The sequence below is a fragment of the Panthera leo genome, chromosome A2, assembly GCF_018350215.1.
Source record: "Panthera leo isolate Ple1 chromosome A2, P.leo_Ple1_pat1.1, whole genome shotgun sequence".
NCBI lineage: Eukaryota > Metazoa > Chordata > Mammalia > Carnivora > Felidae > Panthera > Panthera leo.
Window position 1 is genome coordinate 3,415,588 of NC_056680.1, and position 137,743 is coordinate 3,553,330.

Here is a 137,743-nt window from a genome sequence, read left to right on the forward strand (position 1 = left end):
AACCTGGCGAGACCCGATGCCAGACTTCCGACCTCCAGAACTTTAAAATAAGAAACGTGCGTTGTTTTAAGCCACACCTTTGGGGCAAACCTTGGGGGGGGTCCTTGGCCTGTGGCCCTGTCTCCCTGTCTTCACGCGGCCGAGCCCCGGTGTGTGGCACCGTCCTCCCCCTTCTGATACGAAGCCGCCACTCCCGGGAGGTAGGGACTGATTGCACCCGCCAAGAGCCTATTTCCGGATAAGGTCTCATTCTGAGGGCCAGGGAGGCAACAGATTCATATTTGACTTTTGTCTGTTTCGTCCCAGGAGGTGCCAACGCCAGGGGGGCAGGAGCTCGGCCCATCTTGGGTCCCGCAGCGTCCCCTGTGCCTGGAATACTGTAGGCACTCAGGATGTGTGTGTGGTTGGGTGGGGGGCTCCCCACGTGCACCAAGATGGGGGTGGGCCGGGAGAAGAAGAGCCCACGCGGAGTGATGAGGGCGGTGAGGAGAGGCAGAGACAGAAAGAGAGGTGTGAGGGAGACCCCCCAGTACAGGTGCCCCCTTGTCGCCTCTCGGGCACCCCTGGCCCTGTCCTGGCCCCCTTCCCATTCCCCTGGCTGAGGCCCTGCCCCGAGGGGCCATAGTCTTTAATGTGGGGTCTCCCCACCACGGAGGTCCTGGGCTCAGCCTTGAGACCCTCTGGGGATCAAGGTCCTGCCCCCCAACTCAGCCAGAGCCAGAGATCAGGACCTGGTCTAAACTGACCAGGCCTAAACTGACAGGCCACATTTATGTTACCCATACTGTTTGCAACCGCCTGGGCATTTTCCCTGCCTTCTCTCCAACACCTCACCCAGAGCCTGTGTGGGAGGGTGTCACCCATTTTACAGTGGGGGGAAACCAAAGCCTAGAGACAGGGAGGGATGGTCAAGGGGCACAGGTTCATTCACCCAGAAGATGATACTGAGTACCTACGTGGGCCAGATCCTATGCTGGGGGTTCTGGGTTCATTGCAGTGGCCAAGACTCTTTGGGGGATCCTGTCTCCATGGGGCTCACAGTCCTGTAGAAATGATGGACTGACACCAGAGGTTTACAACTTAGGATGATGAGGGTCATGATGGGGGCCCCCCAGGTATTTTGGGGAGGCAGGCAAGGCACCTGGCCCAGTGTGGGGATCAGGGAAGGCTGCTCAGAGCAGGGGCCATTGAAGTTGAGACCTGAAAGCTGAGTAAGGGTAGGGAGCAGAGAGAGCACGGTCCAGGCAGAGGTACAGCATGTGCAAAAGGCCTGGGGTGAGAACCAGGGTAAAGATTCTTTATAAGAACTGAAGAAGGGAATATGGTGGATATGTTGATAAGAATCCACCCATGTGGGGCGCCTGGGTGGCTCAGTCGGTGAAGCGTCCGACTTCAGCTCAGGTCATGATCTCGCGGTCTGTGAGTTCAAGCCCCACGTCGGGCTCTGTGCTGACAATTCAGCCCATGCAGGGGTGGATCTGGCTTATTATTTTGAGGTCTTTTGGGGGGCTTCATATTTACCTGATAAATCTTTTTCTATCCGTTGACTTTTAAGCTTATCTGCATCGCTTTTTAAAAATATTTTACTATGGAAAATCATAAACATGTATAAAAGACGAGAAAATACTGCAATGACACCCCAGCTACCCATAGTCAAGTCAACATTTATCAATTCATGACTAATCCTGTTTCATGACTAACACCTCTTTGGATATTATTTTGATGAAAATTCTAGTTAGCATATAATTTATCCATGCATAGATCAGTGTGTTTCTCTAAAAGATAAGGAGTCATGGCTAAATATTTAACAACACTTCCATAATATCATCGAATAGCTCATCAGTCTTTAAATTTCCAATTATGTAAGAAATGTTATAGTTTTTTTCTTACCGTTTGAAGCAGGACCCAGGTAAGATCCACACACATCATTGGCTGATTTGTCTTTAAGCCTCTTTTATTCTATGGGTTCCCGTCCTTCTCTTGTTTTCTCTGCAATTTCCTTATTGATGATGTAGCATTTCTGTTTTAGGTGTGCGTCTTCAAAAGAACATAGAGATGGATTTTGTTTGCTTGGGGTTGTTTCCATGCATCCAGCCTGAGAGTCTGTGTCTTTCAAGTGGTGAGTTTAGTTCATTTACATTTATTGCATTAACAGACATATTTGGATATATGTTCATCACCTTCTTTCACTGTGTTTTCTGTTCAATGTGATCTTTTCTGTTGCTTCCTTTTTTCCTCCTCTTCAACTGTCTGCTGAATTTGTTGGGTTTTCTTTGTTTCCTTTTCTATTCCTTCTGGTGATTCGGAAATTACTGGTTCTACTCCTGTCCTCTGGGCAGTCCTCCTTATATGTTCCAACATGCAGACTTAGCTTATCATAGCAGAAAGGTAATCAATGTCTCTTTGCATCTGACGACAAGACAAGGTCTTAGGGTTCATGCACATCAGACATGCACACTGCCCCCCACCCCGCCTCCACTCTGCATGCCACTCTTGTCTGGTATTTGAGTCCCAGCGATGCACCCCCAGGGATGGAGAGGAGAGTGGTGTGCCCGGGTGGGTCATCATTGGCTGGAATGGCAGAAGTCAATACAGATCCCAGACGTCTTAACTCTCTGTGTGACTTCAGGGGCGTGAAGTCGGACGCCCAACCGACTGAGCCGCCTGGCGCCCCAAGTCTCTCTTGTGCTAACATCTGGATTTTGAGTTCCTCTCTCTCTCCTTTGTTCCCACCACTCAGGCAAGAGACTGTGCGGCAACTGGAGTGTGGGACTGAAATGAGATGAGGGGGCTTCAGGAGCTGAAGGAGGATGCTAATGTCATTATTTACTTCACTGAGCTAAATAATCTTGGGAATTGCTCATCGGGGTCTGATAATTCGATTGGATTTCATGCACAATTAGGCCTTCAGAGCTGAGGCATTTGTACACGAGTTCAGGGAAGAAGCCAGTCTCCCTGCCAGAGAGGCTCAAGGTGAGGGGGTAGCAGTGGGGGGCCCCCAGGCCCAGGAAAGGGTCAAATGTGGATGTCCCAGGGTCAGGGGGTCCAGCCGGAGCTGGAGTTGGAGACCAACCAGGGTTCAACTTGTCGTGGCTCGTTTATTAGTTGATTTATGGCTGGAGGATTTTTTTTTTTTTTAATGAAGTCCAGAGAATCATATCCTATAAAGACCACCTCAGTTAATGAATACGGTTCATGTTTTGTCATTTTTGCCTGAGCTTTTTGTTTTTGTTCTCATGTGAAAGGAGTCAGAGTGATCAATTTGAAATCTAAGTCGGATCTATCCCTCCTCTGTCCACAGCCTTCCAGGGGCTCCCGCCTCCCTGGGGTAAAAGCCTAAGTCCTCCCTGTGGCCCCCCAGGGCAGGACGCGCCCCATCCACTCCCTGTCCTCCCCCCTTCCCTCTCTCCCCCTCACTCTGCTCCAGCCACGTGGTGCTGCCCCAGGGCCTTTGCACGGGGCGCTTCCTCTGTCTGGACTGCCCTTCCCCAAGGAGCCCCTGTCTCCTTCCCCTCCAGCCTGACCACCAGGGCCAGGAAGCGGTCTGTGGAGGAACTTCCTGGGCTTCAGCACCCACCCGGGCACCCCAAATAGCTTCTGAAGGAACACAGAACAGCAAACCACGTATGATCTGAATGTCATTCTGAGTTTCTGAGGAAGACCAGGGCTCTCCCGGATCTCTGCGAGGCTCTCTGCGGTGCTCCTCATCTGTGCACGTCTCTGATCCCGAGCGCCTCCCTCTGTGCCTGCCTCTCTCTCCCCTTTGTCTCTGTGCCTCCCGTGGGGCACCTGCCTCCCTCCCTCAACTTCTTCCTCCTGGTGCCCCTCCCTGCCCCCCTCCCCCCTCTGCCCTCCCCCACGCCGCTGTGGGCCCGCATTCCCTCCCATCACTGGTCTCAGGGCCGGGGGTGGGGGGGGGATGGAGGGTGTGACCTTGTTTCATCAGTGCCGCGCCCCCCCCCCCCAACCTCCACCTCCCATCTCTGCCTCTCCTCTCTCCCCTGACATTCTATTTCTGTCTTTGGTAGCAGGGATCTCAGATCAGATGTGCTGGGCACCCTCCCCCAGTGTTGCCCATCTCTGAGCTCCACCTTCCCCTTCTCTACCGAGGGGGGCCCCCCCTTCCTCTATTTCCAGGTCCCTCCATCTGTTCCCCCGGCTCCCCAGGTACTCAACTTAGAGCTGGGAGGCGGCATTGGAATGTATCCTGTGGCCTCACCTTCTCCTTTTCTGGCGGAGTGGAGGTGGAGGGACCAGAGAGGGAAGGGAGCTTCCCCAAGGTCACACAGCAACTGGCCTGAAACCGCACCCCCCACCCCTGCACAGCCTCAGTCCCTGCTTACTGTGTGACCCCCAGAAGTTCAGCTTCCTCATCTGTCTGGGGACAGCGAGAGTGCCGCCTCAAGGGGTGGCAGTTAAACAAGCCAGCACAGGGAAGGCGCCTAGAGCGTGTGAAAGATGGAGTCATGGGGCCCAGGGGAGACGCGGATATTCCCAGGAAGGGTGACTGGGGGTGCAGGGGCTGGGTGCGGGCAGATGGGAAGGGCCGGTCTGTTTCTATCCCAGAAAGGAGGGTGGATTGTGGCGGGCTGGGGACGCCTTGAGCATTGGGTTGCCTAGCAACGAGCATAGAGCTGACAGACAGGGTCAAGGCCACAGGCGTGGGGAGGCACTTAAGAAAAGGGGGTCGACAATCAGGATTCTGCTGGGGGGTGGGGGGGCAAGAGTAATCAGAGAATGTGCGTGTGTGTGCGTGTGAATTCATTGGTTCTATCCATCATGAAGCGCCTACTGTATGCTGGGTAAGAGAAACACCACAGTGAACAAAGCCGACAGAAGTCTCTGCCCTCATGGAGTCGACATTCCAGTCGGAGAGACGGATAAGATAAATGTACAAGGTGAGCCGTGCTGGGGACCAGACCAGGTAGGGTGGGGGTCAGGGAAGGGGATTTTTATTTACTAAAAATTTTTTTAATGTTTTGTTTATTTTTGAGACAGAGACAGAGCATGAGCAGGGAAGGGGCAGAGAGAGAGGGAGACACAGAATCGGAAGCAGGCGCCGGGCTCTGAGCCGTCGGCACAGAGCCCGGCGCGGGGCTCGAACCCACAAACCGCGAGATCGTGACCCGAGCCGAAGCCGGACGCCCAACCGACTGAGCCTCCCAGGCGCCCCGCGGGGATTTTTATTTCAGACAGTGTGGTCAGGGAGGGCCTCTCTGAGGAGGTGACGTTTGAACATAGACCTGGAGGAGGTGAAGGAGGGAGCCATGCAGAGACACGAAGCGAGAGCATTCCGGGCCAAGGGCACAGCATGTGTAAAGGCTCTGAGGCAGGGCTGTGAACTGGATTATGAGGGATGTTTATACATACACGTTTTTCTTTTTTAACAGCAACGGGGAAAAACTCTGACTCAAAACTCCCTTGTCACGATTTTGAAAATGATTTTTTGATGTTTTATTTATTTTTGAAAGAGAGAGCATGAGCAGGGGAGGGGGACAGAGGACCTCCCCCTCCCTCTACCCCGCCTCTCCTCCCCCCCCCCCCCCCCCGCCCCGTGACTCTTCTCAGACGCCTGTCCTGATGGAGAAGGCCACCTGGCGGGAAAGCGAACGCCACCCACATGCACACGACCAGACTCAGCAGCCAAGCCTGCCCTGGTCGTGCCCCCAGATGAGACCACACCCCGGTTTCTCCTGGAATGTGGTCCTGTGAGGCCCTGAAGCAGGACACCCGGCTAAGCCCTGCCTGGGGTCTGGACCCACAGGAAATACGTGTTCCTCGAGGCCTCCAGGTTCGGGATCGTTTCTCACGCAGCCAGAGATGACAGAGACAGCAGGCGGGGTTTCTTCCTTGGGGGCTGCTTCTGGAAGGGGTGGGAGAGAGGCGGAGGGAACCGCAGAGGCAGGGGCTTAGCGGTGGGACAGGCTAGGGCTCAGACAGGGGGCGTTTGGGCTGGGGTCGCAGGGCAGTGGGAGCCAAGGGTGGTCTGGGAGAGCCAGATGGGCTGGGCTGGGGTGAGTCCGGGTTCTGGATGGCTCCTGGCTGGGGGGGGGGGGGACGGAGCTGTCAGGGTGAGGGCAGGACTGGAGCGGGTTGGGGGCCCGAGCTGAGACCCCAGAAGCCCCCTGTCCTGGAACCCCCACTCTGGGGCTGCCCTCTGGACTCCACAGCTGTCTCCCCCTCTAACTACCCGCAGGCCGGCCTGCCCCGCTCCCCCCCACTGCCCGCGACGGAGAAGGGAATTGTATTTTTGTAACTTCTTGTTTTCCCCGAGCCGAGTTCCATGCGCACGGGGCTAAATTTAAAACCGGATGGCTGGGGCGCCTGGGTGGCTCAGTCGGTTAAGCGTCCGACTTTGGCTCAGGTCATGATCTCACGGTCTGTGAGTTCGAGCCCCGCGTCGGGCTCTGGGCTGACAGCTCAGAGCCTGGAGCCTGCTTCCGATTCTGTGTCTCCCTCTCTCTCTGACCCTCCCCATTCATGCTCTGTCTCTGTCTCAAAAATAAATAAACATTAAAAAAAATTAAAAAAAAAAATAAATAAATAAAACCGGATGGCTGCAGGGGGATTTCACGTTCACTCTTACTCTCCTTGGAAAAAACATAACAAACGCCCCCATTCAGGTGCTGCTTCTGTCGGGGTGCTGGGCGGCGGGGCTGCGGGGGGGGTGCTTTCCGGCCGGGGGGCACCGGGCTGAGTCGGGAAGATTCACACCCGGATCCCAGTTGCCTCCTCCCTGAAACCTGACGCTGACCCCCTCCCCCCTCCGTCTGAGCCAGGGGGTCATCTCTGGGGTCCCCAGTCACAGCCCTGGTCGCCCTGTTCTGGAACCCGCCTGTTTATATGTTTGTCACCTCCTTGGGGCTTTGCTTCGGCTGTCCCCTCCACCTGGCACAACTTGCCCCACGCATCAGTCTCAGCTCCCGTGTCGCCTTCTCCGGGAAGCCCTCCCTGACCACCCCAGCCCAGAAAGCTGCCCCACTCACTTTCTATGCCTGCCAGGACTTTGCCGAAGCCGGGCTCCTGCCCGAGACACCCTCCCCGCCTCTGCCCCACCTGTTTCAACCCCCCAAGACTCTCTCCCTGCATTTGAATCATTTCTTTTTAATTTTGAAAAAAAAAAGGCAACGAGAAAAAGCGCGAAGACGAATTTAGCAAACGCCGGTCCACCTTCCAGCCAGGACCGGCTATGAGGGGTTAACCCCTGTCCTGTTTGCTTCAAGCTTTTTGCGTCTCGTAAGGAGCAGACAAAACGTTAGAACTAAGGAGACGCTCAGCTCACGTGGCCACCGTCACGGCCACCGACAGTGAATACGACTATTTTGTGCATTAAAAATACGCATTACTAAAAAAAAAAAATGCATTGCTGTACTCCTGCAGCTTGCTTTTTTCCTCTTATTTTTATTAAAAATATCTTTATTTGTTTTTGAGAGAGAGAGAGAGAGAGAGAGAGAGAGAGAATCCCAAGCGGGCTCCACGCAGGACTAATCTCGTGAACTGTGAGATCAGGACCCGAGCCGAAATCAAGAGTCGGACGCTTGACCGACTGAGCACCCGCCCCCCCCCCCCCGCCGGGCTCCCCTCGGATCCGAAGCAGGCTCCAGGCTCTGAGCTGTCAGCCCGGAGCCCGACGCGGGGCTCGAACTCACAAACCGCGACATCGTGACCTGAGCCGAGGTCGGCCGCTCAACCGACTGAGCCGCCCAGGCGCCCCAAGAGTAGCTTTCTAAGAGATGTTCTACGTTATCACACGTACAACGCTTCGCGTGGCACCCGGCACCTAGTAGGTGCTCAGTAAATGTCCGAAATTATTGTACGGATCTAATTAATTCACCTTTGGCGGCTCTGTACTCTCCCACCGTATGAATACGCCTTCCTGTACCTGTTCACCTCCTGACGGACTTTTACGTGAATGCCTGGTTTTAATATGACAAACGGCGCTGCTGCGAACAGCCTCTACGCATCCCGCTGGGTACTTGGCAAAGGATTTCCCTAAGGACGAGGGCTAAAGGTGGTATCTCCGGGGCACTGGCCGTGTGCGCTCAGTGAACACCCGTTCTCCTCCACCATCTCCCACCCGCCCCAGCTCACCGGAGTTAGTGCCTCAGGGCCTTTGCACGTGCTGCTGCTCTGCCTGGCCCGCTCTTTCCACAAATATCCACATGGCTCCCTACTCCTTCAGGTCTCTGGTCGGAGAACTTACGACCTGCCGTTATATTATGCGCTTTATTACATTGTGTTTTGCGTGTCTTCCCCACTGGAGTGTCGGCTCCGTGTAGGCAGGGAATTTTGTCATCGTCTGCACTGCTGTATCCCCAGCGCCCAGAACAGCGTCGGCGCACGGTGGGCGTCTCATAGATCTTGCCGGGCAGGTATCAGGCTTGGAGGCAGCTGTCCGGGGTCCTGACGCTTTTGTTTCCCGATGGTTCCATCCTGCGCTCCCCCTAAGCTAACATCGAGGCGTCAGCAGGATACCACTCCTTCTGGATGTTCCAGGGGAGAACCCGGTTCTTTGCTCTTCCCAGCTTCTAGAAGCTTCCTGCGCTCCTTGGCCCACGACCTTCTTCTCCACCTTCAAAGCCGGGAAGCGCCGGTCACGTCTTTCTCGAGTGACATCGAGAAAGCGGTTCTCCACCTCCGTTGTCACTTCTCAGACGCCTCCCTCTGGTAACAGCCCTCGGACAGTCCAGGATCTCAAGACTCTTAACTGAATCCCACCTGCAAAGTCTTTTCTGCCATGGCGAGGTGACACGGGCACGGGTTCCGGGGACTGGGACGGGGACGTCATTTGGGGGACGATCGCCATTCTGCCAGGCACGAGGAGATGCGGACCTGGATGCACGCATTCGTGCTGCAGACACTTATTTGGCGCCTGCTGTATACCAAGCTGTTCTAGGTGCTGGAGACACAGCAGGGAGCAAGGCAGACAGTCACCCGGACATAAATTCTAGGGAGAGACAGGAAACACGACCGAGGAAGCAGAGTGTCTGACGCTCGCTGTCCGGAAGGGCCTGCCTGAGAGGGTGACGCCTCGGCACCCGGTCCCCGAATCTTGTGGCCAGACTTGCCCAAAGCGCCCCACGTCCCTCGTCACCCATAGCGTGACTCTGGGGGGTACTCAGCAGGGTACGGAATAACCTTAAAATCCGGTTGCGAAGGCTCAGTTCAATGCCGTTTCCATCGTTCTCAAGTCCCAGTCGGGTCCCGGGGGGTCTGTGACATCTCTTCCACCTGTGACTCTGTCACCTGCCAGGGGACCAGCGGTTCGGAAGGCCGCCGTAACCAGTGAGATTTTTCCTTCAGCTACCTCCCAGCCACGAGGAGGAGGCTAATTTTTCTTTGCGATTCAAGGAAAAAGACTTTGAAAAAACCAATACCTTGGGGCGCCTGGGCGGCTCAGTTGGTTACACGTCTGACTTCGGCTCAGGGTCATGATCTCACGGTTCGTGGGTTCGAGCCCCGCGTCGGGCTCTGTGCTGACAGCTCAGAGCCTGGAGCCTGCTTCAGGTTCCGTGTCTCCCCCTCTCTCTCTGCCCCTCCCCCACTCATGCCCTGTCTGTCTGTCTGTCTCTCTCTCTCTCGGAAATAAATAGACATTTAAAAATTAAAAAAAAAATCCCAGTACCTTTACTGGTGTTCCAAATGTGGGCCGGGCTTCAAGGACAATGTTAATTAAACGATCACAGACTTAGGGAGGGTGTAACGTGGTAGAAACCATTGGCACAGTTCCGGGAGATGTGACCTGTCCGTTTTACGCATGGGGAAACAGACGCCCAGGAAAGGGGAAGGTCGTGCAAAGGCCCTGGGGCGGGACCTGCCTGGCGCGATGAACAGTGGGGAGACCCAAGTGGCTGGAGCAGAGTGAACAGGGGGCAGAGAGGGCGGGCGGGGAGGGGATGGGGCAGAGCCTTGGGGGCTATAGGGAGGACTTGGGCTTTTACCCCCAGAGGGGTGGGAACTCTGGAGGCCCAGGGTCACGGGAGGCTGTGACCCGACCCGGGTCCTCGCAGGCTTCTTCTGGTGGCCTCCGGGAGAATGCAGCGAGAGGGAGGGCAGTGGCTGAGGGGAGACCAGCCTCAGCTCTGTCTCCCCCTCACTGTGTGTCCCCAGGCAAGCCAATTCCCTCTCTGGGCTCCGTTTTCTTGTCTAGTAAAGAAGGGCCTTCACCGGGCCTTTCCCCCAGGCGCCACGGCAGGAGCTCTGAGACAAGGTTCAGAAAGTGCTCGTTGCCCTAGATTCTGGCCGGCCGTGGGGCTGCTGAGTTAGTATTTCCTGGTGTCTGGGTTCTGCTCACACATCTTCCCCGAGGTGGGAGGATGAGGTCAGCCGCCCCCACCCCCACCCCCCACCCCGGCTCTGGCCCCGATGAAGTCACCAAGTCAGAGGGGTGGGTGTGAGGACGGCTGTAGAAATAGACTTCCCGCCTGTGCCCTGTGCCTCGGGGAGAGGCGAGGATGAGCCAACCGTTGGGAGTATCGCACCTCCTTAAGGCGCTCAACAAATATCGGGAAGCACCAGGGAGGGACCCGCCCGGAGCGAGGCCTACTCAGGCCGGAGCAGAGAGACGGACGTATCCCCGGGTTGCCGGGACGCTGGGTGATCGTGGATTTGGTGGAGGGCACCTGGGGCCCCGGGGGCCCCGGGGACCCCAGGCGAGGCCCTGATTCAGCTTGCGGGGAGGGGCGGTAGATCAAGGGGGACCTGCCTCCGAAGGTGACCGCTGGGGGCGCCCGGGGGGCTCCGTCGATTAAGCGTCCGGCTTCGGCTCAGGTCGTGATCTCATGGTTCACCAGTCGGAGCCCCGCGTCGGGCTCTGTGCTGACAGAAGCACAACGAAGGAGATGAGAGGCCGGGAAGCCTGAGGATTTCAGGCACAGCTTGATCAAAGAGCCTGGGAACTCACTCTCCACCCGCGACTCGGCTCTGCCGTCCCCCATTGGCCTCTGGGCCGAGAGCACCCGCCTCTCAGACTGGCCCTCGGCCGATCCCGGCCCGATGCTTCCCCAGTTTGAGGGCGCCTCTCCTGTGATGCCAAATCGAGTCGCAGCGCCGGCTTCCCCTGGCTCATCGCCCTTGCTGGGGAAGGCCGGCCGCCATGCGGCAAGGCCACCCAGGCAGACCACGTGGTAAAGAGCGGAGGCCCCCAACCAAGAGCCATGCGCGAGAGCCAGCTTGGAGGCACGGCGCAGACACGGGGGCCCGCCCACCAGAACCCGACATACCCTCAGGGGACTCGGACCCACCAACCGTGAGATCACGACCCGAGCCGAAGTCGGCGTGGGAGGGCCATCCAGCCCTGTAGGGAACAGGTGAGCTGAGGGGACCCGCCTGGAGAGACAGGGCTGTGGGATCCCGGGAGCCTGGGGTGAGGAAGGAGGTGGGGGAGTCCCAGCCAAATCTAGCTCAGCACCCACTGTGCCCCCAACTCTGACCTTGACCCTTCTTGGCCCCTGCCGTCTCCCCAACAGCTGGTTTTCCCATCTTGCCAATGACTCCCTCCAGTCGCCTCTGCCCCCAGCTACGTCCCCAGGGAAAGGCAGCCCAGCCAGGTGCCCGCACACGCCGGCTGGGCCTGCAGTCTCCTCTTCTCAGGACCCCAACGGCTCCTCCTCCACCCTGTGGGGGACGATTGGGGCAGGGCGTCACAGGGCACCCCCTTCTCCTTCCCTACACCTCCGCCCTGGCTACCGGCTCCAGTCTTGCCCACTGCCGTCTACCCCACTCTGGCTACTAGAGGAGTTTCCCGATACCCCAATCTCTCTCGGGCTCTAACACCCTCCATGGCTCCCCGTTGCCCTCAGGGTGAAGTCTGGAATTTTATACCCAGCCTTTGATGTCCCGAGGGTCCCTGTGGTCTGATCAGGGCACACTGTTTCCTGTCAGCTTCCAGAACTTCCCAACCTCTGTACCCTTGCCCAGGAGACTCCCTTTTCTGGAGTGCCTTTCCTTCATCAACACCTCAGCCTGTTTCCACAATGTCTTTATGCCTCCTTCTCTTAGCCTGGGAGCTCCGGGCCGGAGGGAAAGACCTGCCTCAAATAATAAGAGCGGGTCCTCAGGCTGGGCCCTCACAGCGGGGTAAGCACCTTCCCGAATCCTCTCTGCCAGTCTTTGCAACTGCCCCCCAAAGACGGATATCATGGGTCTGATTCACAGATGAGGAAACAGAGGCTCAGAGAGGACCTACGATTTGCCCACGGTCAGCAAGCCAAGAATAAAAGGAGCCCTCCTTCCTGCCTCTTCCATGGCTGACTCCCGCCCTTGCTTAAAGGCTCAGCTCACTAGTCACCTCCTCCCGGAAGCCTCCCCGGATTGGGGTCAGGCGACCGGTCCGGGCTCCCACAGCTGCCCGTGTGTTCCCCATCACAGCCCCGTCGCTGCCGCCGGGCCTCTCGTGCGTGCCGAGGAATGACGGGGGGCTCGCGACCCGCAGAAGCAGCCGCAGGTCGGGCCCAGCCCCTCCTGAACCGCACGCACCCACGTCCACACCCGCGGTTGGGCTCAGCGCACGCCCGCCTCCCACACGCAGGCGGCCGGCGTCTGCGCGGCTGTCCCTTGCAAACACCTCCTCGGCTGGGGCCCTGGCGCCCGGCTGCTGCAGCCCGAGAGGCGCAGGCGGTGGGGGCGGCGGAGGCTGGGCACTGAAATTGCTTGGGGACCGTCCCGCCCCACCTTCCTCCGCCTTCCCGTCGGCGGGAGCAGAGAGCTGCCCGGGCTCCGTGACCCTGACCCGAGGCTACGGCCGGCCGTGACCCGGAGTGAAGGCAGCCCCCCACCTCCCTGCGGAGTGCTCTCGGGAAAGGTCCATGAGGCTCCCCCCCGGGCCGGGCCGCGGTGGGGGCGTCAGCAAGGTTGGCCCCCTCCTCCCGGGCGCCTCTGGGCCTGCCCGCCGTCCTCCCGTCCTAAGCGGCCTTGGGAGGGGTCTTTCCGGGTAGGCAGACGGGCTGGGAGCACTGCGGGATCGAGGCACGTGGGAGTTACGCCCGGGCTTGGGGCGGGGGGTTGGGGTGCTCTGGCCCCCGAGTCCGGTATAAAAAGCGCCCGGGGCGACGGGGGAAGCCGCCAGGGGGGCGCGGAGGGGCTCAGGGAGCTTCTGGGAGCACCGACCCCCCCCACTCCTCCCGCACGCCCCACCACGGTGCTCCCTTCGCGTAGGCGAAAGACGGGGGCCCAGAGAAGTGGGTCACACAGCCCAGCGGGGTGTGAGGCCTGGTCTTGGGGTGCAGGTGACACTGGATGCGTCGTCTAGGGTGACCTGGCCGTGGGAACCCCGCCGCTGCACGCACACCGCTCGCGCCCCGGCCGCCTATTCCGGGCAAAGGGAAGGCACCGCGGCCCGGGCTGCGCGCCGAACACGCCCCCTGTCGGGCGCGGCCGGAATCCGCGCAGCTAGGACCCAGCCACGTGGGACAGAGCCCCTGTCCCCGCTGAGCCCGCATTCCCGGTGGAGCCCGGAGCTCTGGGCTGAGCTGCGACGCCCGCTGAGTGTCCCCCGATCCCGGCAGAGCCACAGCCGTGGATATAGCCCTTTATCCCGGGCCGAGCCTCCATTCCGAGTTGAGTCCCTGACCCCAGAGAGAGCCCCCGGTCTTTTGCTGGGTGTAGCCCCCCACTCCCCACCCCCGCCCAGCTGGGGAGACCCCAAGGATGTCGGGGCCACCCAGAGGATCTGTGCACATGACACACAATCCATACTGCCCCAGGTTCTGAGCCTACTTCTGTCACCACCTGGGACGGTCACTTGCTTCCTCTGAGCCTCGACGTCATCATCGGTGAAACGGGACGTTTGTATCCCAACGCAGAGTTGCTGTGAAGTTTTGGTGAATTAATCTACGTACAGTGATTAACTTTAAGCCAACCCGTGACTGCTACGTAATAGGTGCTGGATAAAAACTAGCCCTGAGGGGCACCCGAGCGGCTCAGTCGGTTAAATGTCTGACCCTGGCTCAGGTCATGATCTCACGGCTTGTGAGTTCGAGCCCGGGTGTGGGGCTCTGTGCTGACAGCGGGTGTGGGGCTCTGTGCTGACAGCTCAGAGCCTGGAGCCTGCTTCGGATTCTGTGTCCCCGACCGCAAACCCCCCGGCCCCGCCCCCAGCCCCGCCTCTCTCTCTGCCCCTCCTCCACTCACACCCTCTCCCTCTTGAAAATAAATAACATTTATTTAAATTTTAACATTTAAAAAAATTAAAAAAAAAAAACCCCTTGCTCTGATGTTATTCTTACCAGGTGTGCTGCTGGGCACTTAAAAAAAACAGCTTTATTAAAAAAAAAATATGTAATTCGTACACTATAAAATTCATCCAAGTCAGTGGTTTCGGTATATTACATTATTCGTTTTCTAAAATTGCGGTAAATATACAATATACAGTGTATGCTTATAACCATTTTTACGTGTCTAACTCAGGGCATTAAGCCCACGAACACTGTTGTCTCGACCACCTCACCATCTATCTTCAGACATTCTCCATCGTCCCCAACACATTCTGTGTGCATTAAACACTAACTAACCATTCTCTTCCCCTCAGCCTCCTGGTCACCTCTGTTCTACTTTCCATCTCTATGGATTCGCCTACTCTGGGTCCCTCTAGACAGTGGAATAAAGGGGCGCCTGGGCGGTTCAATCAGTCAAGCCTCCGACTTCGGCTCAGATCACGATCTCACAGTTCGTGGGTTCCAGCCCTGCTATGGGCTCTGTACTGATGGCTCAGAGCCCGGAGCCTGCTTCGGATTCTGTGTCTCCCTCTCTCTCTGCCCCTCCCCTGCTCACGCTCTGTTTCTCTCAAAAATAAACTTTGAAAAAATTTAAAAAAAAATTTTTTTTAAGTTAAAAAAAAAGGAAATTGGAATCATACAATACTTGTCCTATGCTTGGCATCGTAAACTTATGTTTTCGAGGTTTCTCCGTGTTGCGGCATGAGTCAGAGCTTCCTTCCTTCTGTGGCTGAATAGTATTCCAGGGTATGTTTGGCCCGTGTTTTGTTTACCTGTCCATCCGCGGACGGACATTTGGGTTGTTTCCACCTTTTGGCTCTTGTGAATACCGCTGTTACGAACATTCGTGTGATCATCTGTTCGAGGCCCTGCCTTCAGAGAGACACCTAGGAGGGGATCTCCTGGATCATATGGTCATTTCGCTTTCCGAGGACCCACCAGACTGTCCCACTGCGTCTGCCTCCACCTTTTTCGCATTCTCACCCACAACGCGCGGACGATCTGATTTCTTCACATCCGTGTGGGCACTTTTCCTTTGTCCTCACTCGAGAACCCGTAGCCCATCTTACCCCCACGTCACAGATTCGGAAAACCAGGGCTCTTGAGAGGTCAACACGTACGGGCCGACCACGAAAGAGCTGCGTGCGCGCCCACCTTGGCCACACTCCACCCAGGCCCCACCCTGGACTCACGGGAACGATTTGCGGTCGTTTGATGAGACGCTAAGAACGGTCCGCTGGGCCTCTGCGGCCTCATTAGCCACCGTGATGGAAAGAAGGGGTGTTCACAGTTTGGGGCCCAGGCTCCAAGAAATGGAGCTCTAACAGTGGGTCTCAGCTGGGGTGATTCTGCCCCCTAGGGGACACTTGGTAACGGCTGGTGGCATTTTTAATTGTCGGGACCTGGAGGGGGGATAGGGGGCTCCTGGTGGCCAGTGGGTGCGGGCCAGGGATGCTGCTCAGCCCCCACAGTGCCCAGGACGTCCCCCTACCCCCCGCAGCAGGAATACAGGACCTGAATGTCAACAGTGCCGGGGATAAGCACTGGATAGGGAGAGGGCAGGACCCGGCTGAGGGCAAGAGGTGGGACCAGCATTCCTAGCTTTGAATGGGCTAGCCACCTGCGTCTGTGTGCCCTCAGGCAAGTCACTGCCCCTCTCTGGGCCTCAGTTTTCCCTGTCCAAAATGGGATAAGGGGACATTTCATTTATTTTTGCCTCATGAGCAAAAATCTGTGCCGGGGCTGTGTGTGTCCCATGTGGACACGGCAGGCGCTTCACAGACATGTGCTGTCTGGCCTCCCCTGACCACCCCTGGCCCTCGCTGGAACTGGGACCCAGAGCCGGGATGCGGGGAGGAAACCGAGCAGCAGGGGAGCTGGGAGCCGCTCCTGGGCCCAGTTCCCAGGACTCACAGCTGCATCCTCCTGGGGGGGGGGGCGGGGGGGCAGCTGGCCCAGCCACCTTACCCGCTGGCGGCCACGAGGCTCCAGTGTGCTCTGCCGGCTCATTCCCATGGAAATCGAGGCTGGATCTGGGAGTCCCCTGGTGGGGTTTCCAGGCTCCGTCCACCCAGCCACTGCCCCAAACCTCACCTGAGAATTTGCTTGAGCCCAGGAAGATTTATGTCCAACCTTGGGTCAGATTCAGCCCATCTGGGGCTACAGGAATCTACATTTTTTAAAGGGGCTCCCAGGTGATTCTGATAGAAAGGGTTCCTCAGGGACGTACTCTAAGAAACGTGCTTCGGCCCAAATTCCAATTACCCAGGTGGGTAAAGGGAGTCTCAAGGGAGTAAGCGGCTTGTCCGGAGCCAGAGTCGGCCTGTTTTTCTTTTTGCTTCTCTCAGTCTCTGTCTCCCCGCCCCCTCCCCACCGGGTCTCTCGCTGTTTTCGACTCAGGATCTCCTTCCTCTCCTTTCTTTGCCTCATTCGCCCCCGCCCCACGCCGCATCCGGCCCATTTCACGATTCCGGAGGAATCTCCCCGCAGCTGCTTGGCCCCGCCCCAGACCCCGCCCCTCCCGGCGGCTTTCTCCCATTGGCCTCTTCGTACGTCGCCGGCTCTGCCATTGGCTGAGCCTACGTCCTCCGCCCGCCCCCGCCGTCGGCCCCTCGTCGGGCCTTTCCGCGCGGGCGGGGACGGAGCGGGGAGGAGCCGCGGGGCGGGGCGACGGGGGCGGGGCCGAGCTCCCCGCCCCGCCCCGCCCGTCCAGTCCCTTCTCAGTCCTCCCGCGCGAGTCCCGCGGCCGCCGCAACGGCCCCTCGGGAGCGGCCTTACGGAGCCTCGACGGTCGGACCGACGGACAGGACCCGGAGAGTAGGTGAGCGAGCGATGCCGCGGCGCTCCGCACCTCGGGGGCCGTCTGGACGTCCTGTCTGTGTCGCCCCCATGCCCCTGCTCCTCCTGTCTGTATTCCTGCCTCTGTTTCTTCCTTTCCTTCGGTGTCCCTGTCACTCTGACTGTGTGGGGTGTAGGGGGAGGCAGACTGGGTGAACTGCGCTCCCTACCGTGGGGCTGTGCTCTGAGTCCAGCGTCCCCTCACCCGCATGGGGACTCTGATGGACTCTGCCCCTTTCACAGTGCAGGGTGCCAGGCGCTAGGGCCAGATTCCAGAGTCGGGAGGGCATTCCAGTGGTGGACAGCCTGGCCAAAGGTGTGACGATGGGCATGCGTGCGGCTTCTGACTGGTCCAGGCAGCTGGAAGAGTCATGGCCAGGCCCACCCAGGCTGGCCACCTGGGAGCTCCTCAGTGCCCTGAAGCTTTGGCCTCAGTTTTGTCAGCTGTGAATTGGGACTATAGCTGCCAAGGTAATTGGCGGGTGACCTGACCCATATCCGCACGCATCACCGCCTCCTCTATCCTGGGGGCGTTCTCCCGGAGGAGGGACAGTCGCAGCTGTAAACAGGCCTCCGAGGTTGCTTCCTGAGCATACCTGAGCCCAGCTTGGGGAGCTGAATGCCCGGGAGGGGGGGCACAGTGGGGTGAGGGCAGTTCAGCCTAGTGGTCGTAGGGTCTAGACCTTGGAATCAGAGGGATAGGTTCCCGCTCTGCCACTCACCTTTGTATCAGAAACCAGTGATTGGATTCTCTGAGCCTCAGTTTCCTGTCTGTAAAGTGGGAAGGACCACAGTTCCCTGGGGGAGAGGGCTGCTTCCAGGATTAAATGCAGGAATGTGTCTCCTCCTGGCCCTCCCTCTCTCCCCTTCACTCATTCGCTCTGCTCCAGCCTGACCAACCTCCACGTTCCTCCAACACGCCAGACGGGGCCCTGCCCCGGGGTCTCTGCCCGGGCTGTTCCTTCACGGCTGTGCCGGGTCCGTGGGCACCAATTTTAAAACATAACAAGTTGCCTAGATGGGCTGGGCCAGGGGACTGCCAGGCAAGGGCTGGGCAGCTGGGAGGAGCCTAGAGGGGCCGGCCCAGGGACGCCGTACCTATGGAAACCGGAACAAAGCCCCAGCCACACAAACACCTGGGCTGTGCTTTTCCCACTCGACAGGCCTGGTGGTCTGGGATGCTGGTGGTGGGTGAGTGCCCACGCCCCTGGGGTGGGGGGGGGAGTGCTCGAGGGGGGGCTTGAACCCTGCTCTGATGAAGGCCGGAGGTCCTTAAGCCAGTAGATGAGTCAGACAGGTGCAGATTGGAGGCCCCGTGATGTCCCCTCTGGCTGTGTGGCCTTGGGCAGGTCAGACGCCCCTCTGAACCTGTTTCCTCATCTGAGGCCTGGGGAGGAGAGGGGCCTTTCCTTGCTTGGTGATCCCATGTGGTGGGGTTTCAGAGGCTTCAGTGCCCCTGTCTGTCCCATGGGGCCAGGAGGGGGTGCCTGAGGACACAGCTCCAGCTGCTGTGGCGGAAAGGTCCCCGCCCAGAGGCAGATGCTGAATAATGACTGGAGGTTGTCCGGGCGCCGCCCCAGGGGTTAGAGACCTAGAGGTGGGGTCCTAGAGATGGACAGGCCAGGACCAGGCACCGGGGCGCCTCCCCTGGGCCCCCCACCACGAGATAACTCCCTGGGATCCCCCGCCTGAGCTTTCCTGGGAGCTCCTCTGGCTGAGCCCTTGGGATCTCCTAAGGCCCCATTCTCCGGGCCTCGATTTCCACTGCTAGCCAGTGGGGTAGTGGAATTTGGGGAGCATTTACCTGGGGGAGCCCCCCTCTAGAGGGGCTCGTGCTGTGCTGCTATGGGACCTTGGGCTGCCTCTGTCTCTCTCTGTGGGCCTTAGTTTCCCTCGCTGGACAGTGAGGGCCTCGTATGAGCTCCTGGACTTTATCCCTCCCTGGTGCTGGGAGGTCATTTATTCATTCGACAGGTTCTGAACACCTGCTGTGAGCCACAGCCTGGTGCAGGGCGCCGAGGACCCAGCACCGACCAAGGCCGAGCCGGTGCCCTCCCTCGCTTGGCTCTCAGATCGGACTTGGGGGATATGGGTGTTCATCCATCCAGAAATATCCTCATGCTTAATTGTAACTCTGCATGAAGATGACAGAGAGACAGACGGGCGGGGTGTGGAAGTCAGTTTAGGTGGGGGGTGCGGGAGGGACTCCTGACGAGGTGACGTGTGAGCTGAGGCCTGAACGGCAAGAAAGAAACAGGCACGTGGAGGCCTGGTGGGAAGGGCATTCCAGTCAGAGGACGCAACCCATGCAAAGGCCCTGGGGCAGGGCCAGGCCTGGAGTTCTGGAGGAATAGTGAGGAGGCCCAGGAGCACAGTGAGTGAGGGGAGGAGGGAGGAGGGGAGGGCAGCGAGGGGATGGAGTTGGAGGCAGGTCCCGAGCGGTCTTGTGGGCAAAGGGGACAACTTGGACTTTTACCCTGGCCGAGGACTGGGTCCTGACTCAGGTGCTCACGGGCGCCCCCCGGTGGCGGCTGCAGGGAGGCCTGATGGGGAGTTGTGAGAGCAGGATCCTGGGGAGGGGGGGCCCTGGGCTCAGGGGCCCAGCTCAGGCTGTGAAGAGGGGAGGCGGGGCTGCGTCCACATTCCTGCCACAGGACCCTGAAGCCTCCTCCACTTGCTGCTAAACACCTGCTTGGCCCGGGCCCCAGCCCGGCCTGGCCTTTCCTGCAGAGGGTGGGCCGTGGTCTCCCGACGCTCTTGCTTGGCCCCCAAGCTCTGCTTCAGCGGAAATCGGGCTCCCGCTGCCGCCAGCAGGTGGCCAAACCCCGCCCGTCCTTGGGGAGGCCACTCGAGGGCTCTGGAGAACCCGCTTTGAAAACCGTGGGTGCCCCCAGGCCCCTCAGACCAGAGATTCCTTTCTTCCTCTTGCCTTCCTTAAAACGGGCACGGAGTGTGAGGTCCGAGCGACGGTTGGTCAGAGCCCGACTCACTGGGTGCCCTCGTGTTGGCAGCGGGTATCGTGCGGGAACAGGGACGGCGGGGGCATTTGCTGCTGTGGACAGAGGCCTGGGGCCCCCGAGGCCACCGTGGGCCACCGCAGCCGGGGCTCGGAGACACGGGGTGGAGTGGCGGCCTGGCCCTGCTGAGCTGGCTCATGAATTATTAACACCCTTTGTGTGGGACATAAAGAATTCATGTGGTGGGGCCAGGGTGCCCGTGGACCAGGGGCCTGCGGCAGCTGGCTCGTCCCAGCCCGCGGGAGTCACTTGCCACCCGGTCAGGAATTTCACGGTCGGGTTGTTAAACACAGCCCTTATGAAAGACGACAGACTGTGACCCTACAGTTCAATACATTATGTTTTAATAATGTTTATTCTTTTTTTTTTTTTTTTTTTTTTTTTTTTATTTTTTATTTTTTTTTGGGACAGAGAGAGACAGAGCATGAACGGGGGAGGGGCAGAGAGAGAGGGAGACACAGAATCGGAAACAGGCTCCAGGCTCCGAGCCATCAGCCCAGAGCCCGACGCGGGGCTCGAACTCACAGACCGCGAGATCGTGACCTGGCTGAAGTCGGACGCTTAACCGACTGCGCCACCCAGGCGCCCCAATAATGTTTATTCTAACGGAGGTGTAGAATATTATTTGGCCATAAAAAGGAGCGAGGCGCCCACCCCCGCCCCCCCGCGGACGGGCCCCGAACACATGACGCTCAGGGAGGGAACCGGACACGAGAGGCCACACGGGGCGTGAGTCCGCGTGTGTGAAACGTCCAGAACAGGCTCCTCCACGGACAGGAAGGGGTTTCGTGGGGGCCAGGGATGGGGGGGTGACTGCTGATGGGGATGGGGCTTCTATTTAGGGTGATGGAATGTTCTGGAATTAGTGGTGATGGTTCCACAACTCTATGAAGGTATCAAAGCCGCTGAGTTTTACACTTTATTTTTTTTAAGTTAATTTATTTATTTTGAGAGAGAGAGAAAACAAGCAGGGGGTGGGGCGGGGAGGCGTCTGGGTGGCTCAGTCGGTTGAGCGTCAGACTTCGGCTCAGGTCACGATCTCAGGGTGTGTGGGTTCAAGCCCCGCGTCGGGCTCTGTGCTGACAGCTCGGAGCCTGGGGCCTGCTTCGGATGCTGTGTCTCCCTCTCTGCCCCTCTCCTGCTGGCTCGCTCTCTCTCTCTCTCTCTCTCAAAAATAAATGTAAAAAAAATGAAAAAGAAAACAAGCAGGGGAGGGGCAGAGAGAGGGAGAGACAGAGAATCCCAAGCAGGCTCCACACTGTCATTGCAGAGCCCGACGTGGGGCTCGATCCCACGAACTGTGAGATCGCCACCTGAGCCGAAATCAAGAGGTGGTAGCTTCCCTTACTGAACCACCCAGGTGCCCCTCACTTGTACACTCTAAGAGGGCGAAGTTTGGGGCCCCTGGCTGGTTCAGTCCGCAGAGCGCGTGACTCTTGATCTTGGGGTCGTGAGTCTGAGCCCCACGTTGGGTGTAGAGATTACTAAAAAAAAATAAATAAACCTCAAAAACTAAAGGGCGGATTTTATGGGATGTGAATCGTATGTTGATAAAACTTACAAAAAGCAAAGTCCTAGATAGTCATAAATCGTAACTTTCTAATTATTCTCCCGTCTCTTACTATAATCTGCGCTCTTGAAGCCACGTTTATCTGCCGTATGTGTTTGGGGGAAACGGTGAGCCCCCACATTCGCTCACGTCCAGTCGGAAGCTTGAAATTGGCCACGGTGGGGAAATTTACACCGCGGAAATTGGCAACTACCACAGATCGGGGTGTGATTTATTGTTCTGTCGGTCGTCTAGACCCGGGGTTGGCAAACTTTTTCCACGAAGGGCCCGGTAGTAAGTGTTTTCTGCTTCTTACGCTGTTGGGTCGCGTCCCGTGTATTCGCGGCTGCCGTTAGAGCGTCAAGACAGCCATAGGGAGCAGGGGAGCCCGTGGCTGCGGCCCTGTGCCAATAAAACTTTATTGATGCAAACAGGCGGTGGTTTGCCTTGGTTTGCCGCCTCCCGGTCTGACTCGAGAAAGCGGCACCGAACAAACCGTCGATGAGGAAAATTAAACTTAAGAGAGTGTCCCATCTGCGGCTGTGGCCTTGTGGGTAGCACCAAAGCCCCGAGCAGGCAGTCTCCTCCCCCTGTCGGAAAACGACCCGTCGGATTCGGCCCGGAACTTGCTCTCCCTGCTGATGGATGCGCGGAGCCCTCGTCCTCCCTGTTTCACGTTCGTCTGGCTTGTTCACCCGTGCCGGCCCCGCACGTGTTTGCCACGCACGCCCCTGGTTTCGCTGCCGAAACCAGTTGGGCAAAACCCATCGGGAGCATTTGGTGAGACTCGATCGGCTCTGCCGAGCCGGTAGAGTTTACTGTGTTTGCAAATCGTGGGGCGCACGTCCTTCATGTGGGGAGAAACATATGGGGGCACGTTTGTTTCTTCTGGAAAGCTGCTAACGGTTACGAAGCTTTCAGCGCGCGGCGAATGGGATGTCGCCTTCGCGGGGCACCTGTGGGGCAGTGAGGACGCCGGAAAGTTGGATCTCCTGCCCTGGGGCATCCCTGTCCCCCCCGCCCCCCACCTCCACATCCCTGTCGTCCCCCCGCCCAGGGTGTCGAACCAGAAACGTGTGGGGGCCGAGGGGCCCCCCGCAGTGGGACTGTGCCCTGGGCATGTGTGGGTGGGTTGTAGCGAGACCAGGTTGGACGGGGGACACCAGGGGTGAATGGTTTGCCACGTCAGGGAGAGCCTCTCGGAGCGGGGGGGGGGGGGGGGGGGGTTTCTCGAGGCTGAGAAGGCCCCCTACCCCCAACCCCGGAGGTGCCGCACACGCAGGGGCGGCGAGGGCATGGGCGAGGCTGAACCGACTGAGCCCCGGGGAGACTGGTGGACGGGGTCGTGGCCCGAGCGAGGGGGAGGTTGGCCCGGCTCCTGAGTCTGGGAACCGAGGGGGTCAGACAGAACAGGGGCCACTGGGGGGGACGGGTGTGTGCCCTGCACCTGCCCAGGGAGGCTCAGGTACAGTCCTGCCTCCGACCTTTGCGTCTGCAGGTTCAAGGTCGGCGTCGGTGGCCAGAGTGCAGGGCGTTTGGAGTGTCCATACTGGGGACGAGGGCAAAGCTTGGAGTCCAGAAGACAAAGTGGGGTTGGCAGAGGAGGACTGGGCTCTAGAGTGCCGGGGCAGGGCAAGAGTCAACAGAGCCGAGGACTCTGTACCTGGACACCCATTTCATAGATAGGAAAGCTGCCCCCAAGGGCATGGGGCCTGTGTGGAGTCCCAGTGGGGAGGGGTCGGGGCTGTGGGAGGACCTGGACGGTGGCCTTCACTCTCCTCGCTGCTCCTCTAACACACCAGGCACAGTCCTGCCCCAGGGCCTTTGCACTAGCTATGTCCTCTGCCTGGCTCACCTTTCCCCCAGACCTTGTCCTTCCAGGTCCCAGTTCCAGCAGCTCCACCTCTAGAGAGGCTTTCCTGACTACCCTGGCCAAGGTCACCTGCTGTCCCTGGCTGTCACCACCACCCCCTCCTCGGCCCCTCTCTCTCTCTCTGAAATTACCCTGTTTGTTTTGTGTTCGCTGGGTTCTGGTGTCTCTGCCTTCTGGCAAAGGAGATGCCTCTTGGGGGCCTTTTTGGAACTTTGGAGGGCTTTCTTTTTGCTTGTGATGATAACAGGATGTTCTGGCACTGGGGGGGGCGGCGGGCAGGGACCAGAGACACGAGGCAGCCAGCCACGTGCCTGGAGCAGCCCCCGGGCCCCCGCTTCCTAACGTTCTACCAAAACCATAAACCACTGAGTGAGGTTTTGCACGGTTTTATTTTATTTTTTAACTTAAAAAAATTTTTTTAAGTTTATTTATTTATTTTGAGAGAGAGAGAGAGAGAGAGGGGACGACTGGGGGAGGGGCAGAGAGAAGGAGAGAGAGAATCCCAAGCAGGTGCCACTCTGCTATCGTGCAGCCTGACTTAGAGCTCGATGTCACAAACCGTGAGATCGTGACCTGGGCCGAGACCGAGAGTTGGCTGCTTAACCGACTGAGCCAGCCAGGCGCCTGGTGGGGGCGCTCTCTGGTGGGAATTTGTAGCTACAAGGTCCCCGCGACGCCCCCTATGCCAACCTGTAAGAGACGCTCTGTCCTCAAGCGCGGGGGGGGGGGGGGGGGGGGGGGGGGGGGGGGGGGGGGGGCCCCGACCTTGCCAGGAGGGAATCCTTGTCGATCAGCCACGTATCCCCGGGGGCCCGCCGTGTGCCTGGCAAGGTGGAAGTGATTTACGGATCTCAACTCGTGCCACCCTTTTATTTGTGCCACAATATGGGCCAAATCCTGATAAATTTATTTAACATTTACAAAATGAGGCCTAAAGTGTATACAGGAAGGGGCACAGAGGTGTAAAATATATACACTTAATATATATATATATACACACACACATATATATAGGAAGTGTTTGGCTTGAGAAGATGTAATCCTCATATAAAATTCACTGCTTTAAAGTGTTCAACTTCCAGAATATTCCCTCTCCCCCAAATGAAGCCCCATCCCCATCAGCCATCACCCCCTCCCCAGCCCCTGACAACCACGAGCCCCCTTCCCGTCCCTGGACGAGCCCGTTCTGGGCGTTTCACACCCGCGCACTCACAGCCCGTGGGGCCTCTCGTGTCGGGTCCCCTCCCTGAGCGGCGAGTGTTCGGGTCCGTCCGCGGGCGCCTCGCTCCTGCTCGCGGCGCGAGTGACGTTCCAGTGCAATATTCCAGCACCCTGCGGACACGCCCTGTTTGTCCCTTCACCCGCTGACGGCCACTCGGGCCGACGCCACTCCTTGGCCACGTGAACCGCGCTGCCGTGCGCGTGCGCGTGCGCGGTCTGCATGGCCGTGCGTTCCCACGTCTTCTGGGCAGATGCCTGGGAGCGGAATTGCTGGGTCGTGGGGGTAAGTCTGTGGGTGTTTGAGGAGCTGCCGGAAAACCGGTTTACACAGCAGCTGCCCCGTTTCCCACTCCCACCAGCCGTGTCCGAGGGCCGTGGTGTCTCCGCACCCTTGCTGACGCTTGCCGTTGTCCGTTGCTGCGACGGCCGCCATCCTGGCGGGGAGGTGGGGGGTGGGGGGTGTGTGGGGGGGGTGAAGTCATCGTGATTTCCCTACTGGCCAGTGATGCTGAGCATCTTTTCAGCTGCTGGCTGGCCATTTATGGATCTTCTCTGGAGAGAGGTTAGAGAGAGAGAGACAGAGAGAGAGAGAGAGTGTGAGTGTGTGTGTGTGTGTGTGTGTGTGAGATCGAGATCTAATTCACATAACCATAAAACTTACCCTTTCAAAGTGTGCACCTTTATCACCATCTGTTTCATAGCCTTATTTATGTCAAAAAGATTTTATTTTTAAGTAATCTCTACACCCAAGGTGGGGCTCGAACTCACGACCCCAAGATCAAGAGTCGCACGCTCTCCCGACTGAGCCAGCTGGGTGCCCCCTCCCAAAGTATTTTGTGAGTGACAAGGTGGCTTGGCTCTAGAGGGCTGGAGTCCCCCGGAAGGCAGGGACGGGAGCTCTTTTGGTCATTCCAGTACCCCCAAGTGCCTGGGACACAGTTGGTGTTCCATAAATGCTCATACAGTGACCGAGTGAATGGTCCAGCCATGCCCTTGATCCTTTAGCAGGCTTTTTCAGCTTTGAGGACAGGGGTGCCCTGGCATTTGGTGATCAGGGACTGTGGACACTGACCGTCTGGTCCCCGAGCCCCTCGGCAGTCCCTGGGAAGCCCCCGCCCCAGAAGGGCTGATGTGGCCGTCTGGCCGCCTCCTGGCTTGCCCGCCCTCAGACCTGGGTGAGTGCACAGGAAGGAAGGCAGGCCGGGGTCTATTTTAGTCTGTGGCCCGCTCCCCTGGGACAGTAGTCATCTCCCTGTCTGGCTGCGTGGATGGGGGGTTCCTGGCAGAACAATGGCTCGGGGATGGGGGGGTCACGCAGCTGGGCTGGCCCAGGTGTCAGCGGGTCTGGGGACTGGCCGGAGGGGGTAGGGGTGTGGAGGCCGAGAGGGAGGCTCCCTTTTCCTTCTGGGCTCAGGAGGGAGGTCCTGCTGAGGGCCCAGCTCCCCTCCCGGCACATCCCACCTCAGGACTTGGCAGATTGGAGAGCCAAGGCCCAGAGACGGATGGAATTCTCCCGAGGGTCACACAGCGACTGAGATAGACCGCAAGACCAGGGCTCCAGGGCACTTAGGGTCAGGTACCTTGGCCTCATCCCTGGACCCGGGGAAAGGCCTTTTCCTCTCCGAGCCTCAGTTTGTTCATCTGTAAGCTGGGGAGACCGGACTCAAGACCTTGGGGTTTCTTCTCGTTTGCGTTCGCGGACGTCCTTTCCCTCATGCATTCAATGAACGCTTGCGGGGTGCCCGCTGTGTACCAGGCCCCGGGCTGACTGCTGGAGGCACAGTGTGGACAAGGGAGACCCAGTCCCGGCCTGCACCGTCAGGCCAGGGAGATGAGCAGTGAAACCGAAGCGTGCGAGGCCAAAATGGAGCACGCCAGGGCGCCACGGGAGCCGCCAGGCACCTGGCCCAGCCTGGGACATCCAGGAAGCCTTCCAGGAGGAGGTGACTGTGACGCTGAGATTTGGATGAGCAGTTTACAGGATGAGTAATAGGGAGAGGAGGGGCCCCGGTAGAGGGAACAGGACAGAACATTCTAGAGAAACGGATGGGAGGCATCGGGGAGGCACGGGCACCCCTTGTGCCAAGCTGCTCTTTTTCCAGAGAATCTGACAGAGAAGTAGGTGTGTGCATTCAGGGAGCTTGAATGGCGGAATTCTAGGCCGTGGCATCCAGCTTCTGGCCCAAGGGAAGCTTGCAGCTTGGGTGGGGGGGGGGGGCATTGGATTGACCACAACCTTCTGCCCTAGGACAGAGTTAGTTCTATCTTCCCCATTTTACAGATGGGGAAACTGAGGCACGGGGCGGTTATGTTGCTTGGCTAAGTGGTCAGGCCCTGGGGGGCTGGATCTGTGGCTGACACAGCTCCCGGCGCCCGAGAAACTCGGGTGATTTGCAGGCGTCAAGCAGGGAAGGCGGAGGAAGTTAGGCACGCAGAGGCGGGCGGTCAAGGGTATTGCTGTGTGGCCTTGGGGCAGTGGCTCAGGCTCTCTGAGCCTGTGTCATTTCTTCAACAAACTGGCAGCCAGCCTAATACCCGGCGGATATGAGGAAACGGTCACACGCTGCCGGCTCAGGGCCTGCCCCGTGGTGCTGAGTCAGCAGCACCCCTGCTCTGGCCCAGGCCCGCGTAGCCCCGGGCTCAGGTGACTGGTGTGGGGGGCAGGGAAGGCGGTCCAGTACTCGCCATGGCCTCCCTGACCTCTGAGGGCAGCGCAGGCGGAGGGGACTTCTCCCGGGGTGTGAGCTCGCACAAAGATGGTCTTTGTGGGGGCTCCGGGCTGAGTGGGCACCCACGGGGCATTCCTGGTCCGGCTGGCCTGGGGCGGGGGTGGGGGTGGCTTCGACCAGGGCCTGGGGCGATGGGTGAGGGCCGGAGGTGGCTCTCAGGCTCGCCTCATTCATTTTTCTGGAGTCTCCAAGGGCACAGCAGGTAAGGAATCAGGCCCCTTCCCTCCCCCGTGGGCTGGTGACAAGGGACGGTTGCGGAGTGAAGCCCGGGGCAGGGGCGGAGCAGTGATGGGGGACGGAGGGGCACTGTGTGGCCGTGCCTCACCGCGGGTTTGTTCGGGGACGGCTTCCTAGAGGAGACAGTATCGAAGCGGAGCTGAGGGATGAAACTTCGAGAAGAGGCCGGGGCTCAGGGGCCAGGGCTTTGGGGGGTGAATAGGAGTTTACCGGCAAAGATGCCGGGATCTGAATGGGGTGTGGGGCTTGGTCCTGGGACCCGTGTCCTCAGAAGAAAAGGGTCCATGCCCAGATGTGCAGCTTAGGAAGATTCTGGCGCTATAGGAAGGAGGCGGCTGGAGGGAGGCTCCAGAGCTTGGGGAATCCAGAAGTCTGACATGGAGACAGGTCCCTGTTCACCGAGGGCTGGACTGCCACGCCCCTTGCCACTGTCCCAGCCCAGGAAGGGTGGGAGCTGTCACAGGTCAGTGCTTCCATATCACAGGCGGTGTCGTTGGAGCAATGTTTCTAGAAACCTCGCTCGTGACCCCCCCCAGGCCCCACAGCCCAGGATGCTGCCCACGCCGGAGGCGGGCCTCGGGCCCTCTGCTGTAAACGCACAGGGCCAGTAAGGCTGCGGGATTGGGAACAACTGGGCTCCCCCACTCTGAACAGCCGGGGCCTGGGACCCCGTCTCACTGCACTGCAGGATGGGGGCGGGACCTCAGGGGCTTGGAATCCACCTGTCGCAACGCACCGTGAGGTCCTCCTCAACCCCGCGGCAAGGCTGGTGGGGGGCCCGCAAGCGGTGGCCTTCAGAACATCCTGCCCAGATGTCACCGTCATGCCTCAACTCTGTTGAGTGGACACCCTCCTTCTTTTTTTTTTTAATTATTTTTATTTTTTAGAGAGTGGGGAAAGGGTGTGAGAGAGAGAGAGGATCTTCCTCCGCTAGGCACGGAGCCTCGGGTGGGGCTCGATCCCCCGACCCCGAGACCATGACCTGAGCCCAAACGAAGAGTCACTCAACCGACCGTGCCACCCAGGTGCCCCGAGCATCAGAGTCTTGAGCTCAAGCCCCGCCTTGGGCACAGAGCTTCCTTAAACGGAGAAACAAAACGGCCCCGGCAGTGCCCCTCCGCCCGCTTTCTCGCCTGTCGCTTCCTCCGGGAGGCCTGCCTGTGCCCGGCAGCTCTGGGGAGCCCACGCCGTGGCATCGCGTGGCTCCCGGTCGCGGCCGACGTGCCCCCGCCCTGCACCCAGTCGTGTGCCTCGCAGCGGGCTCGTGGGTTGGCGGGCTCGGGCCCATTTCACAGACTGGGATGACGCGGTAGCACCCCACAGGGGCCCTCCGGGAAGGCCCCCGGAAGTCGACGGGCCGCGGGGACTGACGACCCTCTGCCTCTCCCCCTGGCAGGGCGGATGGACACGTTCAGCACCAAGAGCCTGGCCCTGCAGGCGCAGAAGAAGCTGCTGGGCAAGATGGCGTCCAAGGCCACGGTGGCCGTGTTCATCGACGACGCGAGCGGCGAGGTGCTGGACGAGCTGTACCGCGCCACCAAGGAGTTCACCCGCAGCCGCAAGGAGGCCCAGAGGATGGTCAAGAACCTGGTCAAGGTGGCCGTGAAGCTGGGCGTCCTGCTCCGCGGCGGCCAGCTGGGCGGCGAGGAGCTGGCGCTGCTGCAGCGCTTCCGCCAGGGGGCGCGCCGCCTCGCCATGACGGCCGTCAGCTTCCACCAGGTGGACTTCACCTTCGACCGGCGCGTGCTGGCCGCCGGCCTGCACGAGTGCCGGGACCTGCTGCACCAGGCCGTGGGCGCGCACCTGACCGCCAAGTCCCACGGCCGCATCAACCACGTCTTCGGCCACTTGGCCGACTGCGACTTCCTGGCCGCGCTCTACGGCCCCACCGAGCCCTACCGCTCGCACCTGCGCCGGATCTGCGAGGGCCTCACCCGGATGCTGGACGAGGACAGCATATGACCTCCGGCCCGGGGTTTCCTGAGGGGGGAGGGGGGGTGGGGGTCGTTCTGGAACCTCTTTTCTCCCGCCCGATTCTGGCCAAATCCCCGGGACAGGCACCCGTCCCCCCCGAGAGGATGCTGATCCGCTGGAGGCAGCGGTTTTAAGGACTCTGGTCGCCTCTCCTCCCGCACCGCCTCAACAGCAGAAGAGCTCAGCCTGCGGGGGCGCGGCCTCCCCACGCACCCCGAGGCTGCTGCCCACCCAGGCCTGCCTGACCTGACCCCCAGCACCCCCACACTCCCTCGATGCTTCTGAAGGCTGGCACCTGCCACCTCGTCATGTTAACGATGTTGCCTGTTCCTTCCGACAGGGTCGTGGTGAACGGGAAGAAAGGGAGTGTTGTGGGGGTGAGCTGCAGCTCCCCAAATTCTTTGGTTGAAGTTCTAGCCCCCAGAACCTCTGCGCCCTTGTTTGGAAATAGGGTCCTCGCGGATGGAATCAGTTGAGGTCACGCTGGAGTGGGGGTGGGCCCCTGATGCAGCGTGACTGGTGTCCTCGTAAGGGGACGTTCAGACAGAGAAGGCCGTGTGAAGGTGGGGGCAGACTCTGGATGGCTGGGTCTACCAGCCAGGACTGCCAGCAGCCTCCAGAAGCTGGGAGAGCCGCCTGAACGGCCTTCGGAAGGAACCGGCCCAAGGGACACCTTGACTGCAGACTCCCGCCTCCGCCTCCAGGGCTAGGAGGGCACAGGTTCCCGCTCTTGCCCTGGGGGTCGCGCGCAGGCAGCCAGGAGAGCGCTGGGGGGGGGGGGGGGGGGCTGTGGGCGAGGATGCCTCCATTTGGTCGGGATCGCTGCCCTGACTCCCACGCGGGAGGGGACGGAGCGTGCCCCTTGCTCGGGGCTCAAGGGGAAAGCCATCGGAGATGCGCGCCCGTTTAAAACTGGTTATTTCACTTGTGGTTGGCGGCAGGTGTTTTCCCAAGACCTCCGAGAGCAAAGCTCAGCCAATTTTGGCTTTGGCGACACCCCCGGAAGACGCGCCACTCTCACCTCGGGGCACAGATGGGCACGTGGGGTGTGGGGGTGAATCTGTGACTTCTGTGTGTCGGAAGGGGACTCGCGTTTTAACAGGCCGCAGAACGCTCTACAGGCCGGCCCCCTGACGCGCCGGGAAGGTTACTGTGGGCGCCCGCGGGGAGGAGGAAAATGACGTCCCGTGACCGTTGTTTGCAGAGCCAGGTCTGTTGGGCAAAGCCTTCACACGGGAGGCCTGCAGGCCTTTTTAGGCCAGAAGATGGGTTTGGTTGACTCCGTCCATCGTTCGAGACGTTTGGCATTAGTTAAAAACAAGGAAGTTACACGTACCAATCTAGGTTTGGAGTTTTCTCGAAAACTTGGCCTGAGCCTGCACTGCCTGCTGGTGAGGCCGCATGGGCGCGGCCCCCCTGGCCTGCCACAGTCCCCACCTGGCCCTTTCACCCACCCTCCCCCGACCCCGGCCTGCTGCAACGGCCCACAAGACATTACAGCCCCAGATGCAGGGTGGCCTTTCTGTGGTTTTTCCCTGAAAAAGCCCAAGGTCTCTTGCCCAAGAGCCACTGTTCCCACCTCTGCCCCAGCCCTCGAAGGCAAACCTGTCCTCCCATCTTCCGTCGGGAGACACTTCACGTTCAAGAAGGAACGCGCATTCTGAGTACCCGAGAAGCCCCCCATGAGAGCCTTTGTCCTCGGCTTTGCACGCGGACTCCATCAACCAACGTGCATAACGCTTCGTACTTGGGCCCTGCTGGGCTGTCCAGCCTGCCTTGACTCTTTCCATAAATCTGAGATTTAATTTAGAAAAACCAAAGAGCACGACACGGCTCTCTAAATAAAAGCACCCATCTTCGGTCGGCATTACGTGCAACTGGCGACTGAATCACTGGGGCTGACCGCTTTCTCCTGTCCTCCCGGGGCTCGGGGCTTTTGCCTTTCAAGTCGAGCTTGCGTGTAACGTCACCCGCCCGTGGGCCTCGCTGACGGGTTCCCTTTCCGCTCCAGCGGGCGCCGGGACAGACCAGCGGGCCCGCACAGCTTGGCCTGTATGGCTCGGTCGGGTTCGGCCCCTCATCACGACCACAGCCCCCGGGGCCAGCGTGGCGTCCTTTGCGGGTTTGCCCGAAAGCTACAAGGGGATGCCCCCACGTGGCTGGCGGGGGCGAGGAGGAGCCAGTTTGTGTCCAGATGTCCTGCCGCGTCCCGGGGCTCTGCGTCCTTGAGGACGCCCAGGGATTCAGACGTGCTCGGTGGTTCCGGGCCGACCGTGGAAGCATCCGTCCCTCCTGCCGGGGTCCAGCCCACGTGACCCTCAGCAGCCCCGGGGGCCGTGTCCCTTCTGCCGGTTTCCGGCTGCCTTGTTTCTGCAGGAGGCCCCGGACAGCCATCCACCTCCGGGGGCCTGTTGAGATTCACTTGGTTTTTCAGTCCATCGAGCCTCACAGCCAGGAGTGGCAGAGGCTCCCGGCCCTCACTGGGGTCCCTGTGACACCCACAGGTCCCTGTGCTTACCAGACCTCAAAGCCCATCCATTCTTGGGTCAAGTGGGCCCCCCGAAGTCCCCCTTTGTCATTTGTTCTGGAAACAGCCGTTGTTCACGCGCCCACACCGAGCTCTGAAATTGCTCCTGACACGGGTGCCCGCCGCGGGTGTAGACGGGGTGACGGTCCTACCCCACCTCCTGTAGGTGTGCGCTCTTGGGCGGGAGCCCCAACACCCGCCTCTTCTCTGGCAACTGGGGTCGCCGCAGCGCCCCGTTGCTCAGGTCGGCACGAGGGAGGCCAGCCCACGAGGTGCGTCTCGTTAGCAAGGTTCCGATTCACAGCCCGGCGGACCAAAGCCCAGGGTTTCGCGGTTTCTCTTCCCCTCGTGTGCTCACGAGAGGACACGGTGAGAGGGCAGGCTGACGGGCAAGCTGGGGGTCACACTCCCAGGCCCACTGCTGGGAGGACCAGGGCCCTCCTGAGTGGCTGGGACACTTGGGGGTTTTATTTATGTTTGCCTGTGGGTGTTTGTCCCCGCTGATGTTTTAAGTCGCCGTGCCGCCATCCAAGAGACTAGCTGAGCCAACCACCCTGGAGCGCTCGGCCCCCGTGGGCCCGGCGCTTCTGCGGGCAACGCGGAGAGGGCAGGCGCCCGGGCCGACGCAGGTCTCCGGCAAGGCAGGGGCGTGCCGGCACCCGGGCCCTGCCCCGTCCCTGGGCCCCCAGCCCCGAGCGCCCAGACAGGCAGCCCCTACTGCCCGTCGCCAGGTCTGGGTGGTAGCTCTTCGATCGGCTTATTTATTTAAATACGAAAGAACACTTCATTTCCTCCCAGGTAGTCTGGAAGAAGGTCCCCCAGGGAAACTGCAAGAAAGCGGCAGGCTTGGAGGCAGGGCGGCAGGATCGCTCTTCCAGGGAGGGACCCGGAGCCTGGCCGGATCCACAGGGAGGCGCGCACTGGTTTCGGAAAAGCCGGGAGTCCCCCTGGGAGTCCCCCACCGAGTGCCTCAGTCAGTGCCTCTTTCGGTAAGAGAGACGGGCAGTGGGTCCCAGTCAGTGCCTCTTTCAGTAAGAGAGACGGGCAGTGGGTCCCAGACCCGTGCTCCACGCTCAGAGGACGTCGGCCGACAGTCCCCCCACCCCAGAAGACCAGTAACGCGCCAGCTCTCCCAGGGCCCAGCTCCCTCGGCGGGGATGGGGCGTCACAGCTCACTGCGGGATGCCTTGGCCACAATCACCAGCTTGGACAGCTCGGCCTTGAACGCCCCGGGCCGGTGGGACACTGCAAGAGAAGAAGCGTTGGGGTGAGACGCTCCGGGCCCTGGGCCAGGCCCGGGCGCCGTCCCCACAGTGGACCCGACACGGAAAGGCCAGGCCTGAAGTCTGCTGGGTGAGGGACACAGGGGAGGCTGTCCTGAGGGCAGCAGAAGCCCCCGGAAAGCTCAGCGTGGGAAGAGCCGAGGTCATCCTGTAAAAATGGATGGTGGCCGAGCTGCATCACCTCCCGTTTGCACTGGCAACCCCACCTCCTTTGTCCTTGACCGCTACAGTCCCACACCTCCAAGGACCTGCAGGTAGGACAGGGCTCCTTCCAGACCCAAGGCCCCTCATGCCCCAAACCTCCGCTCACTGCACCGCCCTCCTCCATCCCTATGCCTGGTGACTCCCACAATCACGGGGGTCCTTCACCTTATCTTTGCTGTCCCTCAGGACCCTCAGGGCTCCCCGCCACATGGCCCCACTCCCGTGTCCATCGTCCTAACCGCTCGCCCTCCCCGGAGCCCCGGCTGTGGAGCTTCCCACCCCTCCTCCTGCCCAGCACCCGCCCCGCAGAGCCCAACACGGCTCAGGACACCAGGGGCTCCCCGACCTCAGAGGTAACCCCGCCTCCCCGTGACACACGGGGCAGGCAGCAACCTCGATGCCTCGCGGACACCTTCTGCGTGAAAAGCACAGGAACTCTTCCTCGTCACAGAGCCCGGGACGGCCAGGCTGTGCGGGTGTCACAGGACCCCTTGCTGTGGAGCGACCCCGAGTGTCCCCAAGGGCCACAGGGCTCCGAGCAGACTCTCGCGCCCTCCGTTCTCTAGCAGGGACTGACTGGCCAAGCGTGGCCTGCGCCATGAGCGCAGGGCGGCTTCTACATTTTAAACAACTTTAACAAGAACCGACAGGAAAATGGTATTTTAGGGATAGGCAGTTCACGCTTCCGTGTTCATACAATAAAGTTTTATTAGAACGCAGCCACGCCTACTCAGTGACCTGTGGCGCCTGACGGATCGCCTTTGCCCTCTCAGAGGCTGTCTGCCCCACGAGGCCGAAAATAACTAGTGGCCCTTTCGGGCAACAGTCCGCAGACGCTGGGCTATAAGCTGGGGCGCTGAGGGGTAGCCTCCCCTCCCTCCGATGGGGGCGCCCTGCCCCCCCCATCTTCTCTGCCTGTGTACCTGGGGCCTATCTGCACCAAACATCCCTTGTTTTTTTTTTTTTTTTATTTAAGTGTTTTTTAAAAACTTATTTATTTTGAGAGAGAGGGAGCAGGTGGGGGAGAGGCAAAGAGAGACAGAATCCCAAGCAGACCCCTCGCTGTCCACGCAGAGCTCCACAAGGGGCTCACACCCACAAAGCGGGAGATCATGCCCTGGGCCGGAACCGAGAGCCGCTCGCTTAACCGACTGCGCCCCCCCAGGGGCCCCCAACAATCATCCTTTCATACCTGCTGTTTTGGTCACTTCAAATTCCTCGTTTTTCAGGGGGACGTCGCTTTCTCTTTCAAACGCAGCTTTGGACTGAAAAAGAACCCGTGGAAGCTTTTCTAATCAGGAAAGAACACGATCCGGTCTGCTTCCCAGAGCAGCACAGGCTAAAGCCACCTGCTTTCACCAAAGGGGCGCCTGACGCTTTTCTAAGCACGAAAGAAAATCCAGAGGAGCCGGTGGTTAATCCACTTAAGAGATTGTCAGCCGGCTTAAAACGTCACGCCTTTGCTGCAAATCCTCGGAGGAAGGTTATTTCCTTCATTTTTTCCCTTCAGTTAACGTATGGAAAGGACGCAAACACAGCAGCCTCTCGACGGTAATTTTTAAACGTCAGACTTGTGTCTCAAGTCAGCTAAACATGGGTTTTAAAGCAAGACAGGACCCCAGAGAGCAATTCGATCAGCGGCGTGTCTGTCTGCCCCAGTTCTGCAATCAGGCCCTCGAGAGTGGGAAGGTATTTGGTCGGTGTGATCAAAGTCCATCGGGAGCCCACTTTAAGAAAAGGAGATTATCCTCAATGACCCCGGGTGGGCCTTCTGAGCAGGACCGAGGTCCCTGCAGAAGTCCCTACGGTGCCAGCTGCCTCCCCCCTCCAACCCCCCTCGAGTTGGCCTGGCCTGCAGGCTTTGCAAGGGCCTTGCCAGTTCCTGGCAACAGATCTCTTCATGCCTGTCCCTCCTGGTTCCCCTTCTTGGACCAATAAAGTGGTTTTCCAACTGTTTCTGACCCAAATGCAGAAGGGGGGACCAGGGGAGGGGCTCCGCAGTGTGGCCGGCCCCTGATGGGGGCAGCGGGGCTCAGGAGCGTGGCAGAAGGGGCTGCCCGGGCCATGAACGGCAGGTCACGGGAGCCAAGGCACGTGGGGCCCTGCCCCACCCCTGTGAGCACACCGCCTGTGCTGCTGCCCTTGCCGTCCCTGCCCGTGTCCCCAGGGCTGAGCATCCAGGACTTTGAGAGTGGGCCCCTCCCCTCTGGCTTCCTGTTGGCCTGGCCAGCAGCGGGGCACTGGCCAGAGACTGGCAGGTGGTAGGAGAGGGAGGCCAGGTGTCCTGCCCCGCCCAGCGGGTCTCTAGGGGTCTCCGGGCCCAGTGCCGTCTCCCTGACACGTCCGGGTCCAGAGTCTGCGAGGCGTCCCGTGTCCTCCTGGGTTACAGAATCTCCCCCTGGGGGCTTGAGGTCTGTCTCCTCACTCCACCCGCCTCCCCACCCCTGCCGGTGGTCTGAAAGGAGCAGTCTGCGATGGCACGAACCGCGGCAGCCACCCCCGCACGCGCGGCCTGTACTCACGTAGGCCATGCCGTACTCGATCTCCGCGCCCCGCACCTCCGCCTTGAACTGCGTGAAGTACAGGTAGGACTTGCCCTGGGGCCTGCGAAAGAGGGGCAGGCAAGAGAGTCAGCCTTTCCTCTTTGCTAGAACATTCGTCCGGCTCATTTACTGACAGGTCTGTTTCTCCTTCTGGGCCCCAGCTGTGCTAGGATGGGAAGCCTTATGCTCATTCACTGAATGCTTTGTCATCAGGGGCCAAAGGCATTTCCAGGCATTGTGCTGGGGACCAAGAAATGGCAACATCCCCGGCGGCGAGAAGTACAGGAGTTAACTAGGCAGGGGAGGGAGACAGCTGCCCTGGGCGGAGGGCAAAGGTCCCGGGGAGGGTGCAAATGGGGGCATGCGAAGGACCACAAGGGCAGCACGGCCAGAGCAGCGAGGGGCTGAGAGGGGCCGGCAGCGCGTGCCGTGTGAAGAGCCCCCCTGGGGGCGCACCAGGAGGGCAGGTGGGGGGGGTCCAGGGGGCCTCCCAGATTCTCTAAGCCCTGGTGGCTGCCAGGGCCTGATCGGTCAGTGTCCGGAACCGGGAGGCCAGCCCAGGTAGGCGTGACCTCTTGCTGAGCGGGTGGCCCTGCGGCCAGCAGGTCCTTGGGCACCTAGAGGGCTGGTGCTCACACCCCCTGGTGCCGGGCGGTGATCTGCAGACAGACGGACGCCCCGGGGCCCCTTGCCCCAGGGACGCTTCTGAGGCCAGGGGGCTGCGGACGGGGTCTCCTCTCGGCAGGGCCTGACTAGGACGCTGGGCTCCTGGCCCCTGGGGCCTCTGCCCGTTGCCAACAGGGGCCAGTGCAGAGCGTGGGGGAGAAGATCCCCGACTCTGCTGGCAGGCACCTGCTGTCCGTAAAGCACCAGGCAGGGGACTGTGAGGTGGCGCCTATGAGCGAATTAAAACACCCCATGTCTTTTCATGGCTGTTGCTGCCACAACCCAAGTATCTCCTGTCTGTGGATCTGTCCCCCTGTGCTCACCCCAGCCCCCTGAGGGGGGCACCCCGGCCCGGACTTCCGTGTCTCCCCCAAAGGGCCTGCACTGTGCCAGACCCACAACCAGTGCTTGAGAAGTCGGTTCCAGGCCACAGGGCCCAGGGGAGCAGGGACATGATGCAACACAGCCCCAGCGCCCTACCCCCCACTGGGCTGAGCACCCCCGTTCCTGTCCCTTCTTGGGCTGTGGCTCGCTCGTGGCGCTCCGGGACTGCAAAGCCTGGGCGGGGGACTGAGGGTAACGATGGGGGGGGAGCCCCACCCCTCCCCCAGGGCTGCTTTCCTCCCCCCTCCCCTCTTGGCCTCAGTGTCAATGCGCTTGCCTGGGGCGCCCTCCCCGCCCCACCGACCCCCCGCACAGTGGCACACCCCCTCTCCGATCTGTACCTGTGTGACGTCTGCCCCCCGCCTGTGCGCCCTCTGGGGTGTAGGACCCTGTCTTCCCAGCACCCCAGGCGAGCACCCACAGCAGACTCAGCGAGGCGCCACCCCGGGACCTCTGACTTACCTCCAGATGGTGCAGGTGAAGTGCTGGTGGTCTTTGCTGGTCCCCAGACTCATCTGCCACTTCTGGGGAGAGAAAGATACAGGTCGGCCCCGGGCCTGCGGCCTCACTGCTCACGGCCTCACTGCTCACGGCACACTCTGTGGGTTTCAGGTTCAGCTCTGGTTCTGCAAAGTGAGCGAACCTTCCCTGGGCCAGCCGGCTGGAGCCTGGCTCAGGGGCGGTGAGGCCATAACGGTGGGGACGTGCCCTCACACGTTCGTCCAAACCCACAGGAGCGGGACCAAGCGTGAACCCCAGTGTCCGCTACGGGCCGGGACTCACAATGACGCGGGAGGGCGGGTTCGGCGACTCTAACAGATGTCCCCTCTGGTGGCGGCCGTCATTGACAGGGGAGGCCGTGCATGGGGGACCTGGGGAGGGGGGGGGTGGTTATCAAAATCTGTGCCTTCTGCCCACTTTGGCTGTGAATCTCAAACTTCCCTGAAAAATAAAGCCTATCAAGAAAACTAAAAGGCAACAGAGTATATTCATGCTCGTTGAATGACCACAACGTCCTCAGCGCAAATGCCAAGACTGTGATACTCATGGTTACACGGAAGACGTGGGTGGGGCCTGGACAATGGAAGGCACCAGAAAGCTTTTTTATGTGTTTTTCTTTTTCAATGACGTGGAGGTGTTAGCTTTCTAGAAATCCACTTAAAGGGGCGCCTGGGTGGCTCCGTCGGTTGAGCGGCCGACTTCGGCTCAGGTCTTGATCTCGAGGTCCGTGAGTTCGAGCCCCGCGGTCAGCACAGAGCCTGCCGCCTCCTTCGGATTCTGTGTCTCCCTCTCTCTCTGCCCCTCTTCTGTCTCTGTCTCTCAAAAATAAATGCTAAAAAAATTTTTGTTTTAAATCAAAAACGTTGTGATTCCCAAATACACCGCTACCAGTTTCTTCTAGATTTCACAGCCCCTGAAAACCCGGCGAATGGAAACAGACAACCACGGCCGGTTCTGGGCTGCCTGCGGCATCTGTGGATTTTGCTAGTAAAATGCGAGTTTACAGTCCCCTCCCGGGACTAATAATATACACCGAGTACTGGCATTCCTGATTTAAAGTTAGAGCGTCTTCATTAAAGAGAGCAAGGCCGTGTTTAGGTTAATTATAATGGGAGTAAATGGTCATCTAGATGCCGCTTGCCTGCAGCGTGGAGGTGGGGACCGATTATTCTGGCGGGACGGCTGCAGGCCATACCCGCAGACTCAGATTTTTTTTCCTCCCTGTTTAAAATTAGCACCTGTCCAGGGGCGCCCGGGTGGCTCGGTCGGTTGCGCGCCTGACTCTTGATTTAGGTTCAGGTCAAGATCCCAGGGTTGTGGGATTGAGCCCCGCACTGGGTTCCGCACTGAACATGCAGCCTGCTTAAGGTTCTCCCTCTCTTCCTCTCCCACTGTGCCCTTCCCCTGATCATGCCCTCACTCTGTCTAAAATTAATTAAAAACTGAAAGAAACTTTTAAAAGCACCTGTCCATGGCCCCAAGGCCTCTGAGCACCTGGAAATGGTTTTATGCTGTGAGACAGAGGTTTGCCACGGCTCTGAAAAGGTTCTTGAAAATGAGGCAAACATTTATTATTATTATTTTTTTAATGTTTATTTATTTTTGAGACAGAGAGAGACAGAGCATGAACGGGGGAGGGCCAGAGAGAGAGAGGGAGACACAGAATCGGAAGCAGGCTCCAGGCTCCGAGCCATCAGCCCAGAGCCCGACGCGGGGCTCGAACTCACGGACGCGAGATCGTGACCTGAGCTGAAGTCGGACACTTAACCGACTGAGCCACCCAGGCGCCCCGAGGCAAACATTTAAACATGGTTTGAAAAACTGAACGCCAACCCAATTTAAAACCAAGAGCTTCTAAGCAGCAGGGTCAACTGTGAGTGACCTTGTGGTTACATGAACTTGGCTGTGGTCTCGTGGCTGGCACGGTGGGCAGCTGGTAAGGCTCCGGCTCTGGCATCAGACGCCCGTTGAGTGTGTGTTCTGGGACAGCCTGAGCCCCTGGGACCTTGTCTGTGCAGCTAGGGGAACCGGGCACAGAAGTGGCTGGGTGTGACAGAGGACGCCTAAGTGGCAGCTGCTAGCACTTTTTATTAGGACACACACGACAGATGGGACACGACAGAGCCCAACGCTTCCAGTTGTGTGTCCCGAACCCCATCAAGGTACAGACCCGTTCTGTCTCCCCGAATTCCCCGGCCCCTTCCCTCTGCACTTAACCCCTCCCCGCGAAATCCTGGTAACCACGGACCTCATCTCCCGTCTCAGAGCTGGGCCTTTACAAAACCGTCCTCCGAGAGGAATCAGGCAGTAGGCAGGTCTTGTGCATGTTTCCACTCAGCACGCGGCCCCGGACGCTCACCCACGCTGCTGCGGGCGACCACAGGTCACTTGCTCAGTGGCTTCGTTGGGCAATATTTCCGTACCGGACCTTTCGCTTTTCTAAAGCAAACAAGTCTGTGTTTTCCAGCACATTCCCAGGTGTGCATCCCATCACCACGACCTAGTTCCGGAACATTCCGCCTCCCGGAAAAGAACCCCATCTCCCTCGGCAGTCACCCCTCCCCCGCGCGCGCACGTTGCCTGTTCTGGACGTTTCACATAAGTCGAATCATATACTCTGGGGCCTCTCGTGTCTGGTTCCTTCCCTGGGCGGCGTGTGTTCAGGGTCCGTCACGGGGCAGCGGGTGTGGGCGCCTCCTCGCTGCTGTCCGCGGGTTAGGGTTAGGACACTCGGGCTGTTTCCCTCGTTGGCCATTCTGAATCCCGCTGCTGGGACGGTCGTGCACGTTACCAGCGGGCAGACCCCTAGCAGTGGAAGTGCCGGGCTACAGGGCAAGCGTACGTTTGACTTGGTAAGAAATGGCCACTCTGCATCCCCACCGGCCACGGCCAAGCGCTCCAGCTGCCGGGCCTCCTGGCGGGCACGGAGAGATGAGGAGCCACCGAGCGCCCCGTCGGGCTCCCACAGCGCCACCCGCCCCGGCAGCCGGCTACCTGTGATCTCGGTCACAGTTCCAGACAGGTGCTCCTGGAACGAGTCCGCACCACAGCGCACCTGCTTTTCTTAGGTGGTTTCCTCCAGGATGAGCCTGGATGAACGAACTCCTCCTCCAAGATGAACGAAAGCAGCCCAGTGCTGGAATTCCAGTTTGTGACGCAACGGCTACTTCAAGACAAGGCTGCAGCCTACAGTCACCCCGGCCGGCGCGACTGAACTTGGCTCTCCCTCCCCCAACGCTGTAGCTCTGAGAGTTTCGTCGGTGGCGGGTGTGCGTGTGTGCGTGTGTGTGTGTGTGTGCTCTTTTCCAAGTTGCTGGTGTTTCCTGCACAGAGCAGTGGTTAGGGGTGCATGCCCTGGGGACCTCGGTCACTTCCCAGCTGGGGGACCCCGGGCCTCTGTGTCCTCGTGTGTGAAACTAGGTCATGGCAGAACAGTATGGCCGCCTGGGGCCGTGGAGAGGAAGAAATGAGACGTGTGCACGGCTCAGCACAGCGCATGGCACCCGATGAACGGCCACAGTAGGGCGACACAATGCCACAGACTGTTCTGGAAGGAGAGCAGGCTTTCCCCAAAGTCCGGTCGATTGGGAGCAAAGCACAATCAGGGATACAGGGAGATGCTGTTTACTGATTTTTACAGGGACGATGAATTCTTCCCTTTTTCTTCTAATTCTAACGATTTTGAGAAAGTCTGTTTGCGCCTCTTCCCGAACCCTTGAAGCTCTCCCTCCTGAATAAACCAGTACCTCACTCTCGGAGCTCTTCTTTGACCTGGTGCGTCCGTTCCTGGCTGTTTCGTAGTCTGTGGCCGCGGGCATTATTTCCTGGGGCTGCCGTAACGAAGTATCACAAACCTCCTCCCTTACAGCTGCCACGCTGTATTCCCTCCCAGGTCTGGAGGCCAGAAGTCTAAACCAAGGTGTCGCCGCCAGGCTGCCACGGAAGGCAAACAAAATGACCCTGACAGAGGCTCCCGGGGACAGAGCCGCACCTCACGTGCCTCTTTGCATCCAGACTTTTGTTCACTGTGTGGAATTATAGGGGGAAACCTGCCATCGTTAGTGAACTGGAGTATGTTCTTTTATGGGTGACGCAAGAACAGTTCAAAGGCTCTAGGGAAGGATCCTTCCTGCCTCTTCTGGTTTCTGGTGGCTCCAGGTGTCCCTTGGCTTGTGGCCGCGTCCCTCCATCTCTGCCCCTGTCTTTACTTGGCCTTTTCCTCTGAGTGTCTTCTCCTCTTCTATCAAATCTCCCCGGAGTGTCTCTTGTAAGAGTTATTGTCATTGGATTCAGCGTCCACTGGGATAACCCAGCACGATCTCCTCGTTGCACAGTCCTTAACTTACGCCTGCAGATATATTTTTTTTTTTTCTTCTAAATAAGGTTAGGGGCGCCTGGGTGGCTCAGTCGGTTAAGCGTCCGACTTTGGCTCAGGTCATGATCTCACCGTTCGTGGGTTCGTGCCCTGCGTCGGGCTGGGTGCTGACGGCTCGGAGCCTGGAGCCTGCTTCGGATCCTGTGCCTCCCTCTCCCTCCACCCCTCCCCTGCTCACATTCTGTCTCTGTCCATCTTTCAAAAGTAAAATACACGTTAAAAAAACCAATGAAAATAAATACGTAAGTAAGGTTAAAGTCACAGGTTCCAGGGATTAGGAAGCGACCGTGGCTTCTGGGGGAGCACCGTTCAACTCACTACCCTTGTGTGACCCCAAGTTCAGCAGCTTCACTGCGCTGCCCCCTAAGCAGCTCTCGGTCCCCGACACAAGCCGGGTATGGTGGGCCCTACTCCGCGTCTCCCAAGACCGGACGCAAGGTGTCAGCGAAATGCACTCCCACCTGAGGCTTGGACTCGCCTTCCAACTCTTGCCAACATGCTTGGGGCAGAGCTCAGTTCCTGTGGCTGGAAGACTGACGCCCGGCCGCCAGCCAGGAGTTGCCATCCGCTCCCAGAGGCCATCTGCGCTCCTTGCCTCGCGCTCCCCCCCCGCCCCAGCCAGCAAGGGTGAATCACATCCTTCTTATGTTTCGAATCTTATTTCCTCTCCGGCCACCGGCCGCCGGAGAAAACCGCCACCACGAAATGGGGACCTCAGTCGTACGTGGCGAGGAACTGGGTTCTGCCGACAACTCGGAGGAGGCTGGAGATGAGAGCTGGCTGGCTGCCGCCTTGATTTTGGCTTTATGAAGCGCCCGGCCGCGCTGACCACGGCTTCTAACCTTATCAGAACCGGGAGACAGTAAATGGGGGTTGTTTTAAGCTGCTAAATTTATCATGATTGGTCATGCATCACGGAAGGCAAACAAAACGCCCCTGACAGAGGCTCCCGGGGACAGAACCGCACCTCACGTGCCTCTTCGCATCCAGACTTTTGTTCACTGTGTGGCATTATAGGGAGAAACCTGCCATCGTTAGTGAACTGGAGTATGTTCTTTTATGGGTGACGCAAGAACAGTTCCACGAGTGTGAGTTAATGTGGGTGTGACCCAGCTCTATTGTTCCCTGGAGAGCATTTCTCCACGACAACGGATGCCGCCATACAAAACTACGTGGAATTGGGAACAACTCACCTCGTTGGTCCCTCCTTGAGAAGCGTAGGTGAACGTGCATGTATATTTGTCCTGGAGACAAATTGAAGACGGAAAAAAGTTTGTTAGGAAGCGCTTACGGCGGATGTCCTTCCGAGATCCAAAATCCAGAAGATCTGGCTCTTGGGGCACGTGGGTGGCTCAGTCGGTTGAGCGTCCTACTTTAGCTTGGGTCATGATCTCGCAGTTTGTGAGTTCGAGCCCTGCGTCGGGCTTGCTCCTGCCAGCGCAGAGCCCGTTGTGGATCCCCTGTCCTCCTCTCTCTCTCTCTCTCTCTGCCCCTCCTCCCCAACTCATGCTCTCTCAAAAGTAAATAAACATTTAAAAAATACCAATTCCTAACAAAATAATACTAATAAATAAAATTAAAAAAATAAATAACATCCGGCTTTTGAACATCTGCACTAAGGAAAGGAGGTAGAGCCCGATTCTTGGCTGATGTGCCTGGAGGCCAGCCCCACAGGGCCTCCCAGTGTCTACAGACCTAGAACTCCCCTGCCTGTCTCCCTGCTAGTGAGCTCCTAAGTCAGGACAAATAGCCCACGTGGCTTCTGGGGGAGGGAGAACAGGAAGGGGGAAGTCCCCCACCCCCCAAGCACCCACCCATCTGGGGACTCTGGAAGCAGGGGCACCAGGAGGCCCTTCTCTGCTCTGCTGTGGGCCTCAGACAAGTGAAAACTTTGCTGAGTCTGTTTTCCTCATCTGTGAAACGGTCCTAGCAAATAAAGCACTTGGGGCGACATCTGGCTATGAGGAAGTAGTACGTCGCAGCTAGTGACACCTGTAACAGACAGGGAAAATGAAGATGGGAGGGGAAGGGCTTCTCCAACGAGCTAGGGGCAGCGCTGGGCTAGCCCCAGCCTTGCTGACTGACGGCTAAGGAGGGCCTGGCCTCCCACCTCGGTGAAAGGGTTGAAGGACATCCTTCTCCTGGTGCAATGGAGAAGGGGCAACGTCTGTCCACCTCCTCCGCAGTCAGAGCCGCAGCGAGGCTGACCCTCTGCAGGGCCTGGAGGTGAAGAACCCCCCGGCCTCCTCTCCCCCCACTTCTGGGCCGGCTCTGCCCTCCAATGGCCGGGGACTCGGCCGGTCTGGGAGTTAGGGCTGCTTGCCCACGCGAGGCACGCGAGAGGAAACAGGGACCGAGGCTAGTGACCCACCCCCTCCAAGTCGCCAGACCCCAGGAAGTCCCGCTCCGCGTAAATTCAGCCCTATCTCCGGGATGACCGCACCCCCAGAGTCCCTTCCCAAGCCAGGCCCCGCCCCTGACGGTCCAGGCCCCCTTCTCAGGACCCGCCCCCACCGGCGCCACCGCTCAAGCCCCCGGGGCGGCGGCGATACGTACCCCTGGGCCCACGTTCTGGGAGAAAGAGTGCACGACGCCGCCAGGTCGCACGTCGAAAGCCACCGTCGTGGGCTCGGACACCGCCTCCCCCGGCCTCAACGCCACAGCCGCCAGGAGCAACGCAGCCCACCAGCTCGCGCCTTCGCCGTTCCTCCTTTTGCTGGGCGCCGCCATGTTGGGATCGGATCCGCAGGGCAGGGTGGCGACGGGACGCGGCAAGGGACACGTGGGGCGACCTCTGGAGGCCACGTCGGCGGCGGCGCGGGCACGTGACCAGGCGCGCCCCGCCCCTTCCCTGGCTCTGGCCGCCATGTTGGGGCGGGGCTTAGGCTTCCAGGGGGCGTCTCCGGGGGGGAGTGGCCATAGACTGCCTTCCTGCCTCCATGCCCAGCCTTGCGACTGACCCTACAGCTCTCCCAGTTCGTGCATGTAGACGGAATGAGGGAAATGGACGATGGCCATTGGGTAAATACCTTGTAATTGTTGCAGCCAAGATCCCTGGGTGGATCTGAAGTTCAATAACGGGAAACCTCATTTAGAATGGAATGGGGGGGGCCGGCAGGGAAAGCTCTGCACCCTAGGACTTCTGGTCAATTGCAGGCCCAACAGGAAGTCCAGCGCCTCGCAAGTCCACAGTGTGTTAGCCACTACTGCGCAGGCCCAGCAAGAGGAAGTTTTTCCCTTGCCCCACAACAGCGCAGCCAATGAGAGGCAGCCACAGCGCAGCCAATGAGAGGCAGCCACAGCGCAGCCAATGAGAGGCAGCCACAGCCCAGCCAATGAGAGGCAGCCACAGCCCAGCCAATGAGAAGCCACCACCCCTGGCAGGTAGGGCAGCGGACTTTTTGTTTAGAAGAGGCCCTTGCAAGTTCCTCTTTCTTCTGTAAGATAATATCCCTCTCCCTTGTTCTGCAGCTTTCCCAATGGTTTTGCCGTCCTTAGTTTGCCTGTCCCAGGTTGCAGTGCTCTGCCATTCCTGTTTTTACTGGTAAAATAACTGTCAGTTTTATTTTTTAAGGTTAACAGATCTAACAATTAGTGGTTATTTCTGTGGCCTCAAAGTACTTTCCCCCAAGATAGTTATTCGTTATAAAGGGAAAAGTAGTAATTTTACAACGAAGACACGACTTTAGCCCAGTGATCTAAGTTAAGGGCGCCAGTGAGGCCGCAACGTGGAGCCGCTCACAGGGTGAACCGAGAAGGGCATTTTCAGTGGCGCCTCTAGCCTTCCTGCCCCACATGCATGACTTCAATCTAATTATAAGCAAATGTCAGACAGAATGCGGAGCTGAGGGCCATTCCACAAGGTAACTGGGCAGTACTCCTAAAAAAAAAAAAAAAAGGCTGAGGAACCATCACAGGATGGGGAGACCAGGACAACAAAACACGATGCGGGCTCCTGGATTGGCTCCTTGTCTTAGTTCAGTCTGTTCTAACAAACACACCGCAATCTGGCGGCCTATAAAGAAACACATGCTTATCTCTCAGGGTTCTGGAGGCCGGAAGTTCAAGATCAAGGCAACGGTAGATTTGGCGTCAGGTGAGGCCCACCTCCTGGTTCGGAGGCAGCTCAGTGCTCATATTCTCCGGGTCCTCGGTCCTCCCAGGGCGCAAGGGGCAGGGCGCTCTCTGGGGCGCTCTCTTGTCGGGGCGCTCATCCCATCCCGGGGGCTCCACCCTCTTGACCTAACCTCCTCCCGGAGGCCCCACCTCCTGACACCGTCACCCTGGGCATCAGCTTTCACCATAGGAATTTGGGAGGGACCGGTTCGTGCATAACAATCCTGGACCAGAGATTGTTACACATTACGTAACAGGATTGTATTGATGCTCATTTCCTGATGGAACCATGGTTACCTAAGATGTTCACATGAGGGGAAGCTGGGTGGAGGGCATCTAGGAACTCGGTACTGTTTCTGCAACTTTTTTGTCAGCCTAACGTTTTTTCAGAATAAACTAAAAAGCAAACAGTCCCTCTCTCATGGGGTTGTCAGGATAATTAACTGAGAACAACATGCAGGTGACATTTTTTACAAGGACTCTGAATCGTAGCTTTTCCCCCCAATTTTTTTGGTCACACATGGCTTGAGTTTCCGAGGAAGCACCACAATGGTGAGGGCCAGAGGGTCCAGGATTAAACTTGTTTCCCTGGTCCTTCCTGACTTGAGAGAACAGAATCCAGAAAGAAAATCTCACAGGTTGCCCCTAAGCTGAGCTCGAGTGCAAACTTTCGGGGCCTCAAGAGGGTGAAGGCCATTTTCAGGGAATGGGCAGCCTGGCCTGACTTGGGATACCTGTTTGCTTGAAGAAATCTCTTTCTCCTTGCAGCTGCCTGCTCTGGACCCCTTAAAAGGAAATCGGCTCCAGAAACCAGATGATCACAGTCTTGCTGTGTTTCACAGAGCATGTTCCGGTTCCGTTGATGTCTTCCCCGTTACCTCCCCTGCTGTGTTTGACCTTCGGCCCCTCACTGTGAAGGATTCAGTTAGCGGCCATGTGCCGTTGCTAGCAAGATACTTCAACTGTGTGCTGTTTGAGTCTCCTACCGAAGAGAGGTAGGTTGGCGTGTGCGTGTTTTTCCTTTTTGCCTAAAAAACAAAACAAAACAAAAAACCACATACTGGAGAGATTGAAAGAAAAAATAAACATCATTCCAGAGATCCTGCTTTTTAATCATGACATGAACTCTGGCAGTCCTTAAGGACACCATTTGATGACACAAATGTCAGTGGACATCCCTCTCTCTGCTCAGGACACCATAAATGGGGTGGGTGTGGACATAACAGGGATGCACGGAGGAGCTCCTTTCTGGAGAACAAACAGTTTAGTATTATGATTGGGGTGTTGGTTACAGGAATCCATGCGGGCGACAGAAAGGAAAAGACACACACACATACACGCTCTCACCAGCCAGCACATGTAAAAGCTGATAAAATCTAAATCAGGAATAGAGTCTAGTTAATTGCACTGCACTCGTGTCAGTTTCCTGATTTTGACAATGGCCGCCGGTTAGGTAAGATGTGAGCTGGATGGAGGGCACCTGGGATTCTCTGTACTATTTTCACAACTTCCTGTGTGTCCAGAGTTAAAATTCTTGTGTGTCTTTGTTTTCTGTTTGTGTTGAAACACGACAAACCTGTTAGGCAAATGACAAACCGGGAAAGAGCTCCAGCCAGCAGGACACGGGCTTTTGTGTCCATCACGTGTGGGTTCCCGCCAGTTAGGGAAGACAGGAACCTTTCCAGCAGGAAAGCAAGCCAGCCCGGGCACAGGCAACCTCAGACAGTACCGGGCACCCTCCCGCTGACGGATCCCCCGCCACTGGTGGAGGAGAGTGGCCCACGTATCAGCCTGGAAGAAACAGGTGCCTCTCCCTGCCACCTCCGCGACCGAGACTTTCGGCCAGCGGACACTTGTCCTCTTGTAGTTGCCCTTCACCCATCCTTCCTTCCTGTTGGCACCCCACTGACACTTCCGGGCTTCACTGTCAGGGTAGGAATGTGACTGACTAGAGTTTGGCCAATGGATGCTGTCTCCCGACAATCTTGAGTACTGACTGTGGGAGGCAGGGGTAGGAGTTTCCGACGAAGAGTTCCTGCTTTGAGACAAATGCAGGTTTCCAGCTGTCAAGGCTCCTGGAGCCCGCCCAGTGTCCTTTCCCACCGGTTCTGTCATTCTGTGACTTGTGACCAGTCCCCTCCTTGACTTTAAGTGAAAGACTACTTATTCCCAAGACTGATTTTTTAAAACATTCACTGGCTGAGCTTCCTATATGCAAAACACATGGAGATCGACAACACGGTTCAGTTTGCAACATGGATGACAAGGGACTGATTTCCTTCATATATAAAGAGTGTCCACAAATCGTTGAGGCCAACAGATCGAAAGAAAGGTGGGCAGATGGTCACTGGTAAACAAGTATCTTAAAACATGAAAATGTTGCCGCAGGTATAATTACAGTGAGATGCCACACCTCACTGGCAAAGATAAAAAAAAATAATTGATCACAGGTGGTACTGGTGAAGAAATGGAGACACAGGCGTACTTCACCCTTGTTGGAAAAGTTTACATTGAGGTGTTCTCTTTGGAAGGCAATTCGGCAGTGCTCGGTGAAACTAACATCGAATATGCCTTTGGGTAGTTCTAGGAAGTTACCCCTATAAACTCAAACATATGCCCAAAATGTGTACAAGACTGTGAACAGTTATCACTTATACTGGGGGCTGGCCAACCACAGCCTGGGGGTTAAATCTGGTCAGCTGCCTGGTTTTGTAAAGAAGGTTTTATTGGCACGCAGCCAAACGCACACATTTACATATTGTCTGTGGCTGCTTTGGGGCCAGGAGAGCAGAGTGGTTGTACCCGTCTGGCCTGCAAAGCCGAAAATATTTACTCTCTGGCCTTTTACAGAGGAAGTCTGGTGACCCCTGATTTATGCGGATTCAAAAAGCCCCGAATAACCTGTTCTCTCCTTGATAGGTGCCTGGCAAAATAGATTATGGCACATTCATAAGCAGGAATAGAATACAGATATTGAAAAATAGAGACTGGGATGTGGTTCCCTGTCTGGAGCGAAGGCATCTTTCCTCTATATATGCTTTTGCACTCAAGTTTTATTATATTTTTTAAGCCATTAAAAATAAAAGCGGAGCTTCCCAAAGTATGGAGAGGGTGAAGGCGCAAGGAGAGGTCGTCCTGCTGTTAGGAACTCATGTACCAGAGTGCCACCTGCTCAGGCAGTCTCCGGTCTCCCTGGGTCAGGGCTGCTGGGTCGGACGTGAGAGGGGAGCGGCCTGCCCTCCTTGGTCGGCATTTCCCGACGCCCCAACCACGGAGTCAAGCCTCTGGACAGACACAGGCACCAAAGGAAGTGGAGGCAGCCAGGGCAGAGCGACCGCCAGGAGGACTTGCGCCTTGGCTTACGCTGTGGCCCTGAGGAAGCCCGTGGGCTGGAGCAGGCCGGCCGTGACATCCTGGGCTGGGTCCCTAGGCGACTTGCGGTGGCTGCATCAGGACCCCGGGGCCGTCCTCGACGGGACCAGCCTGATGGGGGCGGGGCACCCTCCAGCCCGGGCAGCTCGCGGCTCGGTCGCCTCCCGGGACCCGCCCAGGCAGAGGCACAGCCGTCGGCGGCCCCGCGGCTGGGAAGGAACCTTAGGCAGGTGGCAGCGCTTCCGTCCGGAATTGTTTAATGAGTCTACTTCTTACACGCATAATTATAAAAGAATAAGAATCGACAAAAATATTTTCTTTCCATAATATGTAGAGGTGGTTCGTTTCCGGTGGGGGTTTTCGTTTGTGTGTGTGGTTTTTGTTTTGTTTTTTTGCTTCTTTTGTTTTCCTTTTCGCCCGCCCCCGGCAGGAGTCTTGGCGGGGAGGGGAGGGCAGGGGAGGGGGAAGGCGAACCCTGAGGCGGGGACGGCTCCGTCCCAAGCCCGGAGCCCCCCGGTCTGCGCGCGCTTCAGAGCCGGGCAGGAGGCTCCCCGCTCCGGGCCGGGAGAGGACGGGGCTGGCGGCGGACCCCATCCCCGGTTTAGGCACCCTCTGCTCTGCTCGGTCTCTTAAATAGTCGTCAGAAGCGCCCCCCCAACAACAGAACGCGACATGAAGTGGGCGGGGCTGGAGGGCAAGGCAGTCGCATGCTTCGGTGGCGGCCGGCGCGCTGCGGGGCGGGGCCGGGGACCGCGTGGGGAGGCCCCGCGACGGAGGCCCGGTCCCCCCAGGGTCTTCGCCCCCCTCCACACCCCCCGCCCCGTGCCCGGCGGAGTCGGGGCTCCCGGGCAGCGTGGGGAGGAGGGGATGGCCTGAGGACGCGCCTCTGGGGCGCGGGCCTCATCTCGCCGTCCTGGCCACCGAGAAGCAGCAGGCAAAACAGCCAGGAGCATTAAAACAATGATAAAAGGCGCGGGGGCGGCGAAGGCGGAGGCCCCGGGGCGGGGCTGGCCGGCGGGGGCGGCGGGAGGAGGCGCCTCCGAGCGGAGGGGCCTTCGGGGGCCACTCGGCCCCTCCCGCCGGCTCCCCCTGCGGGGGCGGCGGCGGCGGCGGCGGCGAAGCCACTTGTGCTCTGAATGTGCAGGCCCCAGGGCGCGGGGCTCAGAGGTACTCCTGTAGAAAGTGCAGCAGCGTGACTTCATAGTGCTCGCCGGACTCGGGGCAGCGGATGCTGTGTCTCTCGTTGGGGTAGATCTGGGGGGACAGAGAAGGCGGGGCTGGTGGCACGGAGGGACTCTGCCCCAGGTGCTGACCCACCCCGGCATCCTGTGTTCCCCGCTCCCGCCCTGGGCTCCTGGGGGGTCGTGGAGAGGAAAGAGCAGGTACGCTGGGCTCACGGACCTGGGTTCCAGTCCCCGTCCGCCACCCTCGTGCTGTGCAACCCTGGGCCCCTGCCGAGCTCTCTGACGGCAGCCCCACCCCCAAAATAAACCGGATGAAGAACTCGGGCCTTTCTTTGCAGGTCCTTTCAAGGGCTCGCCAAGCTCCAGGCTCCACCCGCCTAGGAGCTGCCCCCCAAACCTGGGGACACAGAGGGGCGCTGCAGCAGGTCTCAGGGACACTTGCTGCTGTCCACTGGGGCCACTTCGACTTCACCGGAAGGCCACATTAGGACTGCACGTGCCGAGGCCCCCAGGACAGGCGTCCCGCCCCAGGCTTTGTCTTACCACCCGAGGGGGCATTATCCCCACAGGGGGGCAGTGACATGTTGGTGCCAACGGCCACACCTAAGGAGTCACCCGGTCCTTGTAGGGTGGACGGCGACAGGCCTTCGGGCCTTGCTTCCGACCACGAAATGAGGGCCCTGGCACTCGAACAGGCCTCAGACCATGGGGATTCACGGGACAGCTTTGAAACCTGCTCCAGACTCTCCCAAAGTACCCAACCCTGGTCTCAAGTGGGACAGGGCTGGCTGGTATCAGGGCCGGGGGCCCATTCTTCACCTCTTCCTGCCGGCAAGGCAGGTTTGTGAACTGGTCTTTCCTCTCCAGGCCCATGGCCACTGGCCCAGCTCACTACCCTAGAATATGTCCAAGTGCCCAGGGGTCTCCCCTCCTCCTCCCTTGCCTTCTTTAATCCATCCCTCGATGAAGCCCGACTCTGATCACACTGTCCCCAGCTCAGAGCTCCGCAAGGACCTGCCAGCCTGACATCAAGACCTGCCTCCCCAGTCCCGTTGCCCCTACGTCCTCCCAGGCCTCACTCCTTCCACACTTTGGGCACCAGCACTGCCTGTGACAGACCCTTCACACCAGCCTGGGTCCTGGCTGCCTGGTCACTTCTTCCTCCTCTTGGCTGAGGGCAGGGAGAGGGGTCTGTGCATTCCCCGCTGTGCCCCGGGCCTGGCCTGGGACAAGTGTGATGTGTGAACAAGGAGGGCCTGGGGCCACCAGGCTCCCAGCCAACTGTGAAACAAAAGGGGGGTGCGTTCCACCTCCTTCACAAGCTGCCAGGCTCCCATCCCCAGTGGAGTGTCTCAGCTCGCCTCCAGCTTCTCCCCGGGAGGCAGGGGTACAGGACTACGGGCCCACCTGGGTGCTCAACGCTCTCCTGAGGGAACCCATTTGGCCCTCGAAGCCTCACCTACGGCCACACACGGAAGCCATCCCAGCCACCCGGCTCAGGGTCTCACGCTAAAAAAGGATGTGTGAGGGGGCACCTGGGCGGCTCAGTCAGTTAAGCGTCCACCTTTGATTTCCACTTGGGTCATGATTTTACAGTCGTGAGATCAAGCCCCGCACCGGGTTCCTCGCTGACGGTGAAGCCTGCTTGAGATTCTCTCTCTCCCCCATCCCTTCCCTGCTTGTGTGTACGTGTGTGTTCACTCTCTCTCTCTCAAAAAAAAAAAAAAGACAGTTGAGGTTTCATCCTGGCCCTGCCTCACCCTGATGTGCAGCTGCCTCTGGTCTGTTTGTGAGGCGTGTGTGCAGCTGGGGGGGGCCTCCCAAGAGTGAGCTCTGCCTGCCCTCCGGCCCTGTCTGAAAAGGCATGCCCAGCCACAGGTCCCTATGGCCCGTCCCCACTGCCCTGTGGCCCTCAGTTTCCCCATCTGTTGAACTGGCAACACGGCACTCCCCGAGGACAGGGCGCGTGGAGGCATCTGGGGGTGGCAGCCTGTGATAAAATCTGTCCCTCTCACCTCCCCAACTCCTCCTGAGTCTACCAGGCCTCCCACTCGCTCAGCCGGCCCCTTTCCTGCTGGGACAACGGGCTATGGCTCACGTCCCTCTGGTTCCCATGGGCCCCTGTCCACAAGGCAGCCAGAGGCTGGTCACTCCGGAAGCTGGCTGACACCTCTCCTCACCCTTTGATCAAACTCCAGCCGAGGCCCCGCCTCCACCACTGAAGCCCCGCCCCTCACCTCCAACCCCCGGCCCCTTATAAGCCGGGGAAGCCTGCTGCCCCAAACCCCACCCCTCGCCAGAGGGGCCGCCCTCTGCCCCGCCTTGGCCCCAACGCCTCTCCTGCTCCCTCCGTCCACCCCGGTCTTTTGCCCCTGCGCTGCTGTCTCTGACAGCGTCCTGAGCCTGATGTCTGCCCACCGCCCCCACCGCCCCCCAGGCTGAATCCCATCCCTACTCTCTAGCACCTTCAAATGTCCCCTCCTGGGGGAGCGCTTCTCTGAGCCCAGTCACACACATGCTTTCAGCACCCTGTACCGTTTCTCGGTTCCAGATAAAATGGCGTGTGAGCGAGGATTTTCAGAACACCGGCCTCTCTCCACCAGGCTGGGCTGGGGTGGGTCTGGCCTGTCCCCTCGGCGTGCCCGGCACGGAGGGCAGCGTGGCCCCGGGCACCATCAGTGATCAGCAGTGATCGCTGAATGGACGCGGGGGGACACGGGGCCTGGGGAAGGTTGGAGGAGGCCATTTGGGGGGAGGGGCCACCCACCTGGAGCTGGTAAGGTTTTCCGGCCCGGATCAGCTGGGAGACGAGGAAGTTCGTGTGGAAAAAGTGCACGTTCTCATCCAGGAAGCCGTGCAGGATCAGCAGGCGGTTGGGCCTGGAAGACAAGGCTGAGTGAGGTCTGGTGGGACCCTCTTCACACACTCGGCCCCAGGGGCGGCCAGGAGAGCGCGAGGGCACCGGGGGCACAGGTGGGTCTGGAGACTCCCTCGCCTCCTTCCAGGCAAGGAGGGGCGCGGGTGTGTGGGCTCTCCGTGTGGGATGGCCTGAGCTACGGGGAAGTTTTTAGAGCAGTGCTGCCCCACGGCGCTGTGGGACGATGGAATGTTCTAGACCTGCCCTACCGAATGCGGTTATCACAGTCATCACCACATGTGGCTCCCGAGCACTTAAAATGTGGCAGGAGTGGCCAAGGAACAGTAGTTTGTTGGCTTGTTTCTTTAAGTGGATTTTTAAAACTAACCTAAAAATACCTCATTTTAAACTGAACGATTTAGGGGCATTTGGCGCATTCCCAGCGTTTTGTGACTGCCACCTGCATCCAGTTCTGGCAAAGCCCTCCCCCCTCCCCCCCCCGCCCCAACCCGGGCCTCCCACAACCACCAATCTGCCTCGATGGAGTTACTCGTTCGGTGGCTGTGCACAAACGCGAGCTTAAATTCAGGGGCCACATACGGCTCCCGGCTTCCGTACTGGGCGGCACAGGCCCAGAGCACTGGGGTTCCAGCTTGGCTGTCCCCAGGGAGCCCGGACCACACTCCAGACCGAGGAGAGCAGCCTCACCGGGACAGGGGGCCCGGTGGGGTCAGCCTGCTTGGAGTGCCCGGCACTAAGGCGTGGGCCCAGGGCAGCCATTCGCCAGACAGAGCCACGCCAGAAGGTGGCGACACAGTTCCTTCCTTCAGAGAAAGGCCACTAGCAAAGCGTGACTCGGTGTGTCTAAGCCGGTCCCACGGACCCGGATGTTACAACCACGTGGACCGTGTCCTGAACCACCGCACGTCAAGTCCCACAGAACAGAGACCGATCAGGTTCAAGACCGACCGATGGCCCCACAGCGGGACACGTGCTTGGGGAGGGAGGGAGGCCCGCGTGTGCAAGGCAGTGGGACTCTAGGGCCTTCTTTCCATCGTTCTGAGGGTAGGGCCGAGGCCTCCTCCCTCCAAGAGCACCCGGGTGCCCACCTGCCTCGGTAGGCAGCAAGCAGGGAGGCCCTCAAGGGGGCGGGAGGCGCCAATGCGGGAGGCACCGTGGACACCCAGCTTCGTGGAGGAGCGGCCTGGGGCGGCCTCCCGGACACAGAAACGGCAGGGGCCGGGGAGGGGTGGTGGGAGAGAAAGTGGGGTGGGGGGGCCCTTGGTGACCCAGAAGGCGGGAGCGGGCGGGGCCTTACTCATTGGGCAGCTTCTCCACGTGCAGAGCCACAGATCCCGCCTCGTAGCCGAGCTGGTTGTTCTCCGGGACGTCCATGTAGCGCTCAGTGTAGCCGGTGTCGTAGGCCATCCAGACTGTGACCGGGGCGCCCGCGATGGCCACCTGAGGGCCACAGTGGACAGAGTGGGGTTGGAGAGACAGAGAGGGGTGGGGGGAGGGAGAGGGAGAGAAGAGAGAGAGAGGACAGGAGAGGAGAGACACACATACACGCACAGGTCAGGTCTCGGGAGCCCTCTCTCGCCTGCCGGCTGTCCCGGGGCCTCCCCCGCAGGACGTGAGGAACGGGCATGCACGGGGGGACTGGCGGGGGGGGGGGCCCTCAGACCGTGCGCCCCCGTGGATCGTGGATCGAGCGCCGTCGAGGGAGGGCGGGTGAGCTGAACGAGTACGTTCAGGCCGGGATCGGCCCCTCCCCGGTCCCACCGCCTTCCTGCCTCCTCCTCCTCCTCATCGCCGCCCCGCGGTGCCCTGTCAGCGCCGCCGGCCTGGGGGCCCCTCCCCCGACGCTCTTCACACCATGCCCCACCTCTGCCCATCCGAGGCCGGGGTCCCGGGCTCAGCCTCCCACAGAGAGCTGCCGGTGGGGTTTTGTGCAGCCGGATGCCATCCTGGGGTCAGCAGTGGCGGGCAATGAGGAGGGGGGCTCGGCCCCACGGGGCTGCTGCGGGGAGAAACAGCCACGTGGCAAGGCCCCTGCCGAGATGCCTCTCCGGGGGGGGCGGGTTCCGAGGGGCACGGGAGGGTGCCAGCAAACGGGGGCGGGGGGGGACGGTGCGGGACCCACCTTGAACACCTGGGGCTTATGGATCAGCCCCATGAGCGAGAGGAAGCCTCCGTACGACCACCCGTGGATGGCAACCCGGCTCAGGTCGACGAAGCCGTACTTCTCGGCCACGAACTGCAAGCCCTCGACCTGGTCCTCGATCTCCACCTGGCCCTGAGGGATGAGGCCGGGCACCTCTCAGAGGACTCCTTCCGCACGTGCACCCTGCCCTCCCGCCTCCGTCCCTTGTGGACCAGAAACGGGTCTCTGGAAGCTGCCCCTGTCTCCAGACCCTGTTCGAGCCTGCTCTCCGGGGTGGCGGCCAGACGGGCCCGGCGCCAGCCCTGCCCTGCCTCTTCCTGGCTGGCTCCGAGAAAGTCACGTGCGTTCTCTGGGCCTCTGTCTCCTAATCCCTAAAACAGGATGTCGGCACGATGGGGCCCCTTTCACAGTGGGCACAAAGAGGAAACGGGACGCCGAGTGTCCTGCACTCAGAGGCTGCCACCTGCTAAGGGCTCGGCGAACATCACCTTCATCACCTCCATCACCATCACCGCCACCGCCATCACCATCAGAACCGCTTCCATAGCCACCAGCCCCCGGCTGGCCCAGCCCTTGGGACGTCCTGCCGACGGGGCCTATGCTGAGGTGTCTGGCTCACCCGGGCCTCAGGCACCAGGTGGGACGGGCGCATACCTGTCTCCCGTGGGGTGCCGCTCAAAGGGGAGCACCAAAGTGCACATCTTCCTTGGCTCCGAAAGGTTGCCCTGCTTATTCCTGGCATCCCAGCCGGGCCTGCCCTCAGGGAGGGGCTCCGGGGCCGCCCCCACACCCCAGGGCTCCCCTCACCACGCAGAAAGGCCCGGAGAGACCGCGAAGACATGTTACCATTTGGTTTTTCAGGGCTCCTTCGAACCGAAGCCCCCGCTGACACGAGCCCCTGCCATCGATCACGACCACGGCGTAGCCCAGGGATGCCAGCGTGTTGAGCCGCAAATACTTGATGCCTTTGAAGGAGTTGTTTACCAGCTGCACCTGCGAGGGGAAGGCGAGGAGGGGCCATGGAGCTCCGGACGAGTGGAGAGGCACCCAGCGCGTGACACCAAGCGGGAGGGGCCGGGTGGGCCAGAGGCCGGTGGGCCGGGGCCGGGGGGTCTCACGGCCTCATCGAGACTCCTGCACTTCACTGTGAAGGCTGCGGACGGGCCCGGAAGGGTTCTAGCCACGGGGGAGCGGGTCAGACGGGCCCACTCTGCCCCAAGCCCGTGCTCAGGAAAACAGAAGGGAAAGCCCCGCTCAGGCTCCCTCCTCGGCCAGGGCCTCTCCCGCTGGCCTTCCCTGGAATTACTCCCTGATTTCTTGAGCCACAGTGTGCCCTCTTTCTACCCCGCAGTCACCTCTAACAAAACAGACGAGAGCTGTCGCGCCAGACAGCTGTGTTCCCTGAGTCACTTGACTTCATCCAGTTCCTCATTTTGGCCCTACTGATGTCCGGAGCCTTATCGGTCTCCGTCATGGGGGGCCATGTCAGGGGCCGCAGGGTGTTGACTGACCCAGGTCCCCACCCCCAGCTGTGATGACTACAAATGTCCCTAGCCATCGCCAAGTATCCCCTGGGGGACGGAACACCCCCGGGTGAGAACTGCTGTCTTAGATGGACCCCAATTCCAACCCGGCCACCTGGGCCTGTCTTGTCTTCTTGCTGGAGAACTCGGCCCAGGGCCACCTCTGTCCCCAGGCTGGTGACCAGGGGCGAGAGGGGGTCACTGCTGGGCAGGTGGGCCAGAAGGACACATGGGTGTTAGCGGGGTTTCCCAGAGGGACATGGGAACATCAGCAGGCGAAAGGGGAAGGGGGCTGCACGGGAGGGTGGGGTGGACAGAGACCCAAGGATCCCGTGTAGTCACTGGGGACGGGGCCTCCGTGCGCTAACCCTTCTCTGGCCTGGCTGGTGCCCAGGTCCCGGCGCGAAGGAAGGGGGGGTGTGGGGAGCAGGGCCGGCACCCACCTGGGGGCCTCCATACACAAAGAGGACAGTGGGGTGCTTCTTTCCTGGCTGCACGGCGTGTGGCTTGTAGATCATGCCGTAGAGCCGCACGTCCGACCGCGTGTGGAAATGGAAGATTTCGGGGGGCACGTAATCCGGGGGGCAGCCTGCAGAGACACAGCGGCTGTGGCTTCTCGGGCCGGGGGCGCCCGCGAAGCACTCTGGCCGAACCCCACGCTCTGCCGGCCGGCCCTCAGCTGCAGAGGGCGCCTTCTGTGCTTCCTGACAGTTTAAATCACAATCCGAGGGCCCGGGGGGACTCTGGTCCTGGCAGTGTGCCCGGGGTACAGCCCCCTGACACCCGCTCCTCTGACCTCCTGTGGGGGTGTCAACGCCACCCCTGGGATCTGAGTAGCAGCCAGTTTTAATCGTCTGCTTCTCTGACTTTCACCTTTGGTTTTGCAAAGCAACACTGGTTTTCCAATCATGACAGTGAGGCAAAATCTTTGAAGCTTATCTCGCAAGTTTATTTAGGTGGCAGATAGAGGAAGGCGATTTAAAAAGAAAAACGAGTCAACTGTAAGGTAGGTTGGGGGCTGGCAACTGCTCCGTGTAAAGGGTCAGCTGGTAAGTATTCTCGTCTCCGTGTCTTAACTACACAGCTGTGCTGTTGCGGCCCTAACGTGGTACCTAAGGGACCGGGAGCAGCCAGACCTGGCCCCCAGGCCACGGCGCGCCGACTTCTCATAGAGACGGTCTACAAACATGGCAAGATCGGGAGTTTTGGGACATGGTGCCTCGGTCCACCCGCCTGCAAGCCCGGGGCCGGGACACCTGACTTCCCACTGCTGTCCCCACTGCTGTGCCGTGTGTCCCGGTAGGCCCCATCCTCCCCTGGGTGTCCCCGTCGGTGAAACTGGGGCCAGAGTCCCTGCTCTGTCACGTCCGTGGTGATGTGGGGCGCGTCACGGACCGAGCTGGTCCCAGAGCGTGACGATGTAACAAGACGCTTTCCAGCCCACAAACACCAGGGATTCTCATTACCTAGAATGTTCTGGAAATCTAGCAGACGGCAGCTCTGGGGTCAGGCAAGGGTGTCTTTTTTAGCGAGTGATTCCCGTGTGCCAGGCAAGGTACGGAATATTAAGGCCTTCTTCCTAGGGACCGCCTGCCATCGTGCCATTTCATAGAGAAGGGACACATCTCAGGGAGCCTGACCGCCTTGCCTAGGATTCCGCGGCCAGCATTGGGCTCCGGGGCCACCCCACGGGCTCCCGGGCAAACCGCAAGATGCCTCGTGTCCCCCGAGGCCGTGCTCGCGCCCCCGCCCCCGGATCCACCACACACAAAGCCATCGGGACGTGCGCCCCGGGCAGGTGCCCTCGGAGACAGCTGCCCACGGGTGAGGACGCCCCGCACGGGGCCTGCCCGTGTGTGGCAGCCGGTCGTGAGCGGAATCTGCGCCCTGTGCCGTGTCCTCCTTAACTGTGGCACAGAAATGAGACGCTGTCCAGGTGGCAGGCCCCACGGGACAGGCAGGGCCACCGGTAACGCCCAATGGAGAGCTCTCAGGGCTCCGGGGAGGGGCCAGCAGGCAAGACCCTGGGCCCCTCATGGCCTCGAGGCTGCCGGGACGGCCCCCTCTCATCGTGTTACTTGAGAGGGTGGCATCCCATTTCACAGATGGGCAAGCCGAGGCTCCTGGTGGGCGTGGGGGCCTCGGTCAAGGTCCCCAGGGATGTGGGGCTACTCACTGGCCGCCTCCATCATGCTGGCCCAGAACCGGGGCTGCTTGTGCAGAGGGTCGTCGTCGGGGCCGCTCAGCTTATAGACGTGCACGCAGGGTGGCGTGCCCACGCTGCTGTAGTGGCTGATGAACATGTCGAAGTTCTGTAGGCGGGACGGGGCGCTGAGCACCGCACGACACCAGCGTCCTTCCCCGCCCCCCGTCACCCACCAACCTATCTGCTGTCTTTGCCCTGGGTGCTCACTTGTTTAAGCTTCAAACTCCTCTGCCCCCGAGAGAGGGGCGCTATTACCGGCACGCCCATTTCACAGGTAAGCAAACTGAGGCCAAGAGGAGTCGGTCCTCTGGCCAGGGGCACACCCCCACCCCACCCCCCGTGCTAACTGATGGACCCAGGGTCGCACCCGGATCCTTCCGATGCCAGAGCGTGCTCACGTCGCTGGCTCTATAGCCGGCAAACTACCAAACGCTTGCCCTGGACTGGAAGTAGCCCCGTGCACGTTCACGGCCTGACTTTCTAGAACGTTCCCACAGGCTAAGGGGGTGGGGCAGGAATGCTGCCATCTAGCATGTCGGGGGAGTGCCCACCTGGCTGACTTTCTAGAACGTTCCCACAGGCTAAGGCGGGGGGCAAGAATGGTGCCCTCAGGCGCGTCGGGGGAGTGCCCACCTGGCTCATGGAGCAGCTGTGGGAGAAGCCGGGTGTGGTGAGGCGCACGATCTCGCCCGCCGACTCATAGCTGACCACGTAGAGGTGGTGCTCCAGGGGCGTGTCCTTCGTACCTTGGAAGTACACCAGCTTCGTCTCCTCGTTGACCCAGATCTGTGGGGACACAGGGGCTCCTCGTGAAGCAGCCCCAGGCCGGACCCTGAACTTCCCAGGCCTTTGCTCCCGCGGTGGCTGGGGGAGGGGGCCGATGCCCGGCGGAGAGACCCAGGCTCTTCTCCCTGCCCCCACAGGGAGGGCCCAGAGTTCCGGGGATGGGAGACTCGCCCTCTCCCCAGTTTCTTTAGCCCACCAGCTGGAGAAGAACTTTCTAGGAGAGAAGCGCCTCTCGGACCTGGTGGGGCAGGAGCGGACAGCGACCTCGCTAAGCTCGCCGGGTGTCCTCTGGGAGGACTTGAAGTCGGAATGCCAACCCCAGACCGAGACGCAGAAGCAGAGGGCACAGGGCCTGGGACAGGGGCTGAGGGAGGGGCTGGCCTTGCCTGAGGGCCCCCCAGTCCCCAAGCCTGGTCCCCGAAGGGGTCAGCCCGCCCTTTGGACCCAGGTGCTCAGGGTTAAGAAGTGGGCCCCCCCCCCGCCTGCTTCCTGGGTGAACCCCCATCAGACTCCAGCGTGACGTTGACATGGTGAAGCCTCCGGGGAAAGCAGGAAACAACCCCGCGACCTGGTAACACGGAGGCAAAACCCTTAAAAAAGTGTGTCCTCTGATGCAGCAAGTAGGTTCCCGGGAACTGTTCCAGAGGGCTCTGCTGTGTTCTTAATACTAAAAAAAGACAACGACTCGAACATCCCCGAGTACAGATCGCTTTCAAAATTACGGCACAGTGCTCCGTGGCCACGTAAAACCGTATTTTCTAAAACAAACAAAAAACAACAAAAAACACCCTGCGTAGCCCCTAAAACGATGTCCTGCGGAGCCATGTGCAAACAGAAAAGAGCTGCCGGGGTTTCCACCGTGGTCGGTCGCCTCCCGGGGGAAGAGGTTACGGGGAGTCTGGGGTGAGGCAAGTGAGGGGATTCGCAAACGCAGGGTCACTCAGAACGGTTCAGTCCGCACAACAAACACGACGTATCCACTGTCGCCATCGTTTCGAGATAAACGCACGTTTTCTAGAAACAGAGGGCGTCGTTAGAAAACCCCCAGGCACCTGCAGTCATTCGCCGGTTTTGTCACAAGGGCCACGTGAGACGAGGCACACGAAGGGGGCGCTCGGGACCCTCCCAGGTCCGCAAACAGCACGGGCGGCACAGACCCTCCGGAGGGGACGCGAGAGGCCCTCCCTTCCCTTTGTAAGTCTTAAATGCTGCTGCGTCGTCGACCATACTTCAGTTAAAAATAACATCAGGTGCTGCCATGGCTTTTTTTTTTTTTTTTTTTTTGCTTTTTTTTAATTTCTGGGTAAAAACCCAGGCGAGCAAACACCATAACGCCCCCAGCGGCAGAGGAAAAGGAGAATCCTGGCTGGTGGGTCCGCCAGACGCTGTGCCGGGGGCTTCCGGTTCAAGTCCCCTCGGGGGACATCCGGCCATGTCCGGGGACCTCTGTGGTTGTCACACCTGGGGCGGCTGGGGCTGGGGAGGCTGCTGATGCCCCACGGTGCTCGGGACGCCCCGCTGGGGGCAGAGACTCTGCTGTAAACGCGAGCAGACCAGAGCTCTCTGATGGTCCCATTTCACAGACGACGAACTGAGCGTTAGCTCCCGGCTGCTGAGAGGCAGGAGGCACCTCTTCGCGCGCATCGACCGTAGCAGAGCAAACGAGGCAGCCTTTAACCTTCTGGCACCGGCCTTCCGACCTCGCCTCGCAAATCAGAGCGGGGTGTGAAATCTGACAGAATCAGGACCGCACGTACCACGTGGCGTCCCCACTGGCTTCCTTCCAACAACCCACAGGGACGTCCTTCCAAGTCAGTGGAGGGGTCCGCGGTCGGGGGAGGGCATGCTCTCATCAACGCCCGTGTCTAAGGGACCTGGACCTATCCACGTCACTCCTCGCTTGCTCACTCAGGTGCCCACTAACCACCGCGGCTGCACGGACAGCCCTGTGAGGCACGCACGTGGGCTAACATCTCTCACGTCTGCTTTTGGTCCGGGAGGCACTTATGCTGGTGTGGAGAAGGGACACAGGAAGTCTGATTAAGAGCTCTCTCCACTGAAAGGCCCGGGTGGCTCAGTCGGTTGAGCATCCGACTTCGGCTCGGGTCACGATTTCACGGTTCATGAGTTCGAGCCCCGCGTCGGGCTCTGTGCCGACGGCTCGGAGCCTGGAGCCTGCTTCGGATTCTGTGTCTCCCTGTCTCTCTGCCCCTCCCCCACCTCTGTGTGCTCACGCACGCTCTCTTTCTCTCTCTCTCTCTCTGTCCCCAAAATAAAATAAAACAGTAAAACAAACACTAAAAAAAAAAAAAAAAAGAAAGAGGTTTCTCCATAATATTTGGAATTTTGTAGAACTGGACCCAGGTGAAGATTTGGTCAGAGGCAAGTCCTGCCACGTCCTTACGATGGCCAGAAGCTGCAGGACAAGTGTCCCATAAGCTGCTCTCCCAGGGAGAGGTGGTCTCACGGAGCGGGGAAGGCTAACGGGGTGCCACGGGTGCACAGAGCAGCCCCCGATTCCCGGACCGGGGCTGTCCGGCTGGCCGGAAGCGGAGCCCCGCGGCCCTGGGCCCGCGGGAGCCGTGGACGGAGCCGTGGACGGAGCCGGGCGGAGCAGAGCAGGAGGAGGACGCAGCCAGGAGGGAAGAGAGAAGCCACAGGCACACGGGGTGGGCAGGGCAGCTGAAGCGTGCGCACGCGTGTGTCTGTGCACGTGTGTGTGTACAAGCGTGCGTGCAGGGCGGGCGGGGAGGGTTGCAAAGAGATTCTGGTACCTTGGAGCCGTGCCTTGCCAAAACCTCCCACTCGCCGCTAGTCAGCGCGATCTCCTCCTTGATGGGGCACTTAAATTCATCTGCAAGTAAGGAGAGGAAGAGGTGAAAGGGGCCCAGGAAGCCGTGAAGGGGACGCAAAGGCACTGAGGCCAAACTCCACCGGAGCCCAGGCGGCCGGGGCCAGGAGGGAGGAGGGAGGCGAGGCCGAGCCAGCCGAGCCTGGGACACGGTAAGGTGCGGGGCCAGTGCAGGGTGCTGGCACCTCCCGGGGGAAACCAGACCTCTGCGTTTTTACCGGAAGCACCGATTTTAGAACCCGGCACGGGCCAAACCAGCAACTTCCGGACTCTCGGCCGGTGACCTCTCAGAATGTGTTAGGTTTTGGAGAACGAAGTCTTGATTAGAACGCTTGGGCTGAGCAAAGGCTCAGCTGAGATCCTATGACAGACCTTTGGGGTTTTTGTTGTTTTGGTAGATCTCACTTTTGAATTTCCATCAGGCAAATAACTACGGATGCTAGTAGGCACACATTACAAATTTATTAAGACGGTTTACGAGTGACGCGGTTTCATGCCGTGCCCGCCTCACAGAGGCCCGGCAGACATCGACTCCTGCTGCAGAGATCTGGGCCCAGAGATTGGTCACAGCTGGATCTGGGAGGGAGAGACGCTCCTCCCGCGGTCCCCGCTCGCGGAGGCTGGACACGGCTGACTTTTCGCTCCTTCAGATCCTTACCGGAGCCCGTCCGGCGTCGGGCCTGCAGGGAGCGGGTGCAGGCCCGGGAGTGGAACCTCTCGTGGCCGCCGTTGGAGCCCCGCCCCTTGGGGAAGGACCCGGCGCACCCGCTGACGGCGGGCCATGCGCCGCCCTCCCGGCTGCCACATCCTCTCAGCCTTCCGGGTTCAAGGCCACACTTCTCAGTGGAGGGGCTGCCCACCACACGTGCTCGGCCCTCTCTCGCGGGACCCTCTGCCGCGAAGGGACCCTCGCGCGGCCTGGACACACTGCCCCAGCCGGCGTCCCACTTCTGGCTGGCGCCCCAGGCTCCTGACCTTCCCTCCTCTTCCCCAGGCGCCCCGATGGCAACTTTCAAGAACTCATGCCTTCTGGTCCAAAGTGACCGAGGTCTCGCCTTCTCGGCTACCCAACGGCCGCCTAGCAGGCACGAGCCACGTGGACCAGGCGGGCCGCACGGGGTGGGAGGGAGAGCTGGCGTGCCCACTGCAAAGGCAGGAGGTCCCTGTGGGGCACCTGCCACGACCTCCACCCAGCGACCACCACAGGCAGGAATGAGGCTGTTCCAAGCGAAGACTCCCGAGCTCACGTCAGGTGGTGGCGGCCAAGTCAGAGGGACACACGACGGGAAAGCTCAAGAGCAGTGAGCCACAGGAAGCCCGCCTTCGGGGTGGCCTAGCCAGCCCGTGCTGTGTTGCACCCCGAGTGACAGCAGTGACAGGTCCCCGAGACGGCAGTCACTCCTCTGTTGCCGTCTTACTCGAGTCCCATCAGTTCGAGGCTTCGCCTGTTCCTGACGCTCGGGCCACACGCTCTCAGGCCTCCATTCCCTGTGCGGGAGCTGACTCTACACTGGGGGACACTGGGCGATGTCGGGGACATCTGGGGCTGTCACGAGGGGGGCTCCTGGCACTGAGTGGGCGGGGGGGGGGGTCAGGGATGCCGCTCAGCCCCCAACAGAGCCTATGACGTCCCCGCTGAGGACCACCCGGCCCAGCGTCCGCAGTGGCCGGGGGTGGGGTGCCGGAGGGGCCCTGGCTGGCTCTCAGCCCACGCTGCTTCCCCACCCCGTCCCGAGGCCGAGACGCCATCTGCGTGAGGACCCCCCGCATGCCCGCTGCGGGTATCCTTCTGCTCGCTGGGACTCCAGGCACGCAGACCTGCCCACACAGCATGTCCACTCCCGGGCACTCCGACGTGAACACATCCAAACCTCAACTGGACGTTTCTCTCCTAAATCTGTCCCTCCCACACTCTTTCTGTCTCACGCCGACACTCCAAAAACCTTCCGGTTTCTCTCTCAGACCCTACGTCCAATCCACCGGCAGACTGCTGACTCAGAGGTCAAAGTGCACCCAGAATCGAATCTGCCTGGGTTGGCCCAGGCTGCTGCCCTGACCCACCCTGGCTACACTCCACACAGCAACCCCAGGAACCGCTTAAACTGATGTGAGATCAGTGGTAAAAGCCCAAGTCCTCCCTGAGGCCCCCAAGGCCCGGTACAACGTGCCCTGGCCCCTCTCCTCCCTCTTCTCCTCCCTCCCTCCCCCAGCTCACTCTTCTCCAGCCACACGGGCCTCTTTGCTGTGTGTCCACCAGGCCAGGCGGCTACTGCCCAGGACCTCTGCACAGGCTGTGCCCTCCACCTGGAATGACCTGTGTGGCTGCCTCGGCCACCTGTTCCGGGTCTCTGCGCATGACCCGTCGGCAGAGACGTCCCTCTGACCCCCCCCCCCCCCCCCCCCCGCTAGAAAGAAGGCCCCTCACTCTCTAACCTCCTGTCCCACTGCACGTGCTCCCACACTCACCCCGAGGTATGGTCTTCAATTGCTTTTGGATGGCTGCCCACCCTCCTCCACTAGAGAGTTCCACAAGAGCGGGGATTTTCCTTTCTCTCTTTAGATTCATACCCCTGGCACCTAGAGCAGGGGTCGGCCGCTTTTCCCATAAGGGGCCAAACAGCACGTTTTCAGCGATGCAAGACATAGGTCACACTGCCGCCACCCTCCTCAACTCTGTCATCGCGGCAGGAGATCAGCCACAGACAGCCTGTAAATGAATGAGCGCGGCCGTGTGCCAATAAAACTTTATTTGCAAAAACGGGCAGTGGGCCGGATTTGATCTGTGGCCGTGGTGTGCCCGCCCCTGGTGTGAGAAGGGCCTGGCACGTGGTCGGCGCTGGGTACACGCTACCGACCGAGAACCCCTGCCAGACCGCCCCTGCCAGACCGCGAAAGACGTTCCAGAGAGGCTGGCTTTCTGACTCCTCCCAGCCCCGCCCCTTCGCGGACCGCTCACGCTCACGGGGCGGGGTCAGTCGGGCCTTGCTCACCTTCCCCGGGGCTGAAGGGCTCACTCCAGTCGTAGCCTCCGGGCTTTAGGATGGCGGTGACCTTGTACAAGTGGCAGAAGCCGGTCTTGCACTCGTTGGCACGGAGGAAGCAGAGCTCGCCCTCTCCCTCGGACTGGGGGAACGGGTAGAAGATGTCGTGAACCTGTCCGGGCAGAAGGCGGACCGTGCGTCAGGAGGCGGGCCGCCGCCGCGTGGCCAGGCGTCCGTCCGTGGGAGGCGAACTCGGCCTGCTGCCCCGCCCCCGCCCCGCCCCGCCCCCGCCCCGGCCCCGCCCAGCCGGGGATCTGGGGGCCCCGGCGGGGCGCAACACCCGGCGTCTCCCCACGCTTACGTTGATCCACACGTCGGTGACCTCCTCGTACACCACGTGCGGCTGGACGTTCCTGGGCACCGCTCTGGCCAAGGCCACCCGCTCCTGCTCATCCTCGGTGGCGGGGATGAACAGGGCCGGGGGGAGGAGGACGAGCTGGAGCCGCTGCTGGGGCCGGTCCAGGAACATAGCCCAGGCACTGAGGGGGCGACAAGAGAGAGCGGCCGCAGGCCTCAGGGCCCAGCGGGGGGAAGCCGGGTGACAGACGCCTCCCTTTCCGAACGCGTGGCGTCGCAACCACCCTTCCTCTGGCGGCCTGGCCTACACTCGACCGAGTAACCCCGTAGCACACAAAGGCTTCTCGTTAGCACGGGCCCTCCGGAGAAGATGGGGGGGGGGGGGGGCGGCGACAGGACTCTAACTCAACCATTCTGGAAACATCGCGTGTCGTTAGGACTCAGAGCAGCGTTTCGAAGACGTCTCATTCACTACCCTTTATTTCCTGTTTTGCTCTGAATGGACATTGTACTTTTGTGTGTGTGTGTGTTAAAAAATTGTTCATCCTGTCAAACAACCTGAGTCCTTAAGGACTTGGGATAGAGGCAGGCAAACGGCAACTTAAAAAAGACAAAATCCCGTTGGAGGTGGGGACACCTGGCTGGCTCAGTCGGTGGAGGGGCCGTGAATTCGAGCCCCGCGTTGGTGTCGGTATCGCTTAAAAATCACGTTTGGGAGCTACTCTATCATGTTCTGTCCTCAAAACAACTGTTTTGAAATAAAACTTCTCAAAACTGGGGGGAAAAAAGTTCTCTGTACCTTTTCTTTTTTAAGGCTGATTTATTTTTGAGACAGAGCACAAGTGGGGGAGGGGCAGAGAGAGGAGACACCGAATCCGAAGCAGGCTCCAGGCTCCAGGCTCCAGGCTCCAGGGTCGGAGCTGTCGGCACAGAGCGCGACACGGGGCTCGAACCCACAAGCCGCGAGATCATGACCTGAGCCGAAGTCGGATGCTTAACGGACTAAGCCACCTAGGTGCCTTATGTTTTTGTTTTTTATTTTATTTTATTTTAATTTTATTTAAAAAACTTTTTTTAATGTTTATTTTTGACAGAGAGAGAGAGAGAGAGACAGAGACAAGCAGGGGAGGAGGAGCAGAGACAGGGAGACACAGAATCCCAAGCAGGCTCCAGGCTCCGAGCTGTCAGCACAGAGCCCGACACGGGGCTTGAACCCATGATGCTTAACCTCCTGAGCCATCCAGGTGCCCCTCTACCTTCCCCGACTGTAAACGGACAATGTGTTCTAAACGGAGATGTCGGTACCGTAAGTAGAGAAGCTGAGTCTCAACACGGAACGACAACAACTAAAACCAAAGCGCGATGCCACAGGGACAGGAGATTCCAGCCAGAGCCTGCCGCCCGCCAAAGGCCCGGCACCTCGGTCCAGGCTGCCTCTGTGATACAGGGGCCGGCAAGTAAATATTCCAGCCTCGTGCGCCACACAGTTCCTTTCGAAAGCAGCCCGTCAACCCCGCCAACGTGGCGTGAAAGCAGCTGCGGACGATCTGTACACCAGCAAGTGTGGCCCCGTGACCATAAAACTTTATTCCTGGACGCTGAAATGTGGATTTCATATCGTTTCCGTGTGTGAGGAGGTATTCTTCTTTGGATTTTCTGACTTCTAAGTGTTTAGAAAGCACGAAGGCCGCTCTTGGCTCGCGGGCCATACGGAAACTGACATCGGGCTGCCTGGCCTGCGTGCGGTGGCCCGGGGCCTGGCTCCAGAGACTTGCCCTTGATGTGGCCGCAGGGTCACGAGGTGAGTGACGAGGCAACACTCACTATTTGCCGTCCCGGGTCCACCCGGCCCTGGCGATGTACTCCACCCTGGGGAAGAGCGTGCTGAAGGGTTGTGCCAGCTCCTTCTCTTGGGTTGCCACGATCTAAGGGGAGAGCAGACTCAGGTCACACTTGGGCCCGACCACATGGTGCCTGGGAGGAGATGGCCGCTGCTGGGGGTGGGGTGGGGGGATACCGTGTCCCCCAAATCCCTATCTTGGGGTCCTGGCTCCCGGTGCCTCAGAAAGGGCCTTATTCGGAAGCGGGGCGGCTACAGTGTCATTAGTTAAGGTGGTGCTGGAATAGGGTAGCCCCCTTTCGTGAGGGGGATGTGAGGACTCAGCCGCCAGGCAGAGGACACCTTGTGACAAAAGGCAGGACGAGGCGAGGAGCGGGGCCGGGAACAGACCCCCTCACGGCCGCAGAAGGAGCCGGACTGCCCACACCTTGCTATCAGACGTTTAGGCTCCAGAGCCAGGAGGCAACATGCTTCTGTGGTCCGAGCCCCCGGCATGTGGGGCTCTGTCAGGACAGCCTGTTGGCAGGAAAGCGAGGGCTCTGGCCTGGGCTGTCACCACAGAGCCAGGCAGCCTTGGGCGACACAACGTCCAGCTGCCGCGGCTTCCCGGAGGCTAACGGGGCCGGCGCTCGGCGGTTCCGGAGGATGGGCCGAGAACCACGTTGCTGGCAGGGGCTCAGTGAAGCCACCTAACGTCAGGTCTGTGTAAGATCTGCCAGAACGTTCTGGTACGGAGTGTAGAAAGGAGGTTTTGGTCAGGGTCTGATCATTCCGAAACCAAAACCTAACCCCCGATCGTGAAAATAAGCACATTTTATCTTCCGCCTTTTGGGAAACCTCACACAAAAAGTCATTCCGGCACAAACGTCCCAGAGCTTCCTCAGCCTGAGTACTCTGACCTCTGACCTGGGGGGGGGGGGGGGGGGGAGGTGGTTTCCGTCTGACCTGGCATCCCCTCAGCCCTTCTCGGTTATAGCCTCTCCTGCCCTCCCGGCTGCGGGGTCCTGAGCGAGTGCTCCCGGGGTGATAAGGACGCTTGTTGTCGATACTGACCCCGGGGTGACAGAGAGAAGCGTCTGGAGCACTGACCATCCCGGCGAAGTTATAGGTGAGGACCTGCCCAAATGCCAGGGACGGGGAGTGGCCGGGGCGGAGCTCTAGTCCCCTGGACGACTACCCAACGGAGCTTTCTGCTCTGGAGACTGTTCTGGAAGCTCTTGTGGGACCTTCTGCTCAAGGGCCGCTCCTCAGCATCGCCTCCTCACACCCCAGGACCACCCAGAGGCAGATGAGGCCGGGCCACCACTCATTTTCGAGACCGAGGCGGGGTGACGGGGCGCTACGGAGGCAGTGCCTTTTCGGGTTCGCGTGCCCCTGGAAAGGGGGCAAGCAGCCTGCTGATGTCGCCCAACTGTCCCCCCATCTCCACCACCTACCCCGGCCCCACCCCTCCTCACCCAGCTCCCCCCCGGGCACCCTGGCCACGCTCACCTTGCCCTGACTATCGGTCTGAAACTCGGCCAGCTTCAGGGCGATCTTGGGATTCTTGCTGCCTGCAGAAATGAAAGGGAGGTGAGGCCGGCAGGTGTCGCCCGTGAGGGCCGAGAGCAGGTGACTGGGGTGGAGGTTATGGGGTGATGCCCTAGGAAGGTGACAAAGCCAGCGTGGGAGGGAGGGGCAGGAAGGGACCAGGTATCCAAAGGTCTCTCCGTGGGCACGTCAACGCTCTGGTCCGGGCACAAAGTCCCTCGGGCAGGCCTTTCTGACTCTGGCCCTGGACCTTGTTCCGTGACAACCGTCTTTACCATTTAAGAACGCAGGCCAGACCCCGTGCTGGGTGGGAAGGCGGGTCGTGGGGGGACAAACGTAAAGAACATGCCTCCCTGCCTTTGGAGAGCCTGAGAGTTGGTCGCAAAGACAGGGCACGTCCACAATAAGACCGTCAACGATGCGGACAGGTGACACGTGTCCCCCGTGCCTCAGCTGGGCCCCGAGCTGTCGGGAGGCACGTGGCTTACTGGCCAGGATGGCCAAATGGCACTCGCCACAGACAGGTGCGGGTCAGGCTCCAGCCCCACCTACGATCAGTCCCCACCGTGGCCTGCACGGTGCTCGCCCCGGGACGGGCAGCCCCTCTGAGGCTCAGCTTCCCACCCGTGCGGCGGGGCAGGAGGAGGGCCGACCTTTCCCACTTGCACCAGGGACTGGAAGTATCCCTGCAAGGCCCTGTCGGGTGGAGCACATAGTAGGCGCTTCCCACACGCTTCCCAGGGGACCAAAAACAGGCCGAACCCGGCCTGCAACGTATTTTCAATTAGCTCGCCAACCATTTTTAAATAATTCGAGGAGCGTTTAAGAAGCAGGCGGTTTCTTGGAGCCATCTGGATTCCTGGCCTCCTCGAGAAACAGGGCAAACTCGAGCCTGCATTCTCACGGGGTGCCAAGGATCTGACGCGCCCTCGGATGGGGCCGCACCCCCGGGCCCCCCCTCTCGCACCGTCTCCCCGGGCCCCGAGGTCACCGATAGTGGCACCGGCCCCGCTGCCGCTGTCGAGCCCGGCCTGCCCCTCTGGGTCCTGGTTGGTGCACGCCTGCCCTGCTGGGCAGCCCGGGCCGCTGCCCAGTGCCCTCACCTGTCCTGGGGTATCGGTAGGAGTCCGTCTTCCTTTCTTCTAGCGCGGGAGAGGGCACGTGAATAATTTCCACCTCAGACTCGTCAACTTCCTCATACAGGATCCGCAGCGTCTTACAGCCTTCCGGACCTGGAAGGGGCAGGGGGAGCTGCTGGGGGCGCCAGGCGTCCCTGCTGTCACCCCACCTTCTGCCGCACAGAAAGGGGACCCAGCTCTACCACGGCAGGGCCCGGATAAGAGCCTGAGCCCCCGGGCTAGAAGCCTGGCCCTGCTGTTTACTGTAACCGTTACATCTCATGCCAGGGCCTCAGTGTTCTCACCTGCGCCACGGGAAGAACTGAGCCGTTCCTAGGAGATGGCATGAGAGGTGGCCCTATGTGGTGTTATGGGGCCGAACTGAAATCCCGTGTGGGGAGCCCCCAGCACCTCAGAATGGGGCTGTTATTTGGGGACAGGGTGTTAGAGAGATGATGAGTTTGAGAGGAGGTCATCAGAGTGGCCCGATCCAATCTGACTGGTGTCCTCATTAACAAGACATGAGAGCACAGACACGCAGAGGGACGACCACGTGAGGACACGGGGAGAAGACGGCCGTCTGCACACCGAGGAGAGCGGCCCCAGGAGGAAGCGGCCCCAGGAGGAAGCGGCCCCAGGGACGCCTGATGGCCGACCTCCCGCCTCCGGGACCAGGACGGTAAATGCTTATTGTTGAGCCGCCGTGTCTGGGGGGCTTGCTTCTGGCGGCCCCAGCGGAGTAACACGCGGGGCTCGGCTCAAGAAGGCTCGGGATAAGCATCGTGAGAAGTGCGTGAATCCCCGAGCGGTGGCCGCTTGGAAAGGAACGCGGCACGGGCAGTGCTGACCTCACGGGAGGGAGCCCACGGCTGCTGCTTCCTCCTGAGGCTGCCGAAAAGGGTCCCCATCTGCAGCGTCCTATGGCCCCACCGGAGACTCGCCCCAGATGGAGCAGGGGTGCCTCCAGAACCAGCGGCCCAGTCCCACCCGGTCTGCAGGGGGGGAGGGGGCACAGGAGGGGTGAGCCGCTGGCCTGAGGCCATACGGGGTGGGACTGGCCGCACCGCAGCCCGAACCCCTGCCTCAGACTTCTGCGTCCACCTGCCCCGCACGAAGGACTCCTGAGCCCCAGACCCCGACAGCCGGGAAGAATACTCTCGGGTTGCTGTGGCCGAGGAAAAGCGCCATCCCTTCACGCGAGACAGCACAGGAGGTGACCCCGGGTGTGGGGTCTGGGAGGGGGCTACCCCAGATGGCTGACGGCCACGGAGTTGGGGGGGGTCTTCCTCGAAGGGGTTTCTGAGCTGGCACCAGCACGCCAGAGAAAGGACCTCTGAGATCATCTAGACCAGCGGACCCCAACCAAGGGCCGTTCTGTGTGCCCAGGGGTCGGTCACCTGAGCTGGTCAGAGCCCGAGGAACACCTCAGGTCAGGGATGCTGTTCAACACCTCACAGTGCTCAGGACGGCCCCCAGCACAGAGGATGAGCCAGCCCCGAAGTCCAGAGTGCCGACGGGGAGAGATCCGGTTCGTGGCCAAGGACCCCATCTTACCAACCGGGACGCTTCAGGCCTGCAGACAGCCACAGGCTGAAAGAGCTGACCCCGGACCCTAGCTCCAGAGGCACGGGCCCCGGGGCTACACGCCGCACGGCAGCGCGCTGAGGAGCCTGGCCCAGGTGGAAGGAGAGGTCACGGCGCTGTCCCCTGTAACCTGCGACCCGGCCTGAGTCTCGGGCAGCACCAGGCGGCCTCAGGTGCCCCTCTGATGGGGTGACCCCTCCTGTTCCTGGGAGCCGACTTAAACATATCGTGCCGGCTTCTTTGTATCACAGGATTTAGTGTCTTGCTTCTGTTGATGGCAGGACCATAAAGTCTTCTCTCAAGTTAATTTAAGGACAAGGTGAGTTGAACTAGAGGCAAGAGCGAACAGGAGACGGGGCTCTGACGGCAGACGGCCGGAGCCCGGGGCCGGGACGTGAGCACCGCTGAAGCTCACAGGGGTACGAAGGCCACGGAGAAATCAATTAGCAGCACAAGAGGGCCTGATGCTACCGGCACGTTCCAGAAACAAGTCCCCCACCCAGAGCAGATGGATCTTGCTTGACCGAACACTGGAGGGGACAAGATACCCCCCGCACTACGGGGACAAAGACACAGAGATACAAAAGGACCCACTGATCTGGCTTCTTCCACAAAGAGGAAATCCATCAAGATCGAAGCCGTGTGTAGCTTCCGCTCAGCTCTCTTATAGCTGGAATTTTCTCTGTGGCAGGATTCAGGATCCTCGGGCCTGCTGACATTTGGGGCTGGATCACTCCTTGTGGGAGAGAGCCGTCCTGGCCACTGTAGGGCGCAGAGCAGCACCCGTGGCTCCTGCCTGCTCGGTACCAGTAGCCACCCAGTCGTGACAACCACAGATGTCCCCAGACGTCACCTGGGGTCTCCTGGGAGCAGAATCGTCCCTGGCTAAGAGCCACTGAGAAACTCCCAGAAGATCAGAAGGTGTATATAAAAATGTTCAGGGGCGCCTGGGTGGCTCAGTCGGTTAAGCGTCCGACTTCGGCTCAGGTCATGATCTCACGGTTCGTGGGTTCGAGCCCCGTGTCGGGCTCTGTGCTGACGTCTCAGAGCCTGGAGCCATTTCAGAGTCTGTGTCTCCCTGTGTCTCTGCCCCTTCCCTGCTTGCTCTCTGTCTCTATCTCAAAAATAATAAACATTAAAAAAATTTTTAAAAAAATGTTCGCCATAGCACCGTTTACAATAAAAAGCGAAACCCAAACCAAACACTTCGGCAACAGCCGAAGTGTCGGTAGGTGTGGAACCGGTTAAACACACCGTGGCCCATCGTCACCCCAGGGACAGTTAGTCATCAGAGTCCTCTGTGTCCTGACTGCAACCGACAGAAAGTTCGTACCCCCGAATTCAAATGTCAAATCCTACCCGGAGGCGCTGGTAGGGGGAGGTGGGGCCTCCGGGAGGGGATTAAGTCAGGAGGGCGGGAGCCCCGGGAATGAGACGAGCGTGTCCTCACGACAGAGCAGAGGCCCAGCGAGCGCCCCGCCCTTCTGCCCTGTGAGCACGCGGGGAGAGGACAGTGGTCGTGAGCCAGGAGGCAGGTTCTCAACAGACGCCGTATCTGCTGGCGCCCCGGCCTTGGACGGCTCGCCCCCAGAACCCGGAGGAAAAGATGTCTGTTGTTCCCCAGCCCCCCGGGCCTGTGGGGTCCTGTCAGAGCGGCCTGAACGGCTTGGGACACGACTATCGACACAAAAGGCTCTGCGGTTTGTTTCAAGCGAAAAGAGCCGAGGGCAGAGAAGCAGGCAGGCCGTGGCTCCGCTACCAGAAGGGACGCGCGGGAAGCGCTTTGGCAAACGCGAGGGCGCCTACCCTCCCCGGAGGCGGCAGGGCACCACCAGTAGCCGGTGAAGCGGTCGAATTCTTCCTGGATGACGAAGGTGGCCACGCCCGCAGACCTGGGGTCATCGAGGACACTGGGTGAGCCTGGACAGGGAGAGAGCCGCACGCGGTGAGGAACCCGGCGCACAGCCGGCCTCCGCCCCCAAGCACCGCGCACACTCGAGGCTGAAACATCCTACGGCTGAGGGCGTCCGGAGCGCTGAGGGGTTGACCCGCAGCCCTGGCCCCTGCCGCGCAATGCCAGGAGCGTCCTTAAGCAGCCACCACAGCTAACGGTGTCTCCGGACGCGGCCGGCGTCCGTGCCGCCTGGGCTAAGCTTCAGGTTTAGGGAGAGAGCGCTGGGGCTGCGGGCAGGAAGGGCCGTGTGACCGGAGCCCCTGACTGGGGCAGAGCTCCACACGACATGCAGGAGAAGGAGGTCACTTCTGGGGAGCAGGGGGGTGAGGGAGAACTCAGGGAGCACGTGAGACCCGAGCCCGACTCGGAGGAGACGGACGGGAACTGGGGGGGGGGGGGGGGGGGGTTCGCGTGAGCAGAGGCAGAACAGGGACCTGGTGGGGGAGAGGCCACCCCGGCTGACTCACACAGAGAAAACTATGGACCAGGCAGCTGGACTCCCCGTGAGGCCGGGGCAGAGCCACGCAGGACACACGGGCGGGGGAACCGGGACAGCAGGGCCCGAGAAGGCGCCCGGTGGTCGGGGGTAACGGGAGTGGGAACGGGGGCCTTTCTGGGAGCTGCGCTGGGGGCCGGAGCAGCCATCCACGCGAGCACCCACCCGGGACAGGAGCGCGGCCCCCTGCGTGGCCTCACCTCTATGGCAGAAGGTCAGCCGCCGCTCCTCGCCCGTCTCGATGTTGGCCACCCACAGGTCATTGTTGTTGATGAAGGAGAAGAAGGCGGGGTCGGCAGGGCAGATCTTGGGGTCCATGCGGGGCCCGGTGCACTGGGTCTTGATTTCCAGGGGCTTCATGGGGGACACCTGGGGACACAGAGGTCTGGCTCAGGGGGACGGGAGGTTGCCCGGCCACCCGCCCTGCCCCCAGCCAGTGACCAGGGCTCACCATGAAGCCGTTCTTGCCCCCGTCCCGACAGTGGAAGAGGCTGTTGCTGGCCTGGAAGAGGAAGAGGCCGCTCTCGCTGTGGAAGTCGTAGGAGGTGATGCCAAAGACCCCCAGGCGCTTCCGTTCCCGAAGGAGCTCTTCCTCCCGAGAGTAGACTCCGTGGTGGGGAGTGGCCTGGGGACACACACGGACGGGCCCGCGTTAGCAGCCAGAGAGAACTTTCTGCTGAGCACAGCTGTCCGGCGCAGCTCCCCAACCAGGAGGCCAGAGCGGCCCGAGCCCGGGGGCCATGAGGTGCCCAGGCGGGCTCGGCAACAGGGCTGGTGGACAGGCTCCGGGCTCACCCGAGGCTTCCTCCCCTCTGGGCCCGTCTCTGGGCTCGCCTGCGCCCACATCTGCCCAGAGGTCCTCTCTGAGGCAGACGGGGCTCTCCCCTAGCCGCCGGCACGGGCGGCTACCCAAGGTACTCTCCCCTGCTCCCCAACGCCAATGCCGCAGACGCCCTCCCTCCTGCCCTGAGCACCATCCCGTCCAACCAGAGCTTTGGGTGAACCCTCCCTCCACCACACACTTCTGCTTTCTGCACGGGGCGGGGGGGGGGGGGGAGCGGGGCAAATTCAGGACCACCTGGCCACCCAAACACCCAACCCGGAGGGGTCTGGGCGCGCGGCTGCCCTGAGGAGAGCTCTGAACACGACGGGGCAACGTTCCCGGCAAGAAACGCGTTTTTGAAAAGCAGAACCCGGAGTGCAACGACCGCCCCCCGCCCCCCCGCCCCCCCACCACCCCCGCCCGCCCCGCCCGGTGGGCCTGGGGCAGAAGTGAGGGCGGTCACACGGCTGTGGAGAAACGCACGATGTGCCTCCACCCAGCACCTCGTGCTGCCACGACCACAAAGAAATCAACACAAACCACGGCAAAAGGCACCCCCGTCCCTCGCCGGCCCTCTTCTCCCTAGGTGAGCCGACTTTGGATGCGGTTAAGTACTAGCCAAGTCTCCCCTGCAGGAACCAGGTTGGTTCCAAGTCTTTGTGAGGCGTGGAAAAGGAACTTCTGGTAAGGAGCGCTCATCAGGGCCCGCACTGGGGCTGGAGCACAGCGGGCAGGGGGGCCTGCACCTGTCTCCCTCGCCCTGGGTGGGGGTGGCGGGGTGGAGGGGGGCCCAGGGCAGCGCCGGCCGGAGCCCCGCAGCACGGGCTCACCTGAAAGTGATCCAGCATCTGCTTCCAGGACAGGAGCAACAGAGCCTCCTTTCGGACCTTCCTGGGGATCTCGGAGTAGAGGAGGGAGTTCTCGCGGCTGCCATAAGGCATCCCTTGGGGAGAAGAGAGAAAAACCAGAATGGGTGACCTTGCCCAGGGCGAGGAGAGGGCCTGGGGCAAGGGCTGGCCTCAGCGGTGACGCTGGCTCCCCGCGGCTGGCTCCTCTCCGACCTCCCCCCCCCCCCCCCCCCCCCCCCCCCCGGGTAGCCCTCCCCACAGATGCTCCGGCCCCAGGTTCGAGCCCATTAGCAACAGTAACGGGATCTTTCACATCGGAGAGGTTTGGACAGACGCCTTGTGTTAAGTTACCGAAGGACTAGCACGCAAGAGAACAAAAGGGGTCGGGGAAACCCAGCTCTCAACAGGCGAGGCTCGGGGCTCGGGTGTCTGTTCCCGTCAAAGGCTTCTGCGGAGGCCAAGGACCAATCCAGGGTCGGAGAAAGAGCAAACGTAGGAAGGGAGCCGGGGACCGTGCACCCCACCAGCACCCCTCCCCTCAGCTCCGCTGGGCCCCCACCCACTCGACACCAGGAGCGCCTGGGTGGTGACAGCCACAGACGCCCCCAGATGCCCCCCACTGATCTAATCTGAGCCTGTCTGCAAGAGGACAGTAGCCGCCTGGTGAGGACTCCGTGTGGCCGAAACGAGCCGGACACAGAAGGCGCGTCACGCGGTGTCCCCGATGGGTCGCTCGGAGGGACGTGGGCTCTTCGCCAGTGAAGCCGCTGTTTCTTGTGTTCTTGCCTCTCGGCTGCATCTTACTGTCAGAGGGGCGGTCGTGTTCTTAGTGGCAAACGAAGCAACAGCCTCTCTTCTAACCCGCAGCGTCTTCAAGTCAACAGATGACGGCGGGGCTGTTGTTAACGGGCTACAACGCCGGGCCCCTCTCGGTCCCGTGCCCTCCAGGGGGAAGACTCCACGTGCCAGGGGCGGCCTCTTCGGGGACCTCCTCGTACACGCTCTCGCCTCTACGAGCGGGGGACAGGGAGGCCCCGCGCTCGGCGCCTCTGGGGCCAGAGCCCGACAGATAATGTCTGTTGTCGTCACGACTCTCTTCACGGGCAGCTGGTTCATGTGGCAATCCACGAGGGCTTTCCACTTCCGACGAACGTGGCACGGGAAGTTCAGTTAGCAACGGAAGAACGTATCTCAGGAGGAAAGGTTTCAAGGGCAACCTTAGGAAGCTCACGCTGAGAAAACGCAAAGGTGATGTAGACGTGCGCCTGGGCCACACCCACGGTTTCACGGCCAAGGCCCCTCGACACTGTGCCGTCTGCCTCTCATCCCCAGCTCGAGGCACAGGCGTGACGCCGCCCCCCCGCCCGGGGCATGCTTCCTTCTCAAGTTCATGTGACAGGTGGGGACAGACAGGTGGGGACAAGAATCTCACGGTGCATGACCCCATTTCCGTGCAACGTCCAGGACAGGCAACCCCAGAGAGACAGGAAGCGGACTCATGGTTGCCAGGAGCCGGGGGCGGGAGGGGAGCGAGAGCTAATGGGTCCAGAGTTTCTTTCTGGGGTGACGGAAACATTCTGGAATTAGACGGTGGGGGTTGCACAACGCTGTGAGTGCGCTAAAAGCCAGCGGTGCCCACCTTTAGAAGGGCGAGTTTTAGGCTCTGTGGGTGACACCTCGTTAAGAAGAGCCGCGCGGGAGCCGCGTGGAGGGCCGGGAGGAAGCAGCCGGCAGCCCGAGCTCCGGACCCCTGTCCTCGGGGCTCAGCGGGAGAGCCAGAGGCTTCCCAACAGGAAGTCAACAGAACGGCCTTGCCAAGGACACCAGAGCCACCTCCTCCGCCCAGCGCATTAGTAAGTGACGGCACCAAATGGCACAGAGCAGCACATTCCCTGCGGCGCCCTGGCACCTGTGACGGTGATGTCACACGCTGGGCGTGTAAGCCCGGGGTCTGATTTCTGCTGCCCCTGCCCCTCCCCTGCCTCCCCCCTTGCCAGCTCCACCCCACCTCTGGGGACAGCACCCCAGCCCCCAAAATCCACCGGGGTGGCAGGTGGCCCAGATGTGCACAAGCACCAACTTCGGTCACTGTGGCCTCAGGAGCCAGCGTGATGGGCATGTGACCCGCACTGGGCCCGGGCTCTCCTCAGGTCACGAGGACACAAGAGGCCCCCTCCCCCCGCGGAGGGACTCCCAGAGTGGTCACGGGCCCTGCGTCGCCCTCTGTCCTACAGGAGACGCCCACCTGCAGGGGGACGAGCCGACCAACCCCCGCGGAGCCGGAGAAGCTGCGGTCCGAGCCCTGGAACCCGACCGCCACCATCGTCGGCCCCGGAAGCCGGCACATTCCCTCCTCTGATTTTCTTCGCGCCGGACCTCATCCGTCATGTGCATCCAACAGAGCCCTCCCTGAGGCCCCGGTGACGGCGAGGCCGGCGCTCACTCAGGGGGGAGGGGCTCCCAGGGGAAGCACGCCGGCATGGCCCTCGGAGGCCCCTTCTGTTCCATCCACAAACACGGCTGGCTGCAGCGTTCCTGGGGCCAGACCAGCACAATGACCTATCACGAAAGTACTCGGGGGCTCCAGGGGGGCGTGCCCCAAGAACCTGGACACGAAGTGAGCTTCGGGGCACCCCGAAGGTACTGAGTGATGCAGACGGATGACCTCAAACGTGAGCTACGTCACCCCAAAAGAGCAGGATGGCTCGGAGATGTCCGGGGAAGGTTCTGGGGTCTCCGCCAAGTCCACAGCCCTTGTCTAAGGCCGTCTGTCCCCTACCCGCCGTGGTGGCAGGCGTCCTACGGACTGCAGGGACCCACTCACCCCAGCCCCAGACACACGCACGGGCCGCAGACAAGACATCTGACCTACGTCGAACGGACCTAGTTCCCGCTCCCAGAAATTCCGAGAGCTCGTCCATCTGTGCGGGTGGCCGGAACCTGAGATGGGTCACCCTGGGCGCGTGGCGGTGGAAGGCAGGTGTCCAGTGGGGGCGGATGTGTGGAGCAGAGCGTGTGCGGGGCAGACGCCTGGGCCCCTCGCAGCTCCTGGTTCCCAGGGCCACGGCCTGAGGGCCGGGGTGGGGGCTCCCCGGCACACCCGAGTCCTTCCTGTGAGGTGCCCTTGGCGGTTCAAACCAGCTCAGGGGGTTTCCATCCCTTTCGGCAGCTCTGCGGTTGGCTGAACAGTGGCCCCCAAATGCCCAGGTCCTGATCCCCAGACCCTGTGAGTACGTCACCTTCTGCGGCAAGAGGGAACCTGCGGAGGGGATGCAGTTAAGGGTCTGGAGTTGGGGAGAAGCCTGGATTACCCGGGTGGGCCCTAAATGGAATCACGTGCCCTCATAAGGGAGACAGAGGCAGACCTCAGACACAAGGTAGAGGAGGAGGCCCCGTGCCCCGGCGGCCACACCTGAACTCGGAAGGGGCAAGGAACGGGTCCTCCCCCACAGCCTCTGCAGGAAGCGTGGCACGGCCCGCGGACACCTTGACTTTGGCCCGGAGAGACGGAGTTCGGACTTCTGGTCTCCAGAACCGCGACAGAATACGTTTCTGTTTGTTTTAAGCCACCGAGTCAGCAGTGATTTGCGACAGCGGGAGCCCCACGAAACTCATACATGTATCCGGTCCAGGACGGCAGCCTGACCTTGAGGCGGCGAGGGCTGGAAAACCGAGCTGGGGGCCGCGGAACCACGGGGAAGAGAGAAGCAGCGGCCGCCACAGTCCACGTGTCCCGGCCACCTCTGACCCCGAGAGCCACGCCCCCTGATGACCGTCGCCCGAAGCACGCCCAATCCTCGTCTCTCCCAGGCCCGAGCTGGCATCCCTTCTCTGTAAAGGGCCACGCGGTGCAGATTTTCAGCGGCGGCGGGGGACACACGGCTTCTGCCGCAACTACGCTCGGGAGCGGCCGCGGAGGGGACAGAGACGAATGGGGGCGGCTGAGGCCCAGCACAACCAGATCTCCAAAACACACGGCGGTCGCTTGCTGAGCTCTGTTCCCGATCCCTCCTCTTCCAACCCCGCGCTCACCAAACCACCAACGTGCTTTCCACACACGTCTGTCTCTACGAAGGGGTGCTGCACCGAGTCTGCGGAGGGCAGAGCCACCCGGCGTCCAGTCGCTGCCGTGGCCCTCGGCGGGGGTCAGCCGCAGGCAGAGGACGCCCCTCGCTGACCGGCGCGTGCCACCCCTCACGCCGACGCTGACCGAGGGCCCGGCCGGGGCCAGCATCGTCCCACAGGGGCCGTAGGTCCTTAGAGGACGGTCAGGCCCTAAATGTCGAGTCGAGGACCGAGGCTGAACACCTGCCCCGGGTCACCAATCGTGGGCCGTTGCTGCTTCCCCAGGGGCACGCCCGGCCCTGTTGCCGCAGGGGCCCCGCGAGACCTTCGGGCAAAGCAAGGCAACGTCCGCTTGCTCAGTAGACACTCGCCGCCCACCTGCCAGGAGCCAGGCCTGCGTGAGGCCCCACCGGTTCCCCCACAGGCCCTCCCGGGCCGGCAGGGAACACAAGCCCACGAACGGCCGCCGGGGATGCAGACGGTGCTGCCCCCGAGGCACGTGGCGCAGAAGGAAGCGACGAGCAGGTAACGTGCTTATCCAGGCGTCTGGGGCGAGGACCGCGATCGTGTGACCAGCCGCTTGTGTCGTTTATCCCCGGGCGCACTCAAAGAGCCTTCCCACGCGTGGGCCCACGGCACGCACCCACGGGAGTTACTTGTGACTCCGACGGCCAGGAGCCGCTCACTGGCCCGGCCCGGCCCAGCCCGGCCCAGGGGGCTGGGAAACGACTCAGGGGCAGGCCCAGCCGCCCTGGTTCTGGAGACGATCGCAGCGGCTCAGAGCCACATCCAAGGCCCAGCCACGGCACAGCTGCAACCCAATGGGGCAGGGCCGCCCTCTGCTCCACTCACCTGCACACCTGCCCCCCCCCCCCCCAACCTCCCCCCGGGGCACCCTTGCGCCAGACCTCTGCTGCAAACGGAAGTCACCGCGGGTGGCACGGCCTCATGGGACATCTGCCCAGGGGCAGGCCCTTCTTTTTGGGCCTCCTAACCGATAGGACCGGCTGGGCCTGAGGGCGCCTGGAGGGCTTACCCAGGTAGTAGAGGCGGTGGGAGTGGGGGCCCGACTCGTCTGTCTTCTGCACGAACTGGAAGTCGTGTGGAGCCTTGTTGACGATGAGGCCCGAGTTCTTGCGGCTGCCGTGGATGATGTTCCGGAGCCCGTCCCACGAGTGCTTCTGCACCTGGAAGCGGGAGGCCGGGTCCTCCGTCCCGACCGCATCACCCCGCTCAGACGCTGGCGCCCCAGTGGCCATCCTCTCTGTCCCCTCAGAATTCAGCGACAAGCTGTAAGGGGGAGGGGACAGCGGGGAGACGATGAGAAGGGAGGATGACGCCCATGTGTCACTGACAAGCTGCCCCCTCGTCAGACGCTCCTGAACCCCCCCGACGAGCCCCCCTGCAACTGTCCCAGCCCCCCTGCAACTATCCCAGCCCCCCAAATATGTCCCAAATGCGTCGTTCTATTTCTTTTGAACACCACAAATGCTTCCGAGATCCAAGCCGCTGCCACCTGTGTGCCAAATGACCCCAACATCTCGCTAACGGACCCAACACATCCACCGCAGATCTGACCCCATCGCTTAAACGTCTTCCTTGATTTTCCACAGTCCTGGGGGTAAAAACCAGTCCCTGTCACGGCCTTCAAGGCTCTCTGTCCTCTGACCCCCGCCAGCCCCTCGAACCTCATCCCCTTTTTATCAGTTGCCCAGCCAAAATGGCCTTCCGTTGGCTCTTCAAACAGGCCAGACTCCTTCCCACCTTTGCACGTGCTTCCTTCTGCCTGAAACACTTTTCCCCTCTCTCTGCTTGACTAACGTCCAATCAGATCTCAGTGTAAGTATCTGTCGGGTCCTCAGAAACCTTCCATGACTATCTGTACCGAAGCTGGTCTCTCCATTAGGCGCGTCAGCGACTAATGTCCCCTGCCCTCAGAGCACTGGCACAAGGGCTGTCTGTTGATCACCTGTCCCGTTCATGGCAGTGGCCCCAGAACCTCAGGAGGCCCCTGGCTCCCAGGACGCATTCCACAGAGGGCCGTGTGGAATGATTATCTTGCATTAAGCCCTTGGGGAGACACGCTTGCTCACACGCAAAGAACTGAGCGTAAAGAATTAATCGGCACAGCTCGCCCCCATGCCATCCAGCTTGGGGTCCAGCGGGGGAAACTCGTGCCTCACGGGACAGGCTCAGAGAGACAAGCAGCTGTGCACAGACGGTGTGAGAACCCCAGCAGAGAGAACGGACGCCCCTCGGGACAGCCCCCCCCACCCCTCCCCTGCTCCCTGAGCAGCTGTGGCCAAGGCCCCGTCCCTCCCTTCTCTCCCCCTGGCTGTTTGGGCACATTTCTTGAGCAGACTGGACTAGCCAGGCAAATATTTGCTTTAGGGAAATCTAAACATAGCCACAGTGACCCGGTTCCAGAAGAGCCGGGCTCTCTAGCGAGGCCGCCAAGGTGAGCGGGGCAGCCTCCCTCTCCTCCGTGGGCATCGGCCGGCCTAAGGTCTCGCTGAATGCTGGGCCTCCTTGTGCTCTGGGATTAGCAGCTTTGCTCCGGGATTAGTGGCTTTGCTTTACAGGCAGAGCCCGGGCTTCACTGGTCAAAAGTGGGAGTTGTTGCTGCTACACAGGGACAGGGACAGGGACAGCCCAGGCCGAGGGCTTCAGAGAAGCACCAGGCAGAGCTGTGCCCACCTTCACATGGTGCCCTCCAATTCCCAGAAGGGCCTGCCCCTTCACAACAAGACACCCCCCCGAGTCCCCATACGGGAGAAAGGACCCCTGTCTCCTGCTTCGAGGGGCAAGAGGAGACGCTTCTGAGCATGGCCTCTGTGGGCCGATTTTCAGAGTTCCCTTTCCACCCCGACCCTGTATCAGACGAGGGACAGAAAAGCCTCCCTGACTCCATCCTACTGGACCCAGCCAGGACTCGGGGGGCACGGCAAGCAGGCGGTTCCTGCTCCCCAGCCACAAAGAGTGCCCTCGGTTCACAACTTCCTACGATGGCTTTGAAGACAGGGATCACAGGCCATCAGGGCTTTTGGGACCCTCGGGGCAAATGAACCCAAGCCAGAAAAGACGGGAGACCCAGTGAGGGTCACGTGCAGCATGTCCTGGCCCGCCCTCGTCCTCCCCCCCCCCCACCCCGCCCCCAGAGCTGTGGTTTACCTCCACGGGTAATGAGCATGAGCTGGGCATGAGCAGTGTCAGGCAGGGGCTGGGGCCAGGATGGGCGGAGCGCTCCGGAACCTACATGGCCCCGAGCGCTGCTGACAACCAGCCCAGAAAACCAGGCCAGGGGACTCCTCCGACCGGCCCAGCCCCCACCCCCACCCCCCGCCAAAACTGCGGCCACCGTTCAGGCCTTGCGCACGGCAGCAAAACCGATCACAACCTCTAGGGTTCCCAAAGGGGACCCCATAAGCTGAGAGCCGGGCAGAAACGCTCACAGAATCATGTGGCTTATTTCCATAGCAAGGAACAATAAAAATGATCTTGCCTCCGATCACTGCAGAGAGCCCAAGGAGCAAAAATGTGATCCAGGAGATGAGAAATGAAATGAAACATCGGGAGAAACTTCTAGGAATCTTCTAGATGTGGCCAGGCGGTCTGAGCTCCCAGACAGGCCCAGGCTTGGTGCTATGACTTGGTCCTCCACTCACCTCTCTCTTCCCCAGAAGTGCAGAGAGACTGCAGAGGAGGCGGGGGAAGGGGAGGAACAGGTGACCAAGTGCCCCGCTTCCCATCCTAGGCCAGCCTGAGCTCCTCCAGTCAAGGGTTTACACAGCTGGGGAAACGGAAGCGGATTCCAAGCCACTTGGGCCGGGTCCGCCTACGCTTTCCTTCTGCCAGTCGGCAGGACGCCTCGCGGACCACGAGGCCACGGGCAGGCGGCTCGGGCCCTCCGGTGCCATCACCGACAAGGCCCCACGGGAGGTCTGCGGCCCGCGAACTGGTGCTCCGAGAGCCAGGACCACCGCCCCGCGGGGCATCCGCCAGAGACCCAAGCGGGGCCCGTGACGAGGGCAGCGGGCAGAAGGAAGAAGGAACTGCGGATTCTCGGTGCCGGCCGCAGGTCTGGGAGCACTCGGCCAACCGCAGAGAGAGAAGGCGGGCAGGGAGGCAGGCGCCGGGGAGGTGAGGGGCGGGGGCCCGCCGTGCTCGGGGAGGAAATGCCTGAGTGGCCCCGTGGGGCGGGGGCTCCCGGGAAACAGCGGGCCGTGCTCTGCCCAAGGCCTGCCTCCGGCACCGTGCGGGCCTCCCACTGTCACGACCGGCTGGCGCAGACTCAGTTCGCAGCCCACGCCGTGGCCGCCCGGGACCTAACGCCCGTGAGAAGGGGCACTCGGGTCTCCGTCACCAGCCGACCTGCTGATGCATTTCCCCAGCGGACACCGGAGCCCGCGTCCGGGGAGCGAAGCAGACTGCTCAACGTCACCCCTGTCTTCCAGGAGCTCTTTAGTTCCCTTCCTGCCCGCCCGGTCGCTCCCACCGGCTAAAAGCAAACGAAGCCACGGGGGCTAGAAGCCCACTGGCCGGAGGGCTTCCTGTGGCCTCCGTCTCGTGCACGGCCCCAGACGTGAGACTCACCAAGTGCCCCGGGGCCTCACGTGGACAGTTATGATTACTCCTCACCGTGACCCTGACAGGTGAGTTCTGGGGCCAGCCCCATCTGGGAGGCTGCAAAGTAGGCTCAGAGGGATCAAATGACCCGCCCGATATCAGATATCACCCGAATCTGACGGACCCCGAACCCACATTCTAACCTCCGGACCAACGGTTCTCAGCCGGGCCGGATCCTGCCCCAGGGGACACCGGGTGATGTCTGGGGACATCTGTGGTTGTCACACAGGGGTGCTCCTAGCATCGAGGGGCTGGGGGCCAGGGGTCTGCTCCACCCCCCACGGCGCCCAGGACGCCCCCACAGAGAATGGCTTGGCCCCACGTGAGCAGTCCCGAGGCTGAGAAACCCTGCTCTCGCCTACATTGCCACCTCACGCGGAACAGCCAGAACAGAGTCCTGGGGCATCGCAGAAAGGTAGGGGGTGGCAGGGGGAGGCAGGGGTCTTCCCAGACCTAGGACATCATCGGAAATTTGGGAACCTCAACGACACCCCCACAGGTCAGGACTCCCGCGGCCACACCCCTTACCTTCTCCAACCTTCTGTGTGGTCGTGATCCAGGCGGAGCTTCTTAACCTTCCGCATTAACCACTCGGCTGACCTCAGGAGGGTGGGGGAGCCTGCGGGCAGAGAGACCCCCGGGCTGCAACCCCCAGCGGTCTGGGCGTGCCCGCTCTCGGCCCTCCTCGCCCGCCCACCGCTCTAGGCAGCCCTCCGTTACTCCGGGGACACCCAATGCCAAGGGCGTTCTGAAGAGGCTCTGCCCGGAAATTCGAGAGGGTGCCCGGCACTTGCCAGAAACCAGCAGCATCCTTTTTGTCGTGCAGTCCTCCCAAGGCGAGAGAAGTCCCCGAGAAGACGGCAGTCTTAAATGACGCCAAGGACGCCACCCCCGGTGCTCACCAGAAACCAAACAGTCCCAGGGTCCCCCCTGTGGCCACACTCTGATGGCCTTCCTGACCTCCCCTTCTCGCCCCTGACTGTGATCTCCAACCACGCTGGCCTTACTCTCCCCTACACACACCGACTCCTTCCCACCCCAGGGCCTTTGCACTTGCCGGTCCCACGGCCCAGGGGCCCTTCCCTGCCTTCTGTGGGACACGCCCCTCTTCTCCTTCACGCCCCGGTCTCACCTCTGCAGAGGTCCTTCCGGACCCCCAATCCAAAGTCACCGCTCTGTCACCCCCACACAGCATCCTGTCCTTCCATACAGAGCTAAGTCTGGGGTAGTGGCTCTCAAAGGGGAGGACTCTGCCCCCCCTCCCCAGAGAATGACTGGGGACAGCTGTGGTTGTCACAACTGGGGGTGCTCCTGGCACTGAGTGTGCCGAGGCAGAGAAACTCTGCATTCTTAATTTGGGGGGGGCAGTGGAGTAAGATCCTCAGGCCCACACGAGACACTCGAATAAATCCCTGATGGGTCAGACTGTACAAACCACGGTGACCCCAGCGTCTGTGAGTGACCTCCCCTCTCCCTCAGTTCACAAATGTAAATGGTGCAACGTCCCAGGACCTCAGGAGCCCAAATGATTACGGAATACAGAGTCTCTTCGGGGCCAACTGCATCCCGTCACCCAGCGGGTCTCAACCAGGGTCAACTGTGCCCCCACGAGCCATTTTTGGTCATCACGGCTGGGAGACGGGCCCCCGGCACGCAGACCGGAGGCTGCTAATCCAACCACAAAGCACAGGACGCTCGCCTCCACCCCCACTGCGAAGAGTGACGTGGCCCCAAGCATCCCCAGTGCTGAGGCTGAGAACCCCTGCTCTGGGTGAGGGGACACCCTTCCCCGGGATGTCACTCCAGGGGGGCAGGCTTACACCCGTCCTGTTCCATGCCTGGCACACACAGGATTTTCGGTAGAGTTAATGAGTCCCGGTCCTCCCTTGAACGCTGTCTGAAGTCAAAGGGAGCCCTGCTTTGGTCAGTACCCGAACACCCTTGTGATGAGCCAGGCCCCAGGTGGCTGGGCGGGTGCCGAGAGGCTTCAAGAAAAGGGAGGCAGGGGCCCCTGGGCGGCTCAGTCAGTTGAGCGTCCCACTTCGGCTCAGGTCACCATCTGGCAGCTCGAGAGTTCGAGCCCTGCGTCGGGCTCGCTGCTGTCCAGCCTGTCAGCGCAGAGCCCGCTTTGGATCCTTTGTCCCCCCCACCCCCCTGCCCTTCCCTCCCCCGCTTGCACTCTCCCAGAAATAAATATTTGAGAAAAAGAAAGCAGCGGTCACAGCACCGAGACCGTGGGCGAGCCCCGGCCTCACTCTTAGTCCTGCGGTGAAAAGAGGGGTCGCTGTGGTCGGAGAGATGGGTTCAAATCCCGACTCTACAACGTTCGGTCTCTGTGACCTTGAGAGACCACTTGACCTCTCGGTTAAGTCAAACTAGGTTGAGTGTAACCTCTCGGTTACATCGTGCTTCAGTTTCCGCAGCTGTGAGACGGGGGCCACGGTACCTGCGTGGAGGGCTGCTGTGACAATGACGTGCTCAAATAAAACACCAGGTGCGACGGAACCTACGTCACAGCCAACACTGTCACCTAGACAAGTTACATGACCATCGGGCGGGGGGCGGGATTGCACCGACGCCCCCCTAAGAGCCAGGATCCCCACCAAAGGCTGACTGAGGGCCAGGCGCTGGGCTCCCGGTGGGGAGGATGCAGCCACGCCCCCCCCCCCCCAGCGGCCCCAGGGCAGTGACCCCGGAGTTGCAGAAAACCACTTCCTGCAGATGTCTATATCCTGGAGCACGCAAATGAATCCCGCCAGCCCACACGCCAGCCGCCACCGTCACCCCGCGGCCCCCACCACTGACCTTCTAAAGGGTCCAGAAAGCCTCCATTCCAGCCGCAGGCGTGGGATACAGACCCTGATGGAACAAGCATGCCTTAGCGCAGCAGGTCAGCCTGGCCAAAACAGCCCGCTCTCCTTCCCCTCGAGAGTCCTGACCGCCCCCCCCCCCCAGCCCCATTCTCTCTACCTGGACAGAGCCTAGAGCCACCTCACCGCCCTGCAACGCCGCCTGCGTGCCCTGAACTGCACCGGGGAGGAAAGACCTCCCCCATCTGCCCCGATCCTCCCGGGAACCAGCCAGGGACTCGACCACAGTGCACACCTCCAGGGCTTCAGTCCAAGCTCCTGGAAAGCACGCTGGTCCTTGCCACTGAGGCAAGTGACTTCCTCCCGGTGGGGGGGTGGGGAGAACGACGGCGGCGGGGGAAAACGGAACCAGCGGGGCCCTTCTGACGGCTCGGCGGCAGCATGGATGGGGAAGTGTCAAGACCGGTCTACAGCCCGGTGGGAAGCAGGTGGGCGGCCGGACAGGGCCGGAAGGGAGGCTGAGAAGGGGCTGGAACCTGTGGGGGTGTGGATTAGGGGAAGCCAAGCGCCCGGGGAGGGGTGAGTGGGTGGGGGCAGGAAGCAGGTCCGGGAGGCGGCCTCTGCTCTCAGACGGGGAGCATGTGTTTGCATGGGGAGGGGAGCTCCAGGGCCAGCAGGGAAGGAGCGCCGTCGTGGGTGCGGCCGCTCCCGGAAGGGACCGGAGCCAGGTGGCTTGGGCAGCGACGGAACGAGAGGGGAGGCTGGGCCGAGCGAGGCTGAGGTGGCCCGGCCACCGGAGGAGGCAGAAGGGGAAGAAGGGCCGCGGAGGGCCCGGGGCGGAAGGGAAACCGAGGCGGGGGCCGCTAGAACCGGGAGTGCGGCCAAAGGCAGGGCCGGGGCGCGGGGAGGCCGGGGCGGAGGGCACCCGAGCGGCCGGCCAATGGCGCGTCCGGGGTCAGGGCTGAGGTGGGGCGGGTCAATGGCGGGCTCGGGGTCGCGGCCGAGGCGGGACGGGGCGCGCAGGCGCTGCTCACCGGGTTCGGGGGCAGGCGCGGAGCGGCGGCCGGGCTGCGAAGGGCGTCCCGGGGCCGGAGGCGCCTCACACTAGAGGCTCCATGCCCGGGACTGCGGCCCCGGAAGTGGCGGGCGCGGGGGACAGCGGCGGCGGCGGACACGGGGGAGCCGGTGGCTCGGGCCCCTTTGACCCGGAAGTTGAGCGGCCCAGGCGGCGGCCTACGATTGGCCGCCGCCCGGACGGTACCAAGGTGGCTGCGATCCCGGGGGGGGGGGGGGGGGGGGACGCGCCCGCACAGTCCCTGGCGGCCAGAGGCTTGGAATTTCCCTCGGCAGCATCTTCCGGCGCGGGGAGCTGGAGGGGACACTGGAGAGGGGCGCCCCTGTGCGGTTTGGTATCGCCCAGCCCGGCCGATGGGACTTCTACTAATGGCGCTCGGAGAAAGCGGTGCTTGCCGGAGCGTTGGTGGTATAGTGGTTAGCATAGCTGCCTTCCAAGCAGTTGACCCGGGTTCGATTCCCGGCCAACGCAGGCGACGGTGTTATTTTTCATCCCCCCCACCCCCCCCATAGCCTGTTGAAACGTCCTTTATAAGAAGAAAAAACTGCCGAATTAAAGTTTTTCGTACCTTGCAATGACTTTAAAAGCGACGGAAGAAATTTAAAAACCTCGTCCCGGTGACCCTGGAGTAGGGCTTACCCGCCGTTTTACGCTGAGAAAACGCGTGTTTCCGCCCGGGATCGAACCGGGGACCTTTCGCGTGTGAGGCGAACGTGATAACCGCTACACTACGGAAACCGGCGAGAGGCGGCTTTTCTGGGACGCCTATACAGCCTGCTTTTGCGGGGATCCCCGCGCTTCCGGCCCGCGCCCCGCCGGCTCGCTGCCGCGGACGCCGAAGGGAGGAGGGGCCGGGGAGGGGGGCGCGGTTGGGGGGGGCGGTTCTCGGAGGAGCGCGCTTCCCCCCCCCCCCCCCCCCCCCCCGCCCGAGTATCCTCAAGAAAATATTGAAACTTAACGTGTCTGACAATTCAATTCAAACCATTAAGAACTTGATGGTAATGTTACTCTCCTGCGCTTAACGGAAACAAACACATCGATACTTTCAACATCTGCTTCTGCGGGAAGATTAACCAAGGAACAGCATGTGAGACACCCGTTGACGGGACGCACGTCGTTCCTTATGCCCCAGAGCCCCCTGGGGCCCAGCAGACCACTGTCACGGCCATGTATCATGAAGACCTATACTCCTTTCCTACTGCTGCTGGGACAAAGTGCCACAGACGGCGGCAGAGTCTGCGGGCAGCCTGGCCAGACTCAGACATGGTTCCGTCCACCGCCTCCTCCACTGAGCTGGAGGCAGCTCCTTCCTTCCAGATGCTCACCCGGAACCTGGGAGCTGCCCTGGGCTCTTTTCTCCCCCACCCACGTCCAATCGCCCCGCACATCCGATTAGCGCTGCTTTCAAACGCGCCCCAAATCTGATCACTTCTTCCCCACCGGACGGCCATCACGCTGGTCCGCCCCATCGCCACAGTCCTGTACCTGTGCCCCTCTGCCCCCTGCCAAGCCTCCTGCTCTCCCCGCCCCCCCCCAGTCCGTCCTCCCCGCAGTGGCCACCAGAGGGTGCCCGTAAGCACCGAGTCAGGGCCCACCCTCCTCTCTCGGCAGCCCTCCAGGGCTCCCACCTCCCAGAGGCAGAAGCCCCATAATCCTCAAGGCCCCGCTTGACCTGTGGCAGTCCCCTCCCTGCCCTCCTGTCTAACCTTTCTCACGCTCCCTCACTCCGCTCCAGCCAAACAGGCCTCCTCGCTGCTTGCGCCTCCAACTGCCAGGCAGAGCCCTGCCCCAGGACCTTTGCACGGGCTGTGACCTCTGGTTTCTCCCAGGTATTTTTTTCCGGCTCCTTATCTCTCCTCCTGCGATTCTTGATTTCAATGTTACCTTCTCAGAGGAGGCCTCCCTGCGCTCCTCCCGCCTTGGCATCCACAAATTCAGTTTCCACCGTTGCACCGTGTTCTTTCAAAGGCTTATCAGTCTCTGAAACGATCCCATTTGTGGATTTGTTTTCTCGTCTCTCTTCGGTCTCCTCCCCTAGACTGCGGCCTCCTCCCCCAGTGCACAGTTTGCCTGTTTGCCTTCTGTTTCTTCAGTAACCGTTTCTTGAAATTACGGAGAGCTGGCCGGAGGAGAAAAGGCCTGGGCGCGGGAACGAAGCAATACAGGTGGGCTTCCTGGTGGAGGGGGAGTAGCTCAGAAAACATGTCTCCCTGTGAACCCCGTCAAGCCCTGAGAGCTCGTTCACCCGCCAAACGAAACAACAAAAACTCCCTTCAAAGGATTACTTGGGTCGTTCAAACGCACTCGGGGGCACTTGTTTGCCAGTGAGGTCCTGCCAGCGATCCTGGGGGGGGGGGGGGTCCACCATCTGAGAGAGGCGCCTTGGCTGAAAAGGACGATACCTCCGTCCCTCCAGCAGGTGTCAGCAGGAGCGCGACCACCGGGCGTCCTGCAGGGTCCCCGGCCTCCCCAACACCACCCCTCCCGCTGCCCACACCACCCTCCCTTCCAGCCCCGCTCTGAGCCCCAGACCTCAGCGTCTCAAAGTCAGACACTCCGCTCCCCCCAATATGCACCCCAGCACTTGCAAGAGTGTCCCTGTCCCCAAGCCGGCCGCCTCAGCAGATGGGATTGGTGGCCAATTGCTGGATTGTTCTAGCAGGTGGCTAGCCATTCTTGGAGTTGGAGGGAGGAAGCGGAAAGAGAAACGAGAGAAAGAAGGGAAGCGCACAGGGATTCAGTTATTTCCAGGCTGGGAAATACCTGTTGCAAAGGCTAGCTGCCTCGGATCCCTTGGGGTGTCAGAGAATAACACGCATGGAGTAGCGGAATACGTGCTGGGAAACATTCTAAGGAGATGTCGCACTTCATTTATTTAAAAAAATGTTTACAAATTTTTATTATTTACTTTTGGGACAGAGACAGAGCGCGAGCAGGGGAGGGGCAGAGAGAGAGAGGGAGACAGAATCCAAAGCAGGCTCCAGGCTTCTGAGCTGTCAGCACAGAGCCTGACGCGCGGCTCGAACTCACAAACCGTGAGATCATGACCTGAGCCAAGATCGGACGCTTAACCGACTGAGCCACCCAGGTGCCCCGGAAATGTCACTCTTTATTATTCATTTTTTTTTATTTTTCTGTCTTTTCCCGGTTCATTTTTATTTGGGGGTGGTCTTTTTTTTTTTTTTTTTACTTTTTTTTTTTTTTAATTTACATCCAAGTGAGTTAGCATATTGCGCAATAATGATTTCAGGAGTAGATCCCAGTGATTCGTCCCCTACATATGAGACACCCAGTGCTCATGCCAACAAGTGTCCTCCTCGATGCCCCTCATCCATGCAGCCCACCCCCCTGCCCACAACCCCTCCAGCAGCCCTCAGTTTGTTCTCCATATTTAAGAGTCTCTTATGTTTTGTCCTCCTCCCAGTTTTTATATTATTTTTTGTTTCCCTTCCCTGATGTTCATCTGTTTTGTACCTTAAAGTCCTCATATGAGTGAAGTCATATGATATTTTCCTCTGATTTCGCTTAGCATAATACCCTCCAGTTCCATCCACGTAGTTGCAAATGGCAAGATTGCATTCTTTTTGACTGCCGAGTAATACCCCATTGTGTATATAGACCACATTTTCTTTATCCATTCATCCGTCGATGGACATTTGGGCTCTTTCCGTACTTTGGCTATTGCTGATAGGGCTGCTATAAACACGGGGGTGCATGTGTCCCTTCGAAACAGCACCCCTGTGTCCCGTGGATAAATGCCTCTTAGTGCAATGGCTGGGTCGTAGGGTAGTTCTGTTTCTAATTTTTTGAGGAACCTCCATACTGTTTTCCAGAGTGGCTGCACCAGTTTGCATCCCCAGGAAATGTCACACTTTAAACTCACTTAGTCTACCCAATAATCCCATGATATGGGCACGATCAGCAGCAGCAGCCCCCTTTTAATGGTGAGGAAACCAAGGCACAGAGGGGTTAAGTAACTCGCCCAAGGTCACACAGCGTGTAGTAACGAGAGTTGAGATCTGAAGCCTGGTGGTCTGGCTCCAAAGTCCTTGGCACAAGACTAGGCTGCCTTCTCCACAGATGAAGTTCAAGGTAATCAACGTACCTAAAAAGAAAAGGAAAGAAAAGCCCATTGGCTCTGAACCAGCCATTAGAAGATCCGCCCTGGACCTTATCAGGGTCATGAGCATATTAAGACATAGTGGTCTGATGGGTTTTCAGGCCAAAGAACAGAAACAACCCAAATGTGCCCCCCACCCCAGTTTGGCAGTGGATGGAGAGGGCAAGGGGAGTGTGCTGATAGACAGAGGCCCCCTCTGAGGCATTTCTCAGGGCTCCTGGGTGGCTCAGTCGGTTAAGCGTCCGACTCTTGATTTGGGCTCAGGTCACGATCTCACGGTTTGTGGGTTCGAGCCCCAAGTCAGGCTCTGTGTTGACAGTGTGGAGCCTGCTTGGGATTCTCCCTCTCCCCCCCCCCTCCCGCACCCCCCCCCCCCACTCACTCTTAAGGTGCCAGGTCTTGAGCTAGGTGTTTTTTTTTTTTTTTTAACATTTATTTATTTTTGAGACAGAGAGAGACAGAGCATGAATGGGGAAGGGTCAGAGAGAGAGGGAGACACAGAATCCGAAACAGGCTCCAGGCTCTGAGCTGTCAGCACAGAGCCCGAGGCGGGGCTCGAACTCACACACCGCGAGATCGTGACCTGAGCCGAAGTCGGATGCTCCACTGACCGAGCCACCCAGGCGCCCCCAGAACTCACATTTCTAGACCTCTCCACAGTGAACCCAGCCAATAGAGAAATCGGTCACAAATGATGGCAAAGTAGGCGTGTTAGGGCTGCAGGAATGGGAAGGAAAGAGGCAGGAGCCCTGAGTGGCTGGCAAGGGGGAGTCTGGGTCACTCGCCTGCGTGAGCCGGTCCCCGCTGCCTCCTCCCTTCCCTCGCTGCCCCTCAACCCCCTCCGTCTCGAGGCCACCGCATTGTTCGGGGATATTCTTAGCTCTGCACCATCAAAGCAGCACAGTCTGAAGGCTAAACGTAGGGAGAGATGGGACGTCAGAGGGGGAGCGATGGGGACACTTGTCTGTCTCCCCACACCCCCCCAACCCCCTCGAAGAGGCTGGAATTTCCCCAGGACTGGGTTTCTCGCTCATTCTCTCGTGGTTGTGGGTAGCCTGGCAAATTCGGCCTCGCCGTGCGGCATTGGGCACGTGGCTTTCTCTCCCTGAGCCTCAGCCTCCTCGTCTGTGAAATGGGTATAACAGTGCTCTCTCCTGGAGGGTGATGGTGGGGGCGGATTATATAAACCAAGGGCAAGCCATGGAACTTGGCACACAGTAGGTGCTCCGTTCCCGGTTCCTCCCCTGCTCGGTCTCCGGGTCCAGCTCACCGCTGGAGGGTCACGTAACAAATAAACAGCGCTGAGGCTCCAACAACCAAGTACGGCTCGTCCGCAGCCACTGACGATACTGGGCGAGCCGGGTCCTGCCCTGACCTCGGTTCGCTCATCTGACAAATGGGGGTCACAACAGCACCCGCCTCCTGAGCGCTAAATAAATAGGCAGCGAGGGGCGCCTGGGGGGCTCAGTCGGTGAAGCGTCCGACTCCGGCTCAGGTCATGATCTCACGGCTCATGAGATCGAGCCCCACGTCGGGCTCTGTGCCGACAGCTCGGAGCCCGGAGCCCGCTTCGGATTCTGTGTCTCCCTCGCTCTCTTCCTCCTCCACTCCCGCTCTCTCTTTCAAAAATAAATAAACATTAAAAAAGTTTTCAAAAGATAAACAAAGGGGCCGCGATGCTGGGAAGGGCGTCCCCCATCGGGCAGCTGGCCCGAAACAGGCCCGTGGGGCTGAGGCCTTTCTCCTTCCCTCTTCTTCAGCCGGCCCCCTCCCCCACTGGCCTGTCCCCCTTCAGGCAGGGACACAAGGCCCCTGTCCGCTCTCCCCGCTTGCCATGTCCACTCTTCCCCAGCACGGCCCATGTGCCTCAGCCTTTGCTCTGCCCACGGTATGCACAGCCCCGTGGTGTTCAGCAAAGACATTAATTCCACGAACGATCTGACTCCCTTCTAGAGATTTCTCTACCGTGAGGAAGTAAGGCCCCACGTGCTCAAGAACCCATTGCGATGGCCCCACACGGACTGCAAGGTCCCACAGTCTGGTTGTTACACACACACGCCCTGGGGCCAGGCGGCCTCCGCCTGGACACCCTCTGACTTGCTCTGCAACAACCGCTAAGCTACTGTCCCTCTCTGTGCTTCAGGTGCTCACTTGTGAAGCCTGGTTGGCGGGAAGGGTTTAATGAGTTAATCCTCATAAAAAGTAGGTTTGCCGAGCGTTAGTTTCGATCTGATGGGCAGCCTGACTGGGCCCTGCGAGCCCAGATGCCTGGTGGGGCCTCCCTACGTTCTCTCTGGAACTTTCCTGTCTGCTCCCCGGGCCCTGCCCTCGCCTCTGTGAACCGAGGAACCCTGAGTGGAATTCTCTCCCCGCCCCGTTCCCGAGCCAGCCAGCTCTGTCTGCAAGACCCTGACCTGCCTGGAACGCTCCCCCCCAAAAAAAACCGGGGTGCAGTAAAGAGAGAGGGAAAGGAAGGCAGGGCGATCAGGAGGGATGGCACCGGTTGGTGTCTCCAGGACATTGGGGAGGGGGTCCGTTTGAGAGGGGACACAGGGGGACACCAGTTCCGGGGGTCCAACGCTGCAAGCCGTCCCTAGATGGCAAAACTGGGGCAGGCCCGGCCTTTCCGCTCTTTCCTGCCCTCTGCTGGCGGGGGGAAGGGAGGCCCCTGGAGCCGAGAGGGGGGCTGGGCCAAGGGGAGGGGGCAACTGGGGGGGGGGGCGGCCGAGACAAAGCAGGATGTGGGTCTGTCCGACAGCAGCCCGGCCTTAAGGACAGCGGGCTCCGCGCATTGGCATTGTCTCCGGAGCGGGCACAGGGCTGGGGGAGGGGGCGGTGCGCCCCCCCCCACAATGGAGCCCCCCCCCCCCCCCAAGCCAGCCAGGCTGGGGGAGCTGCGGCCCCGCCCACCTTGCGGCAGAGGGCGGGGCCGAGGGGGGGGTGGCTGAGCGCCAATGAATTCAGCTCCACCAAAGCCAATTAAAGCCTGCAGGGGGCCCAACGGGAGACCCGGAGGCAGGGGGGGAGGGGGCCCCCACGTGAGCCAGGCTGGGGGTGGGGCTTGGAGAGAGACCTGCGTGGGGGCATCGCAGGAGGGGTGAAGCGCTCCCTTCCCCGGACTGTGCACACCAAACTCCTGATTAGGAAGACGGAAGCCATCGAGCCCCAGGAGGGTGACAGGGCCCTGGGGCATAAAACGTGGAGGGACAGCCTGGGAAGCACCCCCTCACCCCTGCCCTTTGCCCCCCACCCCGGAGAATGCTGAACAGGGGGCCGGATTTCCTTGGTCAACAGGGTCAGATGGTCCACCCCCTGGCCAGCCACCACTCAAGGGGTCCACTCCTTCGAGACCCTGGCAGGGAAAAGCAGGCCTTGCCTCCGGGAAGCCTTCCAGGAATGCTGCAGGCCCTTCTCTGGGGCCCTCCCCTCCTGTCTGTCCCCTCTCTGCCTCCTTGCCCCTGGGAACCTCCTCCCCCTCCCTGAGCCCCACCTCTGAGACTTCCTTCCCTTCTCTGAGCCACACTCAGACTCCCCCCCCCACACTCCACTCTCTGAGCCCCCTTTCCCTGTCTGAGCCCTTCTCTCTAAACCTTCCTCCTCCTCCGGAGACCCCTTAGCTCTCTGTCCCTGGGACCTGGGGCTTGAAGTCTCAGCTGGGCCTGGCTTGAGGGGCTCCAGGATTCTTGCCCAGCCAGGTTTCTGGGACGGGGGGAGGGGCCTTCCAATCACACACACACACACACACACACACACACACACACCCCAGTTCTCAGCAGCAGAGCAGGGGGGCTGTGAGTCTACAGTCAATATTTTGGGGGTGACATGGGGCGGGGGCCGCAGTTTGAGACCACTCTGTGGCTGTCAGCCGTGGGGGGTACACCCGGGGATTCAGTGCGTGGAGGCGGGGAGCATGGCTTGTGAATGAGCGTGTGCGAGCCCACTCACAGGCCCACCATCTACACACACACACACACAGATGTGCGCGTGCACTTTTGCCCACAGGAGGGAAGCTAAGGAGACCCAGAGACAGAGACTCGATGACAAGAGACAGATTTGGGGAAGGGCTAGGAGCACACACCTGTGTAACAAGAAGCAGCCCTGGGAGCATTTAGAGGCCGGGCATTCCTGGAGCAGAGAACAGCAGGTGCAAAGGCCCTGAGGCAGAAACAAGCTGGTTGGTGGATAAAGAACCCAGGTGATGGGAATGGTGAGTGGTGAGGCCCAATGAGCAGTAGGGCCTGAGCCACGGGGTGGCACACAGGGCTGAAGAGGGCGAGCTCTGGAGCCACACTGCCTGGCTTCCAGTTTAGCTGGCCAAGTTTGCCTTCCAGCAACCTGAATGCTCCATGCCTTATCTTCCCCACCTATATAACTGGTGGGAAAGAGTATCTGCTTCCGGGGCGCCTGGGGGGCTCAGTCGGTTAAGCTTCCAACTCTTGATTTCAGCTCAGGTCATGATCTCACGGTTGGTGAGTTCGAGCCCCGCGTCGGGTTCTGTGCTGACAGCTCGGAGCCTGGAGCCTGCTTCGGATTCTGTGTCTCCCTCCCTCTCTCTCTCTGCTCCTTGCCCGCTCACACTCTGTCTGGCTCCCTCTCTCTCTCTCTCAAAAATAAACATTAAAAAGTGCTAAAGCGGGGCGCCTGGGTGGCGCAGTCGGTTAAGCGTCCGACTTCAGCCAGGTCACGATCTCGCGGTCCGTGAGTTCGAGCCCCGCGTCGGGCTCTGGGTTGATGGCTCAGAGCCTGGAGCCTGCTTCCGATTCTGTGTCTCCCTCTCTCTCTGCCCCTCCCCCGTTCATGCTCTGTCTCTCTCTGTCCCAAAAATAAATAAATTTAAAAAAAAATGTTGAAAAAAAAAAAATTAAAAAAAAAAAAAAAGTGCTAAAGTAAATAAAAATAAAAAAATACAAAAGTTGTCCAGAAAAACCGCCAAGGCAAAGACCGGCTTGGTTGCCAGGAGGCCCCGGGCATTTTGCGACCAAAGCAATTGGCCGCCTTCTCGTGGTTAAGTTTCAGGATCTGGATGGCTGTTCGTCTCATCTCAGCAAAACTCCGGGCTCCCCTAGTGGCCCCTGAACTTGGGCAGTCACGGCAGCGGCCGGTTTTAAATTCTGCCCAGAAAGAGTTAAGTTCTTCAAAAGAACCCTGTTCCCCAGGCCTTACCTGCAGAGACAGGCCTCAGAGCAGCAAAAGGGAACAGTGGCTTGGGGACCGGAAAGGCGCTGTCTCCAGGACCCAGATGTCCCCTCCTGGGAACACTCTATTATAACCATGCCTTTTAACTTCTGATGCTCTGCCATCTGGGGCCTTGCTGACCCTGGACGACGGCCCCTCCCAGCTCATTCCCAGAGATAGTAAACAACCTGTCCATCAGTAGGTTTTGCAAAGACACACCAGCCGATCCAGAGCCCCCGCCCCCAACACCCCTCCCGTGGGGTTCTCACACTCAGGGTCGCTACCTCCTGCCCTGATCCCCTGGGGCTGGTGCCAGGGGGACTAGGGACGGGGACTAGGGACGGCTCTCAGGTCCCAGGGCACCTGGATGGCTCAGCTGGTTAAGCGTCCCGCTCTCGATTTCATGATCTCACGGTTCGTGGGTTCGAGCCCCGCGCCGGGCTCTGTGCGGACAGCTCGGAGCCCGGAGCCTTCTTCGGATTCGGTGTCTGTCCCTCCCCTGCTCATGCTTGCGTGCACTCTCTCCCTCTCAGAATAAATCAATAAGCTCCAATCAAAAATACAACTTCTTTATTTTTTTCTCAAACTTTGGTAAAATACCCGTAAAACCTGTTTCTCGTCCTAACCGTTAGGAACGCCAGGCCACCGTTCCCACCGCCTGTCGCCAGACCCTTTTCACCCTGCCAAACGGAAACGGCGTCCCCGTGAAACACTAGCTCTCTGTTCCCACCCTCCCTCCAGCCAATGCACTGTATTTTGAGACACAGGCACCTGCAAAATTTCTCCCACGCCTGTGTGCAACTGTGGTCCACAGGATGTCATTCTAGCATCCTTCAAAAGCCATCATCAGAATGTTCCCTAATGGGAACTGGCTAAGGCATTCCCTTTATGTAAAAGGATGGCAATACTGTATCGAATGTTTGAAACTTGCTAAGAGAGTAAACCTGAAAAGGTCTCATCACAGGGGGGAGACTTTGTAGCGATGTGAGGGGAGGGATGTTGGTTAAATGGTGATCACTGTGGCAATACATAGGGATGTCTAATCATTACTTTGTACGCCGTGTATTAACACAATGTTATAAGTTAATAATGTCTCAGTAAAACTGGGGGAGGGGCGCCTGGGTTCCTCGGTTGGATGGGCGGCGGACTTCGGCTCAGGTCATGATCTCACGGTTCATGGTTTCGAGCCCCACATCGGGCTCTGTGCTGACAGCTCAGAGCCTGGATCCTGCTTCCGATTCTGTATCTCTCTCTCTCTCTCTCTCCCCTCTCCCCCTCATACTCTCTCTCTCTCAAAAATAAACATTAAAAAAATTTTTTTTAAAAACTGGGGGAAAAAAGTAACAGAGAATACACAGACACCCACCCACACGTACAGAGCAAAAGCTCCATATTGGGCATAGAGCTTGCTTTAAATTTTTTTTTTAATTTTTTTCAGTTTATTTTGAGGGAGAGAGAGAATCCCAAGCAGGCTTCCTGCTGTTAGCGCAGAGCCCGATGCGGGGCTCGAACTCACAGACCGTGAGATCACGACCTGAGCTGAAGTTGGATGCTTAACCGACTGAGCCACCCAGGTGCCCCTCTTTTTTTTTTTTTTTTTTAATTTTTTTAAGTGCCCAATCACCCTGCCTAGCAAGAAGCCATTCTCCTCCCCACTTTACAGATGAGGAAACTGAGGCTCAGAGAGGGGCAGTGTCTTGCCCAGAGTCACAGACCAAGAGCGAGTCACGGGCAGGACTGGAGGCCAGGCTGATGTGACCCTGGTGACCGGGGGTGGGGGGAGGGGCTCCTGGGTGGGTGCCCCACCCACAGAGAAGGAGGGAGGGACCTCTATTCCAGCTCAGCGCAAAAGGGACCCCCAAGGCCTTGGAGAGAAATGAAGAGGGAAATGGGAGGCAGAGGCTGGTCTCAAGGCCACATCCCTCCCCGGAGAAGCCCCACCCCTGCCCCCACCCCCAACATCCCCCCCCCACCCTGGGCCCACGCAGCCACACACGCCCACAGGGGTAACTCGCGGGCCACGCTGGCACGCGGCCATAGGTACACATGCGTGTGCGCGTGCACACACACACAGGCCCCCGCGTGCACACTCCGCTTCTGATTCTTCTAAATCAAAGCTTCCGTGAGATTCTAGGTCAGGCAAGTGGCCTCCCTGCCTCCTCCTGGTAGGGCCTTCAGAGCACTAGTGTGAGAGTGTGTGTGTGTGTGTGTGTGTGTGTGTGTGTGTGTGTGTGAGAGAGAGAGGTGGGGGGGCAGAGATGGGGTAAAACCACACCAGAGAAGGACGGAAGCAGAGTCAGGGATGGGGTGGCGGGGAAATGGAGAGGACGGGAGGCCTTCCCTCCCTCCGGTCCCTGGCTGAGCCGGCCTCCTGCGTCAGTCCTCAAAATAGGCCCTTGAGATGAGGAATGTTTGACTGAATTTTCCAGAAGAGAAGGTGGAGGCTGGGAGAGGCCCAGCCCAACTCTTAGCGATGTGACTGGAGTCCCTTTGCAAATCAGAGGCTGGGGTCTGGACCATTAGCTCTGCTGGGTGGGAGTGTATCCCTCCTTTTTGCTTTCTTTTTTTTACTATTAATTGCTTTTAATTTATTTATTTTTGAAAGCGAGAGACAGAGAGAGAGCAAGGGAGGGGCAGAGAGAGAGGGAGACCCAGAATCTGAAGCAGGCTCTACACTGTGAGCACAGAGCCCGACATGGGACTCGAACCCAGGAACCAGGAGATCATGACCTGAGCTGACGTCGGGCGCTTAACCGACTGGGCCACCCAGGCGCCCCCCCGCTTTCTTTTAAATGGTTTCACCCAGGGGCGCCTGGGTGGCTCAGTCGGTTAAGCGTCCAACGTCGGCTGGGGTCATAATCTCACGGGTGGTGAGTTTGAGCCCCGTGTGGGGCTCCGTGCTGACGGCTCGGCACCTGCTTTGGACTCTCTCTCTCCCTCTCTGCCCCTCCCCTGCTCCCACTCTCTCTCCCAAAAATAACTCAATAAACATTAAAAACTCCATAAATGGCTTCCCAGAAAGATCCAGATCCCCAGCTCCTCTGGAAAGAAATTAGCCGATGGGGCTGGACCCGCTGCAGGGACCCGGTGGGATGTCCCCAGACCCGCCTGGGCAGCAGAGGGGCGCCTGTGACCACGGGCATGTGTGGCTCCGGGTGACCCAGTGAGAATGTGGGGGCGGTGCTCTCGGAGGTGTGCGAGGGTGTGGGCAAGGGGGGGCCCTGGTCCTGGGGTCTGGCCCCGCCTCCTCGCCCCTGCCAACCGCCCCAGGGCACTTTCCCAGGACAGTGGAGATACATCCCCCTCCATCCTACCCCCTCCCTCCTCCTCCCGCCCTCCCCTCTCTCCTCCCTCCTCCCTTCCCCTCTCCCAGCTCCCGGTGGGGAGAAGTGGCCTCAGGCTGCCATCAGCTCCAAAGGGCTTAAGTGGCCCACTTCCGGGACTGGCTGGCACCCTTCGAAGACACCATTAGGGTAATGAGCTCTCGGCCCCTCCCAGCCCCAGAGCTTGGCAACCACAAGAGGGGGTGTCCCGGGCTCACTGGGCGGCCTGCCTGCAAGGGGAGGGGGCAGGGAACCCGGGCGGAGAGCCCCAGAGATGCACACAGGGTCAGGTGGGGGCAGGGAGCCAGAGACGAGGCGGAAGAGAGATGCAGAGAGCGAGAGACAGAGGGAGACAGAGGAAACTGAGAGGGGAGACAGACCAGAGGTCACGTGAGGAGGGGGAGGGAAATGAGAGCAGAAGGAAAGCAGGAGAGACCAAGGCTGGACAGAGAGCAGGACAGGCCAGGAGCCAGGGAGGAGGGAGAGACAAGTGGGGGGGGGGGCGCAGTGGGAGGGGGAGATGAGAGAGAGAGAGAAGCTCACTCGCGGAACAAATGAGGTAGAAGACGCTGTCTTTTACAACCTAATCTCGGAAGCGACAGTCATCGCCTCTGTGTGACCGCATCTGTTGGTCCACAGGGACCCAGCCTGACACAGAGAGGGACAAGTCTACCCCGCTGTAAACACCAGGAGGTGGGAGTCGTGGGGTCCGTGTTGGAGGCTGAACTGGACTTGAGTTCCCTGCTCCGAGGCACGGGCTCACCGGCATCTGTCACATAGTAGAGACGCGCTCATTTTCCAGGGCATCAGCGTCTCCTCGTCTCGAGTCAGTTCTCCGGGGATCTGCACAAGGACACTGGCCCTCTTTAGGGATCTTTTGCTTACAAGGGAAAGCAACTCAACTCAAACTGCCTTGAAAAACAGATATAATGAGGGGGGGGGGGGGAGAGATGCTGGCTTGTGGACTGGGAAGCCAGGATTAAGCTGGCTTCAGACACGGCTGCCTCCAGGGGTTCAAACACGATCGTCGCCATCTTGCAACCGTCCACGCAGTCACCAGCTCCCCAGACCCACACCCTTCTCTCCTAGCAACTCGGGTGGACACAGAGAATCTTCCCTACCGGGTCCAGCCAGAGTCCCGGTGAAGGATCCGATTGGCTCAGGGGGGATCACCGGCCTATCCCTGAATCAGTCACTGCGGCCCACATTTCTTGGCCCTTTTTGTCTTCCGGAAGCTTCTCTGGGTCTGAGGCGTTCTGGTATAGCATTTAAATGCACCCGGTTTGGGGCCACATTGCTTAGGATCAAATCTCCCCGTCTGCTGCTTCAGAGCTGTGGCTTCTTGGAAAATATACCTAACCTCTCTGTGCTCGGTTTCCTCGTCCGTCAAATGGAATTGCTTTGAGGATCACAGGAATTAAACCCTATCAGATTCTAGAAGGTTGCCGACATCCAGGAGCATTAGAGGTAGCCGGCCTTGGCCGATGTTCGGGTACTTTTTTTCTGGTGTGAGTTTCGTTGCTGGCGAACATCACCCTTCCCCCACCCCCTAAGTTCACCGTCGACGCTGTCCCCAAAAAAGATGTCCGGTCATTTTCCCAGGCGGAATTGCCCTTCTCTGCTCCCCCCCCGAAGTCCCCTGGGAGCCACGGGAGCTGCTTTGACCAATTAAATGGGAGCTGAAGTGACACGTGCCCCCTCCGGACGGAAACTTCTACAGCCAGGGTACCAGTTGTCACATTGCCTCTTTCCTTCAGCTGCAGTGACCGGCAAATCGGAGGGGGCGGTGGCTCCACCAACCGGTACCTGTAGAAGGAGGACGCAAGACATCCTCAGCCAAACCCCGACAGAGGGATGAACGCGAGCAGGAGCTGCATCTTGGGCCACTTTTGAGCCGCGGAGATCTGGGGGATGTTTGTTACCGCGTATAACCTTCCCTAACTGATACACCCCTGGGTTTCTGACATCTCCTTGTCTCCACCACGGACACAACCAGAGATCTTGCGTGACCTGGTCCAATGTGACGTAGTGTAACTGTTGGTACGTCTACATCTAGGACAACAGGAGTCATTTTTGTGCCCGTGACCTTGGCAACATCGGACACCGGGTTGAGGGCTTGGAAAAAAGCACTGTCCGTGCCACGATCTCCCCTGACGTCTGTACATCTCTCCATCCTTTCTCATAGCTGGCTCTTCCCGGACCAGCGACATTTTAAAGCTCTGCCTCTCAATCTTGCTAATGACTCAGCCCCCGTCCCTGCTGGACTCAGTTTACCTTGTGGTGGTTCAGATGTGGTTTCTTGAGGGCTATTCTGGCCCTGCCGTTCAGTGTGGCTCCAGTGTTACTGTCCTTTGCTTTGGTTGAGCTGGGAGCCTGATGTCACGGAAATTATGGTCTTTGAACAAGACTCTCTGCTCCATTCTGTGTAAAACAGTCACCCGTCCAGATTTCACCTTCCTTATTACATCGGTTAAGATTCTCTGGGTTGGGGCGCCTGGGTGGCTCAGTGGGTAGAGCATCTGACTTCGGCCCAGGTCACGATCTCGCGGTTTGTGGGTTCGAGCCCCGCGTCGGGCTCTGGGCTGATGGCTCAGAGCCTGGAGCCCGCTTCGGATTCTGTGTCTCCCTCTCTCTCTCTCGGCCCCTCCCCCGCTCACACTCTGTCTCTGTCTCTCTCAAAAATAAATAAAACATTAAAAAAAGAAGAAGAACAGAAACACAGCCTCTGCATGGAGCATGGCATGACTATGTGCTCCCTTACTTAGAACTTAATGGCCTCCCGAGCTCAGCTGCAGGGGATTCTGGGAACTGTAGTTTCTAGGCTTCCGGCCCCCAGCAGCGAGGCAAGTAGAGGGAGAGAGGTCCCAGCCCGTCCACCTCCACACAAGACCCCAGACAAGTGGATGGGACCAGCTGAGACCTTCCAGCCCAGCTCAGCTGCCCTTTGACCGCAGCCGCACGAACGAGCCCAGGCAAGAGTCCCCCGGCCAAGCCGCAGAATCATGACAAATAAGAAATTGTTGTCGTTTAAGCCTTTGCATTTTGGAGGTGGTTTGTTACACAGCAACAGGTAACTGATACATTACTGGCTTGCCGAGAGAATGCCCTGGAATGGACTGACCAATCGGTCCTTTGAAGCGAGCAGACGATGGCTTCGTCGAGGAAGAAGATGCTTGGACAGCTTCTCTCTGTCTCGTCTCTCTTTCTCTCTCCCTCTGTCCCTGTCTCTCTGTCTCCCTCTGTTCTGCCTGGGCTCTGTCTCTCTGCCTCCCTGCCCCTTCCCTCTGCGCCTCGGTGTCTCTGCCTCTCTCCCTGCCCCCCTTTAAGCTTGGGACCCTGGGGTGGGGGGCGAACCCCGTTGCGGCAGGTGGTCCGACAACTGACACCCAGGGGATTAGCCGCTCTGCCCCTCCCTCCCCGCGCCCCAAGGGATTTGAGGCCTCTGCCTTTTTAACTCCACCTTGATCAAATTTCCTCCCCTTCGCCTGTGAAGTCCCACGCGCTCACCATTCACTCTGTACGCGGTCCCAGGCCCGCCACGTCCTCCCGGGTCGCCAGACGGCCACATGCCTGGTAACACCACCGCACCTGCCTGGGTCGTAGGATCTAAGCCTCCCACGCCACACCTCCCACCCCCGGCCCCCGACACACACACACACACACACACACACACACACGCACACGCACAGCACCCGGATGGCCACCCTCCACCTGGGAGACTCGGGGCACCAACCGTGTTCTCGGTGAAAATCCTACTTTTAAAAAAAATCACAGGTTAGCTGCTTACCATTCCCCCCCCTTTTTCTCCTGCTTGTCTTGAGGAGACACAAACATGTGTGAAATTCCTGTTGCTCACCCCCAGAGTCTTTTAACCTTTGATTTTTTAAAACGATTATAGGCGCCACAGGAAGTAGCAAAAATAGGGCGGCCGTCCCTGGTACCCTGCCCCCAGCTTCCCCCCCTCGTAACATCTTGCAAAACTCTAGCACATTCTCTGAATCGGGGAACCGACTCTGGGAGGAGACTGTCAACCAGACCACGGGGTTTCGCTTCCCAGGTTTTTATTTCCAGCTCCCCTCGTGCACACACAGCGACATGTGTGGGTACACACTTCTGGGGCTGCTCAGGCGTGACCCAAGCCCGCGGGTCGCGCCCACAGCGCTGCATGCACACGCACGCGCAAGCGGGTTCGAGTGCAGACGCAAACGCGCACGGTCACGCCCCCAGAGGCACAGGGGCACACGGCGAAGCACACACAGGCTTGTGCGGGGCCGCTCAGACACGCGTGGGACTCCTGCGTCCACACCCAGCTTGGAACATCCGTGTAAAAGTCACACGTGAGCGTGCCGCTCGTGCACGCGCAGCCACATGCCTGCAATGCATGCAGCCTTACACACACGTTCAGACGCCTACACAGAGATGCACACACACGCACGCACGCACGCACGCGGCCTTGCGCATACGATAACCCATGCTGGAAAGATCCACACAGGGAATTATGATTAATATCATCAGCGCCCCCCCCCCCTCCAAATCATACTGGTCACCATGGTTTCAGGAGGATGCTGTCTGCCTCCCTCCCCTCCCCTCCCCTCCCCTCCCCATCTCTCTCTCTCTCTCTGTCTCTCGGTGTTTGAAGAACACATTTGCCGCCTTGGTGGCCGTTTTTCTGGCTTTGAATTTAATAGGTAGAGAAATGTATTCAAAGTTCTGGAAGGGAAGAGAAATAAAGCTGGACCGAGGCCCGCGAGTGGAGCCCTCACAGCCCCCTCTCCAGGCTCTGTGCTTGTTCGGGTGTCGGAGGAAGGGATCCCGCTGGCGGCTGGGGGTGGGGGGGACCTGGGGTGGCTCTCCCGGACCCCAAAGCAGGTGCTCAGGCCATTAGGCCCCCTGTTCCTCACTCTGCCTGTCCCTCTGTGGTACTTGTGAGTTTCTCCTTTAGCCCAGCCTCTCGGCCACTTCCCGCCTGACCTCTGACCCCTCCTCAGCGCCCCCTCCCCCGCCCCCCACTAACAGATACCTCAGTGCATCCAAACTTGAACTTGTGCTCCAGACCTTCTAAACCTCGCCCTCATCAAGCCTCACCACCACCTGTCCTGCCTCACAGGCCAGAATCTTGCGAGGCCCCCTTGACTCCTCCTCTGTTTCCAACCCCGGTCCCACCCCCACCCCCCCCCACACACACACACCCAGCTTGGTCTCAGCTGGCATCAGAATCAGGGTCCTTCCAGGGACATTTCCAACCAGGACCCTTGTCACTCGCTTTGCTCCACACGGGCCCGGTTGCAGCCAGTATGGGCCACCTTCCCTTGCATCCATCCCAGGGCCTTTGCACACGCTGTGCCCCCCTCCAGTAATGCTCTCCTGACTGCTTCTCTTAGCTGTGCCAATGCATTCTCCGGTCTCAGCTCGGACATCGCCTCCTCGGGGAAGCCCGCCCTGGTCACCTGTTACGTGCCTCACTGACGTCACGCTACACTTTCCTCCAGCTGCCTGTGTGAGGCAGTTTCCCCAGCCGCTTCCCGGTCTAGTGTCCGTCTCCCTCTCTCGATTCTAAACCCCACGTGGACAGGGATGTTTGTCTACCTTGTTCACTGCTCGTTTGGAACGATGCCTGGCACACAGCAGGTGCTTAATAAATACTTGCCGAGTGAACAAATGAATGAAGAGATGTCCAGCCATCGGGCCATGCCACCAATGGAAAACTGGGTCAGATGGGTCCAGGCTTTGGGGGTGATTCAAACACAAAAAAGAGGGGGATGGAAATGGTTTTACTCATTTTATTTTACTTTTTTAATTGTTTAATGTTTGTTTACTTTTTTTGAGAGACAGAGAGACAGAGACAGAGCCCGACGCGGGGCTCGAACTCACAGACCAGACATCATGATCTGAGCCGAAGCCAGACGCTTAAGCGACCGAGCCCCCCAGGTGCCCCCGTCTTACTCATTTTAAAGGGGGGGGGGGGTTGCGGTCAAGAACAGAGCGAGCTCCTCTTTTGCAAAAGTGAAATTCCGACTTCAACTCCAGTCATGATCTCTCGGTTCGTGGGTTTGAGCCCCACGTCAGGCTCTGGGCTGATGGCTCGGAGCCTGGAACCTGCTTCCGATGCTGTGTCTCCCCCTCCCTCTGCCCCTCCCCTGCTCTCTCTCTCTCCTCTCTCTCTCAAAAATGAATGTGCTAAAAACAATGTTTAAACAATTTTTTTAAATGCTTTAAATGAGCACATTTACAGACAGGACAATTCTGCCTCCACAAACTTGTACAAAGACACGGTCCCAAAGAGCTGGTTACCAAGTCGCTTCGCCCCCCAACGGCGAACAACCTAGATGTCCAATGAGGGGGTGCACGTCACTTGTGCTGCGGGAGAGCTGAACCGGGAGAGCTAGCAGAGCAGAGAATTTCGAGGCAGGAGAAGATGTTTTCCGTCTACGAAGGGAAGCAACGTGCTGCACGATTCCCTTTTTGGTAAACACACGAAGGAGAGCAGATATATTAGGGACGAGTGGGGGAGGATGTTAGAAACTTCTGGCAACAACTCCCTGCCGTGGGGTGGTCGTGGGTGACTTTTATTTTCTTTGTGGTTTTCCCCCGGCTTTTGAATTATCTGCAGGGAACATGTGCTCGCTGAATAATGAAAAGACAACACGGCAGGTTATTTTGGAGAAGCGGAGACGAAATGCCGTGGCCAGGGGCGGGGTGTGGCTGTCCAGGGCTGAAGGTGGGTTACGCGTGTGGAGACCCGGCTCTGACTCCTTTCCGGTGACACAGACCAGGGTCCTTGCAGCCAAGAAGTGTCTCCAGACCCTCCCCCACCCCTGCACAGGCTCCCTGTGTCCCGGGTCCCCGAGCTGGCTGTCACAGGTGAGCTGGGACACTCTGCGAGGGACGAGAGCAACACGGGATTATCAGGTTCCATCTCCGTTGCCGGAGCCTCACTCCCAAGCTTTTCACCTGCCCGGGGGCCTCCCGACAGCTGCCCTGAGCAGAAACCTGAGCCCCTCTTCTCCCGGACCCACCGGGGACACTGCAGATGAGCCGGGGTGGCGGTGCTCCGGGGGGCCTGTCTGGGCAGCAAGTGGCGTGTGTGAGCACAGCTTGGGGAATCTTGACCCCGTGCCAGCAGAGACCCGAGGCTCAAAGATGCTTAGAAAGTGACATCAGACTCGCTGGCCCCTCTCGGGCATCAGCTGCATAGATGCGGAGCCTTTTATCTCATTGTGGATGGCTCGCATCACCGTCGTTCTGTAAAATCACGTATCATACGGGGCGCCTGGGTGGCTCAGTCGGTTAAGCGTCCGACTTCAGCTCAGGTCATGATCTCACGGTGTGTGGGGTCGAGCCCCACATCGGGCTCTGTGCTTGGGATCCTCCCTCTCTCTCTGCCCCTCCCCAGCTCACACTCTCTCTGTCTCTCTCAAAACAAGCAAACAAACTCACCAAAAAAAAAAAAAAAAAAATCACAATATCGTACCTCCCCAAGGAGCCCTCCCACCGGCTTTCCTCTCCGAATTTTTACCGCATAATCCTCTTGGCCTTCAATTCCAGCTGTGGGCGTGTAACAGGAAGGAACAGAAGGTGGGGGCTTGTGGATAGCGGCCCTAAAGGTAGAGCAAAACCAAAGCGCCGATCAGAGACTAGACCCACAAGACGTCGTCTCTGCGCGCGGTGGGAGAGCGTCTGGCTTTGAGAAGGAATGAAATGCTGACACCTGTCACTGCGCGGATGAACCCGGAGGTCACGGTGCGCGGTGAGAGGCGCCAGACGCAACAGGACAAATTCTGTAGGATCCCACTCACAGGGGGTCCCTAGAGGAGTCCCGGTCCACAGAGACAGAGAGCAGACGGTGGGGGCCAGGGCTGGGGGCGGGGAGTCCCTACTTCATGGGGACCCAGGTCCAGCTCTGCAAGTTGACCAAGTTCTGGAGCTCTGGGTTACAACAGCGTGAACGTACTCAACGTTACTGAGCTACGCGCCTAAAATGATGAAGGTGGCAAAGTTCGCGTTCCGTTTTCACCACAATAGACACAGTGCATCCGCGTCTCCCCTCCTCTGCACCTGTATCAGCTTCCAGAACAGTTGGAAAACTGTGAGAAATCAACCCCCTGACCCAATCAAAGGAGGGACACGGACAGCGAGGCGAGGTTTTGGCCCACGTTCTTGCAAGAGCAGGTGTGCAGCAGACCATTTATCTCCCAGCATGCTGGTCCCTCCCCTGGCTCCTCATTGGCTGAATACCGCAGAGGGTGCAGCCTTACCCAGAAGTCGCCGATGTCCACGTAAGGCAAAAAGTAGTCCGATTGGGACAAACGCACGATTCCGGAGCTGACCCAGAGACTTTCTTTCAGTCCCCGCTTGCTTCTTTGGCGCGTGCTCCTTGCAAACCCTGTGAAAACAAGCCTGAGACGCGGAGGGAGGGCAGGGAGGAACCAGGAAGTGAACCAGCCCTCTAGGGTCTGGGAGTCCCCTGGGGGGAGGGTCCGCCCACATCTCCACTGGGTTGTAACGCTGTTGTTCACTACACAGCGCAGCGCCTCTCGGGCATTTCTGAAAACGTCTCCCTTACTTCTCACAAAAACAGTGACACATCTGGACAGATGGGAGCCTCCACCCCCCGTGGTGACACCCGGGGAACCCCCAGGCCCTCCAGCCCGCTTCCTCCTGCCCCGCAGGCGCTTTGGCATTCCCAGGACCCAAAGCGCAAGCTCCCTCCTGCCTCCAGGAGTTGGGTCCCCGCCTGGGTTATCCTTCCACCAAGTTGCCAGATCTCTGGCTCATCGTCTCAGCCTAAATGCCTCTTCCTTCTTCAGAAAACCCTCCCTTGACCACTCCCGAACCTAAAGCAGCCCCTCTCCCCTAAGCCTCTGTCTTGTGCATTAGAAAGGACTTGCTTCTATTTTTTTTTTAATTTTTTTTTAATGTTTATTTATTTTCGAGACAGAGAGAGACAGAGCATGAACGGGGGAGGGGCAGAGAGAGAGAGGGAGACACAGAATCGGAAGCAGGCTCCAGGCTCTGAGCTGTCCGCACAGAGCCCGACGCAGGGCTCGATCCCACGACCCTGGGATCATGACCTGAGCTGAAATCAAGAGTCGGACGCTCAACCGACTGAGCCACCCAGGTGCCCTCCATTGTGAATGTACTTAAATGTATATACTAAACTGTACACTTAGTGACTCCGTATATATTTGCCATTTTATCCACGTAGGCATGTAACCAACATGAACCCACACAAAGTAATGAGCTGACATTTCAATGATTAGGTTATAAAAGAAACTGACTTCTATCTTGCTCGAGGGCTCTTGTCTCCTGGCCTTGGACGGTTTAATGAAGCAATCGGGGCGCCCGGGGGCGGGGGGGGCGGCTCAGTCCCTTGGGCATCTGACTTCCGCTCAGGTCATGATCCACAGTTTGTGAGTTCGAGCCCCTGGTCATGCTCTGTGCTGACAGCTCGGAGCCTGGAGCCTGCTTCGGATTCCGTGTCTCCGCCTCTCTGTCTCTCTGCCCCTCCCCGGCTCACGCTCTGTGTCTTTCTCGCTCTCGAAAATAAATAAACGTTTTTAAAAATTTACTGAAGCAACCCACCGTGTTGGGGACACCCACGTGGCCAAGACCTCAGGGCAGGCTCCCGCCAGCAGCCTTCCAAAACCTGAGTCCTGCTAACAACCCCTCCCCGCCCCCCCCACACCGAGTTTGGAAGTGGACCCTTCTCCGCTCAGACCTTCAGGTCTCACGTGGTGCAGCCTGAAAGGCTGTGAGGCACAGCGCCCAGCTAAGCCCAACCTGAACTTCTGAATCACAGAAGCCATGAGATCATATAATTCAAGCCAGTATGTTTTGGGGTAATATATTAGGCGGCAATAGCTGGATTTATTACTATTATTACTATTAGAGTAAGTTTTATACAGTGAGGACGTGAGCTGTCGTAGACGTCCCTGCGGGTGGAGTCCCCTTCTCCCAGCTGGGTGCTGGTCCTAGTCTTAACCTCAGTTTCCTCATCTGTAAAATGGGGTCAGTATAGGAGGGTAATGAGGATGAAACGCAGGTAAAGCGGTTAGCTGGGGCCCCCGCACGCGGGGGTGGTCAGGTGCAGGGGCTCCTGGGATGAGGATAAGGATTGGGAACAGGGACTGTGTCCCTGACGCCTTGTCTTGCGTCACCCCCTGTCGGACATGCTGTGACACCTCGGTTGGGGGGGGGGGGGGTGTCACTACTGCTTGTTAAATGCAAGCTCTGTGCGTCTGTGTTGTCTGTCTGCCCCTGGAGTGGGGCCCGTGCGTGGTGGCTGCGCGTGCGCCCCCTGGCTCTCGGGATGTGACCACCCACGTGCATGTCCTCTCCGTGGGGGCCTGGGGCGACTGGGCAGGGGGGAGGGGGGAGGCCTGGGGCCCGGGGAGAGCGGGGGGGAGGGAGGCAGCCAGCCTCGCTCTGCCGATCGCCCCCCACCCCCCACGTCCTCGCCTCCCGCCGAGTCTGGAGACCCTCGGCGCAGCCACTTCTCCGCGGCCCTCGGCGCAGAGGACACGCGGCGGGCGTTGCCCCGGCAACGCCGGGATGCCCAGCAACAAGTCCGCGCCGCGCGTCACGTGCCCGGCGCCGACCAATCCGGGGGCCCGCGCGGAAGCAGGTCAGCCCGGGCCAAAGTCCGCCTCCCGCCTCCTCCCTCCCGGGCGCGCAGCCCCGAGCTAATTACCGTAATTGCGGCGGGAGAGCTCTGCGGGGCCGGGGGCGCGGGGGCGCGGGGGCCGGGGCGGGGGGCTGGGCGGGCCCCGAGTTGCTGGGCGCGGAGGGCGGACCTGCGGGACCCTCTCCGTCGCGCCTTCTCGAAGCCGCCGTCGGAGCGCTTATTAAGCGCCTACTGTGTACACCCGGTGTGGGCGGGGGTGGGGGGAGGACGGAGCGCTCGCAGTGGGGGCGGGGAACCCGAGCCTCCTCCAGGCGGGGTAAACTGGGTTTGGAGGCGTGAATCAGCTCGGTGGGTATGATTCTTAAGATTTGGGGTCTCAGAACTCTTGACTGTACTAAATTACACACACACACACACACACACACACACACTCTGCCCTCCTTGGAGTCTCAGTTTCCTTTGCTACAAAAATACGGAAAGTGTAACTTTTGAAGGCAGCGTCCATCCAAGACTCAGCGCCGGGCAGACGGGGTTCCAAGCCAGTCTCTGCCATTTACCGCTGTGTGACTCTAGATGAATCCCTTAACCTCTCTGAGCCTCTGGTTTCCTGTCAGTTAAAATAACAAATGGGGGGGGGGGGGACGCAGTATTTATTCATGAGAGTTTTCGGTATTTATTGAGAGTATGTGCGTGAAGCATATGTTATGCAGTCAGTGGACAAGTTGTCATCATGGTCCAGCTTAATTATGAGCTGTGAGAACGTCCACGTGTCCTTTAAACGCTCTGAATTCAGTTTTGTTTTGTTTTGTTTTTCGTAGATAAAATAAAGGGATTGGGCAGGAGGCCTCACGCTGAATTGGCTGCCGTCGGAGTCTGTTCATCACAGGGTGCTTTTGTTTTGGGAGTCTTTGTGTGGAAGGCTCCTGCGGGCATGTGAGTTTTTGATTCCTGGACTGGCTGATCCCTTCTGTCCCTTCTGGGTCCCTTCTGTTCGTTCTTTCTTTCATTCGCGAGCATTAATTGAGCACCTACTGTGGACTGAGCCCCGCTGAGGGTCCGAGCCCTCGTTCTCATTATGGAGAATGCAGGCTCCAAGAACCAGCTTTATCACTGGCCACAGGAAGTGGCCCAGGCTCTCAGTGGACAAGACCGTGCACCTGGCCTGCTCTCGGTTTCTGCAGTGCCCGTTCCCACCTCCGGGCCGTTGCACCTGCTGTTCCCTCGGCCTGGAAGTCTCTTCCCGCTGATTGGCTCTTTCTCGCCTTTCCCCTTCTCTGCACAGATGGCACCTCCTCGAAGGGGCCTCCCTGACACTCGCACATCTTATTCTCTGCCTCCTCTAGGCATACGCTCCCCTCCGCCACTGCGGTTGCTGGGAATTCTGTCCCCATCCCCTCCCCAGCCACTAGGAGGGAGAGTCAGAGGGAGGACAGTTGCGGGGGAGGGTTGTAGGGGAAATTTTGTCCATACCAGTTCCTGAAGCATCTCAGAAAGCCCAGAAGGGAGGACGCTTTGTTCCTGCTATCCTTTCCAGGTTCTTCCAGGAGTCAGGGATGGAGTGGAACCCAGGCCTGCGGGGACGTGGCTTTCCTCCTTGACTCTGCAGCCCGAGAGCCACCTTTCAGAGGCTGGGGGCTGCTCCCACTCAGGACACAGACACCTGTCACGGGATGTGACTGCAAGCGGGGGTTCTGTTTTCCAGTGGCGGCTCTCTCCACTTCTTTGCTCTGTGAGCTCGGGCAGGTGTCTCAACCTCTCTGGGCCTGCTTCTGTCTCTGGAAATGGGGAACTGCACAGAGCTTGGAGGCCACTGTAAGCATGAGATAGGAAGAAAGAGCCCACACTTGGTCGGCGCTCAATACCTGATAACTGGAGCTGTTACTTCAACAGGAAAGGGGGTGATTGGAAGGACGTTGTGAAGGTCACAGAACCAACAGGAAAGCTAGAAAATTGATTTTGGAAACTGGCAGATGTCAAGGGGAACCATTCCGGGGGACAGCAGAATGGCGTAGGGGGAAATATCCAGCCCAGCCAGCCTGCCCCTCTGGGTGTGACCATAATCCGGCAATCGACCCGTGTTTGTCTCCCCGGCATGTTCCAAAGAGGGACAAAACTCCGTGTCCCGGGCTCCTGGAGGGACGTGACCACCTGAGAAGGAGTCCAGAAGATTCTGGAAGGCCCGAACCTGGTACTTACAGCATCATCTGAAAATATCTACCTGTTTTTTTTGTGGGCCACTGTGCTTGGTGCTAAAGCTGCAAGGGAATAAGAGAGAGCCAAAGAAAAATGCACAGGAGAGAGGGGTTCTAGTCCTGGCCGGATCCCTGACCTGCTTCGGGAGCTGGACAAAGTTGCTTTCCTCTCTGGGCCTCGTCAAGACGAGGGGTAGGGGGCGCCATAACAGGAAGACCTCCTTTCAGGGCCCTCCTCCACCGCCTATTAGCCTCGTGTCCTTGGTGAGAATCTCTCCACCTCCCTGAGCCTCAGTTTCCACATCTGCAAAATGGGGTGCAGTTAATATGGTCCAGGGTGGGTACGACGAGCAAATGAGATCATTCATTCATTCTTTCATTCAATTACTAACAATTCTTGCCCTTCCCTGATATATGAAGCCCTTAGCATAGGAGCCCCTGACGCTTCAATTTTAGCTCACGTCGTGATCTCACGGTTCGTGGGCTCGAGCCCCGCGTCCGCCTCGGCGCTGACCGCGCTGAGCCTGCTGGGGATTCTCTCTCTTTCGCTCGCTGCCTGCCCCTCCCCCCACGCACATGTGTGTGCACACGCTCTCTCTCCCTCTCTCTCAAAAATAAATAAATTAAAAAATATATCCATTCAAAAAACTCTTAGCCGATAGCTGATGACAAAGAAAAGAGCCCCCACATCATCACGATGATTATACACAAAGGGCATCCGTATGCACTCGTTACACATAAAATGTGTGTGGCGTTTGGCCCAAAGCAGATGCTCAGGAAACCCTAGTTTATATTATGTAACAATTCCAGACACACACTGCGAGATTCTTTCCTTGCGCAGAGGCTGAAGCGTTGAAGTGTGACTCTTGTTCAGGGGCTTGGGGACCGACCGGACCCGTGACCGACCGAGACCTTCATTAGGGATTCCCCGGCGGCCGCAGGTGGGGAGGGCAACCTGTGTGTGGTCCTGTTTGTGTGTTCCACTCCTTCTGGGTAAATGCCTCTGTGAATCTCCCCCTGCCAGGGCTTGCGGGTCAGGTTTCGGGGCCCCAGGCAGATGTTGTCCAGAGTAGCCCTGTTTCCTTAATCCTCGGGGCTCCAGAAATTGTCCTTAGAAGAGAGAACAACAGGCCACCATCTGTGCAGGTCTCGATTTGTAAATGCTCACGAGGGTGGCAGGAAAGAGGTCTCTATAGTAACGGCTGAGGAAGGGGCTGTGTGTGTGTGTGTGTGTGTGTGTGTGTAAGGCAGAGGACAGGGAGGAAGGATCAGCCCCAAACCTTATTCTCAAGCCTTTTTTCCCACCGTGATGGGCTATTAATTAATACTCGCTGCTGCTTTATTATCCCAGGAGATAATTAGCTACTGTTCCGAACTGGAGTCTCATGGGGAACCTTTTCTAAAGCGATTCATTCACTTCTGCGTACCTACACCTGCCTTCCTCCTAGGACATGGGCAAATGCTGCAGACCCTGGGGACCCGGAGGGGAGAAGGTGGAACAAAGGCGACCCTCTATGAAGCTGAGCTTCCCGGCGAGATGGCAAGGGCAGAGCCCAAATTAGTGTGGACACAGCAAGTGATTTAAAAATGCCAGCTCGGATTATTCTGGAAGGCGGAATGGAGCCTCCTAAGGCGCCAGTGTGTTCGCAAGGGAAAGTCGCCACCTCTGTTTAAAAGGATCCGTCGGACCCGAAGGCAGGCAGAAAGGAGGAGAAGGAGGAGGGACTCCGCAACCAATTGGTCCTGGGGCCAAGCGTGCCAAGTCCAGAATCTTCTCCTGGCCTTTGCACACGCTGTTCTTTGTGTCAGGAAGTTGCTTCCTGCAACTTTGCCCAGCTCACTCCTCCTCAGCCTTAAGTCTCAATTTAGACCGCGGAGCCTCCTCCAGGAAGCCCTCCTTGATTCCCGCCCCCTCCTTCCTCAACCTGGATTGGAGCAGGTGACTGCGCTGGGTTCCTGCAGTGCCCGGACTCTCCTCCCTCACAGCTTTGTTCATTCTGAGTTGTAATAGACTGGGACTATCTGCCTCTCCAATTAGACCTTGTGTTGAGGATTATGTCTTTTTCTCCTACATATGCTAGTAAATGAAGGATAACAGGTTTGGGGGCACCTGGGTGGCTCAGTTGGTTGAGTGGCCGACTTGAGCTCGGGCCATGATCTCATGGTTCGTGGGATGGAGCCCCACCTCGGGCTCTGAGCTACCAGCATGGAGCCTGCTTGGCATTCTTGGTCTCTCCTCTCTCTCTGGCCCTCCCCTGCTCTCTCTCTCTCTCTCTCAAAATAAATAAACTTAAAAAAAAAGAAAACACGTTTTACAAGGTGTGTATAGAATGCTAGTTTATGCATAAAAACAGGAGAAGACACACTTATTAGGTGGCTAAAAAGCTGACCATGCCAAGAGCTTATGAAAACGTGGAGCTATTGGGACACCTCGTCTGCTGTTCACGGAAATGCAAAGTTATATGGCCACTCTGAAACATACACTTGGCGGTTTCTTAGAAAGTCAAACATACCCTTACTGTTCGACCCAGCCAACCCACTCCTAAGTATTTACCCTAGAGAAATGAAAACATACTGTCCACACAGACTCCTGTGCATGAATGTTTATAGCCCCTTTATTCATCATCTCCAAAAGCTAGAGATGTTCCTGAACCCAATGTCCCTGCACTGGTGAGTGGATAAACAAACCGAAGTCCATTCACATAATGGAATGCTACTCGGTAACAAGCAGGAGTTAATTCCTTATACTCGCAACAGCAGGGGTGAGCGTTCAATGCATTATGCTGAGTGAAAGAAACCAGACACAGAGAGCTGCACACCGTGTAATTCCATTTAAACGCCGTTCTGGAAAAGACAAACTAGACTGATGGAGGTCAGATCCACGGTTCCCAGGGATTAGGGGAGTGGGGAGAGGAGAGACTACACAGGGGGCATGAGGGAACTTTTGGGGGTGGCGAAGCGGTTCTGTATCTTGACCGTGGCACGGGATACATGATTATGCATTTGCCAAAATGCCTAGAACTGGACATCTGAGCACACGAATGTTACCACGCATCAGTTATACTTCAATATACCTGGCTTAAAAAAAACATAAAAAGAACTCTTGAAAAGATTTTTAAAAGGTGTGTGTGTGCAGGGGGAGAATGATGTATGAGCTTCCTTATGGATGAAGGATCTGGAAAGGGGCAGAGAAGACAACGGACGACTGACGAGAGCTTTGACCTTGCAGGTGGTGGACCAGGGTCCCCATCCCAGCTCCAGCCCCGTCTCACTGCGTTCTCTGGGCAGGTCTCTTTCCCTGTCTGAGCTTCCTGCCATGTCTGTAAAACCAGTCTTATCATATCCTCTCTGCAGCCTAGAAGAATTGGCAAGAGAATCTCAGAATCTTAGGTGTCAAGGCGTCTCCTAGGGGCGTAAGGAGGACCCCAAATGATAGGGTGGGGAATGGTCAAGAGCATGAGTTTTAGAGCCAAGAGACAGGGCTGTGTTCAAATCCCAGCTTTGCTGCTTGCTTTCTAGGTGGCCTTGGGCTAGTCTCTCTGAGTCTCAGTTTCCTCATCTGTAAAGTGGGGACAACAACTGTAGCTGCATTATAGGGTTGCCCCAAGGCCTTAGCAATACCTGGCATGCAGAGGGTTTGACATGGAGCCAGCAAGTTGCAGCCCTGGGCTCAAATAAACTGCTGCCATTTTTATAAATAAAGTTTTATTGGCACACAGTGACACCCATTCATTTCCATCTTCTCCAAGGCTGCCTTTGAGCTACGACAGCACAGTGGGGTAGCCACAAGAGACTGGCTGTCCTACAAAGCCAAAAATACTTACTTTCTGGCCCTCAACAGAAATTCCTGCTCCAACCTTCCTGATCTATTATCTTCCTAGCCGTCATTGCTGTGTGAGGCCACTTTGTTCCTTTATTTGTTTGCTTGCTTATCATCTGTCTTCTGCACTAAATGGAAGACAGAAATCACATCAGCTTGGTTCCCTGCCGGATTCCCACATAGCACATAGCAGGCATTAAAAAAATAATTTTTTGCAGCGTGAATGAATTTATAAAGTAGGCTTGGGGGTGTGTACATCTGGCTATGTCTTTCCAGAATGGTGGAGGAGAAAGAGACTTAAGAAGTCCTCTAAACAAACTCTCGTTGTAAATAAGGGGGGCCAGACACGGTGTAGAGTGGACACCCGCAGGGAGGACAGTGAGGAAGCCTGATCCCAGGACTGAGAGGCGAATCCTAGGGTCGAAGAATCATCTTGTGACCCACCTCTCTGCGGTAAAGATGGGACACACAGGACGACGAAACGCCGTGCCCAATCCTGACTTGGATACGAGCTTGGGAAGAAATGCCCTAAAATGCAGTCTCAGGAGATCGGTGAGGCAGGAACGTGGGTCGGGGTTAGACAGTAGCGTTGTAGCAGTTTTAACTTCTCGGTTGTGATCGTTACATTCGGGGTTAGTAGGAGACTGTCTTTGATCTTGGGGGGGTGCATGCTGAAGTATTTGGGAACGAAGGCGCAGTTGTGTTTGAAACCTACAGGACTGGGACAGATACAAAGATAGATGTAGAGAAATAAACAAAGAGAAAGCAAATGTGGCAACATGTTACCAATGCCTGGGTGAATCCAGTTAAAGATGATATGGAGGGGCGCCTGGGGGGGCTCAGTTGGTTAAGCGTCCGACCAGCTCAGGTCAAGATCTCTAGGTGTGCGGGTTCGAGCCCTGTGTCGGGCTCTGTCCAGACGGTTCAGAGCCTGGAGCCTGCCTCAGTTTCTGTGTCTTTCTCAAAAATAAATAAACTTAAAAAAAAAATTTTTTTTAAAGATAACATGGAAGTTCATTGCACGATTCTTGCAACTTTCCTGTGGGTTGGAAAACAATTTTTTTTCCAAAATAAAAGAAAAGAGAGAGAAACAAATAAGGCAGCCGTCTCCAGGCTGCCTTCCCATCTATTCTTGTCCCTTCTGCGGCATGCTCCCTGGTGCTCCTTAGGAACTGTGAGGCCAGAACTGACCTCTGAGAAGGAAACAGATGTAGCAGTTTCGAGTGCTTCAGATGCACTCAGTGGAGTCCACACTTCACAGTGGACTTGTTGAGTATCTACTATGTGTCAGAATGATAGTTTCTGCACCCGCTTCCCATGGGTTTGACTGAACTTTTCCCCGGTGCGTCAGTGGAATTAACTCTGGGTTTGGGCATCTTTGTTGACAAGTGCTAGGTGCCTCATCTGATGCTCCTGGCTCCGTAGGTGATGTGCACACAGCTCATTTGTGAGTTCAGATTCCACAAAATGAGCAGCCCCTTTAGGGGACTTTCATACTGGGGAGAGCACAAGCTCCCCTGCTCACGCTCTGTGTCTCTCTGCCTCTCAATAATAAATAAATGTTTAACATTTTTAAGAATTTGATAAATTATTCATTGTTGACTTTTTACATACATTAATTTTGATTTCTTAGAACATTGCATTGAAACATTATTTACCTTGATTACTGAGGTGTGTGTGTGGGGAGGGTTGATTTTTTTTTTTTTTTGTGCCTTCTTAAATTTGCACCTGAGGCAGGTGTCTTGCTTATCCTAGTCCTGGCTCACATGCGTTATTTCTAACATCCATCCACACCATACCACTAATTCCTCATCACAATGCTCTGAGAAGTTACTACTATTATCCCCATTTCACCAGTAAGGAAACTGAAGCACAGAGAGGTTCGACGGTGCCCAAAGTCCCAGCCAGAAGGAGAAAAGTCTGGATTTGTGTTTTTGACTCAGAGCCTGCTCAGTAAAGTAAAACAATAAATGAAGTTATGAGATGGGTTTTGAACTGAGGAATCAAAAGATCTAGTCTTGAGACCCACTTCTGCCCCAGGCTCTTCTGAGCCCTCCCTCCACTCCCACAGACCTCAGTTTCCCTATCTGGAGCTGAACTTAAATATTCTGAGCTTGCCCTGTTTTTTCCCCAACTCAGTTTACCAGTTTTCTCTCTTCTGGTCCAGCAATAGCACAAGCTGGAGATGGGGAGATGTAGGTACCATCCAGGGCTTTTGGGCCAAACTGGATGTGAGAGACCTAGGAGGGGGTTGGGCTGAGTAGTGGGGAGACCTTGAGGACCATAGTGAGTGCCCCCTCCCAACTCCAGAAAACCCCAACCCAGTTTTTGGGCAGATGCCAGACTTTTATTCTGAAACCGAGACCACAGTCTATGAGGTAATCTTTGGAGCTGCATTCCAGACGGAGTCCCATTGGCCGGCCGGTGAAGCCCCTCCTCGGGTTCCCGGTGCCCCGCCTTCCCCAAAGCCCATAAAAGTGCACGTCCTCGCCTTGGCAGCCACTGGTCACCTGCATCTGCCCACGAGATTGGAAGCAGGTGAGGCATACAGAGGCTGCCTGGTGGTGGTGGGGAGGGTGGTCTGAGGGACCAGGGACCCCGGGGATGGGGCTGGTTTGCAGATCAGCGCATGGATATCCTCCAAGAAAGTGACAAAGACGGCAAAGTTTGGCGGTCTGGGAAGCGGAGACCAACGGGGCTGACTACCTGGGAGGTAAGTCTGGGAAGAGCCACGAGGTGGGGAGCAGGTATGAGTTCTGGTTGCGACCTCTCCGTGTCTCCCCTACTATCATTCTGAAGCTCCCCGGGAAGAAAATAGGAAGGTAAAGAAATCTGGGGGAGGGGAAGAGTCAGAAGGACAGATAACAGAGGGGAGTGGGGGGAGCCAAGGGCAGAGCGGGAAGCAAGTCAAGTTTTCTTCAGCACGGAGGCTTTGGATAGCTCACCGACCACCACGGAAGGAAATTGCCATTTGTTTCAGCACCGAGACTCCGGACAGCGCCTCTCGGGGACCAGGAAGGGAACCGCGATCTGCTTCAGCACCAGGACTCCGGACAGCTCCCAGAGGCTTTCCGGGGCCGACTTAATTTCAGCACCAGGAAACCGGGCAGCTTCCCTGGTAACGGGGGAGCTCGCCCTTGCACCCTGATGGGGGAACAGAGGATGGTCTGACGCTTCTGGAGACCTGCCCCTCATTTAATGGACGTTTCGACGAATTCTTTTCTAGATCAGCAGGTGAAATGAACCCACATACACAAATCTGTAATTCCCTGTTAACAGGTGAGATGGCCAGTCAGTAGGACCGTAGGGGAACACGCGCCTGCCAAGATGACATTGCTGTGCTCTTTCCAGACTTCTGTGAGAAGCATTGTGCCAAGCGTTTTATGTACATTATATCACGCCATCTTTCATCCCTAGGACCTGGGTGTTATTGGGCCCAGGTGACACATGAGGAAACTGAGACCCAGAGATTGGCAGGGATGTAACTAGCCCAAGGGTGAATGAAGCTGTAAGTCAACCCCACCTCCGTCCAACTCCAAATTTCGTGTTCCTGACGTGCCTGGGTGGGAGTTGGGCCCTTGGGAATCAGATCCTGCCTCTCTCCAGGAGGACCAGAAGAGGCACTGGAGAAGTAGGAAGCCCAGATGTTATGGCTTGGCTCAAGTGAGGGGTAGAAGCTGGGTGGGGGCTCCCAGGGGAGGGGCAGAGGGTGGCAAAGAAGACTGGAGCGGTTGTGGTCTAGTGCTGTGTGGAAGACTAGTGATTTTGTTGTTCTGATGTATTATGACAACAAGTCACAGCTTCCTCATAGCGTGGACTCCCGTCGGCCTCCGCCTGAGACGGACGAGCAAGTGTGGGGGACAGGGGATCATAGAGGATCACTTACATCCAGGGAGAGGACCAAGGATAAGGGAGGGAATAAAACAGGGACACGCGCCCCAGGAGCATACAGCAACGTGCCTTATATGGTATTGGCCGTGTCGCTTGTACACCCCCACAGGCCGGGAATTACAAAACATCTGACTCAGAGCCCAGGGTCTTTAACCATCTTACTACACTTTCCTGATGGAAATCAATGAAGGAATGGCATGTGGAGCCCTCCCTAGACCATAGTTCTTTGGCGCCTTCTCAATAACATTTCGAGGAATGGTTTTTTCCTCCCCCATGCTGCCATCAGTTCCGTGGACCACTTACAGGACAAGGTAAACTTGTGCCTGGTAGGTGAGTTGTGGCCTCCATGAGTCTCACCCCCAATTCTCTCTGGCATCCTAATTAAGTCACAGACACCACAGCGAGCTCGAGCTCGTTGTAGCCTTAGAACCTTTGTCTTTGCGATTCCATCAACTTGGAAAACTCCGCCCCCTACAGCACCCCCACGGCTCACTCTACCCTCTTCGCCAAGCTTCGTGTCATCAAGGGAGGTTTTGCTGGTTGCCTCACCGCCCCCCCCCCATGTCAAGTCTATATTATGCATTCTCATAGACCTGGGATATCTTCTCTCCAGAACTTCTCTCCAATAACTTCAGTAATCTGTTTGCAGGACTGTCTCCCATTACACTGTGAGCCCCATGAAGGCAGACATTGTGTTTGTATCTTCACAGCTGTGTCCCCAGCACCCAGTTCAGGGCCTGGCACACAGCAGGTGCTCAATAAGCATTTGTTGGATCAGTAAAGGCACCAGAGAATAAACCAATACATCAATCAATAAATTAATCGATGGCTTCAGCACGCATACACAAAGATCCTGCTTCTCCTTGGTCTCCCCCAGAGACATACCATAGGGTGATGGTTGCTGCAGGTGTTTATTGGGGAGTGTAATTAAATTTGTGGACACTCAAGGGCCAGCCAGCCAACTAATAGCCCCCGGAGAGAGCCAGGCTCATTTAATTAGCAATTACGAAGCATTGATTCCTCATTAGCTCCGGCAACCCCTGTCTCCCTCTTCAGTCCCAGACAAATGAAATCTTTCTCTCTCCCAGGAGTACTGCCTCAGTGGGTCCATTAACAAGCAGAGAAACACGATTACTAAGACACCTAAATGCCAGAGGCGCTTCATGAATGGTGTGGGGAGAGGGGGTTCAATGTCTGGGTTAAGGCTAATTGTGAGATTATCTGGTATATTTAGAATCACCCTCTGGGTGCGGGAGAGCTTTTGGATAGGAAAAGACACCTGAACACTGTCCCCCCAATTAGGGACTCGATTGAAAGGAGAGATTCTGCCCTGGTAGTTCTGTGAATACCTTCCCCTGAGTGTTTCACACTCACTCCAAGTTAATCATTCCAAACTGAACGCCCAATCCACCCAGCCACCAGTATGCCCCTCCCTCCACGTCCCCATCAATGTGGCAGGGGGACACAGACACCCAGAGACCCTCCCCTCCTCATCCAGCAACCTCCATCCCTGTATCCTCCAAGGTAAGTCATTCTGGCTAAATCCACCTCTCCTCCAGCCCCCTGCCTCCACCATTGCCTGGTCATCTGTGGTCTCTTCCCTCCTTCCCCAACACGCACACAGCCAACTCATTCTCCACGTACATTAGGGGTCTTCTAAAGCGCAAATCTGATCAAGTCCCACTTTTGTCTTCAATCCTTCAAAGACTCCCATTGCCTGCAGGATAAAATTCAAATATCCTCACATAGCTCACCTGGTCTGGCACCTGCTGAGAGTAATTGCACGTCATTTTCCTGCCAGCTACACCCAACAATTAGCCCACCCAGGACCACCTCTCCCTTGGATTCCCCAACTTTAACGTGAGGATGATTCTCCTGAGAAGCTCATAGAGAATGCAGATTCCCAGGACCCTCCCAGCTTCAATAAGCAGAGGTGAGGGAGACCCAGAAATCTGCATTTTGATCCGTTTCTCCACTGATGCTTAGGGAATTCTTCTTTTGATTAAAAAAGACCACCAACCTTTTATTTCTCCCAAAGATCTCTGGGGAGACACTTCAGCTAATCTCATCAGATTCACCTTCATACGCCCTCATGCCAGCGACATGCTAAGTATTCAGTTGAGGTATAAATGCTGGTGTCCGAGCCCCTGTTACCTTCACCAGACACAAAATCACGGAGCCCATGTGCACCTATAAACATAAACCAGCACACAGAGTTGCTGTGGGCGTCCGAACTGAAGGTACAACCCACTGAGCTATCCTATTACATTTGATCTGTGCCCACTTATCTTCATTTGGGAATCCACGAGACAAGTGTAGTTTCTTGGGAAGGTGGTCCCAGAAAGTAGAAGTCAAGGGACCTGAGAATAAGGCAAAGAAGCAAGCAAGGCCAATCTACAAGAATGTGGTCCGGTAATGCTGATAGACTCAAACTAGCAGTGCTTAAATGAAATGGAAATAAATTTCCCCCCTTTGGCACAGCAATCCCATGCCTAGTTTTACATAGAAGAGAAACAAACATGTGTTTCCACAGAATGAATTTTACAGAAACAACCTCAACAGTTATAGTCATAATAGCCAAAAACTAACTGGTGAGTGGATAAACAAATTATGGTTATCCCACCATGGGCTACTCAGTGTGTGTGGGGGGGGGAGGGGGGAGAAACAACCTAATGAGAGGCCCCGGGTGGCTCAGTTGGTTAAGCATCTAAATCTCGATTCTGGCTCAGGTCATGATCTCACGGTCATGATCTCATGGCCATGGTCTCACGGTCATAAGATTGAGCCTCACATTGGGTTCAGCATGGAGCACAGAGCCTGCTGGGGATTCTCTCTCTCTCTCTCTCTCTCTCTCTGCCCCTCCCCTGCTTGTGCTCTCTCGCTCCCTCTCTCAAAATAAATAAACTTCAAAAAGAAAGAAACAAGCTTATGATACACGCGGAAGTATAGAGGACTAGAAAGTCATGCTGAACAAAATAAGTTTGAGCACATATGCATGATTCCATGTATAGGACACAGAACAATGGGCAAAACTAATCTGTATTGAGAGAAATCGGAACACTGGGCTTTGGTGCCCGGCTGGCTTAGTCGGAGGAGAGTGCAACTCTTGATCTCAGGCTCATGAGCTCAAGCCCCACATTGGGCATAGAGATTACTCAGAAGAAGGAGGAGGAGGAGGAGGAGAGGGAGAGGGAGGAGGGGGAGAGGAGGAGGAACAGGAAGAGGAAGGAGAAGGAAGAGGAGGAGGAGGAGGAGGAGGAGGAGGAGGAGGAGGAGGAGGAGGAAGGAGAAGCAGAAGTATTTGTAGGAGGATTGGGTGCCTCCAGGTGGGTAGGAATCCATTGGAAATGGGTCTGTGGAGCTGTCCGAGGTTCTGAAAAAGTTCTCTCTGTTGATTAGGGGAGTGACCATATGGGGGTATATACAATTGCCAAACATCTACCCACTTAATTAAGTTCTGTGCACTTTACTATGTGAAAAAAAAATCCAACTTATTCTTTTTATTTAAAAAAACCCATTTAATGCATTCATTTTATGTCCCATAACTGGGTGTATGCACTTCAGGGATGGTTTAGTGCCCATGATGGCAGGGCCCAGGCTCCTTCTGCATCATTGCTCTGCTACCCTTCGTGCATCGCGCTCACCCCCGTGGTCCAAAATGATGCACCATGTATTGGAATATTGTTTATATTTTCTGAGGCCAGATGTGCTCAGCTTTAAATCGCGGGTTCTAGCGCTGCGAGAAAGAGAGAACAGTTGCTGAGAACAGCCAACCATCTCTGCTACACGTATCTCAAACAGTTGGAAACCCACCCAGGTTGTTCACATTTTCCAAGCCAGTTTCCAACTGGGACCTCCTGTGAGCCTGTATCTCCAGGCTCACATTTCAAAAGAGAGTTATAAGCTCCTGGAGAGGGAAGGCATACGAATGGCTCACATAGCAGAGCTGCCTAAAAGACACGCCCATATCCTGGAGAGATAGACAAGGACAGAACAAATAAAACACGCGATCCAGTCGACAGCGGATGCAACACAGTTCCGAAGGCAAAAAGCAGCCACAGGGAAATGTAGAGTTTGAAATGTGGAATGAACCGCCTCAGAGACTCATGGGAAGCGTGTGGGACCCTGCCTTTGGAACACTATGTGGGCTGAAAATTAAAATCAGCCAGCTCTTGGTGCGAGCAAAAATTCTAGTTCTGTGGTGGGATTAGAGACCTCTCCACGGGTCAGTGGGGCAGAAAGGTGAAGAATGCTGAGTGGGGACATTGGGCAAGAGCGTTCCCTCCCAGCTCAGCTTCCCTATCTGCAAAAATAGTGACAATTGTGGCTATTTCTTCAGGCTGTTGCAGAGATCAGGGTGATTGTGTGAATGCATGGCGCCACGCCTGGTACATAGTAAATGCTCAAGAAATTACAACGAGGACATTGGCAACAGTGACAGATAAATAAGTGGGTAGTAGGAAGAAAAGTATAAAGGTGGATACATAACGGATTGACAGATGGAAAAGGAGAAGGAAGGGAGTGAGAGAGGGACCCATTTCTGAGCCACAGGCCAGAGGCCCACGAGGTCCTTCCTCTTGAGCAGCTGATGAAATCCAACACCTGGACCACTTCCCTATCAGCTGTCGTGTTCAAGGGACACTGTGCACCTGCTTCGATTGCCCCAGGGCTGGGAGCCAGGCAACTAGGGACAGCCTCATTGTCCAGGAGCCCGGGAAGTTATTCAAATTAGCCAATCCCAAGAAGTCCTGGAAACCTAGCGAACCCTACTCAGCTTGCTTACAGCTCCAGCTTGCTGTCCCCCGCCCCCCAGGGCACGCCCCGTATCCTTCTCTTATTTGGAACTCCAAGTGACAAGGTGTTCCGCACGTCTTCTCTGCAAGTGTCGCTGTGTTGTGATGTGCCACCAGAAAAAATCTTATACAACATGGGGCGCCTGGGTGGCTCCGTCGGTTGAGCATCCAACTTTGGCCCAGGTCATGATCTTGCGGTCTGTGGGTTCGAGCCCCGAGTCGGCTCTGCGCTGACAGCTCGGAGCCTGGAGCCTGCTTCGGATTCTGTGTCTCCCTCTCTCTCTCTGCCCCTCCCCTGCTCACGCTCTGTCTCTCTCAAAAGTAAAACAAACATTACAATCTCATCAAACAAATGCACATAACATAAAATTTGCATTTTAACCATTTTTAAAGTGGCAATTTAGTGACATTCAGTACATTCCCAGTGTTCTGCAATCATTACCACTACTTACTTCCAGAACATTCCATCACCCCCAGAAAGAACCCCATTCCGTTAAGCAGTCACTTCCCATGCTCCTTCTACACCCCGCCCCCCCCCAGCTCCACTAACCTGTATTAATTTGCCTACTCTGAATATTTCACATAAATACTATACTATGCTGTGTGGGCTGTTATGTTTGACTTCTCTCGGGGATAATAATGTTTCCATAATGTTGGACATGTTGCATAATGTTTCCAATATTCATCTACATTGTATCAAGAGTCAGAAAGTTCTTCTTTCCTTTTTATGGCCACATAATATTCCACTGCATGACCATACCACATTTCCTTTCTCCAGACACTGTTTTCATAGCTTTAGATGCACTACCTCGCATGAAGTGGTTACGACTGTCACACTCCATTTTGTAGGACAAGAGGCCGAGGTCAGAGATGAGCAGGCTCCTGGGGCCCGCACAGCTAGTGGGGGACAGAGCCAGGATTTGAACGCGGGCAGTGTGCAGTCAGCGTCCGCATTTCAAGCCATTACCTTATGCTCCTCCCACAGCCTGGTACTCAGAGACAGTGTGGCGATTGTGACGTGTCCCTCTGTCATTTCCACGACATTTGCATGTCGAGATGCAAACAGAAGCCGACTTGTGGTCACACAGTGCATCGGCAGCAGTCAGGATGGCGAGGGCAGAGCTCAGACGCTGCATGGTCCAGGACTTGCCTTTCCTGTTGGTCCCAAGGGTGGCTGGGGGCCACCCCAGGGGAGAGTTGATTACGTCCCATCCAGTACCTTAATGGGTCCTTCAAAAGAGAGTGGCTTCGGTTTCCATGACGACAGGCAGTCAGCATCACAAGGAGATGGCTGAGCTTCCTCCCCTGACCCACATCTGGCTCTGGAATCTGTCCCCTTCCGTACCTGCCTTTCTGGATCCCAGGAGCCCAGCCTGTGCCCAGTGCTGACCAGAGAGGGCATCTGTGTGTGTGGGGGGGGGGGGGGTCAGCGCTCACACCTGCTGGTTTGCTCTGCGCTCCTGCTCCTTGGCCCTGCCCCAGCCTGGTGAAGGACGGAGGGACAGAAGCAGCACATGGCCAGGCACAGGTGCAAAGAGACGCAGGAGGGACAGGGCACTAGGTCCTGTCCCCGGAGGGGGGGGGGCACCATGCCACGCCCAGAGACGTTTAGCCAGCCAAGGAGGAGATGGAAAAAGCTGTCAGATGGAAACTGTTCACAGGGTTGGACAGGGCAAGATTTTTGTGGTTGCTTTTGTTTATTTTTGAGACAGAGAGAGACAGAGCACAAGCCAGGGAGGGGCAGAGAGAGAGAGGGAGACACAGAATCTCCAGGCTCCAAGCCCTCAGCACAGAGCCCGACGCGGGGCTCGAACTCACAAAACTGTGAGATCATGCCCTGAGCCGAAGTTGGACGCTCAACCGACTGAGCCACCCAAGGGCCCCAAGACTTTTTTAGCTGACAGTGACCAGACAGGTCACAGAACATGCTCCTCAGGGCAGAGAAGAGAGGTTTTACAGACAGCAGGGAGGAAACAGTTGGAGAAAACAAACACACACACACACACACACACACACACACACACACACACAACACAAACCATCCTTGTTTTTCAGCCTACCTGGTTCGGATCAGGGATAAAACCAGCCGTGGAGAGAAGGAAAGCATCAGCGGCTTGCGAACGCTCCTGACCTTCCAGGAGCACAGCTGTGAAGGGAGAGAAAGCCCTGGAATCCGCATGGCAAAGCCCGTAGGCTCATCCGTGTTAAATATCCCAATTTTGATCATTGAACTGTGGCTCTGTAGGAGAAGTCCTTGTTCCAAGGGAACGCCCACCAAAGTGTTTAAGAGTAAAGTTAGTCAATGGGGCACCTGGGGGGGGGGGGAGGGCTCAGACAGTTGAGAGTCCGAATCTTGGCTTCAGCTCAGGTCATGATTCCAGGGCTGTGAGATCGAGCCCGGGGCTGGGCTCTGAACGGAGCCTGCTTGGGAGTCTCTCTTTCTCTGCCCCTTCCCCGCACACGCGTGAGCTCTCTCTCTCTCTGTCTCTCTCTTTCTCCAGAAAAAAAAAAAAAGAGTAAAGGTGGTCAAGACCCCAACTTACTGACTCAAATGGTTCAGAAAACATATATGCATTATGTGTATATGTATGTGTACAATTCCATTACATTTTATTCTATGTCATCTGAATTTATATTTTATATATCATGCGTTATTTTATATGTTTTATATAATTATGTAATGTATTACTTATAACACCTTACCATATTTTGTTATAAATTATAATGTAGGGGCACCTGGGTGATGCGGTCAGTTAAATGTCCGATTCTCGGTTTCGGCTCAGGTCATGATCTCACGGTTTGTGGGTTCGAGCCCCGCGTTGGGCTCTGAGTGGAGCCTGCCTGGGACTCTCTCTCTGCCCCTCCCCCGCTCTCTCTCTCAAAATAAGTAAATACACTTTAAAATATAGAGCATAATATAAATATTATGTATCATATTATATACTCCTATATAATAAATATTATCTAAACAATAATCTACATAATTAGACCACATAGATAAAGCAAACATGATAATATGCAAACGACTGAGGAATCTGGGTAAAGGATAAGCAAAAACACTTTGCCTCTTCTCGCAACTTTTCTAAAAGCTTGAAATTATAGCAAAACAAGAAGTTACAAGCCAGACAGGGGTGGTTTAACTTTTGAAAAATCAGTCCGTGTCATTCGCGATATGGTCACCAAAAGCAAACTGCACGATCATCTCAATAAATGCAGAGAGAGCGCTTAACAAAATCCGACATCTATCCTTTTTTTTTTTTTTTTAAGTCTGGAGATAAGGGTAATAGAAGGGAGTTTTCTTGACCCAACAAAGGACACCTATGAAACCCCACAGTGACCGGCACACTCCCACGATACAAGACTGGTTGCTTCCCTCCAAGACGGGGAACAGAACAGGTCTGTCGTTAAAAAAAAAAAAAAGAAAAAGAACAGGTCTGTTGTAGCTACAGCAGTGAGAAAAGGAATCAAAAGCATCGATTTTGGAAGGAAGTGAAAAGAAAAATAAAAACACCTGTCTCTATTCGCGGATGATGTGATTGTGCAGTTTTAATATGCATAGTTTATTATATACCAATTATGCCTCCATAAAGCTGTTTTTTTTTTTTTAATCACAGATACACGAAAACAGCTTGATGGTTCCTCAAAGAGTTAAAACATAGAATTAGCGTATAATCTGGCAATTCCACACCTAGATTTATACCCGAGAGAACTGAGGGGCGCCTGGGTGGCTCAGTTGGTTAAGCATCTGACTCTTGATCTCAGCTCAGATCTTGATCTCAGGGTCTTGAGTTCAAGCCCTGCGTTGGGCTCCAGGCTGGGTGTGAGGCCACTTAAAAAAAAAAAAAAAAAAAAAAAAAAAAAAAAAAAAAAAAAAAAAAAAACATTGGAAACAGATTCAAACAAATTCTTATCATTGCAGCACTAGTCCTAACAGGCAAAAGGTGGAAACAACCCAAATGTTCATCAGCAGATGAGTGGAGAGACAAAATGTGGTCCATCCCTTCGCCGGAATATTCAGCCACAAAAATGCAGAAAGCACTCACACACGATACAATGTAGATACATCTTGGAAACGTGATGCTCAGGGAGAGAAGCCAGACACTTGGGGCGTGATTCCAGTTACATGAATTGTCCAGAAGAAGCGGGTCCAAAGAAGTTGGGTCCGTTGGGGTTGGGGTTTCCTTTAGGGCCGATGGAAATATTTCGGAACTAGACAGGAGTCGAGGTTGCCCAGCACTTAGAATGGTCTAAATGCCACCGAATCGTACATTTCAAGGTGGTTATTTTAATGTTTCATTAAACTTTTTTAATGTTTATTTACTTCTGGGAGAAAGAGAGAGACAGAGTCTGAGCGGGGGAGGGGCAGAGAGAGAGGGAGACACAGAATCGGAAACAGGCTCCAGGCTCCCAGCTGTCAGCACAGAGCCCGATGTGGGGCTCGAACCCTCAAACCGTGAGATCATGACCTGCGCTGAAGTCTGACACTTAACGGACTGAGCCACCCAGGCTCCCCTTGAATGTGTCATTTATACACTTGAACATGGTTAATTTATTTCATTTGAAAGAAAATAACAGACACAACGCTTCTCTCGTTTGTTTTCCTAAGGAAGCGGATACACCTGCTACTCAGTAACATTCCTGCTAGAGGCTGGAGGAGGGCTGGAGGGTCGCTTCTGAAGACCCTCAACGAGAAAGAAAAAAAAAAAAAAGAAATACATGAGACGCCACTGACGTCAATCGTCTCTGCTTGCAGAAGCTGTACGTAGAATCGTGCACCGCGGTCTCCAGTGGAGGACCCCTGCGTTGGAGATCTCCGCTACAACGCTGAGTTGTAGGCGTGGGGCGACTCAAGGAGGCACCGACTGGGTCGTGCCCGCCCTGTGGTCCAGGCTCTCGGTCTCTGCTCAAGCGTGTGGCTTAAAAACAGCCACAAACTTTGAATCTCCTTCCCTGGAGAGGGGGACGTCTGGTTCCCTCCCTCTGAAGAGGACCAGACTTAGTGAGTGCCTTCCAGCCAATAGAACGGGGGCCCGGGTGACACCAGAGTGTGACCCCCCAGGGTTGCGGGATACCCCCTACAGATGATCTCCAGATGGGGTCGCGCTGGGGCTTAGGCCTTCTACATACGGATTTTGGGACGAGGCAAGGCGGTCCACAGAAGTCACGGAGCTTGGGGGAGTTTGTTAAGCCAAAACAGACAACTAGAATGATGTGGGACTCCACTTTTTGTAACAGCTATCCCGGAAAATGCGTGTCTGCGAAACAAACAGCCCCCTACTTTCTCCTTCCCTCCCCAGCCAGGGGCTGTCTGTCCATCCCCCGGGCCCCTGCGTCCCTAACCACACAGCCGGACTTGAGTTATCGCCCTCGGCCAGACTCCGGGCCCTTGAGAATGGCGTTGGGCCGCTCGGTGCCGTACCCCCAGCCTCTAGCACATGACCCCGCACACTGTAGGTACCCAGAACGTCAAGAACTGTGGCTGGAGGGGTGAACGGAGCAAAAGACTGCACTCGGCACAGATCTGTCTACTCCCCGCAAGGACACGTCCAGCCCGTTTCTTAGGAACTGAACCGTGGCGGGGTTCCCCAGCGGGCAGGGAGGCAGCTCCCCGGGGAGGAGACCGACATAGTAAACGAACTCTTGGGCGACGCGTGACTTGGTTAGTAATCATAGACATGCAAACTAGAGGCCCAGTATCACTGCTGCCTCCCCGACCACCAGAGAGCACACAGGCTTGAAACAAATCATCTGTCTCAGATGTCAGTGATTCTGTAGGTGAGGAAGTTGGGCGTGTCTGGGGGGGAGGGGGGGCTTCTGTTACCACGTGGGTGGTGGCAGCTCCCGGATGGCTGGGCTGGAAGGTCCAAGAGGCCTTTACTCTGCAGGGGACAGCTGGGAGCAGACGGCCAGAAGGCTGAGCCCTTCTGGGACGGTGGACCGGGGGGGGGTCAGCTAGTGGCCTGCCCCGCACCATGATCTCCGGGTTGTTGACTTCCTTCATGGTGATGGGGAGCTCAAGAGAACTGTGGGGGGGGGGGAGGCTTCCCCCCTTCTATGCCCTAGCCTCAGAAATCCCAGAACGACTTCCACTTTACTCTACAGGTCAAGGGGAGGGGACATAGTCAGAGAATGGGAGAAGGGTCAGAGAATGTGGGGGCCATGTTATAAAAGTGCCACAAACAGCTATTAAATAAGCAAAGAAGGAGGGGGGGAGGGGGAGGAGGAGAGGAGAAGGAGGGGAAGGAGGAGGAAAAGGGGGATGAGGGGAAGGAGGAGGAAGAGGGGGAAGGAGAGGAGAAAGGGGAGGAGGAGGGGAGGAAGGAGAGGAGCAGGAGGAGGGGGAGGAGGAGGGGGAGGAGGAAGAAGGGGAGGAGGGGAGGAAGGAGAGGAGCAGGAGGAGGGGGAGGAGGAGGGGGAGGACGAAGAAGGGGAGGAAGGGGAGGAGGAGGGGAGAAAGGAGAGGAGCAGGAGGAGGGGGAGGAGGAGGAAGAAGGGGAGGAGGGGGAGGAGGAAGAAGGGGAGGAGGGGAGGAAGGAGAGGAGCAGGAGGAGGGGGAGGAGGAGGGGGAGGACGAAGAAGGGGAGGAAGGGGAGGAGGAGGGGAGAAAGGAGAGGAGCAGGAGGAGGGGGAGGAGGAGGAAGAAGGGGAGGAGGGGGAGGAGGAAGGGGAGGAGGAGGGGAGGAAGGAGAGGAGCAGGAGGAGGGGGAGGAGGAGGGGGAGGACAAAGAAGGGGAGGAGGGGGAGGAGGAGGGGGAGGAGGAAGAAGGGGAGGAGGGGGGGAGGAAGGAGAGGAGCAGGAGGAGGGGGAGGAGGAGGAAGAAGGGGAGGAGGGGGAGGAGGAAGGGGAGGAGGAGGGGAGGAAGGAGAGGAGCAGGAGGAGGGGGAGGAGGAGGGGGAGGAGGAAGAAGGGGAGGAGGGGGAGGAGGAGGGGGAGGAGGAAGAAGGGGAGGAGGGGGAGGAGGAGGGGGAGGAGGAAGAAGGGGAGGAGGGGGAGGAGGAAGAAGGGGAGGAGGGGGAGGAGGAGGGGGAGGAGGAGGGGGAGGAGGAAGAAGGGGAGGAGGGGGAGAAGGAAGAAGGGGAGGAGGGGGAGGAGGAGGGGGGAGGAAGAAGGGGAGGAGGGGGAGGAGGAGGGGGAGGAGGAAGAAGGGGAGGAGGGGGAGGACGAAGAAGGGGAGGAGGGGGAGGAGGTGGGAGAGGAGGAAGAAGGGGAGGAGGGGGAGGAGGAGGAGGGAGAGGGAGACAGGACTCAGGAGCCCTGCTGGTATTTTTTTTTATTTTAACTTTATTTATTTTGAGAGAGTCAGAGCGTGAGTGGGGGAGGAGCAGAGAGAGGGCGCGAGAGGATCCCAAGCAGGCTCCGCGCTGCCAGCGCAGATCCAGACGCGGGGCCCGATCCCGCAAACCGCGGGATCACCGCCACCCAGGCGCCCCATCTGCTGACGTTTTGACCTGTGACATCTAGGCTTCGGAAGCTGGGAGGATCCGTCTGCGTTTAAGCCACCCCGTCGGGGACACTTCGCTGCAGCAGCCCGCCTTGGCCTGTCCCGGCCGCGGTAGCGAAACGCCGCGAGCTGGGGGCCTCCGAACCGCAGATTCCTGTTTCCTCCGGGTGGGGAGGCTGGGGGCGCCGATGACCCCGGGTGCCCCCTTGCTTGGGGGACGGGCCCTCTGCTCGCCGCGTCCTGACGCGGAGGAAGGGCACAGGGCGCTCGCTCTGGCTCTCGGGGCCTCTCTCTCTCTCTCTCTCTCTCTCTCCCTCTCTCGGGGGGCTCCACCCTCTGACCTGATCCCCTCCCGGAGGCCCCACCTCCTAAAACCGTTGCCTTTTGCGGGTTAGGGTTTCAGCGTCCGGGCGGGAGGCATGCAGCCGGCAACCCAGTAACGGGCAAGGGCGGGTAGTTACTTCCATCATTTCTCACCCCCTCCCCCCAGCCCCCAGCCGAGGTTTGGCGCCCCCTAGCGGTCGCCTGGCCTCTGTGCCAACTGGGTGCGTCCGGAGCGCGGCCGCGCAGGTGGCCACCGCGTGGGGCGCTAGGAAGCCCCGCCCCGCGCCCCTGGCCGACCGCCCCGGGTGCGGCCCGACGTTTGTCCCGCGCCGGGACGGACCGGAAGCGGGGCAGCGGGCTCCCCGGAGGCGGAGGGGCTGGGGAGGGGGCGGTCGCCTGGCCCCGGGCCACGGTCCCGGCCGAATGGCGGCCCCACCCCCACCCTGTCTTCTCGCGCTGCCTCCCAACTCGGAGCGAAAGAGGAGGAGGTGGACGGCGCCGGCACCGGGGCGATCTCGGCCGCCGTTCTCAGGCAGGGTGGCGCTGTGCTGCCTGGAACGCTTCCTTTGTCCACTCGACATCATATATGGAGCGCCTGCTGTATGCCAGGCCCTGTCGAGCAAACGCAGAGCACCGAGCACCCGCAGGCAAACATCGCGGCTCGTCCCAGCCCGCGTGGCGAGCGCAGACCGAGAATAATGGCTTCAATATCTAAATTCTAGAGTAGATGTGGATGCAAGGTGACATGTGACGGAGCAGAGTCCGGGGGCCTTGGGGGGAGGGGTGGCTGACAGAGGGAGACGGAGCGCGAGCAGGGGAGGGGCCGAGAGAGAGGGGGACACGGAATCCGAAGCAGGCTCCGGGCTCTGAGCTGTCGGCACAGAGCCGGTCGCGGGGCTCGATCTCACGAACCTCGAGAGCATGACCTGAGCCGAGGTTGGACGCTTAACCCGACCGAGCCACCCAGGCGCCCCTGCGCGGTAGCTCATTTTAATCACGAGTCCGTTTCTGCAGTGAAGGAACTCCCACCGGGATGGTTTCCCGCTTGGGGCAGTGGAGTCGCAGAGCAGGAAATTGGGAAGAAATGGGTAGGGTCACCGGGTCACGGTCAGGGTCGGGGAGGATTTCCACTCTGCCCACGCGGTAGGCACGAATCACCCCGAGGGCCCGGCTGAAAGCAGTAAGTAGGAGAGTAAGGGGGATGTGATGCGTGTTCTGTATTCATCACCTTTGGTTTTTGTTGTTGTTGTTGTTTTTCGTGATTTGTTAACTTTTAGGCACCTAGAATTTAATTTCAATACTGGCCGGGTTTAACATCTAGTTGTCAAAAATGCTGAAAATTTGACAATCAACTCTTGGAAGGCAGTACCCCCGGGGGCAGGGTCCCGCTCAGCCAGGAGAGAAGACTGAGGTCCTCACACACCATCGAAATCAAAAGTCTCAAAAGTCCTGTGGGCGTGTCCCTACTCTGCCCTAGGGCAAGAGACCTGGTTCCCCAAATCTCTCCACTGCCAGGCCTATATCCTGTTCTCGGTCTTCCTTCTGGAGGGTAGATGCATCCAGGGTCAGTTCAAGCCACTTTATGGATCCCCCCCCTCCCCCCCCCCCCCCCCCCCCCAATTCCTCTGCTGTCTTGACTTATCTGTTACCCCTAATCTCATGCAAACTTCAGCCCTTCCTCCCCTGGTCCCTGGCTCTCCCCTAAGAGTGGACCAGTTAGGATGATGCACCCCCACTGTGGGTCAGAAAATCCAGAATTATAGTGGCTTCCAGAAGATAGGATCTGCAGCGTGGGCGAGACAACCAAACACAAAAGGCCACACGGCGCGTGATTCCATTTATGCAAAATGTCCAGAACAGGCAAATCCACAGACAGGAAGTGGGTTAGGACCTCCTGCCACCTGCCACCTGCCACCTGCCACCACATGGATGGCCCCGGAGGCCACTGTGGGCAGGGACAGAAGCCAGACACAGAAGGACACATCCCTGCGTGACCCAGGCACAGGGGGGTCCCCAGAGGAGTCCCGTCCACAGAGACAGAGAGCAGATGGTGGGAGCCAGGGGTGGGGAGTCCGTGCTTCATGGGGACAGAGTCTCGGTTTGCGGAGATGGAAAGTTCTGGAGACGGGTGGCGGGGACGGCTGCCCGACTATGTGTGTGCCTGACGCCTCTGAGCTGTGCACTTGGAGACGGTCAAACGGCTGATTTTATGTTATGTATATTTTACCCCAATCAAAAAAATAATTAAAGAAAACGCAGAAATGTTTGGCCACAAATATGTAGCTAGTGGGGGTTTTAATAGCAGGGGATTGGTTATCTACATACATCATAGCACAATTCCCCACAACGGAATACTACACTATCCCGAAAATACTGCTGGGAAAATCTGTCATTTGAATATCAGCTCTTTCAGAGCACAGAGTTTTGTCCGTCCTGTTCATTTTCATACCCCTGATGTCCAGAGAGCTACCTGGCACCTAGTGGGCACCCAATATATACCCACCAGCGGGAGACTGTGCATGTAAAATGTGGCACCTGTTGAATGAATGGTAAAATATTCAAGCTATAATGCTAAGGGCACAAGAGGAGGTATGTAACACCTGTAATTTCTTGGTCCCTCAAATGACCACTTTTCCATGTTTTATCGACTCAGGAAACAGAAAGCAATACTGAACTATATCTAACTTAAAGCCATGGGTATGTGTAGCATGGTGGGGGGTGTTTTTTTTTTTTGGGGGG

The 137,743-nt window shown here is 58.5% G+C and overlaps 4 protein-coding genes and 2 non-coding genes across 23 annotated transcripts; 3 read left to right on the forward strand and 3 right to left on the reverse strand.

Moving 5' to 3' along the window:
- Positions 1-16,908: 16,908 nt before the first annotated feature.
- TNFAIP8L1 (TNF alpha induced protein 8 like 1) lies at positions 16,909-29,960 on the forward strand. 3 transcript variants are annotated; one of them, XM_042928071.1, is made up of 2 exons: positions 16,909-17,034; positions 29,074-29,960. In XM_042928071.1, the coding sequence occupies exon 2, from the start codon at positions 29,079-29,081 to the stop codon at positions 29,637-29,639; it is 561 nt and encodes a 186-aa protein (XP_042784005.1). In that variant the 5' UTR covers positions 16,909-17,034; positions 29,074-29,078; the 3' UTR covers positions 29,640-29,960. The 3 variants fall into 3 exon arrangements, with proteins under 3 accessions (XP_042784005.1, XP_042784006.1, XP_042784004.1); XM_042928072.1 differs by lacking the exon at positions 16,909-17,034 and adding an exon at positions 17,453-17,522; XM_042928070.1 differs by lacking the exon at positions 16,909-17,034 and adding an exon at positions 18,097-18,242.
- A 2,959-nt stretch (positions 29,961-32,919) lies between these two features.
- On the reverse strand, positions 32,920-45,002 carry MYDGF (myeloid derived growth factor). 2 transcript variants are annotated; one of them, XM_042928068.1, is made up of 6 exons: positions 44,691-44,864; positions 43,328-43,378; positions 37,721-37,782; positions 36,188-36,269; positions 34,858-34,930; positions 32,920-33,423 (listed from the first exon to the last, which is right to left on the reverse strand). In XM_042928068.1, the coding sequence occupies exons 1-6, from the start codon at positions 44,862-44,864 to the stop codon at positions 33,344-33,346; spliced, it is 522 nt and encodes a 173-aa protein (XP_042784002.1). In that variant the 3' UTR covers positions 32,920-33,343. The 2 variants fall into 2 exon arrangements, with proteins under 2 accessions (XP_042784002.1, XP_042784003.1); XM_042928069.1 differs by lacking the exon at positions 43,328-43,378 and having other exon boundaries at positions 44,691-45,002.
- Positions 45,003-45,081: 79 nt separating this feature from the next.
- On the forward strand, positions 45,082-56,783 carry LOC122213797. Of its 2 annotated transcripts, none has more exons than XM_042928075.1 (3): positions 45,082-45,155; positions 47,019-47,245; positions 56,689-56,783. In XM_042928075.1, the coding sequence occupies exons 1-3, from the start codon at positions 45,129-45,131 to the stop codon at positions 56,714-56,716; spliced, it is 282 nt and encodes a 93-aa protein (XP_042784009.1). In that variant the 5' UTR covers positions 45,082-45,128; the 3' UTR covers positions 56,717-56,783. The 2 variants fall into 2 exon arrangements, with proteins under 2 accessions (XP_042784009.1, XP_042784007.1); XM_042928073.1 differs by lacking the exon at positions 56,689-56,783 and adding an exon at positions 47,834-48,717.
- DPP9 (dipeptidyl peptidase 9) lies at positions 49,286-90,133 on the reverse strand. Of its 14 annotated transcripts, none has more exons than XM_042928038.1 (23): positions 89,869-90,133; positions 88,221-88,274; positions 85,944-86,034; positions 84,292-84,482; positions 81,826-82,079; positions 76,707-76,819; positions 75,505-75,678; positions 75,254-75,422; positions 74,410-74,523; positions 71,005-71,133; positions 69,863-69,924; positions 68,356-68,456; positions 66,536-66,713; positions 66,184-66,346; positions 63,117-63,196; positions 60,190-60,342; positions 59,527-59,662; positions 57,794-57,939; positions 56,674-56,820; positions 55,807-55,959; positions 54,982-55,124; positions 53,574-53,685; positions 49,286-50,876 (listed from the first exon to the last, which is right to left on the reverse strand). In XM_042928038.1, exons 4-23 carry the CDS (start codon positions 84,357-84,359, stop codon positions 50,784-50,786), a joined length of 2,688 nt encoding a protein of 895 aa, XP_042783972.1. In that variant the 5' UTR covers positions 84,360-84,482; positions 85,944-86,034; positions 88,221-88,274; positions 89,869-90,133; the 3' UTR covers positions 49,286-50,783. The 14 variants fall into 14 exon arrangements, 13 of the variants coding, with proteins under 13 accessions (XP_042783972.1, XP_042783970.1, XP_042783971.1 ...); XM_042928036.1 differs by lacking the exon at positions 89,869-90,133 and adding an exon at positions 89,260-89,413; XM_042928037.1 differs by lacking the exon at positions 89,869-90,133 and adding an exon at positions 88,521-89,202.
- Positions 89,700-89,771, forward strand: TRNAG-UCC. The gene has a single exon. It is a non-coding gene; the product is annotated as a tRNA-Gly (tRNA).
- TRNAV-CAC lies at positions 89,966-90,038 on the reverse strand. Its single transcript has one exon. It is a non-coding gene; the product is annotated as a tRNA-Val (tRNA).
- Positions 90,134-137,743: the final 47,610 nt, after the last annotated feature.

Excerpts from the sequence above, each read along its gene's own strand:
- DPP9 (XM_042928038.1), bottom strand. The coding sequence starts at position 84,359 with ATGTTTCATTTCATTTCTCATCTCCTGGATCACATTTTTGCTCCTTGG. Across the intron at positions 71,134-74,409 it reads CCCTGCCGCCTCCGGGGAGG|GTCCGGAAGGCTGTAAGACG; the intron begins GTAGGCGCCCTC and ends TGCCCCTTCCAG. Across the intron at positions 57,940-59,526 it reads CAGCATGATGGAGGCGGCCA|GCTGCCCCCCGGATTACGTG; the intron begins GTGAGTAGCCCC and ends GTGTCTCTGCAG.
- TNFAIP8L1 (XM_042928070.1), top strand. The coding sequence starts at position 18,152 with ATGGAAACCGGAACAAAGCCCCAGCCACACAAACACCTGGGCTGTGCT. Across the intron at positions 18,243-29,073 it reads GTCTGGGATGCTGGTGGTGG|GGCGGATGGACACGTTCAGC; the intron begins GTGAGTGCCCAC and ends TCCCCCTGGCAG.
- LOC122213797 (XM_042928073.1), top strand. The coding sequence starts at position 45,129 with ATGAGGGAAATGGACGATGGCCATTGG. Across the intron at positions 45,156-47,018 it reads AAATGGACGATGGCCATTGG|CTGCCTGCTCTGGACCCCTT; the intron begins GTAAATACCTTG and ends TTCTCCTTGCAG. Across the intron at positions 47,246-47,833 it reads GAGTCTCCTACCGAAGAGAG|GCAAATGACAAACCGGGAAA; the intron begins GTAGGTTGGCGT and ends CAAACCTGTTAG.
- MYDGF (XM_042928069.1), bottom strand. The coding sequence starts at position 45,002 with ATGGCGGCCAGAGCCAGGGAAGGGGCGGGGCGCGCCTGGTCACGTGCC. Across the intron at positions 37,783-44,690 it reads CCCAGAACGTGGGCCCAGGG|AAGTGGCAGATGAGTCTGGG; the intron begins GTACGTATCGCC and ends TTCTCTCCCCAG. Across the intron at positions 34,931-36,187 it reads TCGAGTACGGCATGGCCTAC|TCCAAAGCTGCGTTTGAAAG; the intron begins GTGAGTACAGGC and ends GTTCTTTTTCAG.